The 138,177-nt window shown below is 38.0% G+C and overlaps 1 protein-coding gene across 4 annotated transcripts; it reads right to left on the minus strand.

Moving 5' to 3' along the window:
• Nucleotides 1-7,370: 7,370 nt before the first annotated feature.
• Nucleotides 7,371-89,815, minus strand: HMGCLL1 (3-hydroxy-3-methylglutaryl-CoA lyase like 1). 4 transcript variants are annotated; one of them, XM_065631582.1, is made up of 9 exons: nt 89,758-89,815; nt 64,321-64,398; nt 63,232-63,339; nt 57,603-57,698; nt 55,687-55,835; nt 43,568-43,631; nt 38,637-38,825; nt 12,542-12,667; nt 7,371-8,264 (listed from the first exon to the last, which is right to left on the minus strand). In XM_065631582.1, exons 4-9 carry the CDS (start codon nt 57,696-57,698, stop codon nt 8,151-8,153), a joined length of 738 nt encoding a protein of 245 aa, XP_065487654.1. In that variant the 5' UTR covers nt 63,232-63,339; nt 64,321-64,398; nt 89,758-89,815; the 3' UTR covers nt 7,371-8,150. The 4 variants fall into 4 exon arrangements, with proteins under 4 accessions (XP_065487654.1, XP_065487651.1, XP_065487652.1 ...); XM_065631579.1 differs by lacking the exon at nt 89,758-89,815 and adding an exon at nt 89,387-89,580; XM_065631580.1 differs by lacking the exons at nt 12,542-12,667; nt 89,758-89,815 and adding an exon at nt 89,387-89,585.
• Nucleotides 89,816-138,177: the final 48,362 nt, after the last annotated feature.

The following is a 138,177-nucleotide window of genomic DNA, read 5'->3' on the forward strand; positions in this document are numbered from 1 at the left end:
TGGTGGAACACCTGGTGGGTTATGAGGAGATCAGGATTACAACCATTTTCAGTATGAAAACGAGTTGAACTCTGGCTGAGCTAATGCTTTGACTCCAGTATGCTGTTGCTGAAACTGGTTATTCGTTCTCCTCCTTCAAGAAGAAATAAGTGAGCCTTGCCAAATCAAACACAGTAATTTTAGAAAGCATTTTGTGGTCTGAATGCCCAACGAAGGGAGACACTTGCTTGGGGCTGAAGTGCCTACTTCTTGAGAGAGAAGTTACAACCCATCGCATCATCTGTCTTTCCCATTCATTGCCTCTAGGCAATATCCAAAGTGCCTAATTCTCCCCGTGCACTGTACTGGGAGTCACGGTCCCTATCACACCACTCTGGATCCCACTTTCTGCCTATGAGTTCTGGATTTCTTCCCGTAGCTGAGTTGTTTCACTAGATTTAAGCTTCTATTTACTAGCAGCTGGTTGTCTTTGTTATATCTTTGTAACGATCTGGTTCTGGTCAGCACAAGACAACAGGCTGGCGTTTCTTAGACAAGTGTTACCATGAGTAGCGCGTGTATTGTCTTTTTGTGCTAGCATCTGATGTTTAATTTGAGACTTTTCTGAATTCCCACTAAAAGTAAGTCACACGACAAATGGTATGATCAGGAATGCAATACTGATTCCACTGAATTCAGCTCCAGTTTTGACCCTGACTGATGTAGATCTAGGGCTAGAAGTCTACGATGTGATCAGAAGAGCAGGAATCTCTACTCTTCAATGTGACTTTTGCTTCTGGCTTTGGTAGCTTGTGAAATGATTTAGGTGTGCAATTCTATTGAAGAGTTTTAGAAATTTTTAACAATTATTACAACATGCATTTTTTTCTTTAGGATCTGCATAAAACCAGAAACTCCTTGTTTTGCAATCAAATGCTGTCTCATTACTAAACCAGCCTATGGACAAAAATACAACAGAAAATTGGAAAGCTGATTAGTTTGTTAATCAAAACAGTCTCTTTTATCAGTCCAGCCATTTGCAGTTTACCTCCCACCATGTAGGTTTTTTGAAAGTAGTATATTAATATTCTTCATCTCAAAACTCTGAAGAGGAAAATGTTCAAACTGAAAATACTGTTGAGAATATGTTCTCATCTGTGTTGGATAAGAACATTCCTTTATATAGGAAATATACACATGAACTAAACCCCATGTTGGTTTTCAGTCTGACTTGAAAAAACAACGATGCAATGCTGAACCCTCTGTGTCAAAAAATTTGAAGAGCTCCATTTCTATTCAGGTTAAACTAAACCTGAATCATAAAGACATCTCTTGTGACTTTCTGTCTTATAAACTTTTTGTTTTCTTTTAATCTTATATACAGGGGTTAGGAATTCTCCTCATATATGTGCCTAGACACAAACACACACTCACACATACACAAGTATGTAAAAAGTATTTGAACTGGAGGGTAAGTAAGACAACGAGATATTTAGTAGCTATTGTGTTGCTTCTGTAATTTTATGGGCTCTCTTCACTAGGGCTGACTTTAATGCTTAATGGAAAAATACATTTCCTCCATTATACATGTAAAATGTATTCTTTTGATTTCCTAGTGACACTGTATTTTGTCAATTGTATCTAGGCATTAATGATTAAATAAAGGAATTTCTGCTGGGTTGATCTGTATTCAAGTGTTTCTAATTAGACTCTTCTAATTGCTTCATGAACAGTTTTGTGAAGAAAGAAGTACTATCTTTGTAACAGCCTGATCATTAAAATCTTTTCCCCTGAAGTAAGACATCTGCATCAAATTTCCAGTTGAGGAAAATTAAGTCTCATTGACAATTTGGGATTCCCAGGACATGGGTCATTTTGGGTAAGGAGCTAGGACATTGCAGAGTGGAGAAATGAAGACTGATTGGGCCAGAGGGAGAAAGCATAAATGTTGGCCTTACAGCACTCCCATCTGAAAGGGGACATACTGGATTCCAGTTTTTCTTTCAAGATTGTTTATGCAGTTTAAACAAAGATTGTTTCAAATTAACTGTATAAAGAGTTTTTGAGACAAGTGTGCAGGACTAGCTATTCCTCATGCAGTATTGAAGCTACAAGGCTGCAAAGTCCAAGTCTCCACTTCTCCTGTCTTGCCACAATGAGTCTTGAATTCTTCAAAAGGAAGACCTTCCTCAGCCTTCTCACCTGTTTGTGAGGTGAGAGAATGGGCTGCTTGGAGAGACAGGCGTGGGCTCAGCCTTGTGAAGCTGTTGTGGGAATCGCAACCAGGTGCTCTGAGCTAGATGTCAGATCAAGGTAGTAACACAGAAGAGGGATGGAAGCAGCACCAACGCCATCCCCAAGATGGCACTTTAAAAGAGTGAACACCATTCAGTTATTTCAAAAAAAATTATTGTGGGTGCCTTTCCACCAGGGAAAATACTAACTGTTGGATTCAGGCTGGTGAAGATACTGAGCTCATGTTGAGGCACTTCAACAGTAGCATGGGTTAGGGAATTCTACTGTTGACTTTTCCAAAAAAGTTCCCTGATCAACACGCTGATGTTTCAGACCACATGCTGAAGTCATTCAGTCTCCCATGAAGCGTGTAGGGGGTCTTAGACATCATTTAGGGGGCACAGATTTCTACACTGCAGTGAAACACCTGAAGTTAGATAATGCCTCATTGAATTTTTCGCCTCCTACCTCCATTCCTGGCTGTAGCTTTTAATGTTTAGTTAATGGAGGAAAGAAGTGTTTCCCTAGTAACTTAAAAGAGATTTGTCAGCTATAAAAGCACACAGGAACAACTGATAAAAAGGTAATCCTAAGAAAATGCACTCCAAATGGATTACGAGGTAACAAAGTCAACACAGGCGTACATGTCAGAGTGACAGCTTGTATTTGCTAATGCCGTATGTGTGAGCTGGTTAGTGAGAGCTGCTGAATCTGGCATAATACATGAGCATATCAGTTTCAACAAACACCGAGACAGGTTTTATTTCAGCTTTAACACACATATTGCAAAATCACAAATGCATTAAACCAAGAGGGTACATGACAATTCTGTAACAAACATATCATCTCTTTGACATCAGTTTCAAAGGACTAAGTTGACTTTGGCTGTAGTCCTTCTGCCTGCTGTGTTATTGCAGCAATGAACATCAACACTGCATAAGAGCAGGACCATAGAGAAAAATAATCTTCAAAAATATAACATAACAAAAGAAAAGCACTGACCAGAAATGAAGAACTGGAAAGCGTCTTTCATTCCCTTCTCCAGACTGATTCTTCTGTTTAGTCAGTTCTCTAGATATTTCACAATCGATAAACTTAAGGCTGTCTGAAAAATCACAGACAAATTCAGTGGCAGAGAATACTCATCTTCAGGTATCACAGTGACTAAACAATATTTCTAACCCTTAAAAATAACTCAGTGAAAAAATAGGCAGATCTTATACATTCACACTAACTCTTCGGACAAGTATTTTATTTGAACAGCACTGATCCCAAACATAGGAATTTTACCTTGCAGACTTGCAGTCTTCATTTTGTGACTCCTTATTATAATAATAAAAGTTTTATGAACTCAAATGATGCTATTAAGAAAGGAAAATTAGCCAAAGCCTCTCTGGACTTATTCACAAGACCAGAATATTCACTCCTCCTTTCCATAAACTCTGATTACACATGAAAATGAAACACTAAAGTGCTGGTCCAGAGCCAAGTTGCCCTAATGCATAAAAGTTTGAACAACAAAGCAAGCTGCTACTGGAAGACTGTAGCACTATCCATGTACGGCATCCATGTCATCGCCATCTTGTGAAAGGCACTGAAGAACAATTATGCCCATTACTAACAGAACTGACCAACTTCTCCGAAGAGCACATCAGCTGTGCCCTTAGAAGAACATAGTATCTTGACAGGCCAAAGACGACAGTATTCAACTTTCTAGCTATTGCCAACAACATGGGAAAAACTACTGTGGGAATATGAAAGAAAATTCCAGTGACATGACATTGGCCAGCTGTTGAACCTTCACAGGTTCAGACCAGGGCACAGACCAAAGGCTGCCCTGGGAACTCCAGTTTACATTCTCCATTGCCCTGGCACAGGTAAAATCATCTCCATATAATTCTGCGAGATCTGTGCAGCGACTTTGATACAGCGAGCTACAGAGGAAAGTCTCTAAGGCATAGAATTAAATATCTAATTTGTCTCCGATAAGACTCAGAGCAGTCAGTCAATACAAATTCCTTCTCTCCTTCTGCAGGCTCTCAGAACTTATCCCATCCCCTTTCGGTATTTACAGAGGACCATCAGCAAAACAGACAGGGAGACGTCACATCCCGACATTCCAACAGTGTGATCACAATATTCAGCACTCTGATGCTTTTTCTTGATACCATTCAACAAACGTAGATATATAATTTTTATAACAACACAGTAATAGGAACAGCTGCTCATGGAAGCCAAACACCTGGATGCAAGCCTTCTGGAGTCAGAGGGTTACTTCAGGGTGAAGTGACAGCAGTGTGCTCAGTGGGGGACACTGATAGGGACTAGAAGAGGAAGCATGCCTAGTGGCGGGTCACTCTGCATAGAAGCATAAAGATTTAGAAGTTCAGAAGCACTGGAGAGCAGCAGCACCATCACACCACTTACAGTTCTTGCCATATTTTTGAAGAGACATAGTCTCAACTGCTTTATTTTATGCTGAACTCAAAGCTGCCTGTGCGAGCGATGCATGCTCATGGCAGAGCTACTGAATCAGCCCTTGATCTTAAGGGCAATACATGCCTACTCTGTGAAGCCAAAGATTAGGTGCTAAAATGCTCCATGCAGTCAAAACAATGCCAACCAGCAGAGCAGCAGCACTTTACGTGCCTAACAAATTTTAGTAGTGAGAACATGAGATGTCTCAGGATTCTCAGTCACACTACATGTAAAGAAAGATTTTCTGGGGATTGCTCACCTGGACCCACAGGCTTAAATTAATCCCAGGTGGCACTTTTGGCACATAAACATTGGGTTTTTTTGAATCTGGCTCTACATTTCTTCCTCCCTTGTAACAATCCTGACAAACAATCTATTTGTCTGTGACCTCCACCCTGGATTACTATAATTCACTATGTGGTTGAAGCTGAACGTGAGGGTAAAGCACAGGCTCCAGATGTGACTGCTCATCTTTTCCAGTGCTCACATCATTATAGAATAACAGACCTGCATTTAAGGCTCTCCACAAGCTCCCAAGTAGTTTCTAAAACAGACCCAATAAAGAACCGAGGCATTTTAGGCTGTTCATCCCCGTGATTTAATAGGTGCCCTGTTTCAGTGCATAGGGACTGTTCAGACCCTCAGAATTGCAAACGGGACAGCCCAGATGCTGAGAAGCCTGGGATGCACTACACACACAGGCATATCTGAAAACTCCTCCAGAGTGTAAGAGTCTCCCAGTGCTAAAGTTTGCAATTCTTCATGGTAGTTAGGAACTTAGATGTCTAGAACTCTCAAAGAACTGAGCAGAGCTAGCTCTCTTATACTACAGTCTATGTTCTAAATAGGTATTTTATTTAATGCAAAAGTTGCAGTGGTAGTTGTGAAACCACTCACTTTTATCTATGTTGTAGTTACCATACATACCAAAAAAACGGACAGTAGCAGTTCATTTCCTCACTTGGCCTATAGTTGAAGCTCTCACCAACATCTTCAAGGAAAAAAAAAACCCTTATCTGCTGCAGAGACTTTTTTGTTTTTCTTGTGATCTTTCTGGTCTCAGGAATTTCAAATTCCATCCTACCCAGTGGGACTACCTCACCTACATTTATTAGAAAATGAGTTCTTTTTCAATTCTGTATATAGCCTGTGGTTAGATCCATTGATTAAGTTGTCAAAAAATGTGCATTTGAATCTGAATTGAAGGCTGACTATCAATCTAATCTCAGACGAGTTGTTTAGCCCAGCATTCAGGCTAGTATTTAAAAGGTGGTTTGCATCACAAGTATGTTTTTTGATGGGGTGACTTCACTTTCACTCTGTGAGAAGCTCAGTCTTTCTCATGTCGGTTAAACATGCTCCCACAGTCTTGGATGGAAGAACACTCGTCAGGTCCTACATGAGAATGGCACATTTCAGCTCAAAATGAGCTACTTCTGTGCCTGCACAGAAACAAACTAAAGAGGAAAATTTATCAACAAACAAGAAAGTGTTACAGTGTGGTTAGTCACCTTCAGGGGTAAATGGCATCTGAATTTGGGAGTCTTCAGGATGTCAATTCTGGCACCTTGTTTAGACTTAACTACTGGTTACTAGACTAGGTACAGCCTAAGTACTGCTGTAGATTCCTCACTTCTTCACAGAATTTTTAAATCTGTGAATGCTTCAAGACCTGGTTTTATTAAACTTCGTGTTTTGATATATGAGCCATAGTGGCTGCTAAATAACGAAGCCCCAGCTGAAACATGGGAAAATGAGGCTGGAGCATTTTCTGTGGTGACCCAACAATGCATCCAGAGCAGGGCAAGCAAATGAGGGTGTTCATGTCTTTAAGGGTACATTAAAGTCTTCTCACGAGATACCACAAGAAGGGGTGTAATTTAGTATAAGCAAGATATTTCCTCTATCACCTGAACACATTTCTTTGCTTATTCTTTGACTCTTGAGAGAAACAATGTAGTTTATAGTAGTTCTGACTATCATTATGGTATAAAAAGCATAAAGGTTTTATATCATATTCATAGCTTTGATTTACCTGGCATGCAAAGTTTGACTTTCTTAAGCTGTGCCAATTCTAAACTACAAGACTGGCTAACAGATCTCAGAAAAAGTTCAGTTTCAAAGGCAAGCTGAGACTTAGCTGTAACTTGGCAAAGTTGAGTTCCAGACAAAAATGATTCAGCCTTTTCATTCTTTACATGTTATCTTTTACTTTCTCTTCTCTTACCTTTGCCCAGTTTTTCACATTCTGGAGGAAAATGGAGAATATGAAAAAAGATCATAGTCCAGGGTTTTGGACTTTCATTATGACAGGCTATTCTCAGAAAAAAAAGTCAGGGGTAAGTACACAGAGAATTACTGAAGGATCCTACACAACCAACCAATAAAAGTACTGATGTTTCAGACTGAAAAAATGAAAATATTTTCATGGCACATTTGAACAGTTTATAAATAGGATAAGGCTCTTCTTTGAATTTGTCCATTGTTGACCTAAAAACTGCAATGTGGTTCACTGCCATCTTCATGAACTAAGACATTGAAAAGTACAGTATCACTATCAGTAGAGCACAAAGAAAAACTGTAAGTGGAATCCTTCATGTAAGGTAGTCAAGCAGAATATTATTATTCTCAAAAATTCACGACATAAATGAGAATGTCAATTCATAGACTATGGAGTAAAAAATCAAATTGTTAGATGAGACCTTGGACAAAAATTTAGCCTTTTCTACACTACTACTACCCTGAATGACGGCTGAAAACCTTGTATATTTTTAATTGCTTCATATAATCAGGTTTTAATACAGTTGACAAAAAAAGCAACTACAACAAATTTAACATATGTAACAAATAAGGTAATTTGCATTAGATTTGGAGGATCTGGCAGACTGGCATTCACCACAAAGTCTTGGAACAACTGAAAGTCATCCATATACTTGAACAGATGTTAAACAGAACAAAAATTTAAAAGTGCTATTGCCAAAAAAAATCTTATGGTGAATTCAGATTTGACTCCATGTTCATAACACAACTGGCTTCACAAATGAAATGCAAAGATTCAGATAAATAAAACACATAATAGAATGGTCACACACAGTGTGAGATCTCATAAACTACTGCAAACGTTTGTACTGCTCTAAAAGTCATCTTGATTAGAAATTAACTATGTATTCACTAAAATTCATTCTAAACCAGGGGAAAATGTCTTGGTGTTTATACATTTTCCCCATCTATAGAAGTACCAAGCTCAGGGTTCTGTACTATAGTCATTTATTTCTTACTTACAAGTCATACAATTCTTGACAAGACAGTACAGTACAATAACTCTTCCCATAATAAAATGTTATGTATGGGTTTTATTTTGGTTCTTTGCTGAAATGGTTTTCTTATATTTGTTTTCTTGATATAAATGTCCTTGGTCAAGGTAGATGACAAATGTAATTAAGCTGCAAAAAATCCATTTAATTGATAGTTGCAGTATTGAAGGAAGCTTGTGCAACCTTTGAGTTTGTTTTCTTGTTCAAAGCTGTACAGATGAAGTTTCCAGCTTCCATCACTGTATAAAGATTTACTCCCTAAAAAAGAGATGAAAAATGTTAAGAATAATATATGCATATGTTGAAAAAGCTGAAACCCCATGCTTCTTTGCTCCCAGGTCTAATTTTTGTGAACAAAGGTCCTGATTCATGTCATAGGTCAGCAATGGAGATCAGTAGAGTTACAGTGATGTACACAATAGTCACAGCTTCCAGTTGTTTGGAAGGCTCTACCACTTTGAGAGTGATTTCTTATGCTAACAGTAGTGGACCAAACACACCATTAATATCTTTCAAACTCAAGAATCTGGAATAAAAAACTGCAATAAGTTGGAAGAAAAATACAGTGTCTACACATGTGCTGGACTTATTTATCACCCAACAATAAGGAACTTCATCCTTAGAAGTATCCCATTTGCAGCTCAGGAAAATGGAGGAAACACCTTTGTATTGGCAACTGAGTTCAGTGAAAGATGGGATCCTGTATTCTCTTGAATAAATACAATCTCCTTGAAGAAGTTCCTTTCAATGCAAAATTACAATTTACATTGCTAGCATGACTGAGCAAAAAATTGCATCTGCTTGCTCTGTCCATGCTTAAAATATGTTCCCTGAGCAACCGTTTCTTAACTAATAAGATGCATATCAGTACTGCTGGATTGCTAAAATGAAATCAGATCACTGATTAAAGAGGAAAAAAAATATTCATTATTAATCTCCTGGATTACTCATACTTGGTAAACGTTTTAGAGTTAGATCGTATAAGTGACATAAGTACTTGCTCCAAAGATTGGAATTTAGAAGCCAGTAAAGTTCCTGTAGAAGGGATGTGAAAGGGGACTTTGAACTACCAGTACACTGAGCAGTCACATAAAACTGGAAGAAGTGTGTCACTCGACACTAAAGAGTACAGCATGTATTCCACCAAAAATACGCTTTCATAATACTTAGGGATTTATGCACTAAAGTTCAGACCAAGACCTGATTTAGATGCTTAATCCTTTACTTGGATCTAGCACTTAATATCTATGTTTTACCGTAAACTTTGCCTTTTTCATTCTTGGACCTGGCGAAAAATGTTAATGAGAATAGAAATTACTTCAGGTAAATGTAATAAAAAATTTTTAATTCAAATTAAAAAATGCTTCAAAGTTTCTAATTAGCTCTAGCATATAGAACCATCTAAACATATTGTTCAAATCCCTCCTTTTATAACTGTCTCATTTTAATACAGTTATAACAAGGGTGATTTCAGCTCATTCTGTTTATCCTTTATTGGTTATTACTTAGGCATAGTTTGTAGGGTGCTATTGCACATAATGAAATCTAAAAAATTCTTAGAGCACCTGCGTTTTTTTACTAGGAAGACATGTGAAACATACCGCTTAGACATACTTGGTAGCTAGATTATGGGAGATGGCAAAATAACCCCCTCAGATTATACAAAATTCACATTTTCAGCACTGTAACACTGTATACTGTGATACATGTTGATAAGAAACATATGTTCACAATTTACATTAATTGAATGGAATACAAGTATATTGCCTTTTATATTATCTTTTTATGTAAGTGTTGTGAACCAAAGAGGATTACCATGAGGGCACAAAACCCAGCATTCACAAGCATGACTCACAGATGGGGATGGGAAAAGAGTAGTGACAGGTGTTTGTAAGGTTGTTGAGTCAAAATAATACATCTTCAGATAGGTACTCAGAAATGTACTTAAGTGTACTTGGTAACCACTCCATATATCCAGAATTATTCCTTGACACAAAGGAACGAAACCATGGAACACAAAGACAAGTACCTCCAATAGGCTATATGAATGTGGATAAGTGCCTTAAGTCAGAAAATGTTCTGCCAGAAGGCAAAGTCCTTTAGCTCCCATTGACTCCAATTAATCAGTTCTCATTCAGCATTTATAAATATGAAGTCTATTATTTCTCTGAACTTCAGTTTTGGTGTCAGTAATGTGAGGCTAACAGTACTTAGTTGCTTCTCAGAAAGGCTTATTGTTTGCCAAGCACTTCGAAGGCATCATAAGCACAAATACTAATACTGTAATTACATAGGAACTATATAGACACTGTTTTTATAGAAAGTACATGCCTCCCTACAAACTTTCATAAGCATTAATGATCTATGACGTAATTATCTATCCACTACCATGGCACAACCAATAAATCTCTTCACAGATGGGCTCTGCTAGAACATTATTTCACATTTAGCCTGCTAGAGATTCATTTCACGCATCATTTCTTGGTTACATGTTCTGAAGAACAGTATAGAACAAGCATTAATTATTATTTTGATGTATCTCGTCAATCTGAACTCAATAACGTGTGCTTAATACTGTCCATCCTTTGGCTGACACTTTAAATGACTTCAGTCAACAAAATGAAAGCTTTAAAGCATAGCTGAGAGAAACATGAGAAAGTGGTCCTTGCAAATGGACAGCATTAGTAATTATAATTTCATTTTGCGCCTTTACACAAAAAGGGCCATATTAATAGATTTTTGCCATAATGATTTTACAGAATTGGCCATGGTACCAAAAACAATCAACACTGCAAAGACCAAAGCTCATCTATTAAGGTAATAATGTTGAGACTCTGTCTCTCATCCAGTAAACTACTGTTTTCTTAATGAGTCAGAAAAGGGTCAAGAAGCAAAGCCTTGTGTTTTTCTATTGCATAATCTATTTTTTTTTTTAAAAAAAAAGGAAAACTAATTGTTTGATGGTGGGTTTTTCATCTCTGCAAGATTTGGTATCAAACTTTAGGAAAGCTAGATTCCTGCTTGGAGACCAGATCATTAACAGATTGATAAACCTTCTCAAGAAGACTGGAACAAGGTATATTTCATTTGATCAGGCTATTTTTATTTAATTTATTCCTTTTGCTACAAGTCAGTTGAAAAGTCAGTGGGTATTTTGCCCAAGGAAAGACTATACCAAAAGCCTAAGGTGCACAGTAATGTAAAGTGAAATGCATGATTTCTCCTCCTTATTCCAAAGAACTGTGTTGCTTCAAAAGACTAAATACCTTCTTCATGCAAAAAGCTACACCAAAGCATGTACAAACAATTCAAAACAGAGTTCACTTGTACAGTGGACACTTGTGATTAAACCTTTTCTAAACAGGTGTCTGACATCTACCCAGAACTCCCTAAGAAGCACATGAAAGCAGATAAACATGACAGTGAACTCTGTAAGGTACTGAAATAATTAACAGTGCTCAGGGGATGTACCATTCAGAAACAAGTTCCATGACTCTTTCACGTCAAGGAGCTCTTTCAGCATGCGTGCCACGCTGAACTGCAACCCACAGACAAGTAATAACTTCCCCAGTAACTGAAATAGTTGTATTCCAGACATCAGGCTTTTCAATTTCTTTCTGCAGTAGTTTAAATACATGTTACGGTTTTGGCAGCTCTTTATATGTTCTTCTTTGAGCTTGACTCTCAAAGTCTATGTCTAAGTTAAAGGTAAAGTTGTATTGCTTGAGTTAGTACAAACTCATTAAGCCACATTTCCAGAACGATGATGACCAACAGGAAGAGAAAAGAGCACATTTTTCGGAGAGGGCAGCATTAGTTGGTTCCCAGGAATACAGAATAATTAACATGCCAACCAAGCCAGGGATACTAAATGTGTGCTTGTGAAGTGTGGATGCTCACTGGCAAGGTACTTTAAAGTGCAGCTCAGTGTAGATAAGCTGCTTTCTCCTCTCCTCCAAGAACATAAAATAATAAAAATGACCATGAAGCCTGCCAGCCAGTAACAGATTTTGCATAATTTTGAAATATATTAAGTGGGTACCTGAGAAATAGCGATGGCCTGTGCTTGGGCTCCAAACACCACAATTTTTTTCTACTTCAGAGCCAGAAAAATTGAGAAAAACTTATTAAGAACTATGAACCAATTCCAAAGCTCTGTGAAAAAAGCTGACGTATGCTCAGTCTCTCCACTGTAGAGCTGATCAGCCTTCTGGGGCAATGTACACAGCACTGAAATTTTTGTGGTTACTGAAGCTGAGCTGTGACCCAAAGCAGTTGCTACTGAGCTACTCATAGTTTTAGGTAGGGAAAGGGGGGGTCATTCAAATTCCTGTCAAATATGCAAACCAGTTCTACTCTAAATTGCTAGTAAAGACAACATAATTCATGTTAAAGCACTGAGTTTGCAAAAACTACTATTTGCTCCCAATGTTTTAATGTACAGCACAAGTAATTGTCAGGTATGTATTGTATGTTTTCCAGAAAAATATCTCTGTTTTCCTTAAAGTCTTAATTAGAAAGTAAAAATATCTTACTGTATTGATCCCAAGACCATTAAGCATGTATATCACATCCTCTGTGGCTACATTTCCAGTAGCACCTTTTGCATAGGGACAACCACCCAGTCCTGCAACTGATGAATCTACTACAGCAACTCCCATCTGGAAGATAACAATACAAAAATGCAACATCAGCAGAGAGTATTATTTATAATTATTCAGAAATAGCAGGTTATATATATTAGTTACCATGGATAAAATACACTTTTCTGCACAAATGGATGTTTTTCTCAGAGGAAATTCCTTATAATGGCTTTATAAGGGAAGACTTTTTAAACACAGGATATGTAACAGAGAACTAACAGTCCATTACATGTGATTTTGGCAGATAACATGATTGCTCTTCTAGAGCCAGAGTTTTATGCCTTTTCTCTCTTTATCTCTCTACATGGTTTTAAGTATCCTGCATCTATTCCTGCAAAGGCTTACATGCAAACGAATACAATCAATATGTTTATTCAAATGTGTAACGTTAAGCATATGTATAAGTCTCTGCAAGTTGGAAGTCTTAATATTAGCATCTGATTTATGTGTCATCCAAAAGATTTTAGGACATATACCCTCTAAAATGTATTTTGTATTAATGGCTATTCTTCCACAAAGAAGTTCCTTCCTAGCATTTTCTCTCATTTTCTTTCTTGTTTATTAGAGATCATGAAACCACTACGTAAATAATTTTTTAATTCTTGTCTTAGAGGAAGACTACAATGTACTTTCACCCAAATTGAACACAACAATGTAAGGAAGAGTTACATTTTGGCAGATCTGTTAAAGAGTTCCTGAGTTTAAATCAACTGGAAATAAAAGCTTAAAGAACTATATGCTGGTGAGTCTGACCCATTGTTTATCATATTCACCAGTCTAGAAGAAAATGCGACCCCAAAAAATAGCAAATTTCACACCCTAGCACAATCCTGCAGCAGCATTCAGAAGCCTAGTTTTTAAGACGCTTGGAATAACTGAATAACTTGGATATCATGGATGTTCTCCATAGATATAGGTTCCAATCTTTGAATATTTTTAAGGGAGTACTTCATGCACAGTGTTAAGCTTTCTTACTTAAATTAAGACTTAAAAAACCAGCCAGCTGTCATAAATTCATGATTCTCTCATTTTTATTTTCTTCCTACTACATCCAAGCTCCTTCTCTCTCCTGATAGTAAACCAGTTACCAGCTCTGCCCCACAGGTACTAAATTTCCTATGAGATAAAGCCCTCCCTGGCAGATTGGTCAGGGAGGGAAAGTAAAAAAGCCTGTGAGTTCCACTGACTTGTTTAGTGAGCTCTTGCATGCTCTTCTTCCTGTGACTAAATTTTAAAATAAAGCTGAAATTGGAAAGCATTTTTTTCTGTTTTAACATGTTACGTATGTGATCCAGGACACTGGGTCTCCTTTGTTAGAGAAAACTCTTCAGACTTCCCCTTGAAGAAGATTAGATGTCTTTAGAGGCATCCAGGCTCTAGAGATAATAAGAGGCAGGCAATGACATTAGGCAGAGAGGTCATCAGATCTTCAAAGACACCAGTTTCTCTCTACCTTAAGCACACTAGAGGGTTCTCCTCCCCCTAGGCCTAATTTAGGGAGACATAACACCAGAAGCTTAGAACTCAGGCAGACAGAATCAGGGTGCAATCACAGCTCAAAATCAGGACAGAAGTTCCTGTGCAGAGATAGGTTTTCAACAATCTGGCTTTGGGTCTGAAGAGATTCAGAGTTTAAACCAAGCCTGTTACTCACATTTGCACGTCAGTTAAGATCAGCTTAGAGGCCAGACTGCACAACAATCTGATTTCTGTTGGTCTCCTGAGGGACCTTCCTGTCCCTGTAGGTCAGACTGGGAGCCTGAGCTTCTCCTTCACAGCCACAAATACAACTGGCTGGCAAGGGAGGCAAAAGATGATGCTCTACATGTTGCAGTTGCCAAGTCCCCTTTCCAAATATACCCATCAGCAGGGTTTTTTAGTTCTGAAATAAACTTCCCTAATGTTTTGTTGTATTTGCTTCTAGTTTTAACAGTGCTTTCAACAGTTTTATCATTGGCCTTACAGACTCTTTGAAGTACCAACATTTCTGGAGGGCAATAATAAAAGAGTAAGCCAATGAAGCATTGTCTCAGGTCCTATTCTCAGGCAGGGAACATTATCTTGAGTTAGGTAGCTGCTCAAAGCCTGTAATAAAGACCTCAAAGGAGCTGAGCTGCACAACCGTGACAGGCAAGACAGTGCTGTTTAATGTACACACAATGAGACTCTCTAAGAAGGGATATTGTACTTTAAAGTATGCTAATCTGTGAATTATGGAGTGAATCACCAAAGTACGTTTCACATTTCAGCCACTTGTCACACACTTCGTTTGTGTAACCCACCGGTCAGAAAATGTGTTATACAACACATCTGTGTCCAATACATAGAGGATATGTGTTTATGATAGCTTTCAACTAGAAATTCTGTCTCTTTTTGCACTAGCTGCTAGGATTCATTCATTTACTCTGGAAGTCATTCCTTCAAGCTCCACAGTGGCAGCTGTCAGGCTTGCAAGTGACCCTGCAGAAACATACCTAAGGCCCCTTAGTGGAAAGACGACTAGTACGGTAAAGGTCTGGGGAAAAGGGAGACTAACATATAGAAGTGCTAGTACAATACAAGCATGCATCCCACTATCATGCCTGCTCTTTCAGGCTGACTTTAAGATTTCCATCAGAAAGGATTGTTTCAGGGATGAAAAGGAAGAAGAAAGTGTCCTTCATGGAGTCTCCCACCAGCTGTCAGGTTATGTCATAACGCTAGAGCATTCTTCTAGATGTACTTACTGTCTGTAACTTTTACATGGGGATAAAAGCTATAGGCAAATAATGTGCTGAGATATTTCACAGCTGCTAAACTCCCAAGGAAGAGCAACAGAATCAGAAAGAGCTTTATTAACATATAAGCAGTCCCTTTCTAACCCCAGTAAATTATCTCATGAAATGCTTACCCTTATGCAAGAATGGGAAAAACAGTAACTAGACTGTATTTAGTCACAATTAAAGTGGCACCTGAAAACTGCCAGAAAAGTTTGCCAGTTCAAAGCTGGGAGAACCTCCTCCTGTGGGGTGTCACCTATATTGCTCAGCCTGCTCGAATGCTTCACAGGGTTCTCGCTGTGAGAAAAAGAAAAAAAAAAAAAGAACAGAAAAGAAACAATATACTGCCAGCTTTAAAAGGGTGTGTCTTCTAAAGGCATTGGATATAAATTTCTTGATATGCTTGAACAAATACTTGCGATGCCACCGTAATTGTGCATTTGCAGTGCAAGTCTCATAACACTGGGGTACATGTTGCTTAATATTGTTTGTTGAAAGTGTTTCTTAATACACAGAGGAGGATGGAATACCACAGCAACATAAACGTAACATAAAATACGTATCTTTGTCTAAGCACATGCTAGTATTCTCAGGCAGCCTCATCTGAGTTAATTCAAACTTCCTCCACTGGAAACTGGAGTGAGCTCAGTCATTTTAGTCTTATCATATATGCGAGAGCATAAAAAACGATGTCTTCTGCTGGGTAAGCCGTGAGAGTAGAAACCTCCAGATGACAGACAGGGATAATTGCTCTGTCTTTTAAACCATCAACTATGCTGGCTAAACAGAAAAAGGAGAAAGTCTAGTCACAGCTTTACATTGGTAACATCCTCAGTGTGGCAGCTTTCATCCTAGTACAGGACACTTAAACCATTAATTCCCAGAAAGAGTATATAAACATGTTTATGTCTCTATAATGGTATCTGCATCAGGATGGATTTGCCATTTTAACATTCAGCCAATTGTTGACAAGGTCTTGACATGGTGTGTATAATATAGCAGCTCTGATTGACCTCCAAATCTGATATGTCTTCAAATCAGTGCTCTTAATATGCAATGAGCGGGTGTCTCTGCCTTTAAGATATTGTCCTTTAAAGTTCTCTTCACAACACTTTGGATGTCAGCTGCAACATACTGCTCGTTCAGCAGCAGGCTCTGCTGCATCTGTCTGCTCTGGCATATAGTACAGGCAAATATAATGTGCTTTCTGATTCGTGTGCAGAATCTGCAGTTCATCTCCAGTGTGGCCCCATTCAAAAAGTCCTTAAATAATCCATATTCCAAGCTCCATTCTAACAGTGCTAAAAACAGATGTTGGAAAACATCCTTCGCAGCACTACTAACTAATTTGGAGGTTAATATTACAGCACAGCCTGTCCAAGCGCAGAGTCTGAAATAGCACCTAATAAATAACTCCTCTGCAAGTTTGAGCAGCTATGAAGCTGTTTTGCTTTTGCAGCCATTAAAAGCATAAGGGGCTCTAAAAGAAAAGCTAAAAATTGACATAATGTGTAAAACAAGGCCTCTTCCTTCATCACATGTCTAATATTTGTCAGGCTTTTTAAAGAGATAATGAGGTTCAAGCCTTTCAACAATCTGAGCCTGCAAAACATTCACTGTCAATATAAGATCTTTAAAAAGCCCACCGTCTCGTTGTCACTTCCAGACAGGCACTAAATTGTGCTGAGATTCATGAGAAGTTGCACTGCAGCTATTTTGTAGAGTATGTCCTAGAGGAGCACTCACTGAGCTGCTCACGTCTGGATGTGCATGGGGGTGAACAACAGCTTGGATTCCAGGACAACTTCAATGCTCCAATCTTTTTTGACACTTGCAGAATTTTGATAATCACTGACACTGGTTCCTGAACACCTTCCAAACTTTAGCTTTGGCTAGCTTTAGCTTACTCTCTAGAGAGGCAGAAGATTTTTTGCTCCTGTCCCATGCTAACTTCCTAATTCCCCAACAAGAGAGCAAGGAATTAAATTCATCACCTTTGTCAAATAGCCAGTTTTAACAGGAAATCATTATTGCCAGTGAATAATAAATGCTTTGTGTTTCTCAGTTTGCTTTACTACCTCTCCATAACTTCTTGTTGGGACAGTCAGTGTCCTTCCTTACTGATCTTTAAACCTGGCTTTGTCTGATGGAAAATTAACTTTGTCCCTTTTTTAAAAATGGCAAGATCAGCAGCAGTAACTCCAGGGATGTATGAGGTATACACCAGAAACTATAAACCAGGTCTCTCATAAACTGAAATTTTTTTAAAAAGATGAGATTTTGAAACTATAATATCGAGGATCCTAGGTATGGGTAAAACAGGTATCCAACAGGAAAAAATCTGTTGTGCCAGAAAGCTTAGGGGCCACAGCACTGTAAAGTTCAGTACCACAGTGCCTCAAAGATAGGTGCACATATACATGAAAAAATATCAGTATATTACCTCAGCATTTATTTAAGGAAGGGAAGAGGGAGGGAGGAAGAAGCAAACGGAGGAGATGCGTGCATCATGTCAGATTGTGCACACAAACAGCGGCACGGGACTAATGCTGCCAACTGCTCGGTCCTGCAGCCCTGCCAGGGCGGGCTGGCTCTGCTGTGGGGTGGCCCTGGCCTCTGGCATCAGGCTGCCACCCACCACCACCTGCTACGCCACCAGCGAAAACTCCTCCTGTAGAGATATAAATAACCATAGAAACATAAATAACTATGTCAGCAACACTTTGTAAAGTGGCTGCACCCATAGAGACCCTTCTGTGAGTTATGTTATCAAGCTAAAATCAAGGCTTGCCATTCCCCTTTGTTTCAATAATACAAGCGTACATAAATAAATATTATTTTAGTATTTGAGCAATTAGAAGCATACATTCCTACATATAAGGCAATAAAATGGGAAAACATCCATCCATGGAAAACCCTGAAAGTTAACTACATTTCTTTATTTTTATCTGTGGTCTTGCTACAGATTAATGCATCACAAAAGAAAACATTACTTTTCAGAGTAAACTCCATCACTACTGACCGCAGGGTGTCACTGTTACATTAAAATCTGTAATTTCCCAGTTCATTTAGTTAGAAAATTAATGCATTCAGCCCCCTCCCCCCCTAAAAAATCCTTTTGTCCCAAAACATACTGAGATGCAAGCAATTTGTGGGCAGACATGCTGCATAAAATAGGTTAATACAGCATTCCTTTAACTTATTGCACACATCTTTTCATATTGCTACTGACACATTTATTATAAGCAAAGCTGGCAATGACATGTAGAGTTAAAGTTCCCTAACACTTTCTATCACAAGGCCCTACTTCCAGTTGTTTATTACTTTGTCAGCCTTTAACTGCTGGATCTTACATTTTCCATGCTTCGTCTCTGCCTCAGGCTGGATTGTTTTGGAAAGTTTTTGTGAAAAATTGGTTGGCCACTTCCAAAAACAAGTTTTGGGGAAGAAAAATTAGGTTTTTTAATGCTAATATTCAATAATTCTAACGTGAGCTTCCTGGAGACATTCTTGTAGCTTTGCAGTCTCAGATTTGGCACAGGAGAAATACTGATTTTAAGAGACAACATGGTCTGGACTTAGTTACAAGCTTAGGAAAGTTCCACCTCCTTGTCAGGAACTGGTCAGCCTCACAGCTAAAATGCCTGAGGGTCAAGATAGCAGCAGCTGACCATGTTCCTTCCCTTAACCTTGACAAAGAGCTGTGAAGCAATTTCTCTGAAACTGAGTTGAAAAATCTGTGTCTCTGGCTGAGAATGTATCACCTGCACAGAAAAACTCTCACTGGTGGGCTCCAGCAGCTGAGACCTGTGGTGCGGAACCAGTTCTTCAGAGAACGGGGAATTGATGATGCCATTAAAAGTGAGAGACTGGTTTTGAGATTTTGAAAAGCTTAGAAAGTCCTAATCAAAATCCTATGCCATGGCAAAATTAATACTGGGAAGCAGATGGTCACAAATCACTATCAGTATTGCCTGCGCTGGCATATTTTGCTCCCTTTTTGAATATGGGGTTTGCCAGTTTGGTGTTGTACACAATTTGAGTTGCTCCCTTCCTAGGGATCATAAAACCAGCAGGGGGAGCAGGAGACACATTTCAAGGTCTTTTCGAAACCCATGAAGATGCGATGATCATCGCAGCACTGAGTGACTTCCCAGTCGCCCTTCCTTCTGTCCCCAAACAAGCCAGGGCATTGCCAGATTTCCCAATTCAGCTGTGGCTGATTTGAAGTAAGTACTCATTGCCCCAGATGCTCTTCAGCAGAAGTTGCTGCTCTCAAGTAAACCTCCGGTGGTTTAATGGTTTGTCTGCTTGCTACGCCTTGTGAAATAACCTGATCTAAAAATGCGGGTGAGTGGGGGTTGCTCTGGGAGAGGAAAATTTTGCTGGGATTGGAGAAAGCATGTTTGGAACTGCTAGCACTGGAGGTCCCATGAAGAAACAAAATCCACTCACTTTGCAAGGGATGGCTCACAGAGGATAAGCGGAATAGAGGTGTACCCACTAAAATAAAATGGCTGAATTATCATAAAGGCTGAATTATGGGATGTCAGCTGAGAATGAGTTGAATGAAGGATGGAACTGTGGGTAAAAACCAATGCTTGAAATGCGGACTGCAGGGAGTGCACTTCACTGTGAGTTACAAGATTGAAAAAGGACAGAGTGCTACTATGGAGAATCAGGGAAAGGCACTGATCTAGTATTTGAAGTGCCCATGGCAAACGCGGAACATGTGAATCCATCCATGAAAACGGCAAATCTGACCCAAGCATCACAATATCTGAAAACACTACTTTTTCTGACATTCATGGAACACATAACCTACTTCATTTCTCTTAGGTATCCCTTTTATTGGTATCTATACTTTATAAACAAACTACAAATTCTTTTGATCTTGTTGTTCAGTCCTGGTTAGCTTCTGCCAACTCCCAACCTTTCTAGCTACTGTAAGACCAATTTCTGTTGAATCACTCTGCAGTTTAAGCTGAGTGGCCAAAACTATTCCTGGAAGTCTTCATTTTCGTCACTTTGTATAAACACAACACTCTCAGCATGATGCACCAAGTGGCAGAGGACACTAGCTTGTACCAATATGGGCAAACAAAATAGGTGGGTGGTAGAAGATATCTGTTTTTATAAAATAAATATGTAGCAATGATGGCATTTATAAAAAATCTGGGAAAGTAGAGCAGAACTATTTCATTCTATGGTAGAATTATGGTATGTCAGCATCAGGGTATCTGAAGGAACAACATGGTAACAGCATTGAAAATCCCATCTGGCTTCAATTCAGCCTGAGCCCTCCCACAGCAGCACCTGACTCCCCTAGAGCCAGGAACATCACCCACCCACAAAAACCACTTTGTTTTGATTTTCATCCCCTGTATTATCTCCGAAATCACACCCACCTGCCACCCAGACAGCAAAAATGGGGACCTCCTGCATGTCCCCAGGGCTCATCTCCAGATGTGCTGTGGAGTCCTACAGAAGTATTATATCAGCTCCTTGGCTGGGGCTGATCACCCATACAACACTTGTGGTCTTCAAAGCCTGAAAACCACCACTGGCTCCTTGCCGTGGAAGCTGGGGAAGCTCAATGGACTAACATGGGTGGAGGAGACCCCCATCATGACATCAGGAATTCTAACAGGTTCTGCAGGGGACTGAAATGAATGCCTTCTCTCTGTCTTCCTCCGTGTAGCTAAGATTGATGTCTGCTAGTTCTAGAACAAGGACATTTTCTACCATAACTAATTCAGCTTCACTCAGTGATTCCCATCTCAACTGAATAATGAGCTTCCACATTTAGAGTGAAAAGACCTTTTCAGATATTAGTGACTTTTAGTATTGCTCCCACTCGCACCTTGAAAACTAGACCTACAATTGCTTCTCCTGGATGTGGTGATACACAGAGTGAGGCAGCAGTTGGCTAATATCCTTCAATCCAAGTCTCCCTTGTCTGCCACATACAAGAACATCTGCTGAAGGTTTTGGCTACTATCCCAAACCTGATGGCAGTAATGATGTATTAAATGATCTGCTAGAAAAATTGCAAAATACAATTTAAAGTAGATGACTACTTTTATACTTCCAAGGCTTTTCCTCTGATGTCAGTACCTATGCTTTCCAGAAAGTTGCTCAGGTTATTGTTGTAGCTACTATAACATCTTCTTTCCCATTTCACCAATTTAATAGCAATCAAGCTAGGCTAGAGTAATTTTTTTTTTCCTCTCAATAAGCATCCCAGGAAGATTTAGCTGACTTAGAAATGGAGGAGACTCAGCAGCAGAGCAAAAGAAAAAACCCACACGCATCCAAACACAAACATACCCAATAGACTAGCAGTAATGCTACCCTAACCAGAGCTTGTTTTTTTCCTTCACCTTCATTCTAAATAAGTGTCCTAACTATTGGGTGATGTGGGACACCCAGGCAGTGAACCACTAAACTCCTGCTTATGGCTTTTTCTCATTTGAGACCCAAACTGCACTGTTATTCACAAACACATGGCACCAGCTAAACAGAAGATCCTGCTGAAGCTTAAGTTTTCAGCTACTTCAGAAACACCACGATGGTGGTGCGTTCTGTGCACATCCCTGAGAAACCTACCACCTACCTAACTACTTCTTTGCCCCTCCACTTTTCAATCAGAGTTTGCTGCACTTTCTATCACCCTATGCAACACCCAGATTTAAAGCCCTAGCAGCACAGTTTAACTTTTTAGAAAAGTCCAGTATTTTATACAGGCCCAGATCTCTTGAAACTCCTCCACTGTACAAAAGTGGATTGGCCTAATTCTTACATTATAGAAATCATTATTCATTGGGAGCTTGCTTGAACAAGGGCATGGATTTCAAGACTGTATCAGCAGTAGTAGCAGTAGTAGTTCTAACCTGCAGCTGGACTTCATAGATTTGACTCCTCTTGTAGGTCTTAATAACAATGAAATATCAGAATTTATTAACAAGTGGGCAGAAGGAAAAGGATCTGATTGTATCAGAAAACAAAAGTCTGTTTTTACCTTTTTAACAGCTGTTAAGCTTTTAATCCTTTTTGGGGGGAAGAAAAAAAAATGTGCAACAGCTCTGTTAATTCCTGAGGCTTACTTTGCAAATGAAGACACTTGGAATTTTCTAAAGGAAGTCACACATTTCCAACAGGGCACATGTTTTATAATGATATAATTTGCTATTTAGAACTGGGATATCACTTTAACTTTCACCAAGTGCATAAAAGTGTTATTTTTATGCATTGTTTCAGTTGTTCAGATTAATCCAAAATGTACTGCAAGAATGCGCAGAATTTTGAATTATAGTTTAGTTCTTCCATAATCCACGGTATCTTTTGCATTTTATATTAATATGCACAATATGTTCTTCTTACTTAAAATACAAAGTATATGCTCATAGTAGTAATTTTCTATTGTGAGGGATTCCTCTTGTCATTTCTGGAGATATCTCACAATAGAAATTAAGAATTCTGCATCCCATCTCAAGATGTACAGATGTATATCTCCATCATTCCTTATTACTCCATATTAGATTTAAACTCCAGGCCAAATATAATTTGTACAGTTAATGCTATTAAATAAAAAGCTGCACTTTTTGTTCAGATATAACTACTATTTTGAATATGTCTTAATTCTATTTTCATAATCCCCTGCGTGAAACAATACTTTATTCTATTTTAGTACATAGGATATAAGGATTTTAGAGATTCCACTCCCTAATATCCATTGACAAAACATATTCATCATAAAGAAAAGTGGATTGCCAAGATGTATGGTAAACCGCCCTTAGAAAAAAACTCCTGGCATTTATTACATGATCTTGATTACACAGGTGCATACCCATCTTCTCCCGTATTTGGAAAATAAGAACTGCATTCTCCATTCACATGCTTTTAACTTATTTACAGCTAGAACTGGAGACTTAATATTTATCATCACAAAGTATAAAGCCAAATGTCCTTTTTCTTCAGGAGCACTAAAGATTAACAGATTAGAATGTTTTCCACATGTCCATTTTACTGTCAAGAGAATATTAAAGAAGTTTTCCAGCTTCCGCAGCTCAGCCAGATGTCAATGGATCCCACAGTGAAGCAGAATTGGCAGAGTAGCCTTCTCATGACCCCGGCATTGTTTTATCAAGGATCAGTTTAAAAGTATAAAGGGCCATTTCTTGCTGAGATCTGTAATGTTTTTCAGCCCTTTTCCCCTGCAATTACACAAAAGTGCTGACTTTGTTGAACTACTGATATGCAGTAGTATTTCTTATGACTTCTCTCACACTGTGCTGTAATTGCTGTTTGTGTTGGCACAAGAAAAGTAACACGTCTTGTTTCCACTGTACATTTCCGGACTCTGGTTTCAGTAACATCAGTGTAGGATATTGTACTGGGCATATGTTTTGTTGTGTAAACATTCACTAGTAATTTACCCTGTCAATCTCTGCAGTATGGCCTCTAATTATCAGAGGTTGAAGGGCTTCAGATGGACATTTTATAAAATATTTACAGTAGTTATACTGTTTCTTTTTTTCTTCACTGGTGTCTGTGTTCTGAAAAGTATTGCGAAGAAAAAAAAATATCAAAAACTGTAAAAGAAAACCGAACAACAAAACCAAATTATTCATTCTTGCACATCTCATTCTCTAGATGAACTAAAGACTTGGTTCCCAATTAGCTAAGGAAAAGATATGGCAGTATTGCAGTAGACATTACAATATAATAAAGTATTAGATATTTCTGTTTTCTTTCAATTTGATTATTCCCTTTACATCTTTTGTAACAACAACAAAAAAGTATATTATTTCTATCAGTGCTTTTTTTCTTACTAAATTCATTCTCACTAAATAGCCCCTGAACTTGCAAACAGCTATGCACATGCTTAATTTGATTCAAGACTCAGACAAATGTATTTAACAAATGGGACCGCTAAGGTCTTGTTGGAAAATATCGCATCTACTGCAACGACTCAGAACCAAAGAGCAACCTCCCTTTAAGAGCTCTGGAATATATGTTTTCGTCATTCAACTGAATAATTTCAAGGAAGTAGAGCTTCATATTTTGTGCTAAAGTAGAATGTCTTGAGTAGAATTCCAGGATGGGCTTAAACAGTTAATAATTACAGTAATGTGACCAAAGAAGATGCAATCAAATAGGGCATCTTTTTAAACACTATAGGCAGAGTGAATCTTTATTGAAGTTTCCACCACGATTTTAATCATAATGCAGGAAACTTTAAAAAGAAGTGTGACAGTTTCTCCATTATAGATGGATCAATTTTGTAATATTCATTTAATTACAATACCTTATCACATTACAATACCTCCAAAAGAATCTTCCCTTCCAAAGCACTGACTAATTAAGTGGTAGCATTAAGGTGAGGAACCACAAAATGTAATCTGTCTTACAAATATTTTTCCCTTATTCTGATTAAAATTTCACTTTTAAAAAAGACAGTTGCTAATTACTCATCCAATATATCTGCCAACAGGAAAGACAGAACACTTGTTTTGTTCAAAAGGGCATTCAACTTAGTATATTTTGCTACAGGCGCACATTATATTGTCTTGCTAAGCCTATTTTATTTTGTTCTATCAGTTTATTCTTTGAAAGAAAAATACTGCATCAAATTAAAAATTCTTACCTCTTGTTGCAACTTTTAGTGTAAGCAAAATCTGTTATGAACACAGATCAGAGAAAAATATTTCTTTCTATAATTGGTTACTTTGTGTATTTGAAAGGACTCTGTCTTACGCAAATCACATAATTTGTCTCTGACAATCTGTCACCATATAGCACTTGCACTAAACAACAAAGGAGGAAAAAATTAAGTAAACAGGAAAATATGCAAGCTTGCAAAAATTACTGAGTTTATAAAACTATCATTCATTTATCTTTTAAAACGATCAAAAAGGTTTTTTATTTTGAAAGTCTGGCTTTTTCAACTTATACCGCAATATTTCGAAAGAAAAAAAAAAGATAAATGACAAACGAATTGACTCAGGAGATTGGCTCAGTGTTGCTTCTGCACAGCACAGAAAGAAAAGATGATTGTCATACTTTAAGAACTACATCACCTTTGGTTTCTGCCTTAATTGAACAGTCATCTTCGACTTATTACACTTATGCACATGGTCACTTGTTCTCATACAGCTACAGGGATCCACCCAGCTCACTCATTTGGAGTGAGTGCAGGAAGTCCAGTCTGCCTCATCATTGTTATCTCTGGATTTTCTGCAGTTTAATTTACTTTAGGAAACACTCTGAGAGCTTGTTGAAAGCCATCTGATGTACCTCAACAATAGGAAGTAACTCTCCCTCCTTCATTGTTTGCTGGATTTTAACAAAACTGGTTCTGAGCAGCCATAAATATGCAAGAATTGCCAGAGGTTTAGTTCCACCCCCTCAGCACAGCTGGCTGTAGAGCTGCCCAAAAAGGAAGGGAGCGTCATCCTGTAAACACTGAGCTTCCCTACTGGAGACACTGGGATTTGTGATTTCCCAGGACTGTTCCTGCCATGGCAAGCTTCTCTGACCCTTGCTTGGGTCTGAAAGTCAGGTTCCACGCAATACCCTCTTTTTCAGGCAGAAACTAGAACAGACACACTCACAAATAACAAAAGGTAAAGAAACAATCCTTTTCAAGTAGGAAGCACTGTTGTGATTCTGTCCTTATTTTAGACTTGCTGTTAAACTTCAAGAAAAACTACTTCAGGGTAAAAAAGGATGGGGAGTCATTTCCACCAGTAGAAAAATACACGTGCCTAAAATCCATTTATCTTCTTCTAGCTGATGTATACAGACTCATAGTCTGATTAAAGTGCAATACGATCACAGGGAAATTCCTAAAAACAAGTAAAGCAACTCTTATAGAAATAATTTATTTTCAAAATACCATGAAAATTGAATGAGGAATTAAATCCTGAATAAAATTCTTTCTTTAAAAGTACTTAAAATAATTGTACTCTCACCAAACATTTAAATTTTTTCTTTCAAAATTGTTTTTAAAATTACGTTGAAATACTGTATGTTATTTCCGTCACTGAACCACATACCTTTTAGTGTGCAGCATGTAAGCTCAAAACAAAGAAAAAGGAATATGGTCTAACCACAGTCAATCTAGAAGGAGACTAGCTGAAAACACAAAGCTACATACATAACTTCTGGCATACTCATACATTCTAGATTTAAAAGTATCTAAAACTGTATATTCTAGAATCATCATCATAAGTACATCTTAATCACAGGAACAAACAGGTGGTCTAATGAACATAAACCTAGTATTCATCTAGAACATATTTTAGATGACTATTTTTTAAATACAGACATTGATTTTTGTGGTGTATTTAATTAGAAATTTAATTTACATTCGCATGTTAGTCGTGTCAGTTACAAAGACTGGTCAACATCTTCCATATTCAGATCCCGTGGCACTCTGCTTAGAGCTCTGCCAATCTTGCACTAATCAAGCTGATACTGTCTGGGGCAGACACCTGCCCTGACCTACAGTGCTCTACAAAAAACTTAGCTAAAATAGTTCAGCTTCTCAGAACAAACTTAAATACACTTTCAAAGAGGCCATACTAGTAAATAGTGATAAGATTCCTCAAGTTCACATGCTCTCATGCCTTGAATCAAGGACATGCAAGGTGGGGAGTCCCACCTTAGTCATAGAGCACATAACCAGTAAACTAAATGGCGTGAGGACTGGAACTCAGTTGTCCACTGCGTGTAACTCCTGCCACAGTCCCTGGCACAGCTTTGGCTCCCCCGAACAACTCCTGGCACAGGCTGGGAACCAGCACCATTTAGGAATCATTCATAGTTGGCAGTCTGGAAGTGCTGACCTTGTTCTGGAAGGTACAAATTTCATTTTATGGGTGCGAGCTTTTCATATAAATTGGCCTTAGTGCCAGAGAGGCGCAGAGGGTACTGACACTGGGAACACCTTAAAGTAGTGATACAGCAACTGTAGGAGTGCAAAGTCTATTCAGACACTCAGTCTCATATCTAAAATTAATGTGACAGCCGATGAGATAGAAATTGGTGAAGAAATAAAGTGGTGGGAGGGGTGCTGAGAAGGGAGAATGGGACGGGCTTGCAAGGATGGAGCAGTTCTGAGATGAGTCAGTTGTGTAGGACACTTGCCTGTGGAAATTCCATTTTGTTTGTTGTGCAAGTTGGAAGGTATGTTAGAGACAAGCAAGACACCATAAAACCAAAAGAGACAGGTAATAGCTGCAGAGAACTAGCTTGCCTTTCTGTGAGTGAGACAGTGCCTATGTGATACTGAATGAGGCACAAAAAACAACCTTCAGACCAAGGAAAACTTCATTTTCCGGTAACCTTGATAATCTAGACTCTGATTTTCAGGGACTGAATCAAAAACTGTTGTAAAATAAGAGTTATAAGTTCAATTTCTGACTATTACAGGCAGTTATCTCACCAAAGCTACAGCCAGCCACATAGCCTCCTGAAAAAAAAAACAAAAAACAAAAAAACCCAACCAACTAAACCACAAAAAAACCCCACAAAAACCCCCCCAAAACCACAAAAACACAAATACTACAAATACTACCTTTTTTACGCATGCAATCCAGTTGAGGCACAGTAGAAAAATGCATGGGGAATTTGACACCAGTGTTCCCTCACCATATTTTTTATGCATGCTACAGATCAGTGACTCCAGTTTTCTAGTCTTATATTTTCACAACTCCTAAAAGTACTAAATATTTATTTTAAATTGGGCTTAGCATCTTGAAAACTATTTTATACTAATTTGTTCTATAAACACCTGAAAACCTTTTTTTGAAAAGCCTTCTTACATTTCCAGCATTTGGAAGTAATTTGTTTGTAGTTCAAAAAAATGAATGTCTGTCTCTAACAGAAAGAGCTGGATTACTGCCCAGTCCACTTCAGAACTGGATGATGCTGACTCTCAGCCATTTAAATAGTCAAGTTAAACAAGACACAGTTGGGATGATAAAAGGAGGTCTGTAAAAAGGCTTGTTGCTCTGCCCATGTAGACTTACAACTATCAAACAATGACTAGGAAAACACTGAAAGAGAGGAAAAAATTAACATAAGTGCCAGGGAAAATATTAGGATTAGGTGAATGTAGGAGTACAGTATCTATTCATGTCATTCTCCATTCTTGCCAGCAAGCTGCCAGCAGCATATTTACTCTGTTAAAGCATTGATGGAAGCAAAGAACGGCAAAAAAGGCGTTACAAAGGAGAACAAAGGAGTGGGGAGGTCCACACTAACAGTAGGTACAGACTATTATCCCCAAATGGGCCTATAATCTGCTGGTTTTGCATATAAACTATATTCTATGCTATTTCGTGTGAGCCTTGTTTGCAAGCACAACTTTGCAGGCCTCTTATAAGCTGTCAAAAAGTGAAACGACAAAATTGTGTTCTTGTGTTGTATTAATACTAATTCTTTCCCTTTTACAAATTATAGTTCCAGATATAACAACTAAAGAATGATGCAGCACAACAGAATCTACTGAAGACCTAAGAATCTTTTCAAGTAAATTCTGTGAATCTGCTTATTTTTGCATCGGAAGAAGTTCACTCACAAGAAGAGAAATACACACAGTAATGGAAGCAACGCCAGAATGCCTTTTAGGTACTGGCCAACTAAATCAGTATGGCCTTAATGCTTCTAGGTTTCATGAATCAGAAAATTATCACTGAAGCTGAAATTGGAAAATACCACTGACACTGAAGAATGAAATGTGCAAGTGAACGTCATTTAGAGGATGGAAAACTCAGAAATGAAAGCGTTTAAGATGAGATTAGGAAGCTAAAATAAAACATCATTCCAAGAAAAAAGAAGTAGGGCAGGAGGGCACAAGCACAGAAAAAAAGGGCATAGAATATTTGGGCCAAATTAATTCTTTCTATAAATCCACAGCTTCAATGCTATTAGTACATAAATTATCTTTGGCTTTAAGATAGATTAAAAAAAAAAAATCAGATTTTATTTCTCTAGTTGCTGCAGTGATTTCTCCATCCATAATCCATTTAGAGCTAGGGTGATAAATCTATATGAACTTGTAGAGAAATGCATAGATTCGCATGAGAAATTAAATGTTTAAAAATGTTTTAAAAGACAGTTGAGGTTTGATTTTAAGCCAAAGGGAAGTTGTGTCTACCATTCCAGGTCGGCTCTAGTGAAGGAATTTGGAGAAGAGAATAATCTATAACTGACGAAGGATCTCTTGGCCTGATTAGTATCTTGAAACAGACTTAGACTTGAGGTTTGTTGGTTCAGTACCCAGAGTTGAAAGCTTCTGAAATCCAATCATCACATTAGAGGAAGCTAGAACAATGCTGATTTCTGTTATTTGTTAATCATTTACAATATACTTCATTTAAAATAAATAAAGAAAACATACAGGCTACCTATTGGCATATGCATGTAAATACATCTTTGCCTCGGGAACCCTGGCTGCTATCGCAATATACAATGACAAAGATATTACATTTCCTGTCCTAAAAAGTTCAAAAATAAAAATCTTGAAAAAAATGTCTACTGTTTAAACTTTTTTTCTAGTAATAGTGTAACAGCTGTAATAATAGCAATGAGGAATTTATTTGTGAACTATCAAGCTATGAAGTTTTTCTGAAGCATAGGGAGAAAGGTCAAAACTTTCAGCTCCTCAGAAATTGTATACTAGGTACATACTGCAAAAAGCAGCAGAAAGCAATAAAAATAGAATTGCTGCTTCTTTTGTACTGATCCAAGAAAAGAGGAGTTGTACTGTCTGTTCATTTGCTTGCTTTCCTTTTTCTTTTGCTGAAATTACAGGCAACAATGCAAAACCAGTACAGGTTATTATTAAAAAACAAAACAACAACAGCAACAAAAAACCAAAACAAAACAAAAAACAAACAAAGCCACAAAAAAACAAACCAAATCAAACAAAAAAACCCCCACAAACAAACAAAAAAACCCCCAACCTGGAAAACATCTCTCATTTTTTGGTATGAATGCCTATGTTTTCATTTTCTTCCCATATGCAGGTCTGATTTATTCATTTGTGCAGTATGTTTTTTCACTTACAAAACTAACTAGCTGACTGCTCATAGCAGAAATATTATTTGATAAAACACAAGTGTTTTTCTACTTTGCTAAAGCGCACACCCTCTTTTTCAGTCTTCTTCACAAGAAACCTTGCAGCCTGAGACCTTTTCACAATTCACCTGCCATTTTCCCCTAACTTATGTGCTTTCAAATACAGTCTTATTCATCTCTGTTTTGGCAGCTTTAAATCTCAAACAATTCTATTCACTCTTTTCTTTCCTAGTATCACTTATTCCTTCAGCTCAAACAACGGATTTTTTTAATTGCTAGCTTTACCAAAGTGTAATGTCATTTCTTTGAGGAAAAGGGAATAATGGGAAACAAACGAAAACCCCACAGACAAACAAACAAAAGGCAAAATTCCGGTTTCCAAAGAATTTCGTGTTATTTTTAATGGCTCTTTTAGCCAAAGTATTGTTTACACTTTCAAACCCAGAAAATACCTGGTGTCTAGGATAAATTAGTTCCTGGAGAAATTCAAAAGTAGAAAGCTCTAGGAAGACCCTTTTGTAAAATGACAGGCATGCTGTAATAAATAATATCTTGCTTTGCCTAAAATTATGTGTATTGCTATACTCTTACTTTTGCTCCCAAATGTTTTCTATTGTGCGTTTTAGAATATTAGACACATTTACACTTACAAATTGTGCTAGCTATCCTGTTTCTCACAATGGAAGTCTAAAATTTCAAAAGTTTAATTTCTGCAAGTTAGAACAATTGCCTTTAACATGAGCATTATGGTAGCTGAAGTTATTTATTTAAGCAGGAAAACCTGAGACTCACAGGCTAATAATTCCACAACCCTGCTAATGGGTGCTTTCCAGTTTGAAGAAATTCCGTTTTATAACTCCATTTGTTTCCTGCCATTTAGCCAACTTTCCACTTATTACATGCCTCCATGGCTTAATATTAACTTCCAGTACAGAACACTGTAAATTGTTTTCTGAAAAATCAAAGCATATGATATCCACTGTATATTCTTTGTCTCCTTTGGCAGTGACTGCCTCAAAGAATTCCAGTGAAATACTGAAGCATGACCAGCCCTTCCTGGATCCCGGACAGCTATTCTCAGTCAAGCTGTGTTTTTTCTAATGTTTCCCTATCTGAACCTGGAAATTACTTTCCGGAGATCTCTGTTAAGTCTTCTGCAGTTTCCTAGCGCATCTTTGTAAACAGCAGAGGAAAGTAAACTTGGGAGGTCTGCTGAAACTTCTCAATTTCTAAGCATTTCTCAAAATAGGAATGAAAAAATATTAACATTTTTTCAAGATCCCAAAATATGTGCTTGCTTCATATGGCAAGTCTTTGTGATTCTCACGTTATGCTACATAAATTCTTCAGAGTGCCCGGCTGTGCAGGGGAAAGGACATGGAGTGTTACAGAACTCAGATAATTTGAATGGGCATGTATGGATTTGAATCACTTGCCCACTCATATACCTTACCATTTTTAATCTCAAAATTACATTCTATGCCAAACTTAGAATATATTCAGATTCAAAACTTCAATTTCAAAAAATAAATTTTATATATATATACATAAAAATAATTTCTAGTTGTCCGATGCTTTTCCTTCTTAGATTTTTTTAGCATTTCACAAACTAAGAGATGAGCTTTGCTCCTGTTTTACAAACAAAAAATTGAAGAAAAGTGATGTGCACAGTGACATGTCAAATCAGGAAAAGACCAGCCACGATGTTATGGTTCCTGCCTCCTGTACTTTATTAATTTCATACAATACCTCCCTATTGGCTTAAAAAGACCTGTTTTCAGTACAGTGTTGAAATTTTAACTAAACTATCATAACTATTTTTGCTCTGTTAAAAAATAGTTTTGGTGTAAATAATTTCACTACCAGGCAGTGGGTATCCCAGCACACTGCTGATAATAAAACAAAATCCAAGTGGTATTTAACATATTATTCAAGTAAGAACTTTGGCAGCCCACTACATACAGGTTCATTTCCTCAATTACTACATAACTCCACAAACCCAGTAATTTTTTATTTGTGTAGCAACAGACAAATATGGCTGGACTGCCTTCCTCGGCTCGAAAGTTCATATTGACTGTTACATGAGAAATTCGTAGCTCAAGTCTAGCACAACAAGTACATGCAAGGCTTCACACTTTTTCATGGTTGCTTATCTGTCTTCCTACCCTATAACAGAAGTGTCAACCTGTTCTACTACACTACAACTCAGAATTATTGTGCTCTGCAGGGAATTAAAAAGAGAGCATTTCTTGCAAATAAAGAGTTATTGAGGTCTCTTCCCACCCAAACCATTCTATGATTCTAAGGTTAGGTGTCTTTTTTTTTCCTTCTTTCTTTCTTGATACCATCTTGAACATCTGATTTTAGGTTGCTTATAGTTAGACAGGAGTTGAGAGATGTAGATGTATAAATAAATTTATAATCCTACCACAACTGTAGCAAATAGTCATTAGGAAGAAGCTGAACTACCAATGATGAACATAATGCACAGGAGTCAATGGTAGATAAAGCTGGGAGAAAGGATAGAAGATTTTAAATCTTTAATCAAGTCTTGTGCATGCAGTTTGTTCTCTGTTTTATAGGGAGAAAGTTTTCCTCCTGGTTCTGGCACTTCAAACTTTGCCATTTCAACATTGAGTGCCTTTGTGTAAATCTAGTCCTCACCACATAAGTAAACCAGAGACACAAAAATATGCAAGTTGGTTAGGCTCTCCAGCGTGCACCAAAGGATCTTAAAGACATTAATGAAATATTACTAAATATTTTAAACTATCTGTAAGGGGAAATATGATAATTCTTGTAAGGAAAACCTGTGTTCACAAACTGGGATTTTGCATTCTGGACCTTGAAAGTTTAGAGGCTTGCTAAATTCTGTTTATGGTACTAAAGTGTGGTTTATATTTCAAAATCCCTGTTTTCTGGAAAAAGAAAGCCCTAATAAAAAGTAATTTCATTCAGCAAATCATCAGACTCATTCATCTCATTGTGTCCAATAAGGTGGAAATGATTAGACAAGGTGGTAAAAATCTCTGCTTCCTGTAAGTCACTAGAGTTTTATGCCTGTTTTCTCTAAGTTAGGATTTGATCCCAGTAGTGTAGGGATCAGTTGATATTAATGAATTATGATAGCAATTTGAATTTGATAAAGTTCTATGGGATTACCATGTGATTGTTTCATTCATTGAGGTATCACTGCTGGCCAGAACTCCTCTGGTTCTCTTTGCATATTCTTTCTCATGTTCATATATTTGCTGTGAAAACAGACAAAGCTATTTCTGGCAACTGCACCAGCTATGCAAGAAAAGAGTTCTGGATCACTTTCATTAAAAATCTTCCCCTTTCTTACCCATTTCTGTACACAATCTGGGAGTCAATTGTCAAGGTAACTCAAATCTCACCAGATCAATGGTCTACCTTACTGGGGCCTCTCCAGCACAGAAGTTTCCTGACTCATCTTTTTACCCTTCCTTGGAGGTCTGTAACAATTTCCTATAAATGTTTTGCCACTTCTTTTAGCTACATTCTGTGTTTGTCACATTAGCTAACCCACATATGCAATTTTACTCAAAATACCACCTCCACTAACTAGATCGCCACATCGCTTCCCATATTCTGAATTTGTCTCTTTGGTAAATTGTATACTCTGATATTTTAATATTAAAACAGTTAACCAAGAGCCAGAAAGTTTAATATTTGGTTCTGAAGCATCACTTCATGTTCCTCACATTTTTACATAGATTATTTTCATAAAAGAAAGTGAATTTCCTTTCTCTAGGCAACACTTTCTATCGATATTATTCACTTCAACAACTTAAAAATTACTTATCCTTTCAAAGTTGGCTAATCTCTCTTCCATCTTTCACTACCTATCATTTTGCTAAAACAACATACATAAAACCAAATACTAAAATTACAAGACTACTTCCCTGCTAATTTCTTATACAGATACAGCCTGTCAGTTCTAGATGACTTTGGATCAGCCCCAAACAAAAGAAAATATTCTGGGTAGTATAATCCTGCATGGAACAATGTGATCTGTATAAAAAATCACTTACTGAATCACCAGCACCTCTTTCCTCTCCTAGGAGTTCTCACATCGAAGCAATGCCTGAATTTGTGTAGAGTGATTTGTGGCTTTCCAGCTGTCATTCATTAATTCTTACAAAATACAACATACAAGAGTACTCAGCCTGAGGTTGCGGTCTGCAGTGTCTTAGGAAGAGTGTAATTTGCCTGCTGAATGTTCATAGAATTACAGAACAGATTGTAAGGGACCTTAAAGATCATCTAGTTCCAAACCCCCTGCCATGGGCTGGAACACCTTCCACTAGACCAGGTTGCTCAAAGTCCCATCCAACCTGGCCTTGAACACTTCCAGGAATGGGGCACCCACAGCTTCTCTGGGCAGCTTGTTCCAGTGCCTCACCACCCTCATAGTGAATAATTTCTTCCTTATATCTAATCTAAATCTACCCTCTTTCAGTTTAAAGCCATTACCCCTTGTCCTATCACTGCATGCCCTTGTAAAAAGTCCCTCTCCAGTTTTCTTGTAGGTCCCCTTTATGTACTGGAAGGCTGCTGTAAGGTGTTCCCAGAGCCTTCTCTTCTCCAGGCCGAACCACCCCAACTCTCTCAGCCTTTCTTCAGAAGAGAGGTGTTCCATCCCCCGATCATCTTCACTGCCCTCCTCTGGACTTGCTCCAAAAGGTCCATGCCATTCTTATGTTGGTGGCCCAGAGCTGGACACAGCACTCTAGGTGGGGTCTCACCAGAGTGGAGCAGAAGGGGAGAATCACCTCCCTTGACCTTCTTTTGATGCAGCTCAGGACACAGTTGGCTTTCCCAGTTGCGAATGCACATTGCCGGGTCATGTTGAGCTTCTCATCAACCAACACCCCCGAGTCCTTCTCTTTCATGGCTGCCTTCGATCCATTCTGCACTCAGCCTGTATTTGTGCTTGGGATTGCTCCAACCCATGTGCAGAACCTTGCATTTGACCTTGTTGAGCTTCACGAGGTTTGCATGGGCACAGCTCTCCAGCCTGCCAAGGACCCTCTGGATGGCACCCCTTCCCTCCAGCATGTTGACTGCACCACATAGCTTGGTGACATCAGCAAACTTGCTGAGGGTGCACTCAACCCTACTGTCCATGTCGCTGACAAAGATATTAATGCAGGTCCCAATACCGGCCTCTGAGTAACGTCACTCATTACTTGTCTCCACTTGGACATCAAGTCCTTAACTGCAACTTTTTGAGTGCAGACATCCAGCCAATTCCTTATCCACCAAATGATCCATCCATCAAATCCATGTCACTCCAATTTAGAGACAAGAATGTCATATGGGACAGTGTCAAATGCTTTGCAGAAGTCCAGGCAGATGACATCAGTTGCTCTTCTCTTATCTACCAACACTGTAACCCTGTTGTATAAATCCACCAAATCTGTCAGGCACAATTTGCCCTTTGTGAAGCCATGTTGGCCGTCATTAATGACCTCCTTATTTTCCATGTGCCTTAGCGTAGTTTCCAGCTCCACAATCTTGCCAGGCACAGAGGTGAGACTGATTGTCCTGCAGTTCCCCAGGTCTTTTATTTTTTCTTTTTTAAAATGGGGGTTATGTTTCCCCTTTTCCAGTCAGTGGGAACTTCACCGGACTGCCATGACTACTCAAATATGATGGATAGTGGCTTAGCAACTTCATCTGCCAGTTCCCTCAGGACCTGCAGATGCATCTCATCAGGTCCCATGGACTTGTGCACCCTCAGGTTCTTTAGATGTTCTCAAATTTGATCTCCTACAGTGGGCGGTTCTTCATTCTCCCAGTGCCTGCCTTTGCCTTCTGTGACTTGGACGGTGTGTCTAGAGCAATTGCTGGTGAAGACTGAGGCAAAATGTCATTGAGTACCTCAGCCTTCTCCATACCCTGGGTAACCAGGTCTCTCATATCTGGGAGACTTTTTTTCTTTTTCTTTAAAATTGTTTTCAAACAATAATCATAGGCAATTATTTCTATAACCCCTCAAACAAATTTCACTCCTGATGAAATACTGTGTCGGTTGCACAGACCCATAAAGGAGGAAGGGTAAGGAATTGCATCTCTGGAGAGTCATCTACGAAAAGAACTGCTGGGCTGAAGACAAGGGGTTTTACTCCAGTACTTTGCCCATTTATGTTTCTTTGGCAGACAGGAGAGCACAGGCAAGCCTAACAGCAGGGGTGAGAACTGACCTGGGCACTCTGATCCACTGGCTTGGGCACTTCGCCATCCAGCTGACCTCTAAAGTTGCCCTGTTTTAGAAATAGTATTGCTTAGCTATAATTCACTGCTAGCTGCCTCATTTCTTTGACCAGAGACAGGAAAGGATGTTGTGACATACCGGCCCCATTTGAGGATCCGAGAGCCTGGGGACCTACCTTAGAGTGAGCCAAGGAGCTGCTTGCAGAAAGCCAGTCAGAGAGACTGTGTAATGCCTGCTTCATCAAGGACTTCTGGCAAAATCTATGACAAGTTCAGTTCAGCCAAAAACTCCTCACTTTTAGACATGCTCTGTAGCAGAACCTGAGCACATAGGGAAGTTTTCTGGTGGGTCTCAGGAACCCCGAGCTTCTCGGAAATCTGAGAAGGCTGCATTGGGGTTTTTTTTTAGGTCTATTGGTCTCTTGAATGTACATGTTAATTAGCCTGAACTGCACATTAGGTATGTAAGAGCTTTTTTCCCCTTTAACTCTTACACAGTTGACTTAAGAAGTAAACAAAAAGATAGAAGCAGGAGGTAAACCTGAAACAAGAATCACAATGAAGTTAACAAAGCATAGCCATCGTTCAATGTTTAGTAGGCACCACGACAGCAATTATTTTAAGGAAGGATTTGAAAAACAAAGCTTCAAGTATTTTTATGGCGAACTCCTCCCATGCTCAGGGGTTTTCATGCTTTTAGCTATTACATCTGCAGCTGAAGCTAACTGTGAAATTAGCAGTTTATTTATCCCATGGTACACACACACACATTTGCAACAGTAGAAGTGAGTAAGGGTCAATAGTGAACAATGTGAGTAAAAGTGAGAACCCTTTTTTTTTTTACCAGATTTTGTAATTCAGTATTTAATCAAATACCTGCAGAGGTTCACATATTGAAACATTTCCCCATTCCATCTTGCTTATATCTACTGTTGCTTATATATACTGTTAACACACTGCTGTTATTTCTAAACAACATAACATGAGCTCTGCCAAAATAACAAGACAGGACAAAAGAAAGTAGACCTTTAAATATTGCTGCCTGAATTGCAAGGAAGCAGAAGATACCATTAAGTATAAAATAGAATAAAGGCCTACAATTTGTAAATAGCTTTTGATTCTGTAACATTTAGTAAAAATAGGTCTCCTTAGGAATGCATGTACACATTAAGATATTTTTCAAAATTATATCTTCACAAAAACTACATTAGAACTTGTAGTCTGTTTCTTGTATTGTGTCCTATTCTTAAAAATATATAAGCACAAATGGAATTATGGAAATTACCTGTTTCTGATTATTTAGCCACAGATTTGAATCAAAATTGAATAGAATATAAAGTTGTTGCCAGTCTTATTTGGAAGGTAAAATTGATAAACAGAAAAGCATACTGAAGGCATGTTAACAGTGATAAAATGATCTAGACCACTCTCTGTGCACATAATTACCAATAATTTAGATTTATCCATCTGAAATCAAGATGTAATTATGCATTATTCTATTTTATACTTAGACAGGTCTGTAAAATATAAAGTTTAGTTTAGCAAACAATGAACATACAGGTGCTCCTAAGAAAAACGGAATCTGAGACATCAGAAAAAAATTATATTTTATGTCCCTCATTCATCCCAAATCAATGGAATATAATAATCACCACTGTTTCTAAGTGGTTTTGTATGGAATGGAAGGTAATAAGTACATAAGGATTGAAATTTTTTGCAAAAGCAATGGCAGTAATACCTATGGACAATCCATCGTGTGAGCAATCCTTTCTGAAAGTTTACTGAGTGCTTCTTTCCTTTTCTAGTAATTTCTTTAAGGCTGGAATTTTTTGAAATTGTGCATTTGAATTAAACTAAGACTACTACTATCATATCAATGAAATGAGAACCTGAGTTACCTGTATGGCTGTGAGGATATTGGCTAACGCCTGGCCATACGTGTCATGGCAGTGAACAGCAAGAGCACTCAGAGGAATTTCTTTCATAACAGCTTCCAACATTCTTTTCATACTTCCAGGAGTCCCCACACCAATTGTGTCCCCCAGAGAGATTTCATAGCAGCCCATACTGTACAGCCGCTTAGATACCTGATTAGAAACAGAGACACATAGAGGTCAAGATGAAAGAACAAAAAATAGGGTCAAGAACATACATTAAAAAAGAACCCACCAAGGTGGCGCTGTGTATCAGAAACCCTCTATTTACACTTCAAAATTGTCAGGCAAGAAGAATATCTCATAGATCCTCTTACTTTAAATTTATAGTTCTGCTTCTGTACATGGAATAACCAACCAATCCAAATCGACCAAAACTTGCTTTTTGACTTTTCCGCAGAATCTAAATAAGCAAGATTTTACAGTAAGAATTCAGTTTCTGTCAAGCCCTTTCCCAACATTTTGCTCTGGGGATTTCCCAGCTGTTTGGTTTTCTCTGTGTACTTTTCAGCTCACAAGTTGTGCAGGGTAAATATCTGCCCCTTTGTCTAGTTATTACACAAAGTAAAGCACATGGCTGAACTAAGACAATAAATAATTAACCAGAAGCCTGATTTTGGTTTCTCTTGGCACTGAAAACATCAATAAAAATGAAGTTTTAACATGTTGTAGTTAATATATATTTCCTTGATTTTCAGCAAATCAAACATTAAAAGACTAACAAAGCAAAACTGTAAATTAACATTCTAGTCTTCAAGTTTTAAAATTTTTCTTGATATCAAAAAAACCCCTACAAAATAGTTCCTACTTATGTAAGTAAGAACTAAGTGTTTCTGGAATTATGTATTTGAGTTCTTTGTATGTGTAAGAGATTTGAGGTCTGGCCCCATAATGTTTGTATGGAAAGAGACATACACTAGGAAGCACAAAAATATGTTTGCAACAAAAATACTGCTTCAGAAACTGAATGTAGGAACTTTCTATCTTAGATGTGCTGAATTTATTTGGAAAAGGCTTCACCTTATGTTCAGTTGCTGAGTATGTTTGTCCCCTTTGTCATTCTCCACTGTGTATCAATGATCCCCAAAGGCCACTCCACTGGAACAGAATCCCAGTCTGGAAATTAACTGTTTAAATATGAAAAAAATACAACCTTTTTCCAAGACATCTTCAGTTGCACTGCAGTCTGCTGTTAAAGCAATTCCAGGACTTCATCAATGGGATTGCTGTGAACATGTCTGGGGAAGCTGACAAAGTGCTGCCCCAGCAGTCTCGGAAGTGCTGGATTAATAACGCTGTTCACTTAATTCAAAGAACAGCTGAAAAAGAACTTCAAGTAGTCTGAATTGTTCTGCTTAAATCTTGGAAGTGCTATGACTCTCGCAAAGGTAGTAAAAGTCTTTGTGCTTTAAAGTCAAAGAGCCCCTGGTTCGCATCAACCTAAATTGAATATACTCTTTATGAAGGGACATTCACCAGATTGCAAAAAATATTCTATCTTGCAGCATGTTTTTATATCATCAACACATGCCATGTATTTTAACTGGACTACTGTTGCAAGAAAAAAAAAATATCATCTGCAGCTAGTGGTAGATTACCTCTAGTTAATCCCCAAACTTCAGCTTTGTTTAAGATCAGGCAGCTTTAAGATCAGGGTATAAGAAGCAGACTACATTTTCTGTTTGTTTTGGTTTTTTTTTCATTCATGATTCAAAGCTTTTCTAGATAAGCATTTTACTGATGACAAAGAGACAATATCAACTGCTAGAAATCATGTTGCATTCGCTTCTTTCCCATGCTCAGTCCTTAGGTCTTTCAGCTTCTGAAAACAAAGTTCTCAAAGATGAAAGAAGAGAGGGGGAAAAAACTCTGCTAACAAGCTGAGCAGCATCACTGGCTTGTCATGATCTAACCTCAAACTGACCCTTAAAAAGAGATGTATATTTAATTTCAAGAAGAATGTGCATGCTCAGAAGCTGGCTGGGAGTTTTTCATATTGGATTTTCTATCCTACCATAGTAGGAGGCAGCCCATTAGTTATAATTCTGTAAGATTTCATTGTGGATTTTTGGGAGGAGGGTGGGGGAGAAGAGAATACACTGTTTTGTCAGTGTAATCAGAATGTGATACGAGCTTGCAGCTTTGTTGACTGAACAGGGTTGTGTTCTGCACCATTGAGCAGTTTATTGTGCATAGGCTTGTGCTGCTCCCCTTGGGAGCATTGTCCTGACACCAAGCATTCATCAAAACGGGAGCTGGGGACCCAACACTGCAACCCCTCAGGCATGTGAACAATCCTACTGCTGGAAATAGTATCTAACACTACACTCTTAAACGGAATACAAAAGGTCGTAATCGAGTTACAGATTATTTTAAGCAAATAATAACATAAAACACACTGCAGTAATTGTGCTGTAAGGGAAACTATAATAATCCAACAGCATTTAAATAAGAATAGGTGGGTGTCACGAGGATGGAGCCAGGCTCTTCTCGGTGACAACCAACAGTAAGACAAGGGGTAATGGGTTCAAGCTGGAACACAAGAGGTTCCACTTAAATGTGAGAAGAAACTTCTTCTCAGTGAGGGTGATGGGACACTGGAACAGGCTGCCCAGGGGGGTTGTGGATTCTCCTTCTCTGGAGACATTCAAAACCCGCCTGGACGCCTTCCTGTGTAACCTCACCTAGGTGTTCCTGCTCTGGCAGGGGGATTGGACTAGATGATCTTTCGAGGTCCCTTCCAATCCCTAACATTCTGTGATTCTGTGATTCTGTGATTCTGTGATAGGTACATTTTCTGCAGCCTGATCAGCCTGTATGCTGGATAACAGGATGCTAAAGTTAAAGGAAGCTAAAGTTAAAAGGAAGCTAAGGGGAGAAAGAAGCAGGAAGAAAGATAAAACCAGCCAAGTATTTGACTGGAAGACAATGGATAACACAACTGGCTTCAAGGATGTTATATGGTGCTTCCAACAACTTATTTGCCTAAGACTGAAATTCACAAACCACGGGATGATAAATGGTTAAACAGTGACCCCATTGCAAGAAAAAGCAGAGTGATAAAAAGGACTATGCAGTTTAATATATGATTTTTTTTTTAAATAAAGAACTATATGGATGTACCAGATAGATTCTAGAAGTCTGAAGGCATCTTAAGTTTGCACTTACTAGATAACTATGAGTAAAACACTTATGTACCTAGTAAGCCAAAAATGCATGTAGTCTGGTTAATGAGCCACCTCTCCTACTCAATTTGGTTCCAGTTAAATTTTTTTTGCTTAAAAAAAAAGTCATTGTCATTGACTGCAAAGGAACAGTCTAAACCTTTCAACCATAGCTGCTGACTGCCATGCACAGTCCAAGGAGTCACACACTCCATGCCGAGGAAGATGATGACCAGAGAGGCAGCTCTCTAAAATGGTTTAGCAACACGGCCAGTTATTTCGATAACTCTGATTCAGCAAAGGATTAGTGCATGTGTTTATGCAACATCCATTAACAGCTAATCAGATGCTTCTATATAAACATCAGTGCTTGCTGAATCAAGGCCGCAATAACTTTAATGAGGCAGCTTTTATTCTTAAGCACGTACACAATGGTATACAGATACACAAGAAGACACATATTAGGATGAAGACAGAAGATAAAATATCTGTGTGAGTAAAAGTTTGCAGGTTTGGAACACTAAGTAGCACTCCCACTGGCAAACTGAAAGGAGCTCTTCCGTGCAAGGAGAGTAGTTAAAAAACAAGGAACACATGGAAAGAAGCCTGTTGGGGAGTAAGCAGTGAGCAATTTACCAACAGCACAGCTGAATCTGTCATCACTGCTCTAACTAAAGCTGTGTCACTTCTAACTTTCACTTCATTTTAAACCAAATTAATTTAGAAATACTGAGTACCTTCCAATTTAGCCATTTTTTTCAAAGAGTGTAAATATATGTGGCTGCTGTGGGAGAAGTATTATCACAACTTCCATCTGGAATGCATACTAGAAGAAGATGCAGGAGAACAGGACCTGAAAGCCACACACGCAGAACACAATTTATCAAACAAATGTCAACTAGCTGCTAGTGCTTCAAAGGAAAAAAAAAAAAAAGGTGATTTGGAGATTCTGCTAGATCACCAAAATTAGGTGATTAAGTGCAACAGAGAAGACAAGTCTTTCTCCAGGAGGAAGGCCAGTGTGATCTGCCTCATGTGTCCTGAATTCTCTCCACTCCTCCACTGCCTATTTCAGCCTTCCTACAAAATTTAACACTTGTGTTTCACTCATGTCTTTCCCTGCTGGAAAAAAAGGCTGGGCTAAGACATCATCTTTCTTCTCCTTTATCCTAAATGGGAAAACGAGGTAGGGAGGGAAGGTGCAGCTCCTTCCACCATAGCAGCAGAGCAAGTTAAGTGGCAGGAAATCATGCTGGGGATGAGTTTTGTTCCATGTGTCAATCACATGACACTGTCCAGGAGGACAATGTTGTAGCAGTGGCTCTAGCAGCTGACAGTGCAGTATGCTTATGCCAGCATAAAACTGATTTAAAAGCAGATACCCTTTGCAAGAGGTTGTAGCTGGAAATCATGTCATACAGCATGGTCCGCTGACATATGTGCTTGAGTCTATTTCCTTAAGCATTTCCTTACCTTCTTGTTGGAGGAAATAGCACATAATATTTTTCCTCATGACTGATAACAATCAAAACATACCATTTTCCTTAGATTTGACTGCATATGGTTGAGTGAGTTTATGTATCCAGTTTTAGTATTAGCTACGTTTTATGTTTGTTTTCCTTATATTTTATCCATTAAAGATCTTTTTAGTATTAAGTAGAGAACATTAGTTATACACTTTTTAAGATGTATTTTTGGTTCATTAAAAAGACAAGCCAGAAGTTCACTTACTTCTGCCACTTTAGCTGGTATGATGTTTCCTTCATATGGGCAGCCCAATGCACATGACACATACCTACAATAAAAAGAACACACAAAGATACTTCTGTTTTATATATGTGAATCTGTATCCATCCATGTTACATTAAAAAAAAAGTTAAACAAAATTTTGAATATTTAAGCCAGTCAAAGTAGAATAAATATTTGAATGAAAATGTAAATTTACATCAGATGAAAATAGTAGGTTATCTTTTTTTTTTTTTCTTAAATCACAGAACAGAAATTTATAGCTTTAGTTCTGCTCAATGTATGTCACAAGTTGTAAAGGACTGGCAATGCAGCCTAGCTAATGCTGCTGCAGGAGACTTCAACTTTTCTTAGTATTTCCTTCTGAAGTTCTAACAGCCAGCTTAAATTTTGCCTTGCTTGGCCCACACAAGGTATTCAGAGGAAAGTATCATTTTCTTCCTTGTGCCAGCTACCCGAACCATAGAGAGCAACACACGGACACAAGAAACTTACAACAACCCCACCATCTCATAAATCATTAGATTTGTGGTGAATGGGATAGCTTTCACCCTCTGTACTGGCATTTCTGTCTCAATGCCCCAGAAGAATCACAGCTCCCTTGCAAGCTGTAGTTTAGGTGTGCCTTAGGACAAGAAGAAACTGAGAAGCCGGACTGTGTCTCGCAGCAGCTATCATCTCCACAAAGCACAAAAATCAAAAGCCACAACCATGCCTCCATTGTTCAGTCTTAATGCTGTGTTAGCATAGAATTTGGTTTAAATTTCTTTTTTTATGACAATTAAGAGCCATGAAATTCCAATCATCCTTCTAATTGTTTATCTTAAATTGATTAGGGATAGGATTAAACTAACCAGAAACAGCATTCAAAACCAAAATAAGTGTGGCTGTAGAGGGATTTACAACAGATTCAGAGGCAGGCGGAGCCCCAGTCCCAGTGGGAGGTTGCTCAACTACTTAATAGAAGAACAAGAGCCTTCACTGATCCCCCATCATTCCCTTTCCCTCAATGCTGAAGGATATAATGTAAAATTATACACTATATAATGCAAATGGGATTGAACAGATGCCAGTTTGTATGTAGTCAAGGTCTGCAGGGTAAAGGATGTATTATTTCTTTGCAGTTGAAGGAGAAACTGATGGATAGAATGTGAAACTAGGATGAGTAACAGGCAAAAACAAATTTCGAAAAAAATGTCAACATTTTAAAGCATAGAACATACTGCATCCCTCATATGAAGGTACAGTGTTGGCACACTGGAAGCAACAGCAAGAATGAAGCAAACCTTGAACCTAAAAAGAACTTGATTAGCCCTGACAAAGAAATGGAAACGAATTTTGTTTCCATGAAAGTCGTTGGGTCCATTACATCCTGCCCATAATTTTAGTCCAGATGCCTACTAGGCATGATTTCAGTTATCTCTATGTCATTAGGAAAACCAGGTTTTTGAAACTTCGCCATTGACTTCATTAAATATCACCCCTAATTTAGATGTCAATGTTTAAGTTTCAGAGTTCTAAATTTTCTTATCTACATTAATGATAAAAAGCTAGCTACTGTTAACAGTTAAATACTGCCCTGCTTTTCAGTGACACATAACTCAAAACCAACTCATGATAATTACCTTAATTTTTTAATGCATAGTTTTTCAAATGAAACCAAGCATAAAAAATTTCAGACCCAAAAGATTGCTTTTTACATAATACTACAGTGCCTAGAGCTAGTGAATACACAGACTTTTACTGAAATTATTTTGCAACATCAGCCACAGCACTTATTATGAAGTGAGCAAGAACAGTACTAAATACAAAGTAAATGCAAAACATACAGTACATATGTGCACATGTTCACTTTAATTACATATCTCTTTACATGTTCCTAATGTCTGCATATCTTAGATCAAGCAGACGTGCATTTGGTAGTGATAATGTGGCATGAATGACATCTGGAATGGAGTAGGACAAACAAAAGGTATCTAGAGAACAAGGGAATACTCCCTGTGGTTCACACCAGCGAGCAGAAACTCGCCTGAGCTCACATAACTCAGCTGGGCCTGCTGGGGTATGAAAGTATGTGGTGACCTGAGGAATCTGCCTACTACAATGTACAAATCTGTTTGAGATTATGAACTCTCTGCATGCTTACACTATTATGACTAGACTGACATTTTAAATAAGGAAAATATGATAGATCTAATATATCCAGGCATCTGATATTCAGTATTAAACTAGAGAAAGTAGGGATTATTGAAAGAATTTGACAGGTAAAGAACTCCCTACCAGAGAGAGAAGAAAGTCCTGTGGAGAATTAAAAAACTGTTTTTCAGTAGTTTATCAAGGATGAGCTTGGCAGAATTTTATCTAATATTTTCATTTAATGAATTGGCATAAAAAGTAGAGATGTAGTAACAGTAATGAATTTCTTAGTACTGTCAATACCAAAAAAAAAAAAAAAAAGCACTGGTATTCCATAGAGCAAGGACAGGAGCAATAGAAATGGGACTCAGTTGATGGCAATGACAAAAAAAAGTGAAAAGCTTAAAATGAGGCTGTAAAAGAGTAAAACACACTCCAAACATCTACGAGGATAAGCATTTTTGATAGAGGACATAAAACATGAATTCCATTTGACAAGGTCTTGCTATGTTCTTATTGGAAATAAGAGCTACAATTTGACTCATTGTAGGAAAGACAGTGCAAGCTGGAACGGATACAGGCAAGGGCTGAGTACAGCTAGCAGGGGTAGAGAGAGCCCAGCATATGAAAGGAGAAAATAGGCATGTCTGTGTAAAAGAGGGAAGATGATCATGTGTCCAGCCTGAGCATTTGCCAAGACATTAAGGCAGCGCTGGGTGGGATGCTTTGTAATTGCATTTCTGTGGTTCCAAATTAATAAACTTAAGTAGAGAGGAAATAGGTTTCAATAGGAGGGTAGATCTGTTATCTACAGATACGTTTGGCTGTTACATTTTCTTTTTTGTCTGTGGAATAACCCATAAGGTATTAAAAGCACAAGAGAATCCAGCCAAAGCAGAGCTGCAAGACCTCTACCCGCGCCCCTCCAAAATGGGAGACAACTTCGCAGAACGTGCTGAAGAACTGCTTAGAAAAAAGGAAGTTAACAAGATGGAGCCACAGAAAGCACCAAAAGACACAAGTTTAAAGAAGAGTCTGGTGAACTGCAGCAAACACTACTGACAAGTCAAGAAGAGTAAGGATAGACTACTGTTTCTGATATCTTGTCATCAGGGAGTTTGGTGAGAGCTGTTGCAGTTGCAAGCATGGAACAGAAGCCAAAGTGTAGGAGTTATGGGAGGGAATCACAGAGGAGGGTCTCCAGACAGTAATTATAAACAGCGCTTTCAATGAGCTTAGGAATGAAGAAGAGATAGGTGATGAGATATGATATGAAGAACCAAGTAGGGTCAGAGTTACAATTTTTAAGAGGCAAATGCTTGCTTATATTGCAGTGGAAAAGAGCCAGCGGACAGCGAGAGGTTAAGAAAGAGAATAACGGAGGGAAGAAATAAGAGGAAGAACAGAACACGGGGTCGCTGGGGCAAGTGGAAGGGGTACAGATGGAAAGTAGACAAGAAACTCCTGCTGCTCTCGCAGTGGAGAAGAAAGAGAAAGGATTAGGGGAGGGAGAGGAGTGACAGAAGGAAGCACATACTGTATCTATTTTGCCTTAGGAGAAAAAGCAAGATCTTATGTGAAGAAAAGCAGCAGAAAAAAAGAGGGAAGAGTTTGAGCAATGAGTTACAGAGGCAACTGAGATTTGTTCTGGGGATTCAATTAAGTTGGAGAATACAGCTGTTTTCTAAAACGATGGCAGAGCTGAGAGAAAAAAAGACTTTGTAATGCAAAAGACTGTCTTGGTCTCAGGATATTCACCAGAGACACTCAACAGTATGAGAGCAGAAGCAAATATCTGGGAGTTCACAAAGCAGACTCTACAGTGGAAGTGTGTAATTCTATGTGCTTAAATCTTTGTTGAATGAAGGCCAGACATTTGAGTAGCTTAACTGCATCTTTAGCATGCAATCAAGAAAAGAGCCCATGCAACCAGAGGTGGACAGAAGGACCTGCAATAAGTGAACATACCTATGCAGCTGCTTTAGGAACACAGGGGTAAATGCTGTTTTGCTCAGTCAGGTTCTGTGGAATCAGAATTCCTCCTTTTTTAAAAAACCTTATAAAAATAAGCTCTCTACTTGTTTCACCTGGCAGTTTATCCAGGCTCTTCCCTGTTCTATAGATTGCACTGCAGGTGACTATCATTTGGTTTTCTCCTAAATTGTTTTCTATGCAGATAAAAACGATTAAAAAAAATAAACCCCAACGAGTTTACTGTGTAATGTTTTGAACAAAAATTCTGAACAGCCTCTGGGGATGGGAAGAAGGAAGAGAGGTTTCAGTTTCTTCCAGTAAGCCAAAACCAAATTGCAACGTTCCACAAATGGTATAGACAATATAAGGTCCCCACGATCAAGGTCACTGGGAATGGTGATTATCACCACACCAGCCCAATGACTGTGAAGTGCAGAGTACAAAACCACAAACAGGGCAAATGAGCAAACGTTTCATAACCAAAGTGTGTTAAAAGGAAAATGAATCCAAGCAGAAACTGAACTCCATGTTGTAATCAGCCCTTTGTCAGCTTGTTTCAGCAAGATTTCCAGGGCCAGATCCACAGCTGCTACCACAGCTGGAAGCACGGAGCCTCCTGAGAAGCCAGTTGCAGACTCAGATGCTGCTGCTTCCTGTTTATTATTATAGTGTAAGTTCGCATATAATTTACCATGTTCGCTGCAGATGTATTTATTTTTATTGGATGTTTGTGCTAAAATGTATATGCCTATCATTTGGTGAATTCATAATATTAACGTTGATATGTTCTGTCGCTTCGCAAAGGAAGCCATTTGTTAAAAACAGGCAATCTTTACTGTAAGCAGAGGGGAAATACAAAGAAGAAAAGAAGGAAAGGAGATTATTCCAGAAAGAGAATCTCCAAGCCAAGCCCAAAATGTGTAAATAACGCCAGGATTTTTTTCCACATTTGATTTAGAAAAAAAAAAAGAAAAAAACCCTCCATGTATTTAATGCCCAATTGCAAGCAATATTTATGCTATTCAAAGTGAATCCTACGGTAATAATATTTGTAACTATTTTTAGAATGCCCAGAAAACAGTTGCATTGTGAACTATGTTCTACAAAATAATTTCTCTAAAAACAGAACAAAACTGTCACTATAATGAAGGGTTGCTTAACCACTTAACTTTTAATAATACCAAATTATCCATGGAGCAATCAGTAACATACTAGCAAACACATTGTATTGTTACCTTATAATTTCATACTAACATTTCAAGCCTTATTTTACGCTACTTTTTAAGAAACAGGGATTATTTTTACTTTCTACAGGTTTTTTTTTTTAAAAAAAAAAAAAGAAGCCGCTCTTCTGGCCTAATAATATTTTCAATCCGCACAAATAGGTAAAAGTTGGTATAAAGTTATTCCTAAAGAAAATCTCTCCTCTTACATAGTGTAATCATCCCGTATGACAGAGTTTAGTACAATGGGTCCTACATCCTTTTCTTAACCCGTCCCCAGTACAGAGAAATGCACCGAGTCCCCACATCCCAGCAATCTCCGGCTTCTCAGACTTCTCCAGGGGACTGCAACCAGCTGGTTTAATACTGTGGAACCCTGTAGATTCGTTCACTGTTCAAATACTAAAATGTGTTACTTCCAACACTACTAAATGTTCATCTACATTTTGCTGTTCCCATAAACTCAAATATAGGCTCACTTACAGTGACATGAAGGTGCTAAATTTTTTTACCATCTAAAAAAGTTATCAATATAATTGTGACTATGCTAAACTAGACAGTGTAGTCTAAAAGTGGGGGTTTAAAGCAATGTGAAAAAACATGTGTACTCCAGCCTTAAGTATTCCCCAATACCAGAAAATACGAGTTCAAAGTTTCCGTCTGTATTCGTAAAACATACGCAGCTTTAAACTGTATTGATTCGTGCAAAACTGAATTGTTGGAGTTTATTTCATGGCACTTCTTATTAGGTATATAAAATACAGTATTTTAAGGCTATCCAAATATCTTGAATTAAGGTATTTACGATGAACTGTAATAAAATTAAAAAAGAGGATTATTAAACTGAATGATAAAGATCAGATTGCCTTGATAATAAGAAGTTTCAGGCAACCAGGATGTTTCTTTATAAACAAAACAGACTTCATTACTGGTTTCTGGAGTTACTTGTTATAAAGTATATTAAAATAAAACTGATTTGCTCTTCCAGATGTATTTCTTTTTCAAAATAAATCAAAATATCACTAGCAAGAAATAAAGACCAATTATTTGGTCTTTATAAAGTGATAAAACCCAATTTTTTCTCTCTACATTTCCACTATTTTTGTCCTATCTTGTGTATTAGCATCAAAGTAAACCAATACTTATTTCCTATAATCAACAGGGAATTATGTATGTTGCTATCTGTAACCTAATATAAAACATAACATAAAAGGTAATAATAATAATATCACATACAATTATTTGTTCAATTTCTATTTGTCATAGCAAAAATATTGCTATATTTCAAGTATGTCAACCAGTATTTGAATTCTATACAAACACAGATGTAAGCCAAATATTGATACATTTCGATACGCTTTTATGTATTGTGAGCTTCATCATATTGCTCATTCTTAAAAGACATAGGAGCATAAACAAAGGGATTACATACACCAGTTTAGATTTAATGTGTGATTACATATACTTTAATTTATGAAGCAGCAGCTTTGTAAGGAAATGCTTCTACAGTTATTTCACAGCAAATATTTACATCTATTTTTCTAACGCTGAGCCTTTGAACATTTGCATACACATTAACATTTGCACATGCAAATAGTCCAAATGGCCTCAAAAGGGCTGTTGTGACATGAAAATTTTTCAGGACTGTGACATAAATACAGTTTTTAATTGCTGATCATGCAGAAGTGTGTTTTAGTAGAGAAAAAAAAATACCACCTTTCAGATCTTATATTCCCAGTTAATTTTTGTTAGGACCAAGTCCTATATAGAGCTGAATGTTGCAGAGGGAGATAGTTTGACTTTATTTCACTGTCACAGGACACAGAGTAGGTAGTAAAGTACCATTTGTGGAAAAGGGGCAAACACAAGTCCTTACTTCCTCACTGTTCTGTTGTACTAATTGCAATTTATTTGTGTCTTTAAATTTTGGAACACATTAACTTGGAAGAATCTAGCTTAATCAGAATTTACTTAACATTTTTGTCATATGTACATTAAAAATACATTTAAATTAAACCACAATCCAAGTCACTGCTTGCAATTAGCATTTGCTACAGTTTTTCATCAATCCTGGCTGTTAGGCTTCACATTTATTCACTGAAAAGATGTGATATTTTTAATAGTACCTGGACTATGCATTAAAAGATGTAGTTCTAAAACCAGCAGAATTTTGTGTCATTGTACATGTAAAATACATGTAGTAGTAATTAGCTGACCATACGGTTTATAACTGATTTGGCTCAGCATCTTCACAGAATGTGTCCCAGATGTTATTGTAAGGTTTTTATGCATGTACAAAACCCCAAAAATAAAACGCCCTTTATGACGGTAATACATAGTCTAACTTCTAAGGCCATATGCAAGATTTCAATTCTTCATAAATATTTGAACTGATTTTGTAAACATTTAGAAAACTGTGTACTGTGCTACAGATTTTAAGTGTGACAGCCGACAACATAAATTTTCTAGATGATGATCGAGTCAATGTTAGCGCAGCTGTAGCAACAGTAAGACATGTAAAAGCTTAAAGTTTAGTTTCAACCGTTCGAGTGCATTTTTCATAAGATTCAAAGATTGCCAATGATTTATGCTCACTACATAAATTCTAAATTGCCAGTAAAAATAGGAAGTAAAATTTGAACCTCTTAAAATTATTTTTGGAAGTATTTTTCAGCTGCACAAATAAGGAGTTAGGGCAAGGCAGTAAATTATCCATCTCCTGCAAATAAATAACACTTTAAACAATAATAGTGCTTTAGAAAGGAAACAATCTCTGTACTGAAATTAATGTAAATACAATTTATGCATATTAATATTTTCATTACCTAACTAATTCAAACAAAATATTTAGCCTACAAAATTTCTATTAGAAGCCAAAATGTGTAGTCCTGGGAGCTTGTTTGAGCAAAGGCGATAGGTTTTGGACATGGCTCTTTCGAAGCAGACAATCTCTAAAATGGTGATTCACAGTGCACAGAGTACAAATCTTTCTCCATATAGTGTGCAGCTTCATTGTGTGTTACCTTGCAGCACAAAACCTATTAATATATTTCTTATATCTATTGTAACTTACATAAATTACAAGGTGCTAATCCTTAGCCTGCGCACAGGTAGGATGTGATTCATCTGTTCTAACTTCTGAAATCAAAGATAATCATCTGCAGCCTATGCCCTAGATAGACCATCTATAGGATGACTAACATAGGATAGGACCCAAGCTGCTTTGCCGCCAAAAGGATAGATCATCTGGAGAGTCATTCATCTTATCCTAAGGCAGGTACTTTAAAAAGCAATATGATAAATCATAGCCTGAAGGCTTCCTATTTCCTTCTGGTAACTACAAGCACATTTAAGATGACAAGCTCAGACTTGTTGTGTGGTCATGCTTGGTTTGCCTCAGATTACAATTGTTGTAAACAAGATATAACTATTTTCAGTAAATAGAAGCCATGCAACAAAATAAAACCTGAAACTAATTTTCTCCTTGAAATTAAACAGCAATCAGTCAAACCAAGAGCAACAATTCTAAATACCGAATATCAACTCATGAATCATGTAACATCCCATCTTTTTGCTTCCAAATGCTGTGTTTCAGGTCATTTAACAGAAACTCCCAAATTTAAATTTCAGAAACCAACAGTTTCTGCCCCTGCTTGACTGTCTATATGATACTTACAGATCAGGATATAAAGCATAAAGAACAACTTGCCACAAAGCCTAGACTGCCTCAGCATTTAGAGAATTTTGCATGGAACTGGGATATGAAAATGGCATTTTTTTAATCTGTCACTAAAAGCCGCTTCTTTAGTATCAGCGAAATAGAAGATCATAATTAAAGATCATAAATCGCAGGCTTTGATAGCTAATTCCTTTTTTAATTGTTTTATTTCCAGGAAAAAGTCACCTTGATTGCACTCAATATTTCTATGAAATCTCTGTTTAAGTTTTACTTTCTGATTACGCCTTCCACACTCGTTTTGACTAAGGAAGAAAAGCACTGTGTTTTATATCATTCAATACAATGTAAAACTCCACAAGTCTTCTAAATGTACTGCAGTATTTGCGAACTAATTAACTACTTCCACCAAAGTCCTAATGAATTCCCTGTAATAGTGCAGGCTTTTGTTGGGTGTTAGTACCAGAGGAAATTATGGTTTAGTCTTCTAGAATTATGTTGGAAATGCCGGTCTGCTTCCATAATCTTCCCCCTCACAGCAGCTGAAATGTTGTAAACAGATTTATTTATTTCCTGGATTTGTCATTCAAAACTGATGTTTCTTCTTTATAGGCATTTTTTCTTTTGTTAACTAATTAAAGTCCACCTTCGAGAGCTTTGTTCAACTGCTGAGACCTACCACTTTAAAAAAGTCCTTCTGAATTCTGCATTTCTGTGTTCATGCTCCTCCTATTGTTTTTCTGGTCCTCAGAATTCTACTCAACAGAAGACAGTACACTGGAGCTTAAAAGAAAGTACAGAGGTAGATGGACACTAAAAAATCCTTTTTAAAAATTATTTCCGAGCAATCATTCTGTCTCAATGCTTCCTACAGACTTCTGTTTATCTCATTTCTCTTCATCTCTGTATTGCTGTTTTTTCTGTTTGCTTCATTATGTCATTCTTGATACTCTTCTCTTTGTATTGCCTTGCTTTGTTTTCCTTCTTTTTACTCTTAATTATTATATTTTTTTTATGTGTCCTGCTTCTGTTTGACTATTTTCTGCTTTTTACTTCTTCCACTCTGTATGTGCCTTTCCATCCTGCTGCTTCCTCATTTTTTCTGCTGTGTGTGCAAAAAAACCTGTCACACACAGTTCATCAGATAGTAAACAATAAATGTATGGGAACGTTGTAGAATCCTATAATGGGAACCGTCATTTCCATCACACCACTGTATCAGCGCCAGAACAACTGCTACTGGTGTATTACAAATGCCTTAAACATCCAGACGGTGGAAAGAAAAGCTGCAGGTTGCCGCTTTCTTAAACATGTGAAAACCAGTGCACAGAAGACAAGCCAACCTCTTGAGCTCCAACATCAATCTAGAGTACAGCACAGGGGCTTCTTCAGCACCTGCAGTTTATATCTTCTGCACCAGTTACAAGGCCCATTTGTTGACACTCACAGCTATCCAAAAACATACACAATACGTAAGATTTGAGTATTGCCTTGATGGTTGGTTGCCTCTGTTGTGCCATTTGATTGACTCTTGTTAGTGAAATACAGGATTACGAAACAAAAACTATCACCTTACATGCCTAGACATCTGAGAAAACCAGGAAACAAAAGTTTAGTGTAGAAATGCTCAGCAGCGCCTAAGGCTTGTTGCCATGCACACTCTTCTTTTCTGAATTGGCTGCCTGTTCCCTTAGCCGTGCTTATCTGGGACCTAAAATTCGGGCATCCCTGAGCTTAATCCTCCTGGAGAACTCAAATTGCTAGTTATGTTCTCAGCTCAGAATTTAGTTCCAGAAAAATGTGGCAAACAGTGGTGGTAGACACCTTTTAAACAAACACAAACTTCTCTCATAAGAGAAGTTGCTCAGGAAGGCAAACCCTGACTACCTGACAGATTAGCACCTATGTAGAATATTTAAACTCTGCTACAACTTATTGTTTCTTACAACGGTGAAATTTCTTACTTCAGCGATTTTTCCATCTGAAACATACAACCAGGCTAGGGAACAAGGACCCAAGCATTTATGAGCTTGGTTGGATGCATATGTGTTAAAATCCTTGGGTTGGACAAGATGACCTCCAGAGGACCCTCTCAACCTAAACCATTCTGTTATTCTGAGATCCTCTAACGCTGAAGTGTAACTGGAAGTCAGATCTCTCTCAAGGTAAATGCTCAAGCTACCACACTATTATGCAAAAAAGTGAGCAGTAGCATTACCTCATCAGTATTTCTGGAGGAAGGAGATCCCAGTATTATTCCCAGGCAGGTTTTTAAGCCCTTAGTGTCTGAGGTATCTACCTCCATTTATTTTCAAGTCCAGGTATTTTCTGAGCATGACACAGTTTGTATTACTGGTAATCCTCAATGAATCTCACTGTTGAGTTTCTCCCTGAACCTATGTAAGTCTTTTTGTATTCACAAGGACCTTCACAAATAATCTTGGATAAGTAGCTCCCGTGTAATGCAAAAGAAAACGGAAATGAAAAAGAAAGGCTGTTGAAGTACCATTCAAGTTTATTTCAAGTTTAAAAGAAGGTACTCTAGAGAAAGATAAATACTGGACAATGCCAGAGTTTCACGCACTGGAGACTCCAAACACTTAAATGCCTGGAATTTTCAGAATAACTTAAAATGAGAATATTGTTTTTCTTAGGAGTATATTTGTTCTATCACTTCTATACCTTGAATCTACCATGTATGAAGTTATATATTATGAATACTACAATAAAATAAAAGTATGCAGAGTATTTTTTAAGGTGCAGGCAACAGTGTTAAGAGTTCTCAGTAGCACAGAATAAATTTTATTCTGTATTTGTACAATAAAATTGATATGTTTATACACACAGCTTGTTTCTTTTTCAATTTCCAGAGAAAACTAGTTACCATTAGCAGTTAGAAAACATAGAGCAAAATTACTAAATATATTCAATCTTAAAACAAAACAAAACAAAACAAAACCACACCACAATAAAGACTATTATTTCAATTCATCTAAAATGTAAAAATCTGGAACTATAGTTTTCTACTGGTACAAAATAATTCCTGAAATAGTAACTCCAATTATTCTGTATTACTTAAGAAACTTCATATTTACCCACGCACTGGAATATTCATATTCCTTGCAGATTTAGCAACTTCTTCAAATTTTTCTATGCTTTCTTCAATTGAACAATTAATATTCATTTTGCTAAAAGATTCAGATGCTGCACCAAATACTGAGACTTCTGTAGCCCCTGCTGCAATCTGAAAAATATATTTCAATAAAATAGATCATAACACCATAATAAAAGATTAGATGAAGCATTTAATTCTGTATGACATTTTAGAATTTTAAAGTACATTGTAAGAATATAATCCACATCTAAAATATAAGTTTAATTCCTTTTCTTTATCTATTGCATAAAAACACACTGAGTCAAAATTTGAGTTCATTGATTATGATGTATTTCCTTCCTTTTCTTAGCAATTACGTAAACAGATTTTTAAAGTAATACATGATAAAGGCATTAAGATGTAGGAAATCATACAAAGCAACTATGAAAATAATGATGATTGATACTTATATCCATTTTCCAGAAAAGGAAAAGATCATATAACAGCTCTGAAACATCCATCCTCTGTACAAACCTGTTCCTCATGAATGACAGGGAGTCATTCTCGTGCTTTAGGAAAGCTCTGTGCCTGCATGTGCCTAGAGCAGCAACAATAACCAACAGTTCTAGGATAAAGGGCTCTATTGGTCTTGGGATCACAGTCAATACAGATAATATGGAAAACGTGTATGTGAGAGTCTGCTGAGAAAAAGTCTCAGAGCAAATACCAGTCTAGAAAATGTATAAATGTGGTGACTTCAGTGAAGGGGCAATTAGTCTGAGCTTGTCCTCAGTACCTCAGTATTCAGTGAATCAATCAACATGAGGCAAACTAGAATGCTGAAAGCCAATTGATATGAGAAGAAAACATTTAAGCTTAGGAGAATAGTTAATTAATTAATTCTCACTCTCCAGTGAGAATAATAACCATGTTCTATGAAAAAGAATGGAGCTTCTCCCTTTACTCTGTGCTTCTGCAGGATGATGTCTAAGCTTCAGCAACCCCTACAGGAACAAATAACCTCTCAAATAGAGAGAAGAAAAAAAAAGCGGCAAGCAAGAACTCAGCAATCACCTACAATTATTTTTGCATTGTTTTCCTTTCATTATATCACTAAATACAGTATAGAGATATAGCAGATTTAATTCAACTCAAACAAGCTACCACTGCAGAGAAACTTGTGGCACTATACATCTGACTATCGACAGTTAACTTGCCTATGTACAGGATTCTATTTTAACAGATTTCATATGCAATATAGAAACTGAATGATAGACTACACTATAAATGTCCATATAAGGCTTGTCCTGTATCAAGACAAAAGCATAGAAGTATGAAAATTTTGCAGAAAACAAAAAAGTGTAAAGATCTGATTTTCAGTGTGTATGTTTTAAGAAGACTGAACTGCTCCACTTTTGCACTTTCAGACATTTCAGGTCTATAATTTCGAATATTTATTTTGTATGAATAGAAGCAATTTAAACTTTTAAACTCTACCAAAATGAAATGCAGAATTTAAGAAATCTAATATGTTCCTATAAAGCTTTTTCATTTAAATGACTCTTTCCTCATTCTTCTTCACTACTTTCCAATAAGAAGACACTCTTCAGAAACTTTTCTAGGGCTCACAAGTCAAATGTGAAGGAACCGTCTTTCTCTTTATACACAAGCATCATTTACAGGAACTTGCAAAGACTGTTTGATTAATACTTCCATTAAACTATGAATATATAGAGCTTAACATCACTCTGTGAATTTGCCCACTTTTCACAATGACAACTGAAAGTTTTTAATTTAAAAAACTATCTTAGTTCTAACATAGCAGGTTATATGACATTAAATAGTTTATGGTACTGTACTGAAAGAGTCTGAAACATGAAAGAGGTAATTGTGGACGTCTTCTCTGAAGGCACTTACAGCAGAATGAAAACCTTGAAGATTAGGCGTGAGAACAGGATATTGGACTCCAGGATGCCGCTCGATGCCCCTCATTACTTCTTTGTGATCTGCCATCTAAAATATATGAATAATTTGTATTGATCAGCAGTTATTTTCTGATTTTATATAGCTAAACAGGAACTGGCTTATACTGTGGTTTTGCCTTCATTAGTTATACAGTTCATATAAAAAGCAGAACAACAAAGGGGTTGAACTGATGTTGTACAAACACTCTTTTTTTTTGATTTCTCAACTTTTGAGTATTTGAGTAGCAAGCTTTCCAGTTCTATACGAATATAGAACTGGGGCTAAGATTTCTATGGTGTTTATTTTTGTGTGTATCTGTAAAAACATAACTTGTATCACACACTGAGAGACTTGTGATCATCCTGATCATCAACTGTTATTGCAACTTTAAACTTACTTCATTGGACTCAATAAGTGGAATTTACAGAATAATTGACATTTTAAAACCATCCAAATCTTGAAAACTTCAGCACTCTGATAAATGTGACTTCACAATCTTAAGCATAAGTGAATCTGAATTACTCAACACTGTAATCAGCATATTTGAAAAGACTAATCACAAGTCTATCCTTAAACATAGAGAAAAATCCAGTTCTCGCATAGTGTAACATTTTAATGTACTTAGAATTTTCTTCCAAAAGAAGAAAATAGTCTTTTAGTACAGCAAAGGTCAAAGACCATAACTTTATTCAAACGTTTGTTTTCTGTAGTCTCCTCTCACAAAAGAAATTCTGCCTTTTTAGGATATTTTTACACTTTTCTCACTCAAGATTAAATATGCTCCATGTACTAATCAAGAAGATGAATCAAAGACTTATTAATGTAATAAACTGTAGATTATTGAGACAAGCATATTTTCTTGAAAGAAGTGGAGGAAAAATGAATTTGTTTTTTAATGGTGTGCACACCTGAAAACAATAGTCACTAAAACATATCCCTCATATTTCATGTCTTACAGACTTTGAGTTTTAAAAAATGAATATTGTCTTTTAAATGCTTTTTAAATCAGCTCTCACAAAAGCAAATCTTCCAAGCAAACAATATTCAATTGGATTTCTGATCCTTTCTACACTGATAAAAAGTCATTTGAGGAGTAGTGTATGAAAAGATATATGAACTACAAAGCTTTCATTACTCCTTATTTTCAGTAGATACTTTATTGATAGCTTTGCGGTACCATAATTCTAAATATGAGATAATAAATTATACCAGATTATTAAGTGACGATACTACTGGCAACCTGGAATCTTCCTATCACTGGTTTCCTACTACAAAAATGAATGGATTAAAAATATCAGAAAAATGCATGTATGCCTCCTCAAATGTAAACCAAATATGTATCTGTAAGGAAGTGGATATATGGTGTGAAAAGTGTCTTATAGCGAGACAAAACTCATTTCTTACCAGGAAACACATGATGGCACAAAGCAACTTTTTCTAATTGCTTCTACATAAATTAAATCAATGTGACCACCTAACATATCTGATAACCTCACAAAAACACATTTGGTAATGGCCTTAGTTTTTTAAGAACAATTTGTAATTCCCTAACAATATAAATAGTATCTATGCTTCTCAGGGCAGGGAAGAATGTTTGAAACCATATGATTAATCAAACAGCAAATGCGGAACAAATTCCATTCATTGAAATTATATCCTGACTTAAAATATACCAGAAAACCAAAATGACACCTTTTAAACCAGTATAAAGCTGCAAGATCCAAATAATATTATATGCATTACATTTGTCCCGTTACTATTTTTCCTGTAAGTAAAATCCCATTTTAACACATATTGCATGCTGTGAGATTTTAAATTGTAATAAAATATTTCTTTTCCAAATTTCTTTTAAAATAAGCTTTCTAATGTTAGGTATTTATAATTTTTGGCTGTTTAGGTTATAGGTGTGGGATCCTGTTTTATATGGCACCTCACTACTGTGGAACCTTCTCTTTTAGCTTTTTCAGTAAAAAAATCTCTGCCAAAAAAAACAGTGGATGGGAAACCATAAAAGAGCTTTAAAATACTAAAAAAAGAAATAAGTGAATGAGTGATCTAAACATAACTGTGAATTCTATTCCCATGACCTATGAAAAAAGAAAGGACTAAAGAAAGGACTAAAGAAAAGACAAAGTCAAGACTGCACTCCTTATCAAAGCAACACAATCTTATCTTTTAAGTAAGAAAAAAATAAACAACTTAAGCCATTAAAATAAAGCATTCAGACACGAATTTAAGATAAGAAAGGATTGTTCATTTTTTTCAAAACTGACAAACCTGTGCTAAATGGGCTGTTCCTAATGGCTTACAGGAAAAGGAAATAACTAAACAAGAAAGGAAGAAATCCACCTCTGCTGTAGGCTTTTCCTTCTAATGTTTAAAAACCTGCATTATTGTCTGTTGCTGTAACTGTCAAAGTTTAATGGCATTTGCAAAAACTTAGCCTAGTCACTTTTAATGGACATAATATCATTGCCCCTGCATTGACACCAAAGAAATTCTGCATTGTCGCTGTTCTCTTCCCCTTTCTCGTTATCCTTCCTTTAGACCTTCCCTGGTGATCCCACGAACACTGAAATAAATCAAAGGAGTCCCTCAGAGTGCTGTTAAATTTGTTCTGCTAACTCATGAATAAGAAAAAGTGCGATCACACTAAGTTTTTCTCACAGGAAAGCCTGGAATACAGTCCAGGGCCAGGATGTATCCTCAGTTTAAAATGGACAAACTTTACACACATTTTGACAGAAGATGTGCAACAAACAATGTTAAAAATGGAAGTATTTTCTCAAATGAATTAATTTCATATTTTACTTTGTAAATAACTTGTGTGGTCCTTATTAACCATATAAGTGCTCAAATGCTTCTGTGCAAACAAGCGCGTAATTTCTTGAAAATTAAATTATATAGAAAAGTATTTCCTTACTTGCTGGAAATAATAATGTTTGTACAAACAGAAGCTATATAGTATATTTCAGGACTCAGTCTGAATTTGCAGTGTTAAATCCCACATGAAAACCCGGCACTCCTAATGCCAATGTAGTTTTGGTGCTGACTTCAGAAAGACTAGGATTTCTGCTGAATTGTACCAAATGTAAAAATTAATTTTGGAAAAATAATGAGCAAATTATTACAATTCATCAAAACTGAGTACGGCTGCTGATAGAGTGCTAGATCTGCAAAATAACTAACGTGCCTGACCACTACTACATATATGAAAGTCCCAAAATTAGATCTTCCAAACACACTTCCAAATGTGGAAAATGAAATTTCATTTAGTTAAAAAGAAAAAAAAAAAAAGGTATGCTACCTTTCATTTTACATCAATGACTGTTAGTTCTCAGAGAGTATAAAAGAGGTAGGAACAACATTAAATTATGTTAATGATGTGTTACTATCCCAATTCTTTAAATACAACTGAATGTTTACATAAATAGAGAAAAAAATCAAATGCACAAATACTTTCTTTGCCTCCATTCCATGGTACAACTTTAACACTGACTGTAAAGAATTTTCTATGTATTATTAACTGCATAAAGTCACTGCCCCTTTATGAGCAAACTCAAAATCAGGACAGAATCTGCAACATCTCTCCTTAACTAGAAACTTTCAACATGTAAGCCTGTGTGTATTTGTACGTGTGTTTGTGTTTTTATGTTAGTGTCTGGAAAAGGAGGACTGCATGGTGAATGGATAGACAGAAATGTACCAAGTGCAGCAGACATTCAAAAATGGTGTTTGGCTTCAGGGAACAGTCAAGTTTCCATGACAGTCCACACAACCCCCAGATCTGGGGAGTCTGCTCCCCTGGTTTGGTGCTAGGGTGCACTCCTGAGATGTTTACCCAGTTTGCACAAGCCCTGTGCATGTAAGATTTTTTTGCCCTGATTATAGGTCTCTGAATTGGGAGACTTCCACAAGAAGTCTCCTCCATTCCCCAGAAATCAGCTCCACTGCTGTTCATCTGGATACTCAAACTCAGTACTTTGCATCCCAACTGCTTCATATAGAATCATAGAATCATTTTGGTTGGAAAAGACCTTTTAGATCATTGAGTCCAATCATTAACCTAACACCACTAAACCATGGCCCTAAGAACCTCATCTACACGTCTTTCAAATACCTCCAGGGATGGTGACTCCACCACTTCCCTGGGAAGCCAGTTCCAATGCCTGACAACCCTTTCCGCAAAGAAATTTTTGCTAACATCCAATCTAAACCTCCTCTGGTGCAACTTGAGGCCATTTCCTCTTGTCCTACCACTTGCTACTTCACAGAAGAGACCAACACCCACCTGGCTACAACCTCCTTTCAAGTAGTTGTAGACAGCACTAAGGTCTCCCCTCAGCCTCCTTTTCTCCAAGCTAAACAATCCCAGTTCCCTCAAACGCTCCTCTTTAGACTTGTGCTCCAGACATTTCACCAGATTCATTCTCAAAACTTCATCATTATTTTCACACTCAGCATCCTGTATCCCAGTTGTCCTTTACTCATGGTGTTGATCCATCATCCCCACACCTCTTATCCCCATTCAGCATCCTGTGACTGATTCTCTTACTCCCTATTTACTGCTGTCCCTTGCACATATACACACATACAAATTCCTACTCTTGTGCTGCAAGGGGCAAATTTGGAATCACCTGCGAAATTATTTATGTTTGGAGAGCAATGACAATATTTAAGATTTCTCACACCCTAAGTAGTAACCATGGCAAATTGTACTCCTAGCATCTCTGTTGATCAGGGCCTGGAGTGCTCTCCTCCTAAGTGTTCAGCTGCCTGCACTCACAGCCAGTTCATTGATAAGAAGACAGCAAGCTGAGAAGCCCAGATCAGCCTTGGAGCTCACCAATAAAAGCTGTAAAGTGGATCAGCACGGCCGCCCCAAACCAGCTCTGTAAAGAAGTCCTACATTGCCTACCCTCCCTTTTCACTCAGCTTCACAGCAGAAGTTGATTCACAGCAACTTTGAAGCTGAGACACTCTCATGCTTCCTCCCTGACTGAGAAATGGTGCAGCTGGACAGCAGAAGTCAAGCTGGTGCTTGGCCATGGACCTTACTGACTGGATCCTGACTATATCTCCCAGACTTGAATTCCTGGCTTAACCTGAGGCCTGCCACATCACCGCAGACTCTCTCCTAAGTATGACTGCTCTTGGCTGCCCTGGTTACCCTCCCCAGACTTGCTCTGCTCTCCTGGGCTATGGGACTGCCCTTTGGTCAACAGGGCTACCAACTCTGCTCCCCTTATCATGCTCGGCTTCCAGTTCACCTTCCCTTCTGCAGCAATCTGCTCTTGCTGCTGATGACTTAGGAATTTAACCAGCTTTCTGCACAGCTTGCCAGCTTTTCTTCAGTTTTGATCACTTTTTAATAATTATCCCAATGTCAGCTGACGTGAATAAAAGCATTAAACTTGAAAACTGCAAAAATGGTATCTGACAACAGCATCCAATTTTACAAATAAACATTATTTCTGTTTCCTTTTCTTGTATAATTATACAGACTATACTACTGGAAAACTCCACTGCATGGAATGGCATTTAAATTGAAATAGTTCTGAATGGTGATGAGTTTACATACCTGAGGCACCCATTTGGATGAAACAAAACTGGTCACTTCTATTGCAGGCAGGCCTGTTTTGGAAAGCCGGTTGATTAACTCAATTTTGATATCAGTTGGGACTATCACCTACGGACATGGAGACATACTACAGTAAAGTATTTCATGCAGTCAGAAATGTTTGCTCAGTACATAATCAATACTTTTTTTTAATAATGAACTATACTTATACATTACACAATAACTATACTGTTTACTGACAGTACGAAGCTACTGCATAAGGAAGGCACTAGGCAGTATACATGATGCTACTCCTTTTTTTGTCCACCACAAAAGAATGAGGAAGCACTTCTGTGTAACTGGTTATAGATCTGGTCTCACTAATTGTTGGTAACCAAACACCAACCTAGCAAAGCAGCAACAAAGGAAATGATAACACAGAACAGTCCAACCAGAGAAAAACGGAGGAAAAAAAAGCTTCACAGCTGAGGCACAGTAATTCCATTCTGGTAATACTACTAACATCTTTGGAATCAGTAACAACAATATAAACAATATATGTAAGCTTATTCTCCTGTTTGCAGAAAGAGGTGACTGTTTTGATACACATACACGACTTTACGTAGTCTCTTTCCATCTTCTTCCATGCTTCTTTAACCCTTCAGGCAAATAGTATTATCAAAAGAGTAATATTTTTTTCTGTGTCTGTTCATTGGGATGTATGACAAAACCTATTGTACTATTCCTAGTAAAGTAGCACTTGTAGCACAAACACATATTGTGAAGATAGCCAGTGTTTCGTGACATTTAACAATTATGTCATGACAGGATGTTATTGACTGACAAGACAAATTCCAGAAAAAGCAATGGCAGTTGAATAACAGAAAGGCTAGTTAACCAAGCATAGAAAGAAATTGTATGATTTAACATCTGGCTAAACAGTAATATACTTTTATTCTAATATACAAAACAGTTATTAATATGAAAAGAAATAAATCTATTTGTAGTACAAAAGAGAGGAAACAGGATGAGAAGGATGTACATGTTTTACACAATGGAAATAATGCAGATACCCATGTCAAAACACATTAAAAAAAAGCGAAAAATTACCTTTTCATTTTGTAATCCATCCCTTGGCCCAACTTCTACAATCTTTATGTACTCAGGCAGTCCAGATGCTTGAGATTCCTGAAATAAAAATCAATACTGAAACACAAAACAATGAAGGTCACCAAGATCACAGGTGATCATGGTTCTGGGTATGAAGTCATATTGTTGACATTAAGTTTGCTCACGGCCTTCAGAAATCTGTGTGAACATGTTCAACACCTTGAGTTATGGAATAAAAGTTAAAAGCAGAAGTTAGCTGGATGCAAGTTCCACTGCTCCTCTGAGGCCACAAATGTTTATTATAAAAATGTACATAAAACCATAAATGAACATTGTGTTTTACAGAGTGAGAAATATTCACATTTCAAAAAGCTTTCCAGAGAACAATCCAGTCCTCCAAACTTCTAACTGAATGTTCTCAATTTAACTGAACAGTTACTTCTCTGTAAAAGTTTGCAAGACTAGGCCATAAATCCGAAAAGAACAGAGCGGTCAAAAAATGTTGAAGAGATTATTAATGAAAGATGAAAGTAATTCCTCTGACTGAAGATGAAGGTTTTAAAGAAGGATTTAAAGGAGAACAAGGAAAGCCCTTGGTAGACAAGACGAATTTTCCAGGTGTAAGAGCAGCCCTGGAAAGGCAGGAGGCCGACGGTGACAAGAGGGAAGGAAGGCTGTGCTAAGGTCAAAGAGCTAAGGAGAGCATGGGGACTTGGAGGGGGAGAAAGGAGAAATAAGAGCAGCAATGCAGGTGAAGGGAAATGAAACTTCCTTTTTTATTGTTTAGCTGCTCTATTATTGAATCAAGTTGACAGGTGTGGCAGTTAATGTAGCCTGGGCCTTTAAGTCCTGAAACACTTCAGAGGAGTTGCTGAGACTGACCCCCAAAATCTGTGTGTTTTTAAAAGCACAACAAATGGCCAACCTGGGGCACACTGCCCACGCGCAGAGGAGCGGACAGGAGGGATGCAGGCAGCCTTGCCACGAGCTCTGCAGACACCCTGTTTTCTGCATTTCACTGAACACAGAACCCAACCCAGTGTCTCTATTCCTATGTTGAAAGCCCATGCTGGGATTAGTGTGAGTCACCTATGGAACAGTTGCAGTCACCACCTCCCAGGAGAATTAAACACCCTGGGAAGGAATGGATGGCACCGTCAGCCCAGGGGGGCAGCCAAAAGTCACTTCTGCTCTATGTAACTATGGCCACTAATCTCACATCATCCACAACCAGATGAAAAACCCATTTTTCATCCCTTCATGGCCAGCATCATCAGGGTTGTTTCAACCGAATGGTCACTAATTTCTCCTCACGGTTAACGGAAAATGAGCACTCCTATAGCACCTTTGGTTTCTTCCCCTGTTCTCGGTGCTCGTGGATTAAAGTAAATTCTCTGCAGCAACAGCCACAATACTAGCCAAAATACAACAAAAACATATTTCAGAGCATTTACTGTGTATTTATCTGAGCCCAGTAAAAAGAATGGGAGACAGCTGTATAGTATCTATTTGATCATGTGGAACATCTGGTAAGTTAAAAGTCTGTCAGGCTGTGCTAAGCCCACACTCGCTGACAGTATAAACCTACTTAAATGTGAAGGTAAAACCTTCACATCTGCTGCATATTGTTTCTCTTTTTTTAAGTTATTTTCACAAATATGGCATCGCTTCAGCACTACAGGCATAAATCTGAGTTATTTCATGATTATCAGATCCTTCTTGTTACAAGACAAATGCCACAGCTGTGCTAGGAGTAAAGCTGTGACTGGGGAAAAAAAAAAAAGAGGCTAAAATAGATTATGTGAACCGAAGTTTAATTTAGAGCATGAAAAATGTCCATAAAACTTTGGTGGCAAAAAATGTTCCATTTCTAGGCCAAGGCCTGTAAATCCTATTCAGTTCCTACTGTGGTCAAACTTTTGCTGAAATCAAAGAGCTGTACCTGTCTTTACAGAGCAGCTCACACAGCTCAAGCACATGCAGTGGCCATTCACACAGCCATCCAGGGGTTGTCTGCAGCCCCAGGATTTCGTAGGGGACAGAAGTTTGGAATGGACACTGCAAAAGGCATTCAAGTATTGATTTTCATTCTCCATCTGTGTTATTAGAGTTCTATAATCTCTCTGAGCCACAGTCCAGGTGTCTCATGCCCTGATTTTCCCTATAGCCTTCCTGTCCACTAGTCAGTCTCAACTCCAATTCACTATTCTTGAAGACAGCACTGAGAACTGTGTACAGGATGATTCTCACAAGGGCCACGCAGTGGACAGTCAAGGCAGTACTGCAGACAAAGCCTTACATTCTTTGAGCTGATGAACTAACAGCTTTGAGCAAACATCTTAGTTCTTAGTCCAGAAGAGTCTTGCTTTGCATTGAATTTCATCTGGTTTCAACTATAGTACATTGATTGCTCCTGTCTTCAAGGTCACTCAGTTCCTCCTGTGTGGTATCCAGTGTGGTATGTGATAACATCTCCTGTCTTTCTGTCATCAGCAGATCTTACCACCTTGATACTTCCTGGTAAAAACATCTGGACTAACATGATTACCTTATTTTACCACAAAAATATATTATCTCTAAAAAACTGTGTTAGTGCTATAGAAGAAATGTATCTTAAAAAAAGACCTGAGGAACTCACCCCAGTAATGTCTCTTTGGTCTAATAAATCCGCTTTCAACATTATCTCCCATTTCTCTCTCAGCCAGCTTCTTATTCATCTCACAAATCCTGTTCTGTTCATCCTTCTCTCCGACTTAACTAATAATTTCTCTCGTGCTGCATTCTTGAAGCTCCGATAACAAGTAAGTAAAAGGGAGGCGAAATACTTATGTTCAGGTCCCTGTGTACTATTTATGCATTTTACAAAGCATCATCACTGGATAAAACTCAGAAACAAATCAGAGACAATATGAGTACATGTACCATCTCCTGCTAAGACTCCAGCATTTTTCCAAGTTGAAGTGGAGGAGGAAAAGAACTACCTCTTCACCTTCAAGTCACCTGTCCTATGAATGAATACTTAGTAACTAACTGTCAGGACATTCTTCCTAGAAGTTGAAGATATGTACTTGACAATGTTGTTGGGAAGCAAAAAGAGATGCCCTGCTTTCTTGGGAAGTCTTCTGACCCCAGTGTCACACCTGCAGAATATCTGGACATCACTTGAAACAGAGCTGAGCAAGTCACCTGAGCTACCAGTCACATTCTGTGCTAGGCTCAGTGCCATCTGCATTCATTAGGCAAGCTTTAAGCCCACAGAACAGACTAAAGTCTTTAAGAACTTAATGCAGAGCTGAAACACTTCTCTGTTTACTACCTGGATGGCAGGACTTGGGCTTCCTGAACTAAGAGATCCAGTTCCCCAAACTCTAACTGGAGGGTTCCAAACGTGCACCATCCCCTTGAGTAAAAGGAAGGACCAGCAATGAGACGAATTTAGAAAATTCTGACACCTTCAAGTATGACATTAAATGGCCTGCAGATAATAAATATTAAATAGAAATAGAAATAAATAGAAAAATGAAAAATAGATTTTCATATCTTAAGAGAATTTAAAAAGTGAACCTTACATAAGTATTTACATTAAACACTAAACATGACAGGTAAAACATTTTGTTTCAGAAAAAAAATTTACTAAATTTTATTGTATGAGGTATTTTCATGTAATGAAGTATAAATAGGAGTTATGGTATGTATTTAGAACTGACTGCTTGTTGAATTATATAGTGGTTCTGTTAAAAAGTAATGACTACCAATGTACAATGTTTGAAATATCAAAATGGAAATAGTTTACATAAAAGACTAAGAGCCTGGAAAATTTGTTTTTTTCCATATATCAAGCCTTTCCAAGGGAGAACAAAAAACACATAAAACCACCAAAAAAATGCCTCCCTGAAAACAGAACGCAGCCAAAAAATTTTTTTTCTTTTTTTTAATAGAAAAAGGAAAACCATACCATTCAGCTTGAGACAACGAATGCCAAATTTCTGTATGGAAACATTTTCCTTGAGTTATAAATAGCTGAAAATTCAAGTTTATTATAGAAAATCCTAGTAACCCCTAATTAGAGCAGTATAATCTTGTTAATATAACCATAAATGTAATCAAATTAAGTAAACACACTTTTTTAAGCTCTGTCACTGTTTCAGAACTTCCAGTAAAGGTACTGAGGTTCATTTCAGTAAAGGAGTTGAGGTTCATTCAGCCTTCTGATTTTTAGTTTGTGCAGCCTGTTCATATGGGCACTAATAGCACTGGCAAATATTACACAGAGCTGCTCAAAAACAACTGAAAGAACCCAAAAGTAAGGAAAAAGAATCTGGAGGTTCAAGTCTTTTCAACCTTTGTAACCAAGCAAAGATGAAGCCCTGCTTTCCTTTTCCACAAGGTGGTGTTCTGGCACAGAGGACAACTGAACAAAGGTAGGTCCATTTGGTACAAGGGAGAATTATTCAGGAGAGCATTTTTAAACAAGGATCAGCAGAGAGGTGGCATCATAACTCCATACGTATATCTGCAGTGACACGGACAACTGTCCAAAAACTGGGAGAAGGCTCTGAGCTAAATAATATGATTGCTGGAAGGAGAACAAAGAAAACAGTGGTCAACCTTCTGAACACATAGATGTCTCTAAACTTTACAAGACATAGAGGAAATAAACAGGAAGAAATTAAAATCTTAGAACATAATCAAATAATGATTGAAGTGGTATTGCAGAGACTTGTTTATATAGTTCACACAACTGGAAGGCAGATATAAAACATACTAATTCCCAAGTTAGCTAGGGGGAAAATGGAGAAGATTCACCTGAGAGATATAAATAATATACACAGATATTCAGAAAAGAGTGGGATACACCTGGTGAATATCCCTCAGTAAAGATAAACTGAGCATTCATCCTGGAACTTCTGCCATATGCTGCTGACATGACCATAGGGAGAACAGTAGCCAGGAACAGGCCATGACTAGCAAAAAAAACACGATTCCTTGAGAACCTTACATTCAGTGAATTTTTCTTATTATATCATTGCATACTCATGACATAAATGATAACATAGAAAGGCAACAAACAAAGCAGTTGCAAGTGCTTTAGACAACAGGACGGGAATTCAGAATTCCATTGACATACTAGAGAAATAAATATGATGCATTTCAATACAAGCAATACATAACACAACATTTAGGACTATTCTTATTGTATCTGATGCTGGCTGACTAACTGAAATATTTTTTGGATGTTGTTCTTTACAAATTCAATCATGCTTATTTCTCCATTTTAATAATTTGGATCAGCAAAAAAAAAAGATTTTTGTAAAATAGGAGATACAGAGTATCTGACTAAACAGTTCTATAGAAAAGAACTGGGATAATGAAATGAATAACAAACTGAATATGAGTCAATAACATCATGCTCTCAAGAAAAAAAAGGTAAATCTAATCACAGGCTATAAACAGGGATGTCATAGCTAAAACAGCAGCTTGCCACTTAACGAGCAGAAATAGTGTGTCTAGTTTTGAACTTCCTACTTCAAAAAAAGAATTCAATCAACTGGAGATCATCCATAGGAGGGCAAAATATAAAATACAAGTACATAATTACAGAATTAAACCACTTAAATGCAGAATTAACTTATCTGGAATAAACCAAATAATCATTGAGGTCAGAAGGGACCTCTGGAAAGCATCTAGTTCAACCACCCCTGCTCAGAGCAGGGTCAACTAAAGCAGGTTGACCAGAGCTGTGTTCAGTTGGGTCTTGAGTATCTTCAAGGATGGAGACTCCTGGGCAATCTGTTCCAGTGCTGACCACCCTCACAGTAAAAAAAGACTTTTCGTATCTTTAAATGGAATCTATTGTACTTCAGTTTGTGTCCATTGCCTCTTGTCCCGTCAGTGACTTTGTCTTCTTTATTCACCCCACTAGGTATTTGTACATACTGATAAGATATCCCTGAGCCGCCTTCTCTCCAGGCTAAACACTCTCAGCTCTCTCAGTCTCTCCTCATATGACAGATGCTCCAATCCATTAAGCATCTTGCTGGATCTGATCCAGTATGTCTAAGTTTCTTGTATTCTGGGGATTAAACCTACAGGTATCACTTTAGTCCACCTCTTCAAATTTAATTTGAATGTGCTTACAACTTTTATTAGAGGGTTTGTGTGAGCTCATGAGAGAGTGGTGATTTATATATGTCAGGAGATTATCTGAAGTGACTGAGAATTCACTGTAAGGATTTCTATTGTAAAGTAATAGATCTAACATTTCTACTGTCATTTCCACTAATTATTAAATTCTACTATAATCTGCTGGTGCACTTATTACATTGTTGCAGGGCTGTTTACAATAAAATACAAGTCATTCATATGAAAACAGAAGAAATACGGTTTTAAAAACAGAGGAATTCAATTAAACTATAAATGATTATGCTGCTGAAGTGGTCAGTTGTTCAGTCTAATCCTGTTTACAAAGAGGACTTTAATGGTAAAGACAAAGGTCATAAAGTACAAATAATATTAACTAACAAATAAAAAGAAATAACTATAACTTTTATTTATAAATTAGAAATTAATATTTTGTAAAAATAATTTTATCTCATAAGCAACATTCTGATGAATTGACAGTTCAAAAGGTAACAAATTACATTAATAGGGAAAGCTCCAGAGATTGTAAAAAGTGTTGCTGTGTTAAGAATAATATTCTTAACAAAACCAGAAAATTCAAGTCACACTCTTAACTACACTATCCATGGACATACAGATAGAAATTTTAAAAAGTAAAACACCACACATATATTAGTATTCCTTTTGGAAATCCTTTAGAATAGGTCTTCCAAAGCTACAGAAAATGGGGTTTAAGCGGGGTATTCGGCTCAAGGTTAAGAAACCTCAGCTCACTCCTGCTGTCTAAACAAATGGACCTGGAGTCATTCAGGATGACAAGAGTTCTGACCTACAAGTGCTGCTCAAAAAGGGCATGGGTCCCACTTCACCCATTTACTGCACATTTCATTTCAAAACTGCCAAGATCTCGATCCACTGCAGAGCATCTTAAATGGTGCTAGACACATCTGTTAGGCAACTGAACTGAGCTTCTAAATGGTTCCCCCCCATGCAAGTGTCTAAAGACACACTGGATGTCTAAATTCCCATTGCAGCTGAAAGAGCTGTATTTAATATGGTTGATGGAGATAAAGAATAATTCAGGTCATCCTAAGGTTCACACCTAGTGGCTGATCTTGGTCACCAGGTTTGTATAACTGCTTGGGGACTGAATGCCACTCCAGAAGGAAACAGGTTTCTTGTGCATTTTACAACGTACAGGATATGTCTACCCCATACGGATGTCTTGTATATCCTAGTTGTTTCAAATGGCACTAGGCATCTACTTTTAGGCAACTGAGTCCTGTCCTAGGTCTACACTGGCCATCATAGGAACTTCAGCTGCTGTAGATACCTACTTATGTCTTAATTCAGATGTCTTAATCCCAAGTAGAGACCTGCCTCAAATGAGCTATATATTATCTAATGACAACTCAAGAGAAATCAGAGGAACTTCTTCTGAGTTTCTCCAAGAGTTCTGAAGATGATATACTATTTTCATCATTCTAAATTAAGTTTTCACCCTTCCTTGATAACATGATTCCCAGTCCATCTGGCTGCCATATTTCATCTTTGACTCTAAACTCTTCCTCACTGAAAAACTGAAATACAGATAAATACATAGGAAAGAGGAAGTAATGTTACAGGTTGTAGCAGATCATTTCAATCCAGAATATACCCTCAGCAACTGATACCTTGCATATCAATAATTTTCAAGGTAGACGAAAGGCAACATATAACACATGGATATTTAGTCAGCATCAGTCCAATGAAGAGGATTCTAATCCCTGTTTCAGAGTATCTCTTCAGAGCAACTGGCATGATTTCTGTTGTTCTGCCCAAGCTACACACTAGAAGCAATTCAGATCAACCGAATTCTTGCCTCCTGTTTTTCCTTAACTCCTCTCTAAACAGAGCATTCACATTGATCCAGACCTTGACTGATTTTCCAGTTTGATCTCAGACCTCTTTTATTACTATGGACCTGCCTGATGGTCACTGGGCCACGTGGCCAACCCTGATTACCACCACTGGACCAAATTCTGACCCTGACTCACTGACCTGTACTCCCAGCTCTAACCTTGGACCTCCCTTATCAACACCAACTTGCCCAATGATCTGGACTCTTGCTTGAAGCCAGCTACCATATCTAGGCCTACCCTGCTTGCCTCACTTAGCTACTGTGGGACTGAGCCCTGGCTGGTGCCCTGGCAGCCCACTTACCACCATCAGCACCCCTTCCATAGGGAGCTGCTGGTCCTCACTGCTCCATGACAATTGAACAGACAGAAATTTCTTATTATAGGGTTCACTGCAATATCTGATCCTTTCTCCCTGACATCCAGTTCAGATACAGACTCCTTTGAGCATTTCTTTACCCCAAGTCATACATGCTGGGAGTAAAATGCAGCCTATTTCTCCCTTTCTTTCCCACTTTCTACCCGTTGTACCTAAAAAGAAAGTGTAGTTGTTGTTAACGGCAAGTACTGTAAGTAGAAGCTTTATTGATGGAGGCCAGCAATATCACATGCTCCAGATTAGAGCAGCAGCAGTCATAAGCTATGTCTGAAAGTTACTGGTTTGTACATTAACCCTCTCTGATCCTGCTACACCATTTCCTTACCCAGTGGAGGCTACAGCTATCAGATGCTGTGAGAGTCATCCCAAAGGATAACGTCTTGCTCAAGCAACAAGCAAGGGTTTGACAAGAAAAAATACACCAAAATCCAACTAACAGTAGAAGAGCTCTGTCTGATACACAAATACAACTCCATTCATAAAAGAGAAAACTGAGGCATGATATGTAATTGTGCCAAATCATTTACTGCACAGAGAATCACTGGAGGGCGCTAAGTGTGCAAACCAGTTTCACAGTAGTGGATCTCTCAGGTCTTAGAAAAATGTAACAAGATGTGAAATAAGCAATGAAATAAGCAACTCCTTTCTATAAGAAAGCACTTTTCTTTCAGGCCAAACATAAACCAGCACATCTTCCAAAAGAGCTACAGAGTTAATAAATCAATATAATCTCTGTCTGCAGGAGTTAACAGAGGGAATAAGAGAAGGAATTCGTCACTTCTCAGACTATTTTCCTTTGTACTAGGTCAGAAGCGGTCAACGCTCACATACTTTGTGTGAAACACCTGCTGATTATTGTTTTCTATGATTTGGAGTTTACCCTTTCACTTACAGTGGATGTGCTTAGCTGCTCAGAGATGCAAACAAAACCTGCAGCTTCCCCCAGTATACAATTTGCCTTGTATAACCCCAATTCAAGTGAGTTCAGCTTGAACTATGACATACACTGAAAGCCTGGCTTTTTCCGTTTTGTTTAATTGAAAGGGTAGTCATATATTTGAATACTGTTTGGAGGTGCCTACTTTCATTTTTATCTTAAAAGCACAAGAGTAAGCACTAATAATTTATTAATACATTTTTAAGTACATGAAAGCATGAAAGTTGTTTTCTGTTGTACTTTTCATATCAAAGACTAAACTGACGTTCACTGTTAGACTACTCCTCGCTTTCCCCTTTCGTGAGGAAGTGCTGAGCTCAGAAGAAAGAACCAGCCTGAAAGATTCCTCATTATTTTTTCATACTGCGCATTTGGAATGCATCCTGAAACTACTACTCTTAGTCAAACAAATTACATGGGTTACCATATTGATCTTCCAGCAATATTACCCTGTATTTCTTTATGACCTTCTCAGTTATTCATAAACGAGATTTTCTTCTTGATCTCTCCACTATTTGAAGAGAACACAGAATGTAACAGTATTTCTTCCAAGACTGAAGAGCTACACTGAACTACTACACTGAGCACATTTTTCCCAGCAGCAGCACATAAACCCATGAATTGCTAGCCTATATTCTTTAGCTTCAGTTCTGATTAAGTCCTTGTTTTGTAACTTTTCATATATTGCTTTCAACTCCCAAAACTGTGCAAAGCACAAGTATAGTGAAATGACAGAACACAGCTTAACTGGTGGTTTTATCTCAGGTACACAGTAAAAGAATAAAAGCTGTATTTCCCACCTCGCATAACGATAAAGAGTAAAATCCATTAAGACCATGTATTCAAAATGTAAACATTCATGAAGACACATAATATCACTATTACCTAAAATACAATTACTTGTATTATTTCAAATATTAGAAATAAATATTTAGGGGAAATATAGGCATAAAATATCAGTATTCTAGATTTATTATTAATTTACATATTTTATTGGGTTTGAATCTTATTGTTTTTCAAATATTTTGATACCTCAATTTAAACACAGCCAGTGAAAGTATAATGGAAAATACATGTAAAAATGATTATGATATAAAGATAGTTACAGACCCCCAGAAGACCTTCCCTTTAGTAAGCAAAGGTAACAAATGTAAACACTTGAACTGCATAAAGTTACTCATTTTAAATTGTGATCATCAATATCATGACAGTTCATGCTATTTTCTAAGGATACTGCCAAGGATAACAACTTATAATATGTCAGTAGAGAGTCACGCAAACATTTCTGGTGGTCATGACTTAAAATTTGCCAAATGCAAGCTCCAGTGGATCAGAAAAATCCATGGGCAGATGCAGGCTACTGAAACTGCTGTTCTGACAGACCTGTGGAAAGGAAATCTCAAGATCTGGTGATTGAACGTCTGAGAGACAGAGCAGGTAGTTCTAAGAGCAACTGCAAACCATGTCCAATTCTCTGCCACAATGTTGGATGCTGTGAAAAAAAGTAGCAGCGTTACAGGTCAAATACTCAGAAGAATAAAATCAAGCCTGACGACTGTCCACAATCTTTGAAAACAAGAAATCCCTTACTTAATATTCATGACTGTATTTTACATAAAATCATTCACAACCTGACAGAATAGACCAAATCTGTCAGGTAAGTCTCCTGGATGAGTCTGAACTTTCTGAATTATCACTGAGGACTTGCCATTTTCTAAAAAACATTTTTTGCTGTTTTCAACAAATGTAAAGCATGTGGAATTGCAGAGGTGTAAATTGTACAAGTGTCAATTACAACTAACAGTTCATGCAACCTAAAAGCAGACAGATGTGCTGTAGTCACAGATAATTTTGGATGACTTGCAAAATAATGATGACGAGAATGTTTTACTACAGTCAGGTGGCAGCAGAGGCATAGACAACCACAGTTAGATATGTGTTACAATGGAATCAATAATAAACGGTACTAGAGGCCTCTGTTGTTAGTAAGGGGCCAACACAGCCAGTCACTTCAGCAAAAATTAAAAATGTATTTTCAGGACATGGTGTATGCATTACCTTTTGCTATTTCCCTAAATGCTTCCCTTGGCTAACAAGCAGCATTTCTCCATTAACCAAGTTGATTTGCAGCCAACTTACTTTCATCCATATCCTTATCTTGGTCAAAACCTGGAAAAGCAATTATACTCTGCCATCTGGGCTGGATGAAAAGGATACAGAGAACTGAGATCAACAGCCTACTGATGACACTGGAGCCAAAACCTCCCACACTTTCCTTTGCTATTATTTATGGTAATAGTATTATGGTGTGTATGGTGTTTTACAGGCAAGACTGAAGACAAAATTCCAGAAGGCAGAGAGAGTGGTGTTTTTCCACACACATTGAAAAAGCAGAGGCATGATCATCCTTACAAGACCAACATGTGAAAGTAATTTGTCCTTTGTAATGCATTGGGATATCAATGGGGGAAAAACGAACACATTGACAAGCCAGCCCATCTACCCTATCAGATAAGTCTCTAAATACCTCATTGTCAATGAAAGTGAGTTATGCATAGATCTTTAAGAATGCAAGTTCTTAAGTTGGAAGTAAATCAACTATTCTCAATTATTATTGTCATCAAAATCACCTTCTGTGTCCAAAGGCAGTGCCTAAAAGATCAAGGAAATCTTTAATTCAAGCACAGCTGGCCCAGCACTATGTTTTCCATAGCTCTCTTCCCAAAAGACACTTATAAAAATGACAGTAGTTTAATGGTTATTTATTTAGCCACTGTTGGCAACTCATCCTTCAGGAGAATTTAAAATTTATAAAGCTCTTTAGAAAAATAACATCTGCAAAGTGTTACCATAATAATTTCCCAATAGTAGGAAGGAAATTATGGTATCTTGAATGCTACACTATTCTTGATGTTATAAAAATGTTCCATTTTCACAATGGAATCAGTCAAATGTGAGCGTATTTAAAGAATATAATTTTCTGCACATTTAAATGATAATAATTAAAGCTAACGAAAATTTTCCTTATACAAAATTTAGAAAAAAGATAAACATAATGCCTTATTTTTAAAATAAACATTTTAACAACATTATCAGCTTTCATGAGCTTATTAAAAAATACAAACATATAATGATACGTCACAGCTTCTCAACTGGTTGAATTTCCAATTTATTACATTAAATGGTAATGTAATAAGATTTTAACATGTTCTAATCACGCAAACCAGAAAACAGTGGAGTGGAAAAAGCAGAAGAAAATGGACTGTTACTGGAGAAATTATGACAAATGCAAAACTGAAATGGGATCATATCACTTCAGACAATTCGAGAAGGCACATGGAAAATAAGGAGGCAACTGGAGACAGCCAACAGGGCTTCACTAAGGGCAAATCATGCCTGACAAATTTGGTGGCCTTCTATAATGGAGTAACAGCACTAGTGGATAAGGTAAGAACAACTGACATCATCTACCTGGACTTGTGCAAAGCATTTGACAGTGTCCCACATGACATCCTTGTCTCTAAATTGGAGAGACATGGATTTGACGGATCTACCACTCAGTGGATAAGGAACTGGCTGGATGGTCACACTCAAAGAGTTGCAGTCAACAGCTTCATGTCCAAGTGGACAGTGACGAGTGGCATTCCTCAGGGATCAGTATTGGGACCAGTACTGTTTAACATCTTTGCCAGCGACATGGACAGTAGGATCAAGTGCACCCTCAGCAAGTTTGCCAATGTCACCAAGCTGTGTGATGGAGTTGATATGCTGAATGGAAGGGATGCCATCCAGAGGGACCTTGACAGGCTGGAGAGGTGGGCCTGTGCAAACTTTATGAAAATCAACAAGGCCAAGTGCATGGGTGATTCTCCCCTCACTCTGCTGAGATGCCACCAGCATCCAGCTCTGGGACCCCAACATAAGAAGGACATGGACCTGTTGGAGCAAGTTCAAAGGAGGGCCACAAAGCTGATCAGCAGCCTGGAGAACCTCTCCTATGGAGACAGGCTGAGAGAGCTGGGGTTGCTCAGCCTGGAGAAGAGAAGGCTCTGAGGAGACCTTACAGCAGCCTTCCAGTACCTAAAAGGAGCCTACAGGAAAGCTGGAGAGGGACTTTTTACAACGCCTTGTAGTGACAGGACAAGGGGTAATGGCTTGAAGCTGAAAGAGGGTATATTTAAATTAGATATAAGGAAGAAATTCTTCACTGTGAAGGTGCTGAGCACTGGAACAAGTTTCCCCATCCCTGGAAGTGTTCAAAGTCAGGTTGGATGGGGCTTTGAGCAAATTGGTCTGGTGGAGTGGTGTCCCTGCCTATGAAGTGGGCTTGGAACTACATGATCTTTAAAGTCCCTTCCAACCCAAACCATTCTGTGATTCTATGAAAAAGGGCTGTCATGGCAAAATGAATCATGAGGTTTCCTAAATTTCATTGCTTCCACTTCTAGACTTCATAACTTGGGAAGATTTTTCAGCCTCCATATTCTGCATAATAAATTGTATAACAAATGAGAAAAAATGTGCATTGTTGTAAAACTGGCAATAAGACCAGTAGGTCAGTGTTAACTAAGCACAAAATAAGTAAAAAAACCCCAACAATCTAATAGTATTAGCGTTAGCTGTACTTGGATTTTACTGTGATGGATAATCTTGACCAAAGGATTGTTCTAAACTCTGATGACCGGTAATTATACTTGAGGACTAAATGGCAATCTAGCCATACCACTCACTAAGCTCAAAATGTCCTGATATATTCTTAATGGCAGGATTGAATTGGACTTTAAAACACCTGAACTTAGGTATCTACACATTTATGTCTACAGGTGTGCTAGGCATCCCAGTACATTCAATTTATACATTCACACATAATGTCTTAAGGTTCCCTAAATACCTGTGTCCTTTTTGGCAGCTGGAGGCAAGGTGGGGTATTATAGGGCATCTTAAAGGGCTTCAGCAATGAAACATGGTCAGCTGAATCAAGCCATTTCATAGCACGGTCAGCAATGTCCAAAAGCAGCTGAGTAGTGAGGGCACAAGTCAGACAGCTAATTACAGGCACCTAGATGCATCCCACTTGACTTCCAGCTATCGCGCCAGAGGGCACAGGTCTCCCATAAATCTTGCTTGATCTCTGCCAACACTGTAAGCCATCTCAACTACCTTAGGGCACCTGACATGGCACAAGACAATTGTGCTTAGGTAATGGATTCAAATCCTAATTATAAAAAAAGAGCAAGGAGACAAGAGACAATTCTCCATCTCCAGTTGATTCCTCTCTGTATAGCCAACAGCCAGCTGGCTTAGTAGCTTAACTTTCTGTCTTCATACTATTCAGGCAAAAGTGAGACAAGGCAGGGCCAAGGAACTTGTCTATCCTCTCTCTTCTCGTTCCCCAATAAATGCTTCATGTAAGCTGTTTCGCTTTATATGAAGCCAGCATATAGTTTGATTCAAATTATGTTTCCAGGCTTTTAAAAATTCAGCCGTGATCAGCTGTAGATTCTGTTAAATCTTTTTCCTAATCCCAGTGTTCCACATGATATACCTTCATCACTTACCTTGCTCTCCCATTTCTCACATACTAACACCTATATTTAATCTCATCTTAAGCACTCGCATTAAAAGTAAACCCTAAAGCCACATACAGTTCCTTTCCAGATGCTGCTGTTGAATTATTTCCCTATGGGTTTCACCTAACATTCCACCAATGTCCTCTGGCGCTTCAGTCCACACAACTCATGCAGTCAAAGCCTTTAAACTTTTTTTTCCAAGAAACTCATAAACTAACACTTCTATTCCCATATAAAACAGCTAACATCTGTGGACAAAAAACCAGCCAAACAAAGAAGAAATGTCTACCCAGCAGAGTTTTTTAACCAATGTACCTTTTAGCAGTTTTTGCATGCAATAAATCTGGGTTTGGTTGTGGGTTTTTTGCTGTTGTCATTGTTTTTTATCACAAGAGCTGCTGAGAATCACTCTCACAAATACATTTAATCCAAATAACAAATTCAAATTTAATACAACCACTGGAGTAACTTGGATTCCTTTACACAAAGCCATAAATTAAATCTCCATTTAACAAAGGAATTATCTAAAAACAATCAGCTACAACATTCTGAGACTTAGTATAATTTCCTTCTTATAACCTGAAGCATCTTTTTCATCTTTTTCAACATTAAAATTTTGTCCCAAATTGTGATCAAAATCTTTGCCATCAGTTATTCTGTCTAACCCGGTAAAAGTCTGAAGAGTCATGAGGTGATTGCTTCCAACTCTAATATTTTAAGATCGAAAAGCAACCCTTAAAACTATCCCCAAAAGTATCTTCCTGAAATGTAAATCATGTGTTTATCAGTTTCCTGATTACTCTAGAGTAAGAGATTAATTAAAAGACCAGACAGTCAAGAAAATAAAGTCTCTATCTGATTCATAATCTCATATTTAATAAACTATTATTCATTACAGTTTACGTCACTATCAACATATCACAAAATAAAAACATTTTTACCTCTGCTACACTTAGTTTTACCATGTGTGCACCATTTTGACACTTCTGCACCAAAAGGTCTATACAAGTGTACATTAATACAGCAGTAATTAAATATTTCTCTTTTGCTGAAAAGCAAAAAAGCTGAATTAATTTTACCAGTATTTAGCACAGTATGAAAGCCTGATTTTGATCATGGAGTTACAGGTCTCATATTACATTCTTTTATCTCAGAAATTCCAGACCAGCCAATAAAGCAACTTTTCTCAGAGTTTCAATATCCTGATGAGTTTTTCTATGTGACAGAAGACGGATGGATTAGATAGCCAGAGAGAACCTTTTCTTATAAATTTGTGTTTGATGGCTTTTTACTCCCATTCTTAAAATTAATATTTTTCTGTTCTGTTTTTTGAGGTTCAGTTAATTGATGAGCCTTACTGACCGCATGATATTCCATTACACTATATGTCAAGGTCCACATACGCATTACGATGTGCATTGGCACGCATTGTAAGGTGGTACACATTCCTCAGCAAATTCACGATACCACACACCATATTTAATACACATATCTATTTCATACTTCATCTATTTTTTTAAATATATGTTTGGGGAAAAAGAAGAATGCTGAAGAAAATATTTCACCTGCGTTAAATGAATGAAGGAGCTAAACAATAGAAGAGAATTCAACACAGCCTGAAGTACTAAATAACTACTTCTCTAAAGTCCCCCACAGTTTCTTTAAACATAACTCCTTCCACATTTGACACATCAAAGGATCTCAATAACCTTCAATTCCTAACATTTCAGAGAATCATTACCTTGGTTAAACACCTCAAATATTTATGTTGTGAAAGAGCACAGCGTGACAAGGACTCACTTCAGTTTTATCTCTGGACTGTACTGGCGCTGAACCAGTTTCTCATTGTGTGATATTCACACAGAAACTGAAATTCAAACACACACTTTCATAAACACGTGAATCTTCCAACTCAGGTGCTGCAAGAATTGGAGATACCTTTTTGCTCTGAAACACCAAAAGAGGTCATATCATTAAAACTGAGAGAAAATAGGTGTAACTCAATTCTAGGTACCCAGCATTTCACCTTTAAGCCAAATCTAAGTGAAAAAAAAAAAAAACAACCTACTTGCTACCCAAGCCACTTTACATACAACTGTTACTACTGGTTCTTAGTCACTTCATCAGACAGTTCAAAGATACAAAATTTGATTAATTAGGAGCAGTAAGTATTTGCTCTATGAAAACTTCCATGCCTGACTAACTCGTAAGTCTTACAGTTGTCTTATAAGGCACTTGTGAGATTTCCTTACCCAAACTAGAAACTAGAATACCCACAAATTGTAAATAAAATCCTTATTAAAACCTGAGACAAAGAATATTGCCATTTATTTCAGTAGGAATTAAATTTGGATCTAGTTGATCTTAGACAAGTCACTTATCTTTGCTCTCAGCCAAGGCAATGAGCAAATTAATTATGAAGAATGACTGCAAGATGTATGAATTTTAAAATGATGATTTGACACACGGGGTGTCTGAAATTAATCTTTTTCCTTGAGCTGGCAAGACAGGAAATGAACATCACTGTGCCCATATGTAGTCTTTGAAGGAGGTGGAGGTGGGACAAGTCAAAAATGGGATCTCATCAAAAAACAGATGTTGGGTCTGAGTAGAAATTTCCTGTGCGTTTGTTTAATTCCCAAATTTGCAGAGTGAGATCTGTAAAATCCTTTACAGCATTTCCATCTGTATTATAAAATTCTAGACCCACATAATAATCCCAATATAGCATAAATCTGCATCAACTAAAAAACTCCTGTTATCTTCCCACTTTTTTTTACAATCCAACAGCAGAAAAGAACTGAAAGTCATGTGACTCCATTTAGGTCAAACTTACACTTTATTATCAGCCTCTCAACTTCTAGCACCCTGTTTAGCACCTTTACCCAACCAACTACTTAGCCTTTTCAGACTTTCTTCAACATTTTATCCACCAATGTTCTTGAGCTCTTATTCTGCCAGCATAAAGACTACCTGGTTGAAAAAAATGGCATGAGTCTAGTGACGAGATCTTCAAAAGGGGAAAATCCTCTTGACTTCAAAGAAAATTTTTGAAAGAGCTCAGCATTGAACTCTCTCTCCTTTGGTTAAATTTGGTGGGAGTGCACTTCTGTGTTTTATTTACTAACATTCAGTGTCAGCATGTATCAAATGTCATTTATCATTTCCGAAGTCATCAAGAAAAGATGCACGGTGATACAAACTTAGTAGTTTATAATTTAATTCTAAATTATAGTTATAGGAATACTTTCTACTTCATTCTTCTATTTATTTTATCTTTGGAATAACTTTGTAGCTTTACACCTTATGAACATTAAGAAAATAAAAGTTGCTTGGGAATCTGCAACAAAACAAAAAAAGTCCCATTTCTGTGGTGTATTCACTAAGAAAAAGATCTATCTACTGTGTTCTTTATTGACAAGGAGACATAAAAAAAAAAAAGTATATCAGACCTTAGCCCTGTGCAATTAATAAACTTTCTCTATACTGATTTCATTAAGTATCTTTAAATAATGTCATCCTTTTAAAAAGTCAAGAAACAAGAACTCTGCAATATAAACTTCAGGACATCTGGCTTCTTTTTTCTCTATTAAAACCACACTTTATAAGCAATTTTCAGCAGATAAAAAAAAACCCTGAATGTAAATTATGATGCTAACACACCTGAGGGACAAGATGCCATCCAGAGGGACCTGGACAAGCTTGACAAGTGGGCCCATGCAAACCTTGTGAGGTTCAACAAGGCCAAGTGCAAGGTCCTGCACATGGTCAGGGCAACCTCCAGTAGCAATACAGGCTGGAGGATGAAGGGACTGAGAGCAGCCCTGCAGAGAAGGACTTGGGGGTACTGGTGGATGGAAGACTGGACATGAGCCGGCAATGTGCGCTTGCAGCCCAGAAGGCAAATCATATCCTGGGCTGCATCAAAAGAAGTGTGTCCAATGGATCGAGGGAGGTGATTCTGCCCCTCTACTCTGCTCTGGTGAGACCCCACCTGCAGTTCTGCGTCCAGCTCTGGAGCCCTCAGTACAGGAAAGACATGGACCTGTTGGAGAGGGGCCAGAGGAGGCCACCAAGATGTTCAGAGGGCTGAGACACCTCTCCTATGAGGACAGGCTGAGAGAGCTGGGGTTGTTCAGCCTGGAGAAGAGAAGGCTCTCGGGAGACCTTATTGAGGCCTTTCAGTACTTAAAAGGGGCCTATGAGAAAAATGAGGACAGACTTTTTAGCAGGGCCTGTTGCAATATGACATGGGGTAATAGTTTTAAACTGAAGGAGGGGAGATTCAGGCTAGACATGAGGAAGAAATTTTTTACAATGAGGGTGGTAAAACACTGGCACAGGTTGCCCAGAGAGGTGGTAGATGCCCCACCCCTGGAAACATTCAAGGCCGGGCTGGACGGGGGTCTGAGCAACCTGATCTAGTTGAAGATGGCCCTGCTCGTGGCAGGGGGGTTGGACTGGATGAGCTTTGAAGGTCCCTTCAAACCCAAACTATTCTATGATTCTATGTATTTCTTGAATATTGTAACTGTGATAATAAACACATTTGCGATGCTGTTGATAGCAAATTTTTATAGTACTTCTTAAACTAAATAAATTAAATAAAAAATGAAAATAACCTAAATCATTATTTAAGGAGAGCCTGCAAACATGAATTTGTTTCTGGAATATATAATTACATGGAGATAAAAATAACATGAAATATAGGAGTTCTCAAATCAGTTGCTCTGAGGTGTAGCTAAAAAATTAATATAAAACAGACATGCCTACTCCTCCCAGGTAGCATAATACCATATACCTCATTTTTATGCTGTAATTTGAAACAAGAATCAACCATCAAATATAAGAAGTGGTTAAGACAAGTACACATAATTGTCATATCGACTGTGGTTTTCATTGTTATTCTTGAGTTACTTTAAAAATACATTTGAGAGTCTCCTAGCATATGTTTAAAACATTATATTATATTGCAAAGTCTAAACTAGCAAATTAAAACTACAAAAGTAAGACACTTGTGTGGATCTCTTGATCCCAGGGTATGAGACAGTGAAGAGACGAGAGAATCTATGTGTTTTAGGTCTGAACATTTAGGCATGTAGCATATAAACCATTGCAGTCTAGGCACTGAAACAGAAGTTAGCTGCCTAAATCAGAGGATCCAAGACTTTTTTCATTATTATACATATCTAGCATGTAGAATTTGTGTTCCTCTCCAGTTATAAAACTGACAATAATGCACGCTGTGCTTTCCAATGATAATATACTCAACAACTGTTAGTAATTCTGGATATTGCATCCCACGCGACAGCCTAAATTTGTGACAGAAATCCTACAAGATAACATAGCACACATTAGCATCATTTAGACAGATTTATGCCTCCTAGAGTCACAGCCACATTCAGTAGAGCAAGAGACTAGAGTTTTATTTTTGCTTTGTTTGTGGTAGATGTAGGCAGCCCTCACCAAACCATGTAACTCTTAATATACTTCTAAGATGCTATACCTCTTAGTGCATCTAACTAGTGGTACATTAAAACACAACAGTCTAAAACAAAGATGCTTATTACTTAGCTATGTTTAGCCACTATTGTCTTGTAGAGTAGGATGCACTGATTTGAAGTGGCAGAAGATGAATATTCACACTGAAGCTGAGGCTCTGACCCTAACTAATTCCATTTTTCAAAAGTATTCTAAGCCAGACAATGTAATTAAATATGTATTTGAAATTTTCTCTATTTTATGTCATTTAAATAGCTAGACCTCTATTTCTTGTTACATAAACTTTAAAATCTCTTAAGAATTCAATCTTTTTCACTACTATGGAAGCCACATCAGATAATCCTTTTTCTATACCTAAATCATATAAGTTATTCATCCTCATTATTTTGATTAGAAAGGTGTTCAGGAATGTCGCTACTTGATACTTAGCTTTTCAATTTCTACTCTGTATTTAACACATAGATGTATTTTAAGTACTTGTTTGTGTGTGGCAACATATTCCTTTATTTTAACCAGTTCTTTCCTTTTCTTCCCTCCCTGCCTGTCCATCCCCCAGGTCTTAATACCAGATATCAAACAAACCCAAGTCATTTTACATTTCATCTCCATTTTTGTGATCATTCCAGTGGTGCCAGACCTAACTTGTCCAGCTGGAATTCAATTTCTTGAACATGACTAGCCAAAATTGAACAAGCTTCAGATACAGCCTTTTGCAATGGCACTACATTTCCCTGTTTGACTGGAAATACTTGATCTGATATATTCGAGGACTTAATTTGATTTTTTTAACAGCTGTACTGTATTGGCAGCTCATAGTCCTCCTATGATTTGTGAGTATTCCAAGGTTCTTCTCTTCTTCAATTGCTTCTAACTGATAATGTCACAGTTTCTAGTTTGGGTTATTAGTCTCAAGGTACCAAATCATTCTGTATCCTTGAATTTCATCCCAGTCTACTACACCACTTCTTTAGCCATCCAGCTCTTCCCTGCTGTGTCCTTAGCATATTCCTAATGCATTAACACTCCCTTTTAACTTACATGAAAACAGAGCATTAAGTCTGTAGGATGAGACCAACATCAGCTGCTCTCAGACCATTTCACCTTCCAGCCAGAAGGTTCCTTCTACCAGAAGGTTCCTGCTAAGCTAGAGGACAATCATGAGCCACAAAAATCCTACAAGATAACATAGCACATATTAGCATCATTTAGATGAACAACCAGCCTCCCTCGCTGTTGCTCAGCCTGAGCTTTTTACAAAACAGAACACAAAGTACATTACAAATCCCAGTCAAGTGCTATGAGTCACCATCAGCTGCAAACTTGATCACTGCAGGAATCTCCCTAACACCGCAACTTCTACTGCCATCTCCTTTCCAGGTAGATCCTAGCATGTTTCTGATATAAATACATGTCCTTAGCAATTTCTCGTGTAGCTATAGCTCCTATTTAATAAAATTCATCAGACCTTTAATATTAAACTCATCAGACCTGTTAATAAAAATAGCATACAGAGGTAATGCTAAGAGAATGAAGCAGAATGAGGATCCACAGAATCAGAGAATCACAGAATGTTAGGGATTGGAAGGGACCTCAAAAGATCATCTAGTCCAATCCCCCTGCCAGAGCAGGAACATCCCCTTGTATGAAGCATATAAGACAGTACTTCTGAAGCAAACGAGATTAAGAAATTAAGAAAATGGAATAAAATGAAGATACTGCAACAGTAATGCAGTGTCCCATCGACTACTCAGTTGTTCAATAGTTTTTTTACGTAATACAGACTAGTCTAAATTAGAGTGAAACAGATATTAGTAAATTCTATTAAGAGATAGCAGAAAATTATATTTACTTTCTGTCTAGCCATTAGCACAATTACTTTTTGCTTTTTACCTCTCCTTTTCAATAACTTTGCTCCTCAAGCAACCTTATGTTATAAAGTCAAATGCAGTTGTAAAAATGCTACAAAATTGTTGGCTAAATGAAAAAGGAAAATTAAGGGGAAATAAAGACTACCATATCCCACTACTCACTTAAGGACCTATTCTTTTGCCTCTGATACAGCTTCAAGTGGTTAAACCTGGACTTTTACAAATAAATCAGCACAGCGTATAACCAAATTTGTATATATTTGGGATTTTTTAGACAAAATTGAATTATTTTAGTTTTACAAGAGCCCTGGTAGCAACATTCTAATAACACCTACCTTTTACTGTGTGTTTAAAGAAAAATACTGAAAAACTACTGAAAATATTTCAGCAAGAAAATCAACACCTTATTTTCATCAGCCATGAAAGCACTAAATTATTTTGTGGAAACTGTTCCTGCACCTTAAACCCTTTCCCCTACTTTATTTCTTGGTGTACCTACATAAATGTGATTACCGTGGTGCTCCCATAACTGTCTTGCATACCTTAGTCAAAACAAACAAACAAAAACCACTTTTAATAATCATCACTCAAGCTAGTATTGTTTCTAGATCCCACAAAGAGGAACATGTTTTTCCTTGAACAGGATTCCTACAGAATGCACTCAAGCATAAGGAAAACCTTTATGAGTTGTTTAAGCACCCACATCAGAATAATGGAAATCTGAACAAATTCATGTAAGTAAAGGAAATTATTTTTAAAAAACTCATAAAAACCACAGTGAGGCAGTGCAGAAACAAATGTTAAAACATTAACAGTGACCGATTCTGGACTTATTCGTGTCAATGGGCTCAGCAGACTGTGCAGCTTACAATCACATCAGTGTGCACAGGGAGAATGAGCAGCAAATTCTCATGTTTGCTGTTTACTGAGGAAGACATCTTTCTGTATCCTTGGAGGAAGAAAAATGCTGATGAAAATGAAAGAAGAGTACTGCAAAAACAAAGCAAAAGTTACACGCATTCATTACAATAAAGAAACCCTTATTTTTTGATCTATGATCTCCTGGGAAGATATTATAGTATTTGACTTCATACTGTCACTGTTGCAAAAGCCCTTGAACCTTGCTGATGCCTTGTCTGGCAGGGGACAGGGACTGACACAATCAAGTGGAATATCAAGGTATTTCAGAGGAATTTTTGAAAAATGTTCACATCTTTTGAAAGAAAATGCACCAAAATGTAGCAAGGGCACATGGAGATGATTATAGTGCTTTGCTTCATGGCTAATACATAAAAGTCCTTTTATTCTAATTTACTTATTTTTACAGTAAGAAAACATTTTTCCACTTTCACAGAAACAACTGAAGGCATCATGTTTTATTTTTTTCCTCAAAATTCAGTATTGGATAGACACTATTCTCAGGGAATTGTGACAGCTGGAAGTTGTATAGAGCTCACCTATACAAAGCTCTGTGCTCTCAACAGTATTACTTTGGGTATTCTATATAGGTAGGTTTTGAAATATCAAGCTCAGATCATCTGAAGCAACATTAAAATGCTGCCAGCTTTCATGGCACTCAGAACATTGTATTTTTCACAATCTCCCCAGCCCTGAAGTTACATTGCTACCTAATAATTAAATTTCACTTCCAGATGGTGAAGAAAAATGGACGATGTACCCCCGGTGTATCTGAAAGGTGTAGAGAACAGAAGAAAGATGCAATGAACAAGAGGTACATTTTTTTAAGACATGATTTTTAAATCAGTTTTGTTCTAGGCTTGGCTCATGTTTTTTAATGGTTGAAGCACTGATTGATTCCTGGAGTTTGACTTGGAATGAATGACAGTTGAGACACAATATGACCTAACAATAAGTGTGTGCTTATAGTAAAGGCAATGTCATGCTCAGAATTATTTCCTTCTTTGAGTACTTCATATTGACATCTTCCCCCAATGTCCTTCCAGATTTATGCAGCCTCTCCCTACAAGCCACTGGTAGATTCCACTTTCCTTCATTTATTTCCTTCCAAAGCCAGGATTAGGACAGTCATGGCCTATGGTCTTCATCTGGCCACCTGCCCACCTGCCTCCTCATCTAAGGTCCTCTCCAACTCCTCACTATCTCCAGCCACTCTCCAGACCTGTTGGTAGCTGACAGACAGGAGGGTGAGCAACCACCCTCCCTCCTCCCTCCATGAGGATCCCTCCGGCAGCCCGAGCACCCCGGGCCTGACCAGGGCACAGCTGCTCCCGAGGGCTGAGGGCTCTCCTCCCGCACCCTCACGGCTCTAACGACCTTCCACCCGACAGCGGGTGGGCCCACCACGCTCCAGCCTGAGAAACACAAACTCCGGGGGGCAAGGGCGATACTGTGGCCTCGCCAAAGTATGTGTCACCCTACAGTTTTATGTCTTTTCGCACAGTGGATTATAAGAGGTGAGGGAGACGTTAAGATGAGTGGATTTCTTTAACGCTGCCTCGTCCCTGCCCCAGCGGCACTAGAGATGCACACCCGTGTGCACTACCAGCCAGAGGGTTTGTTAATAAAACCTGCCGCCTTCTCGAATACTGCCCAGGAGAGGCGTGCGCGGATGAGACACAGCCCGTTCCCCTGGGCGGCGGCAGGCGGGCCGGGCGCGGGCAGGGGGCAGCAGGGAGGCAGGGGAAGTGCGTGCGGGGCGGGGGGCGGCGGCGGGGCCTCCCACGCCCGGCGGGCCCCGGCCTCCCCCTGGCGGCGGCCCCGCCTCGCAGGGCCGGGGCCATCCCAACCCTTCACCCCCCGCCCGGCGATACCTGCCCGGGGTGCGGAGCCGCAGGCGGCGGCACGGCCGGGTCCCCGATCCACAGCTGCTCCTTGAGGAGGTGCTGGTAGCTGAGGCAGTGCTTCAGCGCCGACGGCACCGTGCCCATGGCGCGGCGGCGGGGCGCCCTCCCGGCAGCCAGCCGCAAGGTCGCCGCAGCCTCCCGGCCCGCGGGGCCCCGCGCCCGCCGCAGCCGCTGGCTGCAGCGCGGCCCCGAGCAGCGCCTGCGATTGGCGGAGCTGCGGAGCCCGGCGTGCCGGCATCGCGCGTCCCCGCCGTGCCCCCGCCCGCGGCTGCTGCGCCAACCGCCGGCTCAGCCCGCCGGCCGCCAGCCGCCGCTGCTCCTCACGTCCCGCTGCTCACCTTCCCGGGCGCTGAGGGCTCCCGCAGAGGAGCCCCGGCGGTGGCTGCCCGCTGTGGTGCGGGCTTGGCCAGTGCCACTGCGGCCCGTCACGGCGGGCGGCGGGAGAGACCCCTGAGGAGTCTCGGGGCGGGGGCACACGCGTGGCGCGGCCAGCTCTCCAGCCCTCCTGGCACTCGCACACCCGGACCGGGAAATGGGGCCCTGCCTGCGCTTTCAATACTTTTGGCAGGAGGCTTGAGGGGAGAGGAGCGAGAAGGGACTGGGCTGCTTGGAGACCAAGCCCGCTTGCCCGGTTAGGGATCCGGGGGCTGTGCGAACGGTGTGGAATAAAACCCGGCCTGCTGACTCGGCCGGTCAGGTGGCAGCAGGTCTTTGACGGGAGGCCTTATGCGCACACTTGCATTTATGCTCTTCATTTGGGTAGCAGAAGCTTAGAACACAGCAAATGGAATACTTTTCAGGTTTTAACAGCTCTCTCAGAAGCAGCAGGTTATATTTTGTCATCTCCTTCAGCATACAGTGTGTCAGCCAACTTTCCAAACTACTTTTCCAAATTGCTCTCAAGTATGCATTGGAAATTGTTTCTGGCTCATTCCTTTTCCGGGGTATCAGTGATTTGTTAAATTCACTAACCTTTCCCTTGGTCATTTTCTGCAAAAGATTTATCAGGTTTACAGCCAAGTCTCTGTTTCAGTCGTTCACGGATAGACATGATGCTCTCAAAACACCATCTTTTGCTGGTTTGCATTTCAAGGTTGCTGTTCCGTGCATCCAAACCCCTCCGTGTTTCTGAGTGCCATTGTAAACCAAAACTGGATGCTGATTGATTGGCTTGGAAAAATTTTGTTTTTCAGGGATAATGACAGTTTTTCAGAAATAAAATATTTAAAATACAATTTTAAAATGTGTTTTTAAATATCGCTAGTGGGCATCTCTGGAATTTCATTCTGTCCACAGAAAGGTGCAAGAGGGTTTCTCTGCTGACTGCGATCGGAGGCAGTTAGTGTCTTTTCTTCCTTCTTCCAGTAAAATACTTGTGAATTCAAAAGTCTTAGATTTTCACAGCTCAAAATTCTGCTAAGTTTCTATTAAATGTTGACTCCGAGTACTTGCTTTGGTCTTGTAACCTGTATAGCTAGGGGTAAAATGTACAAAGGCTGGCCATGAAATCTAGCCTTTGTTTTTTGCCTCCCAGTGAGAGACAGTTAATCTATGATGTGGTACATGTGAAGAGAAAAGCGCTTTATTGAGGTAAATAATTTTGTTTGGCACTTACCATAGCGAGTTGGAAATAGGCTGAAAAATGCAATAGTGTGGGAGTTAGAGTATTCCTGTGTATAAAGTATGCTTCTCCTAACTACCTGACCTGTTCTCAAGTTGCTCCGATACCAAAGTCAAATGTCATATTCCCTTTAGTCATCTTTTTCACAAATACCTCCAAAAATAGGTTCATTGTAACACTCTGCAGGTACCTTAGCCATCAAACTGCTACCTTCTCCACATTAAATCTCTCCTGACAGCATTGCTTCTTTGTCTGTCACTGTTGTTATAACTATAAAGCGTTCTGCCAGAATTAAATGCCATTTTTGTAGGTTTTGAAGCTTCAGCATGCTCATCCAGCCTAAGTCCACTGTGACCATTTTCCGACACAAACCTGCTTTAAGACTCACAGTGCCACTGAATATGCTGAAAAGGTGCATCTTTATGTGAATTCCAGTGTTGTTGGTCAGAGAAGGAAAATACATCATTATAAAGTAATCCCAAATAAACTGGGTTCTCGTGTAACAGTTTCTCATTGTGTTCTCTTTTGTACCTCTCATTCTTCCTGAAATCAGAATTTGTTTTACACCCTTGCCAGTTTAGCACTGAATTTATCAAGCAGTGCTTATATTAATAATTCCAATATGTGCAGTTGTTTCAAAATCAAGAGACATATAAATAAAACACAGTAAGCTGAAACTCTTATGTTTCTTGGGAGAAGGATGTGATAATTTATCTACCAAAAAAGCACGATGTGTCAAAAGTCTCAGAACTAAACCAAACTGTTATTCCTAAACAGGAGTCACGTGGGCACAGGGTGACAGCCGCTCCGAGAAGAGCACATCTCAGGCAGGTGTAACCATGCTGATACTGCTCCTTGCTTGCAGGGGCTATAAAACTTCACCCTGCTTTGTGAGTTAACGTGAAGGTAGATAGGGTATAATATGCTGTTTAATCTTGTCTGCTTTCAGTGGTAGTACCAGTTTATTTGCTGATAGAAACATTTGCAAAATCATGTAAAGAATAATGGAGACTTCTGGCAGATCTTTCTGTAACAGCACATGGGCCTTTTGTGGTCTGGACCTTTATATGCCCTGTGCTGTTCCTTATTTTGATTCTGCATATTTTTTTTCAACAATGGCATTTTGGAACAACTTCAGTTTACTAGATCACATGGAACGACTCAGATGTGTTTAGTGCTATATCAGGATAGTGAATAGATATTGCACATGACTGGCTTTTGGCTTTCCATCTGTCTCTTAAAACTACTTATCATTCTCATACTCGTCTGAATTTATCATTGTCATTGACTCACTGCATTCTGGTCAAAGGTTTTAAAATGTTTATTAAAAGGAATGCTTTTTGCTAAAATAAATAATCTCTCATAAAAGTCATGCCACCATGCCTAGCGGATGAGGAGAACAGGCAGATTTATGCAATATGCAGAGAAACTTCAAATATTGCCATGGGGGATGTTTCTGTTCTCCTTATTGTTCCCATGCAGTTACACAGGTAGTTGGCAGTCAGATCATCAGGAGTGGAAACATCAGGCTGCTGGATTTCCTGTGGTATGACACAGAACCTTGGCCAAGAAGGGCACGGTAAAAAATAGGTTGACTGTTTACAAGCATCTAAAAGAAAATAAGAAAGTTGTTTCAAGAGTGATTTGATGACAGCAAGAAGGACAGAATCAGGAGCAAGGGAGCTATTCATATTGCTGATAATCGTGAGTGCCAAACTGGCAAGCAGCCAAGATGCCTACCAGGCAGGGATCAAAGACACATATGGTGAGTCTCAAACAACAAATAAGCCATAGAATTCTGGCAAGCGTTGCAGGAATAATGTGCTCCAGCCCTGACAAAGAAGACGAGGGCTAAAGAAAAAACAATGGGGCTACCAACAGTGAATCATACCTCAGGGAAAGCAAAGCTTTCATCATTTCAGGTTTATTGGAGAAAAATGCAGATAACTTCTCACATATGGTAGGTCTGGTTGATCTAAATTGATGGGAAGTGTAACACAATGTTAAAAAAGATTCTTTACAGTTGTGGCAGTAAATCAGTGTTCCATTAGCAGCGGCATCATTCAGAGACGGCATTCTTCAGAGAGTTAGTAATAGATTTACTTTGCCAAAGTAAGAGTACACCCCAGGTGATAGACACCTGGCATTCGAAACAGACACAATCAAGAAGAAAGTCCAAGTTACGTCTTGCCAGATGTTAGATCCTGTTCTTTTCTGTTCTTTTACTAATTCAGTCAGATGGCAGGTTTATTCCAACTAGCTCACAAAGTAAAACACACAAACAAAAAACCTGAAACGTTTCTATTCTCGTACTACTAGACAGCATTAAATAGGAAAAGAAGGAGATTCTGTGAGCTTAGACATAGTTTCATAATTGCAACTGTTATACACCTATACATAGAGTCATAAAAAAAAGGGATGTGTCATAAGCTATGATTTTTATATTTCTCAAGGGCACTGCCTTTCACACTGGTAAGAATGGTACTCAGCAGCCCTCTGAGTGACCTCCAAAGTACCAGCACTACGTGACTGCATATAATTGTTATAAGACGTATCAAAGACAGCAGAGAATTGTAGCAGAAAGTGCTTATTTATGAATAACATTTTCCATTGTTGATATTTCCATAACTGACAGAAATGCCGATGAACCAAATGTATCCCTTGTCTGACTCCATCTTTTAGACTGTAATTTCTTCATCTCAGTGACCTGACCTACTGCTCGGCATTATCAGGAGAAAATATGAGCCAATTCCTGAATGGATTTTCAAGGTGCTATTATAATATTTAAGAAAATATTTCCTTTTCAGAGCAAGTATTTTGCCTACTGTCACACAGACTAAGTTTCCATCTCTGTTTTCCACATAAATGCAGTTAGTATCTCTCCCTCCTCTCCACCTGGTCTTTTCTTCCAATAAGTACTGGTGTGATTTCTTATATGGATTATAAGGTACAATATGCAGTAACCTCTGATTTCCTTCCTCCCTTTATGCTACTAAGAGCCAACAAAACAGTATTGATTGTCAGTGAGGACAGTTTTCTTGCTCTTCCAACAAGTGACCCCTTTACATCATGTAGTACAAAGAGAAACAATAAATCATCCTTAGGAAATATTTCCTGAATAGGGAGATGCTGGGACAACTTTTCTGCTATATCCGTTTCTTCTCAAGTAGAGAGCATTTATCAGAGTTTAGGCAAAACTGCACAAAATAACTGCCTGGCAAGTGTACCTGCGCTGCATTCTGGGGATAGTGCTTTCCAGACAGGAAAAAAGAGTTAAAGACCTGCACCTTTTTGTGTTCTCTTAGGGAGAAATTCTTCTGGTTTATTGTAAACATGTATTTTAGTATCAAATGGACCATATTCGAATGTATATGTTTGTCTCCCTGCTGACTATAGAGAGCCTAGGGTAACTACTCAGATGTAGATAGCTGCATTAGCTACATTTACTCGAATGAGTTCCATGCCAGTTAACATTATTAGGTCCATTACATTGTCACTGCATTCGACTCTATACCTGTTTTCTACATGTGCTGACAACGAAGGTCTCAAACGAGTATACTTAGCAAACTTGTTGCTGGCTTCAGAGAAAAAGTCACCAAAGAAGCCAGAAGTGGACTGAAAGGGAAGGTCCAGATTAAGGGCAATCTACAAATAGAATATGTAATCTCATTGTATACTGCAGAAAATGTTTATCTGTTAAAGGTTACCTGGTAGTAGCTTTGAGGCAAGTAGATAAAGAGATAACTAGGGAGTGCATCCCTCTGGCAGAGGAAGATGCAGTTTCAGCATTAAGGGGAAGGAAGAAGATGGAGTGGAAGTGGAGTGTTTCTGAGAAGCCCAGATGGCCCAAGGAACTGTGTATTTAGGCAATGAAATCACAAGAAAAATAGAGATTGATTAGTTGCTACCTTACTTGCTAGTGATTTTATTACAAACCCTAGGGTCTAATACACTAATGTCTAATATACTAATATCTAGTATGCAATTTTTCTCTTTCAAGCTTTTCCAGAAAGTGAAAATTAATTAGTCATTATCTAATAAAATGCAAATATGTTTTTTATCCAAAAGTTAGATTTCTCTGTTATTTCTGGGTTTATTCTTCTAATTACTAAATTGATGTACAAAAAATATTTCAAAGGCATACCAGGAATAACTGTTTGTTGGTGTTTTTTTTTTTTTTTTAGACCTGAGCCATATAACTGTCCTTTAAAAATTACTTGGGGTACTCAGCTGCCATGCCTCTGGCATTAAATTGTTCCAGAGCAATAGTAACACTTTAAATTCTAGTATAGTGACCTGACTGTCACTAGAATTCCTCTGTTTCTTTTGTCACCAACATTACTTAACCTAGTACCAAAAATAAATGGAGAAGAAGTCTCCTGGTGCAGTATAAACTTGCCTAATTTGGCAAACAAAGCGTGAAAAAGGCAGAGATGTTACTGAACAGACAAAGCAAAGTTTATGTTTGCACATAAAGGATGTGCTTGCCAAGGTACTCTGCTCATGTTTAGTATGTCAGTTTGATGTTTTTCAATTTATTCATATCATTTTGCCTAAACAACATATGATTAAAATGCATATCCACAGTAACTGAATGCAGTTGTTGAATTATCAACACGACAAAAACTTTTGGACAATATACTACTAAATAATGAAAAATAAATTGAAATAGTGTGTAATGTGGAATAAAAACAAATATCACATGCACCATAATACTAAGTAATCCGAGATCATCAAATAAATGTGTGCATCATTTATTTCTCCATTTCTGTTCATATTTAACTTCAGAGTGCAGTTTTCAGCTGTGTCCTGTGATCTAAAATCCTCTTTGGTAGCATGCATAAGTTAGGACAAAGGATTGTGGTTTTTGGCTTCAATAGCAAAGACTGAACCAAACAAATCAATATTGTAACTCTAGAGGAAAGGCTGACATAGGAAATGCTGGAATGGTATTGATATTCCAAGATTCCCTTTTCAACATAATTAATGGTAGCAACACCACAATAAAGTAAAACACTTGGAAAAACTCTAGGTTTTTTACATCTTACTTCTCTGTCTTCATCACTAATACAAGATGTAATAATATAAAAACTAATGTGCACTACTTTATGTTACAGTTACAATAATAAGCACTTTATTGAATCCACAGCATCTCAAACAAAAATATATCTGTAAGCTTCATCTAGGGGGACGGAAGGGGGAAACTGATAATACCTTTAAATTAAAATACTGATGCCACATTGTGAAGCAGAACGTATGTTGTTGTTGCATTTAGGGACCCACGGTGTTGATTAAGGCATATTCTATGAAGGAGAACGATATTTTTCTTTTTCATAACAAGAACATAATTTGAAGTATCAAGCATTCCGTGCTACCTTGAATGATTTATTTCTCCAATTTAAACCATAATTCACCTCCAAAGAAGATGTTTGTATACCAGAACAAGAAGGGGTTTGTTTATATAGTAGATCTGGGGGTTTTAATATCTATGTGTTGGCTCACAGAATTATGTGACAACACAAGGAATAGCAATTTTTCTAAGAAAATTATCAGTTTTCTTATCTTTCTGATTGCAAAGCATGGCTTGGAAATGTGATGGTGTGGTCCTAGTACAACAGGGTACTGGTTTTGGCTGATATTAGATTGATTCTTTTCCATAACGGCTTTTGTAGTGCTGTTTTGGATTTGTGATTAAAACAGTGTTGATAACACACCCATGTTTTAGCTATATTTGACCAGTGCCAAAGCCTTCTCAGTTTCTCAGCATGTCCTCCAGCAAGGAGACTGGAGGTGGGCAAGAAGTCGAGAGGAGACACAGCCAAGGCAGCTGACCCCAACTGACCAAAGGGCTCTTCTACACCATATGACATGCTCAGCAATAAAAGCTGGGGGAAAGGAGGAGGAAGTGGGATGACATTCAGGGTTATGGTATTTGTCTTCCCAAGTAACTGTTTCGCATGACGGAGCCCTGCTGTCCTGGAGATGGCTGAACTCCTGACTGCCAGTGGGAAGACATGAAGAATTCCTTGTTTTGCCTTGGTTGTGCACCCAGTTTTGCTTTACCTAGTTAACTGTCTTTATCTCCACCTGAGTTTTCACACTTTTACCCTTGTGATTCTCAGTCCCATCCCACCGGGAGGGAGGAAGTGAGTGGCTATGTGGAGCTGAGCTGCCTACCGGGGTTAGCTCACAACGAACAGATACGACAGTCTATCTGGATGAGACAGCAGAGAATTAAAACAAGTATGGACAGTGTTAGTCAAACTTCCTACTTCAGGCATTTAAGGTAGGCATTGCAGCATTTATGAGCCTTTAGAGAGATTTAGGCTGCCCAAACTGCGTTTTTCTGTAGAGTCAGAGTAGAGAGCTCAGTGTCTCCTTCAGCCTCAGGGAGTTATTTGGAGCAGCTTAGCTACAGGCTTGCGTCTTCACTGCGATGAACGAAGGTTAGGTGTCTCTTCTAGGCAGTGCAGTATGGTACATGTTGAACAGGTAGTCCTCAAAGTTCGGTCAGCGGGAAACATCAAGCACAGTGGAACAGCCGTGAAATTTCTGTCTCAGAGTTTGAGAAGACTTCAGAGCATTGAACCCACATTTCCCATTTCCTAGGAGAGAATCCTAAATGCCAAACCAAATGTTGACACTGGATCACTGTACAGCAAGGAATTTGAGTAATAAGGATTTAAAAACAATGCATAGAGTACTTCTGTACGTTCTATAGTAATACATAAGTGTTACGGTTACAGCTTTTCTTTGACCTTTAAGTATTGCTGACCCTAGTGCAAAAGGATGCTTAAAGATCTATAGTTTCTCTTGAGAACAACAGATAAATAGACTTTTGGACTTAAAGCTATTCTGTTTTATTTTTGTAAAAAGTTTTTTTCCTCTCCCACACACAGAGAACTTCCATTAAAATTTTTGAGGTGTTTGATGCTATGTTAAGGAACATAATTTGACCCAATGCCTCAATTATTATGAATTAGATTTGTAATTCAGAGTTCAAGGAGAGAGCTACCAAAGATATGAGGTACAGTAGTGTTGATGGAGGTAGTTTGAATTCTTATACTCCTCTTTCAGTGAGCCTTTTGAGCAACAGGAGAGAAGGAGGACAGGTCACCATGGGGCACCAGAAGACCCAACAGGAACAGGAGAGGCAGCATTGTAGCCACGGAGGCAGAATGACTGCTCTGGTGCGTGACAACCAGGAAGGGAAGCTTTAACTTGGTTTTGCAATTGGTCCCAGGAGACTTCAGCTCTTCCAGCCTCATTAACATCCATTTCCTGCTCCATGCTGTAGAGTTGTCACCACACATGTTCATGAGACAATGAACTTGTGTTCCCATTGTAAACATGGTGGTGTTTACCCATGGTACATCTGTGTCTGAAGTAGTGACCGCTATATTTAGGTTGCCAAAGCTTTTCCATTACAAAAGTATGTCCAACTGTTTCTAAAGCACAAACATCTCCATGTCTTGTAGCAAGAATTTGGGGTTTAGCAGCAGGACAGCCTGTAGTCAGGAGCATGCCCTCTGTTGTCCCGGTGAATATCGATTTAATTGCTAAAATGTTGAGAAACATCATTTCCTAGCTGTGTTTTCCTCCTTTATGTTTGCCAGGGGCTAACAGCTAAGGGGTTTAATATTCCAATTGCTCTAAACAGATTTTGCTCTCACGTGTTGCTCTAGCATGGGAAACAGCGCTGAACCTACATCTGGAGCCCACATAACTCAGTTCCTGCCACTGCCCTACAACAAACACTCTCAAAGAGCAAAACTTAGTGAGACACTAAAGATGAGTTCTGGAATGAAAATAAGCCTTCATCCTTTAGAGCTTCAGACGATCTCTAAGTATTAGGGTTTAGGATGAGACCTCCTTAATAAAGAAATAATCCAACATCTGCCTACTCTAAGGGGTTTTTGCACCTTTGTGAAGAACATCTGGTGCTGGCTACCACCACAGACAGGATGCTGCACTTCGCAGATTACACATCTGATTCATATGTTTTTTAAAGTATGGATAGAAATTTCACAGAATGCTAATTCACAGAACGACAGTTCTAAAGGAATTCAGTTGTACCTGTGGACTATTTTATTTCCACTAAAACAATGATTTCTGGCAAGAGATCATTCCGCCAACTCATATAGGATGCTAATTATGAACATATGAAAATCTAACAACACTTGCATGTTTGTCTTGAGCTTGACTGTATCCAGACATAAAATAAAACGTGGTTCTTATCTCAATTTATCAAAATGACAAAACAGAACAGAAATATGGGGAGGGAAAGGTAATCAGAAAGTAATCAGCTTCTAAAAACCTTTTATTGACAAAAATTATACAAAATAGCCAACCCTGTTTATTTTAGACAGAAACAGTTAGGAAAATTTGGTAGGCAGAGTATAGAACCTCTTGGTGTTCTCTGTTTATCTGTGTTGTGACTAGATTTTATGAATTAGCATATTAACTACGAAGAAGCAGATACATTGCTGAAAACCTTTCAAGAAGACCAAGAAATAATCTTGGTCCTGGTTAGATATCTGAGCAAAGCAGTGCTAGGGCATTTGAACAGTGATACGGTGCAAAGAGAATAAGATGTTCTCTTCTTAAATGGAAGGGAGATCAAAGTCAGGCTCTAGGAGCAGAGGAATAGGTGGAGTCTCCAAAGCAAGAGGTAAAATTCTAACCAGAAGGAATAAAATTTTAACACTAATGAAGGCTCCAACCCAGAGAAGAGTTGTACGGAAAAGACAAAAATAGCGTCTTTTCTGCTAGAAAATGTGAAGCAATCAGCTAAATTAAGGAGCAGATTCACTGCATGATGAATAATTCACTACCCTTATTAATCCTCCAGTCTGCCCAGGCAGAGTTGAGATCCTTCTGTAGAAGCATAAATGGTCTGTTAAGAGTGGTAATTATTGTATTATATTAAAAATGTGGTTTATCTGGAATGTATTGTCCTGAATTATTGTGCAGCTGGTACTATATACAGACATGGAATACAAGAATTAATTAAAGCATGAAAGTAATATAAAATTTTTACTGCCAGTGGATCTTAACAGTCTGTATGAATAACACCAATGATTTGGACTTTTCAAAGCAGAAGTCAGAGTGAATGAAGTCAATAACCAGTGAGATGCACATTCAGGATTAACTGGGCATCATTAAAATAAGTGGCCTATTATTCTACATATTAAGTAAGTAATTCCAACAAAAATGGAGACTTAGAAAAGAAGATGTTTGAGAGATATCTTTATGAAAAGAAATCAATATATCTTGCTTAAATAGACTGTGCAGCTAGTCTGAGAGAAAAAGGGGAGTGGGCTGTAATTGAAAACATATTTCCTGGGGAATTATATCTGAAAAAAGAGATTCAGCTTTTAAAAACAAACTGCAAATTATATTCCCATACCATTAAGAAAGCAAATGATTCCTTTGATTCTTAACACATGTCATCATGACAAATCAGAAAAGTATGACTTCTTAACCAAGGTTAAAATTGAGTATGTCACATTTTCCCTTATAACATAAAACCAAGGATTAATTTCATGATAGGCAGAACATTTCAGACTGATAAAAATATTCTTATTATAGTATATATTTAGGCAATTCTTAACTAGTAGGGATTATTATCTTTGCACAAGATACCATGGAAGCTAAGAGCTTAGCAGAATTCCAAGAAGGACTAGTGTCTATATGCATGAAAAGAGAGCTTTAAAGGAAAGGTTAAAAAATATAACAACTATTTACCCAGATGACACGAGGTGGAATGAGAGTTTTATTTAGAAGCAGATTTAATTGTTCGTCACTGTTTTCTTGATTTCTTATAATAACCAATGGATTGCAGATCCTGAGACAGGCTACTTACTAGCTAGACCTAACACCTGATGTAGTTGTATCTTGATATGTACATAAATAGGTACCTTAATGCATATCTCTGATGTGAACAAAACAGATTTTGTGAACCAATATGCAATGTTATGTTTCTAAATGAATATTAATCAGGTCATAACTTTAAAGGAAGATTTACTGGCTCCCTTTTGTAGTGCCATAACTAAGCCCTTCCATCTCTGCCCCTGCAAAAGATAAGGCCGTATACAAAAGCTGAAAAGACAGGAACCATGATAACTTGATCAACACTTACTCAGTTGTGATTTCACAATAGGTAGCATGTCACTTAGCAAAAGCAGCATAGGGGCCCAGGGATGATGTCAGAAGACAATAAATTTGATGGGAATGTGGCTGTGATGATATCAACTTTCTCCTAAAAAAGGCTGCCTAGCAGTAATTACATAAAGAATATCTGGGCAACAAGGAACAACTGACTTCATACAAGATGTGACCCAAGACTTTGACAGTAGTTCAGCTTTTGTGGGGGGCAGTGGGATAAGCAAGCAGAACATCCTATTCCTGGTGTCACTCAGTATTCTGCAGGAGGAAGAGAGCTGGCTAGCAGCTGGTCATTGGCCTGGCTCTCATTCTCAGCCATTACTGGTGCACTGGTCTGTACAGAGATGTGCCATCAAAGTCTATTGCCCTGACTTGTGCTGCCAAAACACAATTGCAGTGCAGAAGGAGTCATCTTGGCCTCAGAAGTAGAATTAGGATTTGCCCCAAGGGAGAAAAAGCACTTTATTTTTCTCATAAAATAAGAAATCCTGAAATCCTGTGTAATGACAAAGTATTTGGCCTTTGTGCAGGTGTTGCGTGTAGGGTCTGGAGAAAGACAAGTTGCCAGATGTTCACTTTTGCACTTAACCTGACCTATCCAATGTGTCCTCACCGATATATTCATAATAGATGCAAAGCTCACCTTTCTATGAAGCCCACTGCCCTGTCAGCCATACTTCTTCACTTATCACTGTCTTAAGAGCAGTCATAGCATTTAGCACAGGAATTTCCGACGTGAAACTTCTGCCACAGAAGGCTCAAACGTATCTTACAATGATATCAGTGACACTCCACACACACATACAGTCTACACTGGGATTTTACACTGCTGCGTATTGCTGAATTGTTTCAATGCTTTGTATGTAGAACCAGTAACAACAGCAATGTCTCAATTTAGGAAAAAAAAAACCTGGATGGGAGTCTGTTCTTGAGATGCAAGGTTATAGTAATTGATTTTTATTTATAGGGATATATTCTCAAATACTAACACTAGAAGTACTACTGTGACTGATGGTCTAAGGATATGCACAAGAAGTTTATATGAAGATCCAACATCTTTAGTTGGATTGATCACTATATTAAATATATATATGTGTATATAATCCCTTGGGCACATTAATCCTTCCTAAGCGCATCAATATTTTGCTACAGGGACAAGGAAGGTGACTGGTTGAGAGATTTGGTGTTTTTATGAGAGAAGGACAAGTCAAGGTTATGCATATTGTTCTGCAGCAGTAAAGTTTCTTCAAAGAATGATTTTGTTAGTGGAATGAGAAGTTTAATGTTAGAAAAAAAATAAATCTGTTTTGTCTAGTCTTACCATATTATCTGGTAAAACAAACACAAAACTTGGTTCCTCTGGAATATGATCCTGTACATTTCCATGTGTTCCTGTTAATTTAATGCCTTGTATGTACTTTTACAGCTGGATTCATGAGCTGAAGCTGTTAAATTTAATTTCTAGCAAGCTAAATAGCTTATGGTCTAGTTTTATTATTCATATTTCTGAACCTTAAGCAATAAGACGTTGCCTGTAGGGATGTGTTAAACCAACACATGACTAATCCACCCCACGAGACCATGAGTAAAGGAGGGGCCGTATATCCACAGCTGATCCCCAATGACTTTTTCTCATTATTCCTGCAGACAAAATAGTATCATTTTAAAATTAGTGCAATAATAGAGAATAAAACTTGGTGACTAACCTGATGAACTGTTTAAAAAATTTAATAAAGCAAAACAAGACTGAAAGATAAAGTGGGCTGCAAGGAATCATCTTGGTATCATTCCTCACCTTTGACAGACTTCACCTGCTACGAAAGGAGATAAAGGACATTTCCCACTGAGATGTAAACTTTTTAGACCCTGATCTGCAAGTCACAGAGTGTGGAAACCAGTTGAGGCGGGCCTTGCTCTCCAAATGGAATCTATTTTAAATCATTCTGGAATTTTGCAGACATATACTGTTTTGGATACGTATATTAATATTAATGATAAAGTATCTTTTCTTAAATGAAGAACCAGCCTTTAAAGCAAGTATTGTCTTTTATATTTAAACTCCACTTATGTATTCCTCGGCAAAGTATCAGTTGTGCATATTTTCCTTGTGAAAAATTGCAGGCAAACTGCAGTTCTGTTATTTGATGTATGATTTATGCTCCAAATTACAACTGCTTTCAATTTGATCCATTTTGTTTAGGCAAAAGCCTCTGTATGGATGAAACCTCCCTCCCTCCCATCGGATGAGTACTTCAGAGACTCACTGCCCAAGTTTGACAGAGCTCAGCACATTTGTCAGGCTTCGCTCCAGAGAGGCTCAGGTCAGTAATAACCCTGGTATGGCAGATCAGAATCAAAGTGCAATGCGAAAGCAATACCGGAGTGGTTGCTTAGCACATGGCTGCAATATATTTCTTTTTACCAAGGTGCAGCCGGTTGTGCAATATTGTAAACTGGCTTCTTACTATGAAGAAGAAGTGACAAACCTGAAAAAAGCAAAGCACCGTAATATGTGAACAGTATAAAATAGATACCAAGTTTGAAAAGTGTATGTTTGATGTTGGCATAATGAAGTGGATGAGGGGCAACGGGCACAGACTGAAGCACAGGAGGGTCCATCTGAATATGAGGAGAAACTTCTTTACCTTGAGGGTGCCAGAGCACTGGAACAGGCTGCCCAGAGAGGTTGTGGAGTCCCCTTCTCTGGAGACATTCAAGACCCGTCTGGACGCATTCCTGTGCAATCTAGTCTCGGTGAAGCTGTTTAAGAGGTGAGTTGGACTAGATAATCTCCAGAGGTCCCTTCCAACCCCAGGCATTCTGTGATTCTGTAATTCTGTGAAGTGCAACTATGACTGCGCTGCTTAAGGACTCTGTTTTGTGAAGTGCCGAGCACTCTTAGGACACATAATATTTTAAAATGAAGAGCTGTACAAGGCAAAACCAAAGGCATTTAATTAAGTCATCAGGTCTGATTATTCAAGATAACAGTGCTTGAGTGAACACTCCGATATCCTATGTGCCAACTTTATGTGAAAACTATTGGAACTTAAAAGCCTCAAGTCCATAGGACCCTCAACCCCTATAGTGTCTGAGCAAATTCCATGTTACTATCATTTTGCTCTATAGAACAATGCCATGTTACACTAAAAAAGCATTAGCTACATTGTTAAATGTAAATTTAGAAACCTAAATAAATGTAGCAGTTCATATGTAGAAAGGATACTTATTGATCCCAATTGGATTTTACAAGCATATGACTTGGAGGATGATGTTTAATGCACATTAATATTGTATGTTAAGTTGGAAGAAAAATTTCCTTTTTGATATGTGTGAAAATGTGCTAGATTAGGATTTCCAAGAATACATTTTCTAGTGAGAAAATCTGCACATGCACACGCACTCACACAGAGGTACAGACGGTGAGGAATACCTTTTATTATTAATACTGAGACATGATCTTGCACAACATTCACATGTATTTCTACCAGAATTTAAATATTGATGTATCTACATCTATTACATCTAAATTACATGCAGACTACTTGTTTACTCATGGAAGCAGCACCAGTGAACCATCCTTTATAAATATTTGAAAGAACACTTTCCCGTATGGGTTCTTCACAATTAGTTCATCTGGGCAGTGATTCAGGTTCATAAACATGGATACCTGATATCTTTAAGCATTGTCATTAACGAGACATTTGTATGAGGCTAACAGATACCAAAAAAGAGATTATACATGTTTTGTATGGGATTGGCAGACATATGGGACTGTGACCTGTGCTTTTCTGGAATGGCTGTGCATCTGCTATAAATCTAACAAGTGGTTTAAGGTTAACATAAAGATAAGCAGCTCCAGGCCCTCCAAATTTTAAGCTCTGTCCCATGCTCCACCACAACAGCTTCTGTGTTTATTTTCTAATGAGCAAAACAGAAAGGAAATAAAGTGCATCCATATATACCACCCCTTCTTACTTACTCAGCTATATATTTTGCATAATGTAGCAAAGTAAAACAGCTTTTCTGTCTTGACCTCATGTCTTCCATGCGGCAGTGGGTAGAGTCAAAATCTATAAGCTCATAATGATTTGATCTTCTCATTTTGACAATCATCTTCAGCGTTTTTGTTTACTAAAAATTAATGATGTTCTTTTGCAATGATTTTTGCAATTACTTATTTTGGAGGGTTATTTTATTTTTGTTATTATTTTAGCAACAAAGTACATCTAAAATACTAATTTATCCATAACTTCAAAAGCCCTAATTTGAATTACAGTATATACAGCAGCAGGCAGTTCAGAAAACTGGCCTTTTCAAACATTTCAGAATGGCTGGAAATATAATCTGCCAAAAGCACATGGAACACCTCTTAAACAGACACAGAACAGTATGCTACAAAGGACACTGAATTCAAGTGCCCTTTAAAACAGTTATCCAGCTTTAAATACAAGCTGAAGTGAAAGCCAAAAGACATTCATGAGACTGAAACACCACAGCTTGGACTTCCTCAGACTGTGTGCTGGATTGTAAAAACTCATGAGCTGAGCTTCCATTGACCTTTGCTCTGCCTTCTTAACTCTGAAGAGTGCAGTGCTTCAGGACTGTAGATAACCATAATCATGCTTCAAGAAGAGATATTCCAGATTCAGGATACCTGCTAACGTACATATAAGTAGTAGGGAGTGGGGGGAATCAAATGCTCAAAGGTAACATATTTCAACTGGCTAATTAACCACAATAAAGTGGTTTAGGAATAACATCTATTTCTGATACCAGAAATTTAATTTTTTTTTTTTTTCCAAATTTGGTACTAGTTGCTTTATTCAGTGGGTATTCTCTTGTGTTGGTTTCACTGAAAAGTTACAGGAGGCTTAAAGATGGAAAATGATCATCGTTTTGGCAGTTCAGGGTCTTTACTCTAGGTTGAGAACGCAGGCTTGAGAGCAGAGTCTTGTTTTTCCATAGCTCTTTTTGAAAGAAAAGGAATGGCATGCTCCATTTCTAAACCCTTGTCCTCTTCCTGCCTTCTTTGCTCTTTTTGAATCACCAGCTGCAAGAAACTTGGGTATAGCCTACCCAAGCTGTACCCACTGTTGAATTCTTGTGTTTCATACTGGCTCTCACCAGCAACAGTAGAAACAAACCTGTTGCAGTGATCTCAGATGAGCTACCTAAGCAAGTTCTTGAGCTGTCTTCTGTCTTAAAGGAAGATTTTCAGGAAAAAAAAATCAAATCCTACTTTTTTCTAGATTTACTGTTGATACTATCTTGGTGGGTACAAGATGTAGCCTCATATATGCATATAAGTCTGTGTTGTGTATGTGAAAGGGAAACACTCCAACTTTAATGTATCCAACTTACTGCTAATAATTTTTAAACACCTGTCTTTCGCTACTCAGGGAGTTAAGGGCTGGACCTAACTTCTTCCCACAACCATCAGTTTCCAGCTGTTCAGATTTGCACTGTGCCCACGCCAGTGAATCTCTGCAACGCACAGGTGAGCAGGAGGCCAGCTCTTCTGTTGAAGGAAAACAGCAGTGAGGGTAGCTGGTAAAATGATTAAGTCAGGAGAGAAGAACTTTCTTGCCTTCAGCAGGTAAGAAATACAAGTCAGAGAATAAGGGAACTGAATGCTTCTCAGAAAGAGGGAGTCACAGGCGGCTTCAGTCTCTCCCAGTGGTGTGAAATGAAGGTAAGAGAGCAGGTCAGAGAGCTGGGAACAGGTGACTAGTGTTTCAGAAGAGCTAGGAAGCAAGAATCCCACTGGAGTGAATGTAAGCCACAAATATCGTTACATTTATTTTTCAAGGACATAGAAGAAATGTTATGAGATCCTTCAGAGAACACACTGAAGAGAAAATGCAAATAACAAGTTGTTACTGGGAGAGATTTTTTCTTCTGCATGGGACAAGCACCTTAGTAGCACTTGGTCCTGTGAATCCATATCGCTTTTGAGTAGCTGTGTTGAACTTGATGCCCCAGTGGGGCATCAAGACCCAGGGGCATCAAGACCCAGACCCAGGGAAGCCACAGACTTCAGTAGGCTTTCAGTTACCACCTGAGTGTGAGTCTGGGGGAGGAAGGAGGTGTTGTCAAGATTGGGGACAGTTATTTATTCTGTAAGCAGGCAGGTCATGAGATTTTAAGATTTTGAATTGTGGAAAGATACAAAGTGGCTCTTTCTCAAAAAGAATACATTCATGGCATGTATCTCATGTCAGAACATCAGTGAGACTTGGTTTGATCCTCTACTAAGTTACAGGAGGAGAAGTTGTCAACACACGTCAGTCAAGAATTACAAATATATTTTCTGATTTTCCAAACATAGGAACATACATGAAACTATTCTGAATTTTCCTAGGGATGGAGAGAGGTAACTAGAGGGGGGCAGGTTGTTTGGGTATTGTTTTGTTTTGTTTTAAAATTGTTACTAAGAAGGTGGATGTTTTAAAATGTTCATAGAATCTAGAGGGTTGCCTATATATTTTCTGTAAAAATACTGCAAAGAAAAGATGAGGATATTCCTTTTTCTCTCTTTCCCCAGTGCTACGCCTTCCTTAAATTATGTTACTATACTTGTGAAAGGCTTTCTTCAAGGTTAGAGAGGGAGGATCCAAAGGAACTATAGGTGAAGGTAAACCCAGTACTCGAAGGGAGTGATAACAGTGTCTGCTTTTAACATTCCTCAGCATCCTCTCTGTCCTTGAACTGAGGCCCTCCAGTACTTATTATAGCAAAGTTGATCTCTTCCTGTAAGCTAAGTGCTTGATTGTTTCACCATAGTGAAGGCAAAATGCATACTTTGAAGAAAGCACAGTTCATATTTTAAGGTATTTCATCACTCAAGGCCACAGCTGGCCAATACCAAACAAGCAATCAAGAGACTAAGGACTGTCAACAAACAACAGTTCTTTACATCTCAGAATCAGACACATTTGCACTCAATTAACACTTTGCTTAAAAATAGACAAAGATAAGCCCTAAAGAGTGTGGTGCCCCACAACCCCATCATTATATATACAATAGCAGCGCATAGCAGTAGTTATCATCATGCCTTACCACTCCATTGGCTATAACAACAAAAACATCCACTATCAATTCCTTATCGTGTCTTGAATATATTTAGAGATATTATCCTAAAGCTGTCTCTGTGATGCAGTCAAAGGGATGATAATCTAGTTTGTTTTAAAAGTGAAATTTGTATAATCTTGTTCTCTTTTACTTGAATTCCTTAGTTCTCATTAAACATAAGCCTCTGCCATGCATGGGTGGCAAAGATGAGTTTATGTCACTTTTAGTGTTTTTGAGCTTCACTGGAAACTATTTTGACTGAGGTAGAAGTTAGCTCTGCTTCAAAATTACACAAATCTGTGCGTAGACCCAAAGATACAGGGATCAGTGGAGTGCAGGAATGCTCTGGACTATCACCTCTTCAGGGAAAGCCCACTTCTTTTTCATGGCTAAAAGTCAGCTAGTACACAGCTTTTCAGTCCTTTTCCATCACCATGACATGGGGAGAATTTAAATCTGCATAGATCTGCTAGTCCAGCAGCTGTTTTGCAGCGCCTGAATAGTGCAGAGCAGAGACAATTGGGCTGAAAACTCATGTTATAGCAGGTCACAATTCAGTAAAGCATTCAGCCTCACCTCAAACATTTCCATCTGCAAAGCTGTATGTGGAGAAGGCATACAGCATTTACAGAGCACTCAACAAAAGAGTAAACTCTTTGTCATTTTCCATAACAGCTTTCTAGTGAAGAAAAACACTTGTAGGACAACAGTAATAACTTTCCTTTTACAGAAGTATAGTTCACTAGAGATGGTTCCCACATGGAGAAGAAATGCCTCAGATTTTTTTTAACATTTACTTGGCACTTGGGACCTATTTATTACTTCATATACTTGGATGTAATGGCAGTTAACACACAGTTATGATGGGGAAGTGCTGTAGGATTCTAAAAGATACAAATTGCAGTACATATTAAACTTTAATTTGCTGCCAGTCTCAAGTCCTTCAGCTTCTTCAGGACTGCAGGGCCCCTCCAGAAGAAGTGTGGTGGACATGAGCTGTATTAGCTCTTAGTCAAACCAGTGCTGCAAACCAGCTCACTGGGGGAATAAGATCAGTATCTCTGCTCTTTTCTCTGTGCACTTCCCTGATGTTATGGAGAAGATGTGCATAAATAATTGCAGGTTTTTTGGAAGTCCAAGCGTACAATACCTGCTTCCATGGTCACCTTACAAAGAGGTGGTTTACAACATTTGCATTTGTTGCAAGATGTTCTCGAAATCCTTATAGTTTTACTGATTAGAGTCGAAGTATAGGTAAATATCACAGTTAATTATAAGATTAGGTGCATGATTAAGACACTTGAGTTTATGTGTCTACGTGCAATTGTCTCCATGTATGCTAGACACAGGAGCTCCAGTGGCAGCTGGAGCCAATGCAATCCATGAAGCTGGAAAAGCCATTCCGTGCTCCGAGCCCAAAGTGAATTCAGTCACTCTCGAGACTATGCTGATTAGATAATGACTATCACAGAAGCTTAAACACCCTTATTGGGATTCTGCCGCCTGAGCTTAACAAAAACCTGCCTGCTTGCAAAAAAACAGTGCCATTTGAGATGCCATCATGCCCTGGCTGCCAGTATAGAAGAGTGAAGGTCTCCTGCAGGCCCTGTGATATCTATCAGAACTGTTGCAGATGTCATGGATACCACGAAGCACCTCAAATAAAAACACTGTAAGTGGGGGATTATCCTCAGCTTCATTCCTTTGAAGGTTTAGGATGCTTAATTACAGACTGAAGAGATACTTCTCTCTGATGCTGTTTCACAGTCTGGAAACTGGAGACAATTTTTTCTTGCAAGAAAACCAAAACAAACCAACCAAGTACCAATGGTCCAGTGGTAGTGAGTGGCCTATATCCTGCCTGAGCAGAGCTGAGCCCTGTATTTAACTGCAGTTCCCTAGCCAGCACCATAGTTTTTCCAGGGGTAATACCAGTCAGCAAGCTGTGGAGTTACTGACTTGATCGCAGCCACTAACTACAAAACATTTAATCAGTCAATGAAAAAGTTTAATTAATGAGAAGAAACTGACAGCTCCTATTCCCCGAAGCCTCTGAAATCTGGTAGTTTAGAAACACTGTTAGATTCAGACCCTTTGAGCCAAGGGTATGGCTGAAACTACATTTCTCATCAGTGTTAGGGGCACTCTATCTTCTGGAATTCAAAATGAAATCTCTGCACTCTTTAAGCATTAAGACTGAGTTGTCCGTGGATATGCCGAGAAATAAAATTTGTGATACATGAACAACTTTGAAATCACAATCTTAAATACATAGGAATTTTATATATTGCAGTAAGCTGAGTAAGGAGTTAGAAAACATGTGCTTTAGAGTTAGGCTTCTAAGGAGACATTTAGGTATATAAATTCTGCTTTAATCTCAGTTATGCCAGCTCTTAAGTAACTAAATAATTTGGCAAAAAGATTGTTGTCTGGTTATAACAAAAAGTTGATTTAAAATATTCCACATTTTAAAGATCTTTTGAACATGAAGTTAGAAGTGAAATATCACACACATGCATAAATCCGCTTTGCATTAATATTTTATTTTTCTGTCTTGTATTGCATAATGAAACAGATACATCAAACACAAAACCAAGCGTGTTTTTCAGCAGTCTACTAAAACTTAAAGTAACTGTTAGCTTTTGCTTCTAGAACTTAAATAAATGAGTGTATCTTTTATCACACCATAACAGGATACACATTTGTGTCTGCTAAATACATTATTTAATACTGAAGGATAAAACTACAAGGAAATGTCAGTGAGAGGTTGCCGGGATGAAGTCAACCCATCACTGCAAAAATAAATATAGATCACAAATACAAATTAATTTGGAAAATAACTATGACTATTTTTAGACAATGGCGCCCTTCCTCTCCCTGAGTCATGATACAATAACCTTCAAGTTGGAAGCATATAAGAAACTTTCACTGAGTCTTATGTAGCAAGAGTGGACAATATATGGAAACAGGGATCTGAAATTTTTCTTTTGTCTTTTGATATTACCTAGTGTAAAATCCCATAATGATTTGTTTTTTCCTTTAGATTCCATTTTTCTTGCCTCATTTCAAAATATTTATAGTTTTTAAGAAAGATGACAGAGATCAGGACTGCACTGGCAATCTAACAGTTATAAAGCACATGCAGTCTAATAGTTACATTTGTGTTCATAGATACGTTTATGCTACTGAAGGGATTCCCAGTGTTCAGACAGTACATATATTTGGTAAATTATTTAAATTTTATCTGTTTATACTAGAAACTTCTTGTGCTCGAGTGGAAAGACAAGGATACCACTTACACTCTGAACAGATTCAAATGATGAGCATTATCTTTCAGAAAGAGAAAAAAAGGTCTGTTAGCGCTCTTAGGCAAGAATGGATTAATTTTTATCTTAATCCAGTTTATAGAAAAGCATTTCCTCTTCTTTGATGTGGTATATGCTAAGTGAAAACATCATACTCTACCCATCAGTACCATGCAAGTGGTCATTCTTTCTTTTGCACTGATGTTACAAAAGGAGATAGCCTGCATGGCTGGAAGGTATCCATGATATTAAACAGTTCATAGGGCTGTGAAGTGCTGAGAGCAATCATGCAGAGCAACAGGCCACAGGAATGCAAATCATCCACAAAGCCAAAAGTGGAGCTAGCAGGTGGCCTCTCCTATTCATCTGATGTCAACACACTGTTCAGATCAAGCCCTTTTAACGTCTGGGTAGGTCCACTATTGCTTTTAATTAAATATAATACAGCCATTCAGTGTTCTTGCATACAAGAAAACCACACAGTAAAAAGCATATCTTCTGCACTCTGAGGGTCACTATAGTTTTATAAATAAATACTGCCGTTTAACTCAGATTGGAAGGTAGTTTAAATTTCATATACTTTCCATATACCGTTCAGTGTTCTACAGTTAGAGCCTCTTTGACATTTCAGTGACTGACCATATTTCCATGGAAAACGTTCTTGCTCCTTCAGAGGATTTAGAAGGGGAAAAAAACCTTATAATTAACTTTTTCTACCTTTGAAACATTTCCACTGTAAAAGATTTTGAACAGAAACATTTGTTCTCAAAATTAGTTTACAGAGAGAATTTAACTGTGTTAACGTATAAGCCATGGAAACTGTCATAATATCTAATTAAATTATTACTGACTTTCCAATCAGTAGCAAAAAACCATCTGTAACTGTAATTCTACTACAGAGAAAGTATAATTAAATCTATTCAGTAATGGGTAACAAGCTATTGCAAAAGTATACTGCAATGCTTTAGAAAGCTGGAATGCTTAAAATATCTTTTTCAGGTATAATAAACCTTTTTTTTAAAGTGGGAACATGAATATATGCATTCTTCTGAAGACCCTTTATTGGGATTTAATTTCAATGCATTTATGATTACATTAGTTCTTCTGTTTGAAACAGACTGGAAAAAATAACTTTCATCATTCAGAGCCCAGGACAGAGAAGCACATAAGTGTGTTTTCAGTCTATCTCTATGGAGAGCAAATGGTAACGGCATGCTTCATTTTAATTTCAGGAGATAAGTAAAATAAAGCACACAGTGGAGTGTTTTCTTGAATGGAAACATTTTCCAGAATTGGAGCCAGAAACGTGTGACAATGCTGAAGTGAATTTTTGTAAAATATTAGGAAATATTGGAAAATAACTGGGGAGGAAAGTAATGGGATGTGAAGCATTTAAACCAAGGTCACAAGGTCAACTGTTGGCAATGGACTGAGAGTTTTAATGTAAATGATGGCTGCCCAGTAGCTCTGTGTAAAGAGAGATAGATGTCCAGCCCCTAATGGGCAGATGTGATCATTCCAGAACTCCATCATGATTGCCTTTTTTTTTTTCCTTCCTCCACTCAGAAAAGACTGCATCCAGCTGGAATCTCAGCCTACGATGCCTTTTCCCATCTGCACTGAGGTAGGCTGCTGATTGGAAAGCCACTTTGCCAAAATTTGCCTACATTGTAATTATACATATAACATGGATATTTGCTCTCCCTCCTCCAAACCTGGAATTATTACTGAAACCTGTAAGAGACAACAAAACCAGCAACATAAAACTTCCACCTCGGCCACTCCTAATATAAATGTCAAAGGTTGAATTACAAGCAGTAGTGTTTTTCTACTTCCCTGAACATGCCATCTATCCACAAATCCCATTTCATTAATTCAGTTGCTCAATTGCATATATTACAAATAAACAATGTCTAGATTTCATTCATTATTCTGATATAAAAACCCATATGTCTACTAACAGTCATACCACATACAAGAAAATGGTACCTCAATAGCACCTCCAGAGCGAACATCAGGTTTCAGCTGCATAACTTCTGCTGATTTGCAGGGGGTTATATGCCTAAAAGCCCTATTAAATGCTTTCAGAATTTATGGCTATGTAACTTTTCCCAGTGTTAAGTTAGTCTAACTGTAGGCAAAAATATGTGGTACAAATATGTGGCAGTCATTGTGCAGATAAGAAGTTTATTGGTCTGCTAGAAGAAAGGAAGTTTAGAGAGTGTTGCTCCTACTGAGGTCATTGGCAAAACTTCCATTGACTCCACTTGTTGCAGAGCTGGACCTAGAGGGAAAAAGGGGTTTTCTTTCTCTTTTTTGTAAATTATACCATGGGTTTGGTTTGCGTTAAGGGTGCTTGTCCATGTTGATGAGTGGCGAAGGAGACAAACTGCAGCTTTACTGCTGGCGAGGGTCTTGACATGTCTGAAAAAGCTTGAGGACAGAAGGCATCACACTGAGTAGAGATCTGCCTATTCAGCTGATGTCTATCGAAGAAGAAATATGTAATAATCATGCAAATCAATCTATTCTGATCACCTGGCAGCTATTATTAGGCAATAAGAGCCAACAGATTTACAAACTGCATAGTTAAGAGACAGCTATAAGTGGTGATGCAGATCAGACGCTTAGCACTGAAGCATTTTGATATTGTGTAAACAGAAAAAGGACACTGTACCATTTAATTTTTGTAATTGTATAAAATATCTACACTTTTCCATGCTGAAAATGTATTGGTTTGTATATTATTGTTTCTTTTTGAACATAAGGGAATTTATATACATATACTTAATGAGACATCTTATCAGGCGCCTTTTGGGCATACTTTTTTGTACCTGATTAAGCTTTCCATAGTTTACAATCTCTTTAGCAAAGAAGACAGAAACACCATCTGAAGTGATCAAATGGAAATAAGTGTCTCTGTAAGTACAGCTTTCCAAAATTTTGAAATTTCAGAAAGACACTAAAAGTTCCAAAATTCCAGATTTATCTTAGTTCTTAAACCAATTTGGCAATTGAAAACCCATTCAGATTTTTTCTGTTATGTCTTGTGATGAGGTGTGGTAGTTTTGAAAATAAATCATTGGAGTCACTTTTATAGACTTTAGGAATTCATTTTAAAACCCAACTAAAATACTTCTTCTACCAATCTACATCTTAAAAGTCCTACAGTTACATTAAAATAATTGGTATTTTGGAAGCTATGTCCTGAGTGCAGATATTCTACCTTTGCATTGTAATAAGGTTCAGCTCTTTCCTTGGAAAGATCAGTGTCTCTCTTATATACTTCAATAAAATGTGTATAATTTCAAATTTATTTTATTGAAGAATCTACACCTTTATTTTATTCATTTCATTGTGGAAGTAATTATGTTTTGGAGGTGTTATCTCTGTTAAATACTTCATGACCTATTGTACATCTGTCAAATCTATTTTTGCAAACATGATACTCTTTGAGGGAATTCTGAGGCACTCATACAGATTTCAGCTGGATTAAGTGCTGTAATGAAAATGCTGCCCAAGTACATTTTATACTACAGTAAGTACTTATTTCAGAATTCAATTATACCTACAGGAATACATTCTGTGTCTGATTATCTGGGAATGCCAAAGATACACAGAATGACTTCAACTCTGCTAACTAAGTTAATGCTTTTGAAGAGAAGATTGGGTGAAAATGTTACATACAGTCTGAATTTCCTCCTCTGGTCTACCAAATGATGGCATTTACTTGGAGAACAAGAAAGCTGCTCTCTTTGCTCCCTTTTGCATGTGCTCTTGTTAGCTTTTCCACTGCAGCTATCTGATTGGAAATGTAGCTGTTAGACCTTTTTAAATCACAGCTTAAGAAAAAAAGGAAGAAAAAAAGAGCATTGTGGTCTGGCCCAGTACTTAGTAAGAGCTAGGCTAAGATCCTCCCACAGTACAAACAGGAAAGAAAAAAAAAAAGGAAAGAAGTTGTTGGGCAGAAGGATGGGTTGACTTAATATTTCATTGTGAATATATCTTGAGAAATAGCAATCTTAAATTCTTACTCTGTGTTTGTATAACATTGATTAAGAAAAATAATTAACATTTCTGTTTGGATTTCTTGCTATGTACTTCATTCAATCTCCAGCAGAAGTCATTGATGGTCTCTTCCACTTTTAGTTTTACTAAGTTCTTTTGATGATGTCTTGACATACATTCAAAAGCTGGTGTCAGTTTTACTGGTTCATTGGGCTACTTGAAGACTTCACATTCAAACAAATTCAATTTTACCATCAGTTTGAACTGAAGTTTGTTATTTTGTTTAGATGATGGTTTTATGAGCAATTTAGGACGGATTCTATTGCTACTTATCTTTTTTATTATCTCTAAATGCTGGATGATTCTTAAATTATAATTTTGTTAAATAGTTTTTATCAAAATGTCATTACTTTTAGTAATGAATATATTGCTGTTGTGCACACAAAGAACATGAAGTATATAAAATCATTAGGAGGGAGGATGTAATTAGTGTTAAATATTATTACAATTTTATTTATAATTTTGCACCTTCTAATCCTTTAGTAGCTTTAGTATGCATTACTTACTGGTCTTTCCTTTTGTCTTTATTAAAAGCAAACTAACACATTCCTTTCCCCAAATCTCCTATCTTTCTAACCTCTAGATAAAGTGAAACGTTTTAAACTTTAAAAAGTTTTACAATGTGTTATATGACAGTTCCCACATTGGATTGTCCATGCCTTATCTTAAAAAGAGCTTGGAAAACCCTCTGTACATAGCAGATACCCGAAAAGAACTTACAGACATGCTTAGAAGAATAGATCTCCAACAGATTCCTTCAGGCTGTGATTTTCAGTAACACAGGGCAAGGATTTTAGGGGGACTGTATGTATTTATTAGATTGTTAGATGGTCTTAGAAATAACATATGTTTTTAGGAACATAGGACTTGGCTGATCTGAAAGGCAGGCAGCAAACTTCAAGCTAAGTGCAGCTGATTATAACTCTTCTGAATTAGTTATATTGCTCAGACCATTTGAATAAAGGAGGATGTCAGCAATAGGAAAACTGATTAAGTTCTTAGTCCTTAAAGAGCCAAGAGACACATTTTAGGGAAGCATATTCTCCAAAAGTTTGTAATTCGAAGACATATCTAAAGCCATTCATTTTTTTTCACATTTTCAGCTCTCATGCTTACACTGGAAACACCAATTTACAAGGTGGTTATCAAAACTGGGATCCCTTGGGTTTAAACATTCTATTCTACATATTACAGCCAACAACTACTCTCCTAAGATTGGTCCAACACTTCCTTGCCCAAATCAAGCCAATGGTTATGTCAGGCAGGCAATTAAAGAAACCTTTCTAATGTATTCAGGATACCAAAATATCATGTGTAAGGGAAAAAAAAAACAGTTTGGAAAGCAGTAGAGCTGCCTTAGGAGGGTGTGGATAACATCAGCCTACATGAGTTTGAGGGACACAGCCAAAGGAGAGTGTTCAGAATTCTGGCTGTCACATACTTCACCTGTTCTGTAAGATGGATTCAGATGCTGAATCTACTGTCAGCACCTAAAGCATCACATTTGCCCTTTGGTTGGATTGTTCTTCAGATAAGGAGTGACGTCCGTCTTATGACCACCATTCACATAGTAGTCTGCCGCCCACCTTAACCTCAGGTGATTTGAATCCTGATCTTCTTCCATTAAACCTTTTGTGGACTGTCCTGCTGAAGATGCACCACTGGTCTGTCAAGAACACGACTTGTGGAACCAAAGGAGTTCTAGTTCTTATGACAAGGCTGGTGAGACACTGGAAGAGGTTGCCCAGCAAAGTTTTGGATGCCACATCATGGGAAGTGTTCAAGGTCAGGTTGGATGGGGCTTTGAGTAACCTGATCTAGTGAAAGGTATCCCCGCCCACAGCAGGGGGCAGGACTAGATGATGTTTAAAGGTCACTTCCAAACTCTTCTGTGATTCTGAGAGCGCTCTGTAAATGCGCTGTTCCATCTGTATGCTTCACAGTACATAAACAGAATAAAGAACATGATAGCAAAGACTGAAACGGATAGTTTATTATTAGATTATACTGATAGATTTGTCTAGAAAAATATTTGTTAAATCAGTGTTCTGATGCTAATTAGTTCTTCCAGTTGACTATGCAGTGAACTTGACAAATATAACCATCATAATTTTCACTTCATGAAGAGCTGTGTTGTAACACAAATTACAGACATCACTGACTGACTACACTCCAGCTAATTCTATTGACATTACTGAAAACATAAAATGCAAGAGCATGTCAGACAAAGTTCTATTCATTTTCAGATTATTAATACCTTTTGGGTTGTGACTGTCTATGCCAATTCTGTGGAGAACAGTTTTGTTTAATTAAAGTTCTGTAAAGAATTGAATAAAAATGAATAGCTACATCAATTTGTAATGCATTAACAGAAACGTATCTATAGTGTTCAGAAATTAATCTGGCAATAAAGTATTATCCTTTGACCAAAGAATTCAGGCTTTGGCTTCATGATGTTCTTAGCACATCTCTCATCCAGGCTCCTACGAAGTCCTCAAAATATGCAGAATAATACATTGTGTTCTGTTTAATCGCCAAGCATGTGAATAGGTGCAAGTTTTTTACACAGGAAAAAGTGCTCTGAACTGTATTTTTATGGTCTACACTTCCTCACTTATGTCCAAGCAAACACAGATGAGCCCAACATTATATAGTGTCTTAGTGAAAGAGTTTTATAATCAAAATGATATTCTTCTCATTTATATAAGCTTTTTTTTTTCCTGTTTTGGAATCTTCTTAACTAACATAACCCATCTGTGACAGCTGCTGGTGATAAAAGCTCTCTAAAAATTGCTCTGCTTGAAAACATCATGTACTTCTTCTTGTTGTTGTGGGGTTTGGTTTTTTTTTCCTTTTCACGACACTAAGAATTATTAGAAAAAAATTGATTGGCTTTTCAGTCTGGTATTACTTTGTATTATGTAATTTTCTTATTGTATGCAATTGCATTTCTTATAATTATGATTGAAGGAATTCTTAATTTATTGTCTTAAAATTCAGGATTCTTACATAAAGAAAATGTCAAATAAAGTAGGAAAATACCTAAGTGATTAGGTTCATTATTCATGAATGGCAATTCTAGAAAGAAGGAAGGATCAAACTGAAGAATTTTTTTAGCGGTTGAATGGAAAATAATATTAGGCACATAACAGAGAATAAATTGAAAAAATATCCAGTTCAAGAAAATACTGTAAAGCACACACAGTAATGAAAGATTACATATTAGGAAACAGAGAATAATGCGCATTGTGATTAAGATTTTTGTAAAAAAAATCTGGTTGTATTTTATACTGATGCAAACAATATAGTACTTTCTATATCTATGTTTTAGAAAACCACATTTTTAATATAATCACTAACAGGATGGAAATGCCTTTTATTCTGAAATGTCCGAAGTTCTGAATATCTGAATATGCTAGTGGACTACAATTGTTTTATGTGTGAAGAATATCTGGGGTTTTTCTTTTAAAGGAATTTAACAAAAAAGGAAAAAAAAAAAAAAAAAGGAGAAACAGAAAAGAGAACAGAAACCTTATGTAACTACCCTTTGACCTTCCAGTACACCAGACAAAAATTCTTCCATCAGAACAAATGAAGTAACTTGATAATGCACTTAGAGTGGTCGTATTCTTTGTTCGTTATCACTAGAAGGAGTAGGTCGCGTTAGCATTTGCTGATAGCAGCATGATGGCAGGGAGGAGTGTTGGGTTCTGACTGGAGAAGAGTAGCCTTTGTTCTGCCTGCTGTGACCGAGCCCTTTGAGTCCTTCTGAGGTGCCTAGCTTTTGGCCTCTTCACCAGTCTGACTGAATGTATGGTTACTGAACATCTGAGTTTCGCTACAAATACCCTAATTTTTTTCCTTCCACACAAAATCTTTGTCCTGGAGTTATTTGCATACTCCACCCATCTGCTCTTCGGGTCAGAGAAGTAGATCTGATTGGGCTATTGAAGGCAGAGAAGTATGGAAGCACTGCCTACTGTGCATGTGCCCATCAGGAAGTGCAGTGAATTCAGTACATCAGAGAGAGGTGGCTCAGCAAGGTAATTTTGGTATAACACAAAAACTTTTACATTAGGTGCATGTATATATTGCACATATTTTGGGACCCAAGGCCAAATGTTATGTAGTATTGATGCAGCCAAGTCACTGGGGCTCAGAGCTAGCGGATGGTCCCTGATCCTTTTAGATTATGAAAATGTGGCCACCAGCATAATCAGCAATTACTGAGTATCTCTGGTGAATGCATGAGGCCTTGTAAGGCATGTCCTAAACACTTGAAGGGTAGGTGTCAGACACATGAGTTTGACAGCAATACAATCTGGAGCCCAGTCAATCAAGAGACACTAGAGAGCAGCCTACAACCAGTTCATGTGCTTTCACGCAGCTGCAGCAACAACCAATGAAGTTGCAGTTACGGGGCAGGTTGCAATTTCTGAGGTGTTAGCTTTCATTTTCAGCCAAATTTGGACACATTATTACTGAAAGAGTATTCCCCTAAACTAACAGCCACCAATATGCCAGCCAAGCTGGCAGTCATCCCTGCTACTGTGAAGGCATGAGTTCTCACCAGAGAACTGCGTTTTTTTAATGTGGGAAAAGAAATGTACTGCTTGTAAACTTCGAGAAAACCACTGAAGAGGCTTGCCTGATAACTTCAAATAAATAAGCACATGCCCTTTACAATCTTTTGAATCTGAGGTGGGTTATCAACTTGAACCATTTCAGATGGAATGGTTACATTTTGGCAACTGGAAATAAGATTTTGTAGTGGAAAGTGTCAGGTAACTTTAAATAAACAGAGCTGCCAGCCCCACTTGTAATAAAAAATTGCACATACACATATGCACAGACATAAACTTCCTCAAAAACCTCATTCATGCCCATGTGTCTGTTCCTGGACAGACCCAGTAGAGCTCGCCAGATGCAGATGCGAAGAACAGAGAGTTATGAGAGCAAGAATGAACTCTCTGCAGTCAGCCAAAAAATGAGGCTCCCACCACTGCAGACACTGCTCACAGGTCACGGTTGTGCAGCATGTGTGAGTGATAAACTAGAGAGCTATGAGCAATTAGAGCAGCTCACAGGTCATACGTATGCAGCTGTGACCAAAGGGCAACAGCTCAGGTTGTACACCGGTCCTGCTGATGACGATATGGCAGGTGGCACCCTTCCTTTCTCATCAGCACTAAATCAGCTCCTCTGTAATGTTCCTTGAATAGCTGACAAACACAAACAGACTCTCCCTAAGATAGAAGTCAAGAGACATGGAGTGTTTCATTGCACCCCTTGACATCATTCCCATTAGGTGAGCTGCCATAAAGAGTGGATAGAAATGTGGACTGTACTTCTTGGAGGGTGGGTGGCCTATTTAATACCTATGGTAGCATGTGGTTATTAATGTACCCTCTCAAAACAGAGGAAAACCACTAAAACTGTATGTTGAGGGAGTTTGGGGGAACTCTCATAGACTTACAGCTTCATGGAATGCTTTATAATAAACGCAGGTCCCTAAGAAACAAACCAAATAGTAATATATTATTGAAATTAAAAACACATTATTAAAAGAAGGACTTTATGATAGCGTTTGGACTATTTTTCAGGTTTCTTGGCTGACACTTTCCTCCCTGCTGTTCCAGACTTTCCCACAAGCATTGTCACAGCTATAGGCTTCAACAGCCCTTCATCTGCTATTGAGGTTCTTACAACTTTTTTTTCCCCATTAAAAATTGCACATAGAGCTCTTTACTAGTGCCAGTTTTGTTTTCTTTTAATATAAAAAAGTAAGTTAAACTAGGTAAACTTCTTTCTTGAAATGAGGAGTGACAGCAACAAATGCTAACGTAGAAAGAGAAAATACCAAAAATATTATTCTATTTCTATTTTGTGGACCTTTTTTTTTTCCCTTGACTTCCACTTAAATTGCTTATTGTGTTTCTCTTTTTACAGTGGTGGGCTCATCTTCCTCACCATGCTGGTTTTCAATACCGTTACTGGTAGTGTGATGGAGATCTACTCTGGGGGAAAAAAAATAAGAAAAAACATCTGGACAATAATCAGCTCCACGGCTCAGAAGATAATAATTCTCTGCTTTAGGTAGTGAGGAATTAAAGAGTTGATGAGTACTTGTTGAGGCTCTCTGAGAAATGTGTAGGTTCTAGATGCTGGAATGAATAATCTATTTACTAATACTTACATTTGACTAGACCACAGTTTTTCTCCAAATAGCTTAGCAATAAATAGGGTGGATATATTATTTAGAGCTTGTTCTTATAATTCATAAATAGTGCAGGAGTCTGTTCTAATACTTTGGCACTCTGATAAATAGGTAAAAAAGGAAAAGTTTTTCATGTTACAAATAATTAGGTCTGTTGCAATTGGTACTGCATTTTGGTATCAGTGGTCAGAGACAAAAAGAGATATTTGCACATATTGTGCCCTAATTATAAAACAGGATGTCTTTTTAAAATTTCATTCTTTATCTTTTAGGATTGTGACACAGTTAACTTTTTGGTCCCTTTGTAAAAGAAACTACAGTGAAGTATTGTCCACTGGTCTCCTGAAACCATTTAAAATGGGAGCAATTATCTAGACAATACTTAGGACATTGTTCTCATAAAAGTAACAGCTATTGTCAAGTCATATCTTTCCAGAAAAAGAATTAAGACATTACATTCACAGAGATCATGTATAGACATTGAATTTAACCTTGTATGCCTAAATGTGTTAATACTATAATATAATCAAAAGTGCTAGAAGAACATCTTAGCAACAATTTATAGTGATAAGGTCTTTTTTTTCACCAAAAAGTTCAGTTTCAGTCACCCTAAAACTATACATGAATTCTTCTGAATTCATACAATAGTTTCATTTGGTTTTCTTCAAGCTAAAATTTTCACAAATCTTCTGGTGTGAAGATCCTTCCTCTGCTCTTTTTATCCAGTAGCTCAGAGGTTAAAGTACTAATCCAGACAGTAGATAATGAATTCTCTGCATTAAAAGATTTTAACCCTTGTCTTTAAAGAAAGGCCTGAAAGTTAGAAAGTCTTCTGGGAGCAAGTGGGCAAATTCAGCTTCTTCTGTTGAAGCTGTACCATTTTATGTGAACACATTCACACTAGATCAGGGACCAAAACACAAGCATCTACTAGTTGAGTGAGTAACTTAACTAGACCCAGTATTTACATTACTGAGCATCAGGAACATAAATTAGTCCTGTTCCATGCATTGCTGGGTCTGGCTGCTTAGCCTCTTGTCTTCCCCAGACCAGTCCCAAGGTTGGTATTGATGCTGTCCTGCAGAACTAAAGCTTATTAGTTTGGGCTTGGTAGCTCATATTCATTGTGCTCACACCTTATTTTCCAATTTGGAAACCAGTGGTCTAAGGTTTACAGCATTCATCTGGAGGAAGATGACCAAAACTGGAATTTCCTTGATTCAGAGCACATATGGTGAAATATAGGATAATATTGGAGGGTCCACTCTAGCTTGTTTTTAGGTATGACTCTCCTGTCACTGATAGGAATACAGGAACATGTTCTTCACTTCTTAATCTTTGAAAGGTTTTCCTGTTGGTAACTTCTACCTTCCATGCTGTGGTTTCAGCCTATTACTTCTTGGCTGGTCTTTCACCAACCAAGAAATCAGATATTTTTCTTCCTCTTATTTCAAATCCTCCCACCAGGTTCACTTCTCTAAGCTTAACACAACTCATTCGTTCTTTCTGAATAAACCATGCCTTCAAGATCTCAGATTACTCCCTCTACTGTCCTTTTTCATTTGAACTACATTTTCCTCTGAAGTGTGAGGCTCAAAACTGGGCACAGCAAGCCTAGATCAGAACAGAAGGATTATTTAATGTGCCCTGCAGTCTCTCAGTCTTGCATTAGAAAAGTCCTTTATTGATACTTAAGAAACTCCTGAAAACTTCTTGCCCTACTTTGAACTGAGTCCAGCTTAGAGAGGCCTAAGAGCCTTCTCGCTACTCCTGCCACACCTCCCTGCAAACCATGAGTGGGTCAATGATTAATTGAACTGAGATGTTTTGGCTTTTTCCTCCATCTGATAATTAATTCTGTCACAACAACCATGGAATTGAAACAAAATAAAACAGTCATTAAGAGGCCAGGATATCCTACGGAATGATCACTAAGAAGTAGTAGTTCTTAGACCAGTGATTAACCCAGACAGCTTTTTAGACCTCCTCCTACCCAAAATACACCATCAAATTTCTTTATTAATGTATCCAGGAAATCATCACCCAAAAATTTAGTGTGTGGGTAGGAGGCTGTACAAATAATTGCTTTTCTATTTAACCATAGAACCAGAATATAAAATAGAATTCTTATTTCCTCTCTCACTAATCGAAGTAACATTAATTAATTATTTATTATATATTTTAAGAGCTTAAACAGGAATTCACAAAGAGTGGCAGAGAGAACAATCACACTATATTCTATAGGAAAAGGCTGAAAACACTCCAAAAAAGAAGCAGGTAGGCAAATATCCAAACTACCACATTATATTCGAACTATGAGTACACTGGCAGTGGCAAAACAAGGTTACAAGGGGGTGAACCCAACCCTAGGATTTAACGCATTTGGAAATTTCTCATTTCCAAAACTTATTTTCATTTTTAACTTGGTGGGAACAATCTAAGAAAAGTCAGGTCAATTTTGCAACTGTTTCTGAATGACCGCAAATTATATTTTAGAAAAGGATAGGAAGGGATAAAGACATTTGTTACTGAAAAAAAAAATCATCCCACTTCAGTAGTTACTGTAAGCAGAACATACATCTGAGTCTCTATTCAAAGCAAAATGCTGGAAAAAAAGACTGTAAATTTATCATGACAGTATAATAAAAATTTAGACAATATAAACCACTTAGAACTCCTATAAATAGTAACTTCTACTTAAGCTCACATGCAGATAATTTTTTCTTAGCATGAAGGGCAGGAGATTAAAAATGTTCTGCCAAAAAAACAGGATTAAAAGATAGAGTTCAAATGTGTATTTAGGGCTGGGAAAGATGAGGGATGGTAGTGATTATTTTAGAGCTCCACCAAGCACCTTCGTCCAATTAGCCAAACGCTTTCTTTTTCAGAACAGCTTGGAGGAGTCCAGAGCTGCTGACTGGCCTATGGAGCAGACGTAAATACTGCTGTTGGAGATTGTTAATCTTTATTGGTTTCAAATCCTGTGTTGTGTAGAGTGAGAGACAAATACTGCCACTTATTACAAAAAGTGGAGTGCAGGTACAAGAGCTGCATAAGCACAAAGTAACTTTGCTTCATAACAATTGTGAAACTGTGCCCTTTCATTTCACAGTTTTTCCTTCTCTCACCTGGACTCTGAGCTTGAGATTCCTCATTTAGAAAAAATAGTTTAGCCATCTCCCTGAGACATCTATTTCCCTGATTACCTCCACAATCTCACCCTGGATGTCTGTTTTTCTTGCATTTCCTACAACTTTGTACATGAAAGTTTACATTAACTAAAATATTTTGGTTATTCTGCAGGGATCTTCAGAATATCTATTTTAGCAAATACTTTTTATGAAGCTGTGCATCTTCAAATAAAAAAGCTAAAAATTAGAGGGTGTAAGAATACTCCATCCGAAGGTCACTGCTAACAGCAGAAGGTTCTGATAGGAAAGCTTTGAATCATTACTAAGGCTGAAAAACAATGGTTATAATAACTGGTTAAATTTTCCCTCTCCTCAGCATATGTGAGACAAACTATCAGATTAGAAGACGGGTAAGCCATTCTCTAACTTTCCCATTGGTAGAAGACGGTGGTTATTTGTATATCCAAGAGTGTTCAGATGGTTTGAGAGTTTTGTTACTTTTTTTCTTATTATTACATCGACTTCAGAGTACAAAGCCCACCACAGGGGATGTCTCTTTAGAGCTAGAATAATTAACACGATAGCTGGGCTTCTACAACACTTATTAACAACATAATGAGTCAGCCCAGTATTTGCCTTAACAAACAAAAGGGTTAAGTCAATACAAAACGATTAGGCAGGCCTCTTATTTAATCTGTTTTCGTTTAGTTAAATTTTTAAATTAAGATCTTTTAAAATACAGGAATAATACAAACAATACAAAACTATTAGGTAGGCCTCCTATTTAATCTGTTTTCATTTAGTTAAATTTTTTAAATTAAGATCTTTTAAAATGCAGGAATAAGCTTTAGCTTTAAAAGTCCAAAATAAAAAGATTTTCCACTTTTGGCTGAAACTATGCTCTGAATTAATTGACATTTGCTAGTTGTTTCAGTCCTCATGAAACTCCTGTTCTGGATGAGTTTACAATGTCCAAACAGTTCACCAGATGTACTTAAACACAGTAATCCAGTCACCACTCTGTCGTCTTCTTGATAACCTAAGCAGATTGAGGGGGTTTAGACTTTTTTCCAGCTCTCAAATCATGTGGCAGCCTCTCCAGTTTCTCAACATTCAATACAAAATGCAAACACCAGAGATGTCTACGATGTCTTTTAGTATGGATGGATTTGGGAGGAAAAAATCACCTCCATAGAGTGTCAGGAGAACATAGTAAGAAAAATGTTTGAAGATAAATACAGAGGGAGAAAAGATACTATGATCACAGTGGAACTCCTCTTACTTTTAAGCCGAAGATGAGTATAGGTGGTAGGAAGACTAGGGTTATGTCTGTGAAGAATGAAGCAGCTTTTCTGTGAACAAGCTCAGAGTGCCTTGCACATCTCATTGAAAGATGTATGAAGGTTTGTAGAAATTTAACCATTTTTACAGCACTGATTTCAGCAAGCTAGTGCCTTGGTTGCAGAGAGAAGCTGATAATAAGGAAGAAGCAGTTTGTCCCAGGGTGGTGACGGTGCACATCTTGGGTCTCACTGAGGAAGGACAGGAGAGATACAGAAATGTGAAGCTGCCCACTGGAGTTGATCAAGCATATCTGCTCCAATCTCTACATCCCTGTGGATTTGATTCAACACAAAGCATGTGCTGCCTTGAGGGCTCAGTGTGTGCTCAGCGGGATTACTTAATGGAAATGAAGGGGATGGCCAGGAAATCAGCACAGTCTGAAGCTACTGGCAGAGGAAGGGGGAAGGGTTTAGTCTTCAGGCACACACTCTTTTTGAGAAGCCTGCCATCAATCCCATCTCCTGTGGCTCCTTCAGAGAACAGCTGTGTCACAGGCATGAAAGCAAAAGCAGAGTCTACCACGAGAAGTACTCCAGCTTTTATGTCTCAGACTTTCTGTCCCTGTGACTCCGCTACACTGATCTTGCACACAAACACGTTCCTTTGCCCTGGCCAGCTCACCACTGTCGTCAACCTTATCTTCCTTATCTTGGTATTTTTTAAAATTGTTTTTTACTGGATTTCCTTATTTCTACACCCCTTTCTTATCTTTTGCAGCATCCTCTTCTGCTACAAATGCCCACAGCACCCCATGAAGTACACTGGAATAATCACTCTGCCTGGCATGCTCTGGCAAATGAAAAAAGGTGAGAAAAAGAAATACAAATATAAATACAATACATGATTTCTTCAGCTTCACTCATTTGCAGTCATATTACGAATGGCATGTATGTTAAGTGTAGGGTACTTAAATTCTTAGACCATGACCCCAGTACTGTGTCACACGCCAGTTTCAAAGCCACTTAAATCATGCAAATTCGTGGCACTCTGTTCACTGCAGCAGACCATCTACACTAGAAATTTGCACCGGAGTATGTCCATTACGGGAGGGGAAAAACATCTCAGGCAGGACTAAAAGGAACAACTCAAAGAGCAGTGGCCACTAGAGTGGAAACCTAACCCTGTTAAAGTCCATTAAGCATAGTGGGGCCAGGATTTCACCCCAGCCTCTTTTTTCCTGCTTTAAGTGTGTGATTTGGCAGGGGAAAATTTCAGTTGAAGGCACACAGTTGGGCTATACATACAACAAAGAGAAAGGGAGGGGAAAAAAGCAGCACAAAGGGTTACTTTAAAGTTAGACCTCAGCTCCTTTAATTTACACAATGAAGGAAAGCACATAGGTTTCAACAGGCTAAAAGCAGACTTCATTTTGTAAAGAGATCTCAGGATGAAACAAAGGACTGTAATTGTACCTCCTATTTGCAAAACTGAGGTGCTGAAGGAAAAGAAAGTGGATGGATGGTTAACAAGAATAGCTTGAAACCATGCTTTGTTAACAGAGTAAAATTAGCTTGCTGAGAACCTTTATTTTCCACATAACTTTTAACAGGAGCATTATTTTACATATCTCTACAGTAAAGAGCCCATTTACAAATTTGCAACCAGTATCCACTGAACCTGAGCTAATTTTTTCTCTGTTTTCTGTTTCTTCTGCTTAATTAACGACAATATCTTTGAGTTGGGTTGCTAGCACATCTATAGCTAAAAGCTTGTCAGCGTTTCCATGCCGCACACATGGGCCACTTTCACACTAGCTTAATTTCACTCTGTGAAACACACCCAATCAAACCTGGAAAAGGTTTAGAGGTAGAAGTATAGTTTGTTTTCCAAAAATATCATTCCTGTAGCTCCGTTTGAAATGTGGGATGAAGCTACTGAAATTAAAACAAGGGAGTACTCAATTCACATATCCTTTTTCTTTGCTCCTTTTTGAAAATATGAAAAGCCATAGGTGGGTCAGACCAGAGGTCTGTCCAGCTCAGCACCTGCCTGCAGCAGGAGTTTACACCAGGTGTTCAGGGAAAAGTGACACCCCTGCCCTCTCCTGCCATACCTCCCAGCCACTGCCACAGGAATGTCCCACACATTCATCATATAAATAAGTTGTGATCTGTAATATGTGCTTTTTTCAGTTACGTTTTAGCAGATGTGTACCATACTTGGCATCATAAAACCAGCTTCTAAGTACAGTTATATTATTAAGTGTCAGTTCGTTTTGCCATTACAACAAACCATCTGCAGTGGGGTGCACGGGAATGTACTTTTACTTTTGAATATTTGTGTTTGCTTCATGCTTAACACCAAGGAACCAGTGAGGCCTGTCAGTGCTGCCATCCAAAACCAGAACTCACCAGCCTGTTCTAAAAATCTGACAACTAATTTCTTTTCCTTTTTTAATGTTTTCCACAATCTTGCAAATGCAAGATACAGACTGTCCCAGTCATTCCTTTCAAAACCTGATCAGTTTTTGGCTGGAATGCCCTCTACAACTCCACTCTCAATTCAGAAATAGAGATTTTTCCACTCATTTTTTAGGACTTTTCTACCTTCCAGAGTGAATTTCGTTATGAGTTATGTCATGGCAGGTGTTCATCTCCCCTCACCTTCTTAATGCAGGAAGCATATGAGGCATTACCCACAATAATAACCCCACTGAATGTCTCTACCAGCAAAGATGACGGGAAAGCCAACTGGCCACTCTGGAGTTCCCTTTTGTAAGGGAAATTCCAGGAGAGTTACGGGCCTTGAATAAGAATAGCCTTATTCTAGAATATTTTCCTATATGAACTTCATGTTCAGGTAATGGGGTTGGGGAAACAGTTTTTAAAGAAAGGAGGTAACGTTTCTGAATAACAGTGAAGAACACAGCAATCCAGCCTTAATTTCAAACTGTCATGTTTTAGGGATTATAGATTCAGACTCCTGATCTTATCAGACTATATTTTTCACAGGTTTCATTCTTTTTTTAAGTGTTTGAGTTCATTTGAATTTATTTAGCAGATCCATCTTTGGAGGAGGAAATCCCGACATTATTAAATTCAAGGGCTCAAAGGAATGAAGGTAGAAAAAATATTTATTACTTGGAGAAATCAGTTGATTAATACTGAAAGGCTCTCTAACCAATTTAAAATAAAGATTAATTTGAATCCATATAATATATGGACTATCACTCTAAAATTGCAACTTGAGAAACAATATTTTAGTCTTGAAAAGTTCAATTTCTTTTGCTATGCCAAACTGAATATGTATTTGCACTCTGAGTTATATACATATTTAACTCTTATGCTCCAAATAAACTCTTTTTAGAGTATTCGTTAAGTCTGCAGTAATACTTTTTAAAAACTATGTACTAGCATTTTTTGCAATAAGAGTCACGATTTACAAAATACAGTACAAATCAAATCAAATAATCACTTAGCTACGTAATAGATATATTTAAGTGGGTTTATAGTTCTTCTTTTATTCTTAGAATATTTCCAAAGGATTTTTTACACCTAATTTCCCTTTCTGTCTATTTAGCACATCAGTCAGTCTTTCTTTTCTTCTTCTATGGTTTTTAGCCAAACTGTGCCGCCTGCCAGCTCAGACTGCGTGGTATTGTTTATAATGGGCTCTCAACCTGGGACACAACAATTAGTTTCCCTTGTAGAGGGAAATACAGAGATTCAACCACTCAATCAAACTGTTCTGCTGTTCTAAAGCAAGTTTCTTGCTGAGCCAGTTAATGCACTACGCTGCAAACCACAAGTGGAGGATTCATCCAAATGCACAGATTTTGCACTGTTGCCATGAACTTTTATGGTAAACCCAGGCTAGCTGTTCTACTACTCTCCTTATCGCAAAGAAATATTTATCAAGCAATCACTGAGCTAACACGTGAAAAACAAAATGTGAAAACCACTATTGGTGTTCTCACTTCTCAAGTGAAAGTACAAAAATAAAGAAGCATTAAAAGTAAATGATTAAATTGAAAATAAATATTGATATCTACTCAAAGATTATGTCTGTTAACACAACTGAGGGTCTTACAGTCAGGGTAAATACACTGGAGCAGAAAAGGAGACAGTATGACTCCCTGCTGGTACCACGCTCATGTGTTGGGGAAGGCTGCACCACCAGACAGCCCTTTGCCATGGCACTGAAGCCAATAAACTTGTGCAGAGGCTTACTTATGCAAGGCTGCCTAAAAATATTGCTAGTGCTAGATCTTATGTTTTCAATTACGTATAGGTTTCCTGCCATTATACATGCTCAGGTATTGTAAGAAAGATCTAACTGCTACACTGGAGGAGGGCTGAAAATGCTTTTGTTTTCTTAAATCTTTGGAAAATTAACTTAAGCCTCTGTGACCCAGACTGATCATTTGGAGACAGAATCCTTTACAAATGAGAAATTAAAGGTCCTTTGTATATGGCAAGAAAGGAATGGAGAAATGACACACAGGAACTCTAACAATGCTTCTATATAAGCCACGCTCTGCTCAAGGATGCAGGTAAGCTGGGCTCTGCCATAGAGCAGAGCTCCCTTCTTTTGCCTTTTCCCATTATGAAGAGTTCTCACTAACAAGACTATGAGATCAGGACAGGGTAAGGCCCCCAGTGTTATATTTTAGTGTATTGAATAATTATAACCGCAAAGTCTAAATGATGTCCGAAAGCTAAATCTTAAGCTTTTTCAGATTTCAAATTTCACTTCTACTAATGATTTAGCTGTTCCATCATTGTAATGCACGTCAAATATCTACAGGCCAGACGCAAGAGAAATTTGATCTGCCTTTAACACCAAACAGCTATAGATGCAATAAACTAATAACGTTATAAGGAACAGTACATTTAAGAAAACAGTATCAATAGTGCATTGTGACTATAAGGAATCCTCTTGACAGATTCTGCTGTCACACAGATTAATACCTCTGTAGGAATTATTCTCACTGCATTGCATTTATCCCTTTGACTTTCCCGGATCTAACTAATGCGATACAAAGCAGGATATAAGTTCACTAAATGAATTCCATCGTTTCTAACCTTCAGTGGTCTTATGCCAGGCATGCAGAACAGACAAAATCAGGTTGTCATCAGGATCAAAGGTTCTGTGACAATAAGGAGTCAAATGCTGATCGTTCACAGAAGCTGGAGACTATGATGATGTGCTAGCTAAACGCCATAGCATTAAAACTAATGTTAGGACTCAAAAATGGTGGGATATGTGCACAACAATACCAACTCACTTTCGAAATAAACTGCCGCAGAAGTTTTTGGTAAGGTCTGAAACGTACCCCAAATTGTAATCAGCTGTCACATTGCCACACTGTTATCTGTCTAACATGGTTGGTCCCATCACTGTTCCTCAGCCAATGACAAATTCTGGTGAGATAAATATCTGAAAAAAAAGTATCTGAAAAGATTCTCATGCAAGCCATCTATCAGAATAGTAAGCTCGCTTATTTCCTGAAATGCGTGATGGTTTATGTCTCCTAGCGTTATCACCTGTATATTTAGGCTTTACTAGTCTAATTTTGAGAAATATACTGGTAGGTGTCCAACCTCCCTTTGATCCTGTCTCAACGAGCACTTGGAGCAATGAGTTCCACCAGCTAACCATAACTGGTATGAAGAAACATTTCCACACATCACTTTTACATCTGCTGCCAGGAAATCACTCTATTTTTCCCCCTTTCTTTCAGCCAGCTGATCTTTCTCCTGAACAAGGTGATCCACCCAAATCTAGCAGCTGCGACTTGCTGTGATTCACATGGTGAGGAATGTGGTGTTACATGGAATTTTGTACCGAGGCAGCAGCAGTCCCATTGTTTTGGGGGGCTCATCTACAACACATGATGGTTTTCTTTGCAGCCAGATTCTGCAGTAACATGTAGAACTAGTTTACAGTTTGAAAGTGGATGAGTTAAGTGCCATTGAAGTATTTTTTAAGTGCCCCAGGCATTTTTAAAGCAATTGCCTGTATTCCTTTGATGAACTTTGCTGAAGGCTAATGACTGTAAACATTCCTACATAATGGGAGTCTTCATTAACACATCTTCAGCGAGTGTCTTTGCAAAGAAAAAAAAAATGTGTGAGAGCTGCACGACTTGGAGGAAACAAGGAGGAAACTCTCTTTTTTTTTTTTTTTGAGTGAACTGAATGTGATGATTTAATGACACTACGTGTTTAACATGCTCTCCCCAGTGACATTATGAAACAGCTACATTTCTGTGACACTCGGAAGTTACTAGGTTTGCAAGAAAAAAATAGTGAAAAAAAAGTTTTTCAAAATCTCTTGGATGCTTATATTGCCACTGTCTTCTATTATTATTATTATTATTATTATTATTATTATTATTATTATTATTATTATTATTATTATTATATCATATTGTCCTCTATGGAGTTTATTCACATTCTACAGATTTGTTGGAAGTTATTGTGAAATCTGGCTTAGTCAGTAGCATGGACCATTTCAGTTGCTTTCCCCAGCTCTGGCCAACAATTATTAGTCTTTATTAAGTGACTAGCAATGTTGTGGACTTTTACCAGCTTCTACCACAAGATATATAACATAGGTAAAATCACAGAGAATAGATTCATACTGGAAAACATGACATATATGTTCATCTTGTACCTGAGTGGTTAACTGTACATACATTTGTTCAACATGCTTTTGTATATAAAGTATCCATTCTGTGATTTTTTTTGAAAGCTAAAGATGGGATCATTTTTTCCAAAACATCATTTGAAGGTTTTGTCCTTTTGTCATTATGGAACACTTGAAGGAAATAAGTGTGGAGTTTCTTTTTTTTCCCTCTAGAAATAAAACTCCATGGAATAAATATTAATACGAAACAATTTTTCTTCAGTCTTATTCAGGGGAAAATTTTAAAAGAGCATTAAATGAGCAATAACTCAAAAATGGAGCAAATACATTAAAATATACATCAGAACATTCTGAAAATTTTAAAAAAAAGACATAAAAAAGAACAGGAAATATCTGAACTTAATTTTAAACTTTCTCTGCAGGAGTATCACAGTTACAAGCAATACAAGACACATTAGAGTGGTTTTTTAAATGAATTGTTGATAGTTATGTAGGCAAACATTTTTCTATATCTGCTAATCAGTGGGAGTAGAGATAACCCTTTCCCAATCTTTATTATTTTGTGTGCTATCCCAACTGCAGCCAACAAAGCCAGAAAGCACATATAACCATTTCTCTCTTAGTGACACTACAGCAGTTACTCCACCTGATGCAACCTCGCTTTGCTTTATAAAAATGACCCCTGCATGGCCACAAACAACTGCTATCGATTTCACAATGCTGCTTTCTTAGCAACTTGACACTAAGGACAGCTGGCACGCAAATCTTTCAACATGGAAGGTCTTTATCACCGAGGTAAATAAGGGAGCTACAATTTCAGTAGATGAAGCTCCTGACAGATCAGCTTTTAATTATCTGAGTCCTATAATGACTGGCAATCCCGTCACTTTGAACCTCAGTGTACCTGCTGGTCTCTGCTTACTCTACCTGAAAAAGAGCAATGGTGGTGTCTCCTCTTCCAAGTCATACTGCTGCTTCTTTCACATTGTGGACCCATTGCTACATCTATCTGCATTCTTGAAAGATGCTAAAATTCAAAATACACATTGTATAAAGGCTTTATATGTTAAACTATGAGTAACCCATAGTAAGACTTGGTAGCCTGTCTTTCTTTGGTTGGAGCTGATTTTCCCTCAATGAATTCAAAGCTCATTTGCTATTTTAAGGGAATCCAGTAAGACTTTCTTCTGTGGGAGAGTGGTACAGTGGAGGAACAGTGAGGTTTGGCTTGGAGCCAGAATTAGCTGGAGAATTTCTGGGTTTTGGCTGCACTTGCTGTAACAGCAGATCACTCTATGTAGAGAGATTTACTGGGGCCTGCGCAAAATTAGAAAACCAAAGCTGCTTATGGTGAAAACCTCTCTACCAAATCAAAGCCTGCTTAGGAATTCTCTGCAACCCACCACTACCTGCTTTCCTCAGATGTCTGATGCCTGCATCATAGCAAAGCCGTCTGAGAAGAACATATATTTGAATCTCTGGGATGTGCTGTGTTGCACATATGGAAATGGAAACAAAGACAGACAAAGAATGGAAAAAGTCTAAACCTTCATTCTCTTCATTGTTTCTCAATAGCCTAGTTATTATTCAAAAAATAAATTGCAATATACATGGCAAAACATGTTTCCATTAATATTTGTGAATGAGTTACAATTATGAAATGGTTTTGCTGTCTCTGCTTTTTTGGCCAAACCTCCTACGGACAAGCTATTGTTTGTCATAGGAATCTGCAATGAGCATTTTATGCTTATTACAAAGCTCATTTATTTTGGTTTCACATCATTATAGCTCATTTTAACTTGTGCCATTTTTCCTTATTTAAAACAGTACAAATCCGAGCATAACCTGACTTAGTAAAGGGAACTAAGGTCCTATGGAGAGTGAAATTCTTTGGTTTTGAACAGAAAAGCTTTTATGCACATGTCAATATTATTGAAAAATGTTACATGTCACAATACTTAGTGCATAAATCTTAATTAAACCTTGGTTTGTTCTAACAGATCCCAGTGTTTTCATACATGTCATTTCTTCAGGTTTTTTTTCTCTTTGCTCACACAATTTGTATATTTGTGTTTTATGCTGAGTAACTTTTAACAGAGAAAAAAATATTTGCATATATATATGTCAAACTTAGGAATGAGAAACATGAGAAAGGTATTTCATGGATTTCTGGCCTGGTACCAGGAAACTGTGGACAAGCAAACATTACATCTCATCTACTGACCACGAGGTCATGGTACACTCAGTCACAAAAGTCATTTATAAACTACTACCTCTGTGGTTTTGGGGGTGTATTCTTAGTTTGCACCTTGAAAATCACAAACCCAAAGGATTCACTCTTATGGGAAGAAATCTGTGAGTTATGTTAGCCTAGGACTAGAGGCTGTTGTTAAAAGCAGGGGGTTTTTTATTAAAAAAAAAAAAAAGCCATGCTGGGACAGGAGGAACAAGTTATTTGCACTGTAGCAAGAAATCCTCAGATCAAGCAGCCTCTTTTCAAAGTGTGATTGTGGAATGTAACAGCTGCTCGAGATTCTGCTAACTTGTGGGAGATTCATGACCAGTAGATTAATTTGCTTTTCACCAATTATAATTTATCTTACATCAGGACTGTTTACATTTTCTCTGTCATCTACATGCATTAGCACCAGGTTAATGTGCAAACCATGTACTAAATTATGTCCTGTATAAATCTTTCCTGCTAAATACCACAGTCCTTGTCCTTACTTCCTGAGAATAACCTTTGATCTTCACATCAACAACAAAAATAATTACCATCTCTGCCCAACCCAGGACAAGTCATTTCACTCCTAAATAGCTGCACAGCTGGAGACAGATGTGTTCTTCTCCCTGGGTAGACCCTACAGGGTCTTCCATGAGGCTTTATATCATATTTGTCATTCGTTTATCAGTTTCCAAATGTTGTACACTGGAAATGTGTGTAAAACATTCTCAGAATTTCAAACAATAACAAATCAGAAGGGAGGAGTGGGGAGAAAAGGCTGCAGGAAAAAATAGAAGTGTCCCAGCTGTGAAAACTTAAGTAGCTGTATTAGCAGAAAATGCACTCTAAAAGTTACATTATTGTCATCTTCAGCAAAAGTTTATTCAAGGAATGCGTTGTCAATTTTCAAATCCAGTGCCAAGCTAATGAAAAAACATTCAAAATCTTCCTTGAGCATGTACAAAGACTTGCAGACTGTGGTATTCTATTCATAACAAGCATGCATTATTTTTACAGAAACCTGGTATTTTCTGACTGTGTTACGGAACACAAAGGACTTCTATCTTTCATTTTTTTCAGCTAAAGAAGATTTTACTGTCGAGCACATATCTCAGTGTTTGATTCTGGATTTCCCTTAATTTTACCTTCATGTGTCTTTTAGACATTGGAGTTTTTTTGTTCCTTAATCATACGAGAGATTGTATCATTTCTGCTACATTAGAAAAAAGAATATTAAATAAGCAATATGGTTAAGGGAAATGTTGTATCTCAAATAACTTTTTATGATACAATAAAGAGAAAGTATTTAAAGGAGAACAAAATCGAAAAGATAGATTAAAGAAATATTTTTAACATTAACTTGTGAAATTCAATATCACAAGCTTATCACAATCAATTATATGGCTACTGATAAACAGTTTATTAAAGTTAAGCTTAATAAATGAAGTTGTGTACCCAAGGAGGACTATAAAAACCTTCAAAGCCAGTTTAATGAGTCAACTCATATTAAAGAAAATTTTTCAAAACCCTCTGAGATCAAACATTATATAAATTTCGTCTAATACGACATGCAATTCGAAATGAAAAGGCAACATGATGCTAAGCAGTCTGAATAATTAATTTTTTAAATATATTTTTTCTTTTAATTCAGAAATCAGTAGGATTCAAACAGAAAACATCAATCTAAATGAGGGAAGAGTTGCCTAGTTCAGTTGACTATTTCCTTTCCTTTACAGCTATTTACTTTGTCATCAGTCTTCCCTGGTCTCTGCAGGAAGCATGGACAGTCCTGAGTCATTGCTCCTTCTTTCACCACCACAAGCCTTTTCACCTGACAGTGACATCTCTCCCAGCTCTCTGGATTTAAAACATCAGAGTGAAATAAAAAACAATCTGGAAGGAAAAAAATTAAATGGCTTATTGTCACATGGCCATGTTCACTTGAGAACTCTTTCTGCACTCTGCTATTTGAGAAATCTGGACAAACCAGTCATCTTTGACTGAAACAAAGATCTCATCCTTGCTGAATGTTGTTTTTCATCCTGGAGGTGGGTCTGTCTCCCTCTTTCAGTAGAAACTACATCCATACTAACGAATTAAATGTGCCAGGGCTCGCCACGTGGCTTGAAGGACAAATGGTTTGGCATGGTGTGTGTCCATAGAGTCAAGTCCACTCCAGACTCCCTCCTCATACTGCCTGTTCGTAACAGTCTCCTAGCCCGTAGCATCACTGAACTGAGCCTAGATACGAGTGCTATCTGGCATGAGCCAAAACTATGTCCAGAGAGAATATTGTAAATTATTAACCAGCAGTTTGGAGGTGGACAACCGGATGGACACAGAAAGAAGATGAACCTATACCCTGTCCTTGTTTAAGTTAGAGTAGACATAGTTAGAGTGACTAAAACTGCCATCCTGCTTCATGAGATATATTTCCAACGTACAGATGAAGCAAATGGAGAAAGTTTTTGTGAGCATTGGCATACCTGTTTTGTGTGGTCTTATTTTTTAGTTATAGACAATTCTCAAACAGTGTAGTCACAAAAACATGCCTTCATCACATGAAAAACACAATTTTAACTGGCAATCGTAGAACAGAACTAAAGCTAACAATCCATGTCAAAGAGAAAAAGCTACTGTACTCTTAAGCTGTTTGCTGAAATACAGTTGTATAACTAATTCCTTTCTTTTCTGTAGTGAGTTCCTCCAAAATAGTGAGCTGGGTCTAAAGAAAATTAGATCTGCTACTATGTGAGGGTCTCACATTACATTCGCTAGAGAAATACAGTTAGCGTTCTTGGTCTACATCTCTTTAACAAGAATGGCAGTCTTCACAGTGACCACAGGGTTCAGAGTCCAGATTACATATCCTGAAGCAACCGGGGAGTATCACATTCTGCATAAAATATTTTTCAGCTAATATGGCAAGCAATGATACTTTCGAAAGCTTCTAAGGGACTTAAAAGTGTAAGTTCCCTTTACAGTCAGGACCCTGGTCTGTATAGGATACAGTCAT

This window comes from Caloenas nicobarica, chromosome 3 (assembly GCF_036013445.1).
Source record: "Caloenas nicobarica isolate bCalNic1 chromosome 3, bCalNic1.hap1, whole genome shotgun sequence".
NCBI classification, from domain to species: domain Eukaryota; kingdom Metazoa; phylum Chordata; class Aves; order Columbiformes; family Columbidae; genus Caloenas; species Caloenas nicobarica.

Bases quoted from the DNA above. Each gene is read 5' to 3' on its own strand.
- HMGCLL1 (XM_065631579.1), bottom strand. From the start codon at position 89,503: ATGGGCACGGTGCCGTCGGCGCTGAAGCACTGCCTCAGCTACCAGCAC. The intron at 64,399-89,386 runs GTATCGCCGGGC...TTTTTATTTCAG, and splicing joins CGGCTCCGCACCCCGGGCAG to GAATCTCAAGCATCTGGACT. The intron at 12,668-38,636 runs GTAACTCAGGTT...GTTATCTTCCAG, and splicing joins ATATCCTCACAGCCATACAG to ATGGGAGTTGCTGTAGTAGA.